Below are 125,382 nucleotides of genomic sequence, written 5' to 3' on the forward strand. Positions count from 1 at the left end.
CGAGTTTTGTGAGTCGACTTACCAAACCTCTGAGAAACGGTACCGGGAGATGTTATCGGGTGTGCCGGTGCCGAAGTTTGCACCGCCTGGTGTAAAGACTTCGGTTCCGGCGCTAAAATTGGCATGGACACCGAGGAAGCTGTATGTACCGGTACCGACAAAGTGGATACCGATAAAAGAGGCTGCTCCACTGCTGGTACCGGTAGCTCAGACTGGACCGGGACTGGAAGGCTCGGTGTCAGAAGAGCAGGCAGGAGCTGCTGCAATTGCTCTTTGAGCTGTACTTGCAGGACGGCGGCAATTCACTCGTCCAGCGAAGGCACCGGTACCTCTTTTTTCTTCACCGGTACCTTTGGTGCCGCTCTACACTCCGAAGAGGAACCCGAGGTCGAAGGGCTAACCTCAATCGGAGCGGAGCGCTTCCGCGGGCGCCTCGAGGTCGGCAGGATTGGGCTCGCTGCCACTGAGACCGGAGGACGCTCCAGCGGGGAAGGCTTCTTAGCCGGCTTACCTGAGGGATGCGACGCCGGCACGGTGTCGCGCGGCGTCGATGAGGTAGGTGCCGACTGTGTCGGGGCTGAAGTCGGGACCGGTGCCGCCGAATCCGACATCTCGGTACCAAATAAAAGTTGCTGTTGGATCTGGCGGTTTTTTAACATTCTCTTTTTTAGAGTGGCACAGCGGGTGCAGGTGGACGCCCGATGGTCAGGACCCAGGCACTGTAAGCACCAGTTGTGCGGGTCAGTGAGGGAAATGGGCCTTGCGCACCGCTGGCACTTCTTAAAACCGGGTTGGGGGGGGGCATGAACGTGAAAACGGCTTCTGCCAAATCGAAGGCCGAGGCCTCGATGGTGGCAGCAGGCCCCGCCGGGGCAAACCCGAAAAAGAGAAGAAAAAAAAAAGAAAATTCTTTATTTTTTTAATAAAATAAGAAAAGAAAAAAGGGGAATACAAATTCCGAAAAGGTTTACGCGAGCGGGAAGGCGAATGAGAAAAAAGTTTTCAACAGCCGTTGAAAGTGCGTCTTCTTAGCTCCGCGGAAACTAAGAAACTGGGGACCGCGCGCCTCTGTTGGGCGGGAAGGCACTCGCGCGTGCGCGGTGCGGCCTGCTAGAACTTTCCAAGTTCTTAGAGTGCAATCACTCTAAAATTGTCCGTACCGGGGCTCCGTCGGTGCCGTCACCCATCAGTCAAGAATATGCTGCCTGCTTGTCCTGGGATAACTATATACATTCAGTATACAATGTCTTCCATTTTATGATAGCTGGCAGAAAGGTCAGAGACACAGCCTTTAGGTAGCAGTAGGTCCAGATAGGCGCCTCAACAATGATGGGCAGGGGGTTCAGAATACCATTCCTATCTACTGGAAAAGATATTATCAAGACAAGAACCTAATCTCTTTTTCCAGTGCAATAGGGATGGTATTCTGAACCAAGGGACGTACCTAAGCAGTCCCAGAAACCCTGGGTGGGAAAGATAAGCCTGCCTTCAAAACTGAGGCTCCAAATGAGAAGTTCTCTTGAGCTGCTACATTCACCCTAAAAAATTTAGTGAAAGTGTGAAGAAACGACCAAGTAGCTGCCCAGCAAATCTCATCCGGTGGAATCATCCTCTCGTCAAATGTGCTCAAAGAGTAAAGGGAGGCTGCCTACCGCAGACAATGTAGTAGGACAAAATTGCCGATCTGATCCATCTTGAAATGGTAGCCTTAGAAGCCAGCCTCCCCTTCTTAGCTGGATTAGTCAACATGAAAAGGTGGTCCAAGATACAAAAGTCATTCATAACCTCCAGGTAACGCAAGATAGCCCTTCAGACATCCAGCACCTTCGTCCTCCTTCTTAGATCCTGAGGGCTGGAAGTTGAACTTCCTGGCTGATGTGAAATGCCAAAACCACCTTTGGCAAGAAAGAGGGAACAGTCTTCAAGGAGAACCCGGCCTCAGTGATATACAGGTATGGGTCTCTGCAAGACAAGGCTTGCAGTTCAGAGACTCGCTTTGCAGAAGTGATGGCAACCAGAAATATTGTCTTGATAGTCAGGTCCATGAGGGTGGCATCCTGTAAAGGCTCAAACAGAGACTTCGAGAGCCCCTCTAACATGATGTAATGTTTAGGTTCCAGGATGGACAGGACTGACGAACCCCACATGCAGCCTTAGAGCACCCTTGAAGAATTTGACAACATTCAGGTATGCAGAGAGATAACATCTAGCACCCTGGGACCTGAAACAGGAAACTCCAGCCATTTGAACTTTCAGTGAGGAAACTGCCAGCCCCATATCCAGACCTTCTTGAAGAAAGGACAGAACAGCTAATACTGAAGCTATGGCTGTTCCATTCCTGTCCAGGGTTTGCAGCCATGAATGGCAGGTGTGTGTTACAAAGAAGCAGCTGAGACTACCTTAATTCCAAGGGTCAGGGCCTCAAACTGCCTCTTGAGGACCATATCCACTCTGTGGTCCTGTGTATCCTTCAGCATGACTCCTCCCCCACTGGGTAAGGATGTGCCTTTAGTCACCTGTGCCACCAGGGAGTATACCTATAGTATAGCAAACGTGGTGCAAGGCTGCTCTTCTGCCGCCCATTCTTCACAAACAAGGTATGATATAGGGGTATTAGAGTCAGAGGACTCCATCCCTGGCACTTAGAAAGCTTTGGAAGCTTAAAATCACACAACCAAAATCACCCTCACTCATCAGGTCTGATTATAAAATACAATGATAGCAAAACGTGCTAACTCTATGTGTTGATCTATTCTTTTAAATTCAACTACTAATAAAATAATAAAGAATTAACAGCTTGTGAATCTTTTTACTTATCCTTTATTGCAGTATCATTTGCTTGCCCAACAGGACCCGTTTCGCCTAAACAGGCTTTCTCAAGGGTTCAAACAAGGAGCACTACATAATACAAAAAGTTATACCATATCACATTAACATCCCTGAAACTGCGTTTTAACTTTTAAATATATTAATACACACATAATTTACTTATATTAATATAATACAGAACAAAATCTTTTATAATTAATCCACATGTTATATGGTGTTGAATTAACAACTACACACTTCATATACTCCTAATCATTGATCCACAAATATTTAAAATCTCTATACATATCAAGTTTCAAGTTTATTAGGTTTTTATATACCGCCTATCAAGGTTGTCTAAGCGGTTTTACAATCAGGTTCTCGAGTATTTTTCCCTCTCTGTCCCGGTGGGCTCACAATCTATCTAACGTACCTGAGGCTATGGAGAACTGAGTGACTTGCCCAGAGTCACAAAGAGCAGCGCGGGATTTGAACCCACAACCCCAGGGTGCTGAGGATGTATCTCCAACCACTGCGCCACACACTCCTCCACAAATACAATAATAATCTTCTATCTACTGCATTCTTAAATCCTGATATCATGAAATAAATCATCCTAATTATCTAGTAACCTTTCATACAATCAATCCAAAAATTGCATTCACTAATGATGTATAAATTATTGTTTCTAAATGAATACAGATATGAAATCAATAAATACATGATGGTATATACAAACTATATAATTAACTATTAATACAATAATTATCAACCTCATTATAAAAATTCCACAGATAAAAACAGATGTTAAACTCATTTATAAAACCATTTTATCTAAACTTACAAAAATGATACATTAGCTGAATTTCATTCAATTAATTAATTATCTAAACCCCTAATGCTTAAAAAGTCAATCCATTAATGATTTCCACCCATATTCCATACATTATTCAATAATTGATTAAATTCATTCCAATCAAAACCATAATCTGTGGCAACTCATTCAACCAGATCTCACAAGATGGCCGATTCTAGCTTTATAATGAAACACAAGACCCTAGTTGTAGAAACAGTTAAAACAGTTTTTGAAGAAATCTTTCCCCTGATTTTTTCCACAGGCTGTCACAGCCTTACTCACAGACCATGTGTTGGGGAAATGGAGTTGTTGCTGCCTGCTTCAGAACCTCTCAGGTGTAGCTGTTCTAGGAGATGCCCTCTGCTTCGTCAATCAGCTACTTCATTAGGATCTTCGGGCTCCTGGTCGGACCTCCACAAACCGACCCTCAACCTCTCCAAACCTCTCATGAAAAACGGGGGTGGGGGATAGACGAAACGCAGCCAGCACCATGAGCACACTGAAGGAACGCTATTAGTGCCTAAACAGCCTGTGTCCAGCCCCTGACCAAATCAAAAGGATAAGCAAATACCAAGGGAATGGACTCTGGCTGAAACAGGTCTTCAAAGGATATACCTGATTTAAAATCTGCTCCTCTCCATGCAGAGTAGACCCTTATCAAAAGGGATCTCTGATTTCATGAAAAAGACCATGACTTGAGCAAAAAAACACAATAAAAAAGAAATTAACTAAGCAGATGAGAAGACACCTATCATGCTCGCCTTCTGATTCCTGAGAGAAGGAAGAGCTTTCAAAAGCTGTGTGTGGCAGAGTCCAGTCTAGACCTTCCTGGAGCCCTGTACACATGTATTCAAAACAACACAAACAACCACTTTAGAAGGTGCAACAAAATGTTTCATTGAGACTTCTACCTAAGCCTATTCCCTCATGGGCTCTGGAAAGGCAAAGATATACTTTTAACTTTTATATTTCATGGCCAGTGCAGCAGCTTGTACACTTTAGGCAGTTAGGTATATCACATTCAGTCCAGCAACCTCAGCTTTTGGGTCAATTTCCCTAGTTCTCTCAGGCTTAAAGCACCATAAGTCTGGTTCCTACTTCACTTGTCAAATAGTCCAAACAGAAGTACATGTTGGAGAAGTAAATCCCTTTACTCCAACAACACTCTCAACTTGCTTCAGCTCAGCTGCCATGCCCCAAACACAGACAGTCACTTTTAAACCAGCAGGTTCAGTTTACAGAGGTCTTGGATTAGAAGATCACCTCTCTAGTGTTTTCCTCGGTGGGTTCTTGGCTAGCTTCCTCACTCCAGTCCTCCCCAGGGCTTGAATGCAGCCACGGCTAGGGAAGGTTTCTCTCCTTCAGGATCCTTGCACTATGAGACCTCCCTGAGTCTGTTCTATAGCAGATAAACACCTCCCTGCTGAGTCCTGCCCACTGACTAGCTTGTTAAGATGTCTTGGCACTGAGCTGTAAAGCCCAGTGCTGTTTGGGACATGTAGTCTGCTCAGTCTTAGGCTAGCAGCCCCTGCTGTTTGGAGGTAGAATGATAGCATTAATCGAAGATAACTCCTTACTCTTCCACACTGTGATTGACATCTTTTTGTAGTATGCTCATGAGAATTGACAGAGTACCCTATGGTTCAGCATACCATTCCTATTGCACTGGATTAAGCATTGTGAGGTTAATTTTCAAAGTAATTTCCATAGGTAAAACAGTGTCTTACTCATGGAAATGGGCTTTTATAAAATTTCCTACCATATGTATGGGTAAAATTCATATACAGTGTATCTATGTATAACTTTACTAGTAGGTTGTGAAGACTTTCATGAGGTCAGGGTTTGCACTTACATACTGGTATGTACTTTTGACAATCCTAATGTATGCAATGGACCTCATATTTAAAAGCACTTATCCAGATAGCAGCATTTGCTGTCTGGATAAGTGTCACTGACCAGATTGATTCAAAAATTTTCAACAGCACTCTCTGGAAAGTGCTGCTGAAAATCATTATTGACCTACCCTAGGGGGCAGTTCTATAAAGAAGATGTCAACATCATTGATAATTGTTATGCACATTAAATGTCTAAATTTCAGCTGTATGCTATTCAATAAAAGGGCACCTATGTGCAATAGTATGTACAGTAGTTGGAAGGTGGCCATGAACATGAACAGTATTTGGGTAAAATGTGGCCAGGGCTCATAGTTATGTGTGTAAATTATAGAATTCTAAAATTTATGTATGTTTCAGCAATTCAGGCACAAGCACATTACACCAGCTCTATAACTGTCATGTGCTCGTGCTCACTTTTATACATATTCATATATATTAGCTGTTACATTAGTATTCAGTAAAGGAAAGCAGGTGCTTACTTTCCTTTATAGAATAGGTGCCATATAATCACCCTCTAAGCACCTAAATATAGGCACATTTACAGAAATACCCTCATAGTACAGGGGCAAAGCATGAATTGCGGTAGGAGGGATCCCAATCCCTCCTGCCGGACACCCCCAAAGGTAGCCCACCCGGACCCCCCCCCAAGACCACTCCCACTGGACCCACCCCCCCAAGAATAAGCAGAGTCATTAATTATGACCCTGAACATGTCATATGAGCATCTGCTACATAATCCACCCCCAAAATTAGCAACTGCGGAGTAAGCGTCCTCCTCCTCTGATGAGCCTGATACAATATAGTATAGCAGGCATGTGCAATAAAAGAAGCCACTGCAGCTGCCTACAGCCTCAAGAACAAGGCCTCACACTGTCTTTTGAGGACTAAAGCCACCCTGTGGACTTGCGTTTCTTTCAAAATCACTTCATCTTCACTATGCAAATAAGTTTGGTAAAGCACTGTTACTTACCATAACAGGTGTTATCCAGGGACAGCAGGCAGCTATTCTCACATATGGGTGATATCATCCACGGAGCCCGGATGCAAACAGCTTTGTAAGCAGACTTGCTTCTAGAACTTTAGAAAGTTTGCGACTGCTGCACCGCACATGCGCGAGTGCCTTCCCACCCAGTGCAGGGCACGTGTCTCCTCAGTTCAGATAGCTAGCAGAGAAGCCAACCATGGGAGGTGGGCGAGTTGTGAGAATAGCTGCCTGCTGTCCCTGGATAACACCTGTTACGGTAAGTAACTGTGCTTTATCCCAGGACAAGCAGGCAACCTATTCTCACATATGGGTAACCTCCAAGCTAATCAAAAAGGGATGGTGGGAGTGTTGGCAATTTAGAATAAATTTTGTAAAACTGCCTGGCCAAAATGGCCATTCCGACTGGAAAAAGTATCCAGACAATAATGAGAAGTGAATGTATGAACTGAGGACCAAGTGGCAGCTTTGCAGATTTCCTCAATGGGAGTAGATCTGAGGAAAGCCACTGATGCCAACATGGCTCTGACTTTGTGGGCTGTGACTCGACTCTGTAGATGCAGTCCAGCCTGAGCATAGCAGAAAGAGATGCAAGCAGCTAACCAGTTGGAGATGGTATACTTGGAAATTGGATGCCCAACTTGTTTGGATCGAAGGAAACAAAAAGTGGAGGAGCAGATTTATGCGGTTGAGTGCGTTCCAAGCAGAAAGCCAAAGCACACTTACAGTCCAGAGTATGAAGAGCTGTTTCTCCAGAATGAGAATGAGGCTTTGGAAAAAACACCGGAAGTACAATTCATAACAGGATTGCAGACATGTAAGGAAATAACATTAGGGTGGGAGACAGGGAGAGAAAAATGAGGGTTAAGTTTAAAATCGAAATAATGATTGCTGATCAACTGACTTATTAGTCTCCAAAAGCATATCTAAAGAGAAAACTCTTCAGTGAATTTTTAAATCTTTCGAGTCAGGATTCCTCTCGTAAATAGATAGGTAGTAAGTTCCAGATTGGAGGGGCTGTAATCAAAAAGATGTCAGTGCGTCTTGTGTTAATAATCTTCAAAGAGAGGATGGACAATAGGTGTTGTTCGTTTGATCTCAGAGATTTTAGTGAACTGTAAGGAATTAATTACTTATCTAGAAAGGCTAGCAAAATTGTCAAGTCCTAAGACCACAGAGTCACTTTCAGTGATTTTTTTTCATTTGACAAGAAGCTGCTAATGATAGCCATTTTTCAATTTGTTGACAATTTAAATATATAGAAGAAAAAGGATAAAAGAAGAAAAAAATATTTAAAAAGAAATTACTATGTTTGACAATACTTAGAATCAAGCAATATCTGAATGTAGCATTCAGACTATTATACTGTTTTCTTTTTATTTACATTGTTATATGATCATATTATTAATTGTAAAATAAAAATAATTAAGAAGGAGAAACAGGCTTAACTCTTCATATTATATAATGTAAATACAGTAAAGTTGCACTGTTACTGCTATTACACAATAATAATAATTATAATAACAGTTTATATACTGCAGGACTGTGAAGTTCTATGCGTTTTACAATGATTATAAATGTTACAGATTGAGTAGAATTAACATAGTTAATATCTATTAACTAACAGCTCTAGAGATGCAATAAAGAAAGAATCAAAGGGCTCACATGAAGACATGTTCCAAACAAAGGTAATATTCTGCAAATGATGTCTGTTAATTTTATAGTTAATTTTAGCTATAGTTTTATAGCTTGGGTAGGAGAAAGAGTGATAGTGCACACATGCAGTGGTCCAAATCACTATTTGTGTATTTGTAAGATTATCTTTTATTGCAAAACTGGCATGTGGCTATGCAAACATGGTCTGCCGCCAGACCAGTCAAATTAACTGTTTTATCACTTAGCCAAATAGAAAGATTTGTCCTTAAAGGCTGAACTGGCTCCAGATCAGGACAAAAAGGGGAATGAGTAGACACAGCACAGGGCACACTGCATATGTTTCACCCCTTCTCCCTTGAAGCAAATATGCCTGTTGACAACTTTTTTCCCAGACAGCTTAATTTCTGAAATGTTTCCATTTCCAATGATAAAAAAAACAAGCCACAGCATTATTACATACATGACTAACTGAAAGGGCCATCAAATAGGCTGTACTATTCATCCCCTGTGTCAATCTCATTTTATTCTGCCTGCCCAAGTTATCTGACAACTACTCCCTCCCTAGGCTGTATTTTGGAAATACTATACTGTATATAGTATCTGTCTATTGCTGCTGAAGTGCAGGAAGTATATGCCATGGAAAGACGTGACAGTTCAGGCTATGCAGAGTCGAAGAGTGGCACCATGGAAGGAGTTGTGCAATGGATGCTGTAGGAACTGAGAAGCCAAGAAACCCAGAAGATGTATCACAGGATCTGAAGAACTGCAGTGCTGTGGGAGTAGATGTACCACAGGAGCAGCAGAATGGAAGGGAGGGACTAGAGTGTTGGTGAGAAAGAAAGGGTGTGCCTTGTGGAGAAGATAAGTGTCTAGGAAGAAGAAGAAAAGAGAAAATAATGGGAGGAGATAAGGGAAGAATATTAGAAAGAGCTGGAAGGTAGGGAGAGAGAGAGTGTCAGAGAAAAGGGAAGAATAAGGGTGTGCTGGGAAGGGAGAGGGGGAAAGGGAAGAGAGATGGAATACTGAAGTGGAAGGAGAAAAAATGTGAGTGGGAGGGGATAAAAAAGGGTACACTGAGAGGGAGAGATAATGTTAGGGAGGAGTGTGGAAAGGGAGAGAGCGCGCGAGTGAGAGAGAGAGACAGATAAAGCAAAAGAACATAAGAATAGCCTTACTGGGTCAGACAAATGATCCATCAAGCCCAGTAGCTCATTCTCATGGTGGCCAATCCAGGTCACTAGTACATGGCCAAAACCCAAGGAGTAGCAATAGTCCATGCTACTGATCCAGGGCGAGCAGTGCTTCCCCCATGTCGCTTTCTCAATAACCGACTATGGACTTTTCCTCCAGGAAATTGTCCAAACCTTTCTTAAAATCAGCTATGCTATCCGCTCATACCATAACCTCTGGCAATGCGTTCCAGAGTTTAACTATTTTCTGAGTGGAAAAAAAAAGTCCTCCTATTGGTTTTAAAAATATTTCCCTGTAACTTCATCTAGTATCCCCTGGTCTTTGTAATTTTTGACGGAATGAAAAATCGATCCATTTATACCCATCCTACTCCACTCAGGATTTTGTAGACTTCAATCATATCTCCCCTCAGCTGTCTCTTTTCCAAGCTGAAGAGTCCTAACTTTTTTAGTCTTTCCTCATACGAGAGGAGTTCCATCCCCTTTATTATCTTGGTTGCTCTTCTTTGAACCTTTTCTAGCACCACTATATCTTTCTTGAGATAAGGAGACCAGAATTGAATGCAATACTCCAGATGAGGTTGCACCATGGAGCGATACAGAGGCATTATAACATTCTTAGTCTTGTTAACCATCCCTTTTTTAATAATTCCTAGCATTCTGTTTGCTTTTTTGGCTGCCGCAGCACATTAGGTGGAAGGTTTCATCGTATTGTCTATGATGACACCCAGATCCTTTTCTTGGGCGCTAACCCCCAATGTAGACCCTAGCATCCGGTAACTGTGATTCTGGTTATTCTTCTCAATGTGCATCACTTTGCATTTGTCCACATTAAAAACTTCATCTGCCACTTGGACGCCCTGTCTTCCAATTTCCTAAGGTCTGCCTGCAATTTTTCACAATCTGCATGCGTTTTAACAACTTTGAACAGTTTAGAGTCATCTGCAAATTTAATCACCTCACTCGTCATTCCAATTTCCAGATCATTTATAAACAAGTTAAATAGCACCAGTCCCAGTACAGATCCCTGTGACACTCCACTGTTTACTCTCTTCCATTGACCATTGAACTCTACCCTCTGTTTTCTATCCGATAACCAATTCCCAGTTCCCAACTGAACTTTGCCACCTAACCCTTGACTCTTTAATTTTCTCAGGAGCCTTTCATGAACTTTATCAGAAGCTTTCTGACAATCCAGATATACTATATCAACTGGCTCACCTTTATTCACATGTTTATTCAAGCAAACTGGTGAGGCAAGATCTCTCTCGGCTGAACCCATGCTGACTCTGTTTCATTAAATCATGTTTGTCTACGTATTTCTAGGGTAAAGCACAGTTACTTACTGTAACAGGTGTTATCTGGAGACAGCAAGCAGATATTCTCACATGTGGGTGACGTCATCCATGGAGCCCGGTATGGACAGTGAAAAGCGCACCGGCACTTTAAGAGTTCCAAAGCTTTAAGACTGCCCATTACTGCACATGAGCAAGTGCCTTCCCACCCGTGGCACCTCAGTTCCGTAAACAAGCTAAGAAGTCAACCAGGGAAGGTGGGAGGGATGTGAGAATATCTGTCAGATAATACCTGTTACGGTAAGTAACTGTGCTTTATCCTAGGACAAGCAGGCAGCATATTCTCACATGTGGGACTCCCTAGCTGAATAAAATGGGATGGAGGGAGAGTTGGCCATTAGGTAGAAAATAAATTCTGTAATACTGCTTAGCCAAAATGACCATCTCATCTGGAACAGGATTCTAGACAGTAGTGAGATGTGAAAGTGTGAATTGAGGACCAAGTGACTGCTTTGCAAATTTCATCAATGGGAATGGATTGTAAGAAAGCCACTGAAGTTGCCATCGCTTGAACTCTGTGTGCTGCAACACATCCCTCGAGGTGAAATCTAGCGCGAGCATAGCAGAAGAAAATACAGGCTGCCATGTAGAAATAGTTCTTTTGGTGACTGGTCAGCCCAATCTGTTAGGATCAAAGTAGATGAACAGTTGAGGTAAAGTCCTGTGTGGTTTAGTCCTTTGCAGGTAGTATGCCAATGCACGCTTACAATCCAATGTATGAAGAGCTGCTTCTCCAGGATGAGATCCCGCAATCGAATCCATAGACCCTAAAGAATTCATACCACAATGGCAAACATTAAGCGAAACAATCCTAAATGAGCTAGCTCCAATAAAATCAAAACACAAAATCTGCAGACAATCAGACAAATGGTTCGACGCTGAACTGCTTCAACTCAAAAGGCACTGCAGACAAATGGAAAGAAACTGGAAAAAAAAGAACCAAGAACAATCCAAAATAGCATGGAGAAGTCTAATCAAACAATACAAGACCAAACTCAAAGAAAAAAGAAAAGATTACTACTCCAAGCTGGTAGGCATGGAGTCCATAGACTCAAAAAAACTTTTCAATCTAGTAAAAAACCTCACCAACACCAAACCTTACCTAGCAGCACAAGGAAATCACCCTCCAACAGCCACTCAACTCGCAGACCACTTCAAAAACAAGATTACAACAATCAGGACTATCTTCAATAACTCCTCGACGAGATAACAACAAATCCCCCAATAGGAGAAGCCATTGCTGCAGACAGGACCTGGACCGAATTCCCTGCGGTAAACTGGACAGACATGAATCGATTCTACAAAAAATACAGTCATGCCTCATGCGACCTGAACTATTGTCCCGCGTATCTAATAACCAACTCCACCCCCAAATTTAGGGCCAGCCTCATGCAATGGATCCAAATTACACTCACTGAAGGTCAATTCCCACAGCACCTAGGAGAAATCATAATCACTCCAATTGTGAAGGACCACAAAGGCCTTATAGATAACCCCGCTAACTATAGACCCATCGCCTCATACCAATATACGTCAAACTTATAGAAGGACTAGTTGCACAATTCCTCACAAATTACCTGGAAGACCACAATCTTCTCAACCCCTCTCAATCGGGATTCAGATCCAACCATAGCACGGAGACTTTACTAGTAACCCTACTAGATACAGCCCGACAGCACCTCAGCAAAGGCAGAAGGATGCTGATAATTCAACTCGATCTATCTGCAGCATTCGATCTGATCGACCACACCATCCTACTACAGACACTAGAAGCCATAGGGATCTCAGGCAGGGTATACAATTGGTTCGAAGGATTCCTTAAATACAGATCTTATAGAGTAAAGTCAAACAATCTTAAATCAGAACCATGGTCCAACCCCTGTGGAGTTCCTCAAGGATCACCACTCTCACCTACTCTCTTCAATCTCTTCTTATCCTCCCTTGGGTCTACCCTAGACAATCTGAATGTAACTTCATTCAGCTACGCTGACGACATCACCATACTCCTACCCTTTGATGCTCCTGACCCAACTTCTACAGAAAAATTGGAAAAAACCCTTCAAGCAGTGGAAAAATGGATGGCAGATCACAAATTGAAGCTGAACACTGACAAAACAAAATTTCTACTGCTTGAAAAAGATAAGAATCCCTCCATCACAGAACTAGAAATAAACGCCTCCAAATACCCTATACAACCTACCCTAAAACTCCTAGGAGTAACAATAGACAGATGCTGCACAATGCAGGCCCAAATCAACAAGACCACCCAGAAAGCATTTCTAGCCATGTGCAATTTAAGAAAAATCAGAAAATTCTTTAACAAAGAGCAATATAGGCTAGTAGTCCAATCCCTAGTACTAGGTCTTTTGGACTACTGCAACATACTCTATCTGCCTTGCCCTGCAACAATGATAAAACAACTACAGATAATCCAAAACACTGCACTCAGATTAATCTACTCACTGAGAAAATTTGACCATGTCACCGCGGCCTACCTGGACTCACACTGGTTGTCAATGCAAGCACGAGTTCAATTCAAACTATACTGTCTATTATTCAAAGCAATAAATGGCACAGCCCCCAATTATCTAAACAACCGCCTGTACCAAAACGCCACCACAGGCAAAGAAGAACTAAGACCCCTTTTACCTACCCCACACTCAAAGGCACCCAGCGCAAGAAGATATTTGACAGTCTGCTGGCGACGCATGCAGCAAAACTGGACCACACTATCTCCAACCTGCTGATAACAACAAACGACTACAAATATTTTCGCAAAGAAATCAAAACCCACCTATTCAAAAAATTTATACAGATGGCTTAACCCCAACCAGACCCCCCTCAACGCAACTCCCCCCCTCCTTCCCCCCTCACCAGTTCCCTTCTCATTAGCCTCAAGCATGTCAACTGCTTCCCTAACGGTATATATACTGGATCTGCACTATTTCCTATTTGTACAGCATCTTGTAGCTCTTGAAATATACAGCTCCATTATTCTTGTAACTTCTCCTGGAAATGACCAGAATTCTCTCTGTAATTATCCTGGAAATGTCCAGTTGTCTCTTTTGTAATCCGCCCAGAACTGCAAGGTTGAGGCGGAATAGAAATCAGTAATGTAATGTAAATTATAATTGCTGCATTTCTAAGATTCTGTATACTGTAATTTCTCTATCTGCATACTGTAAATCGCTGATTGTCCAGCTCTCTTCAGTTGTAAACCGCCTAGAAGTCGCAAGATTATGGCAGTATAGAAGAATAAAGTTATTATTATTATTATGAGAATGAGGTTTTGTAAAGAAGACTGGAAGCACAATGGATTTATTGAGATGAAATTCCATGACAACCTTTGGAAGGAATTTAGGATGAGTGCGAAAATCCACCTTGTCATGAGTTGGAAACCAATGCTTTAAGCTCACTGACTCGACGAGCAGAAGTAATAGCAATCAAGAATAGCACTTTCCAAGTAAGGAACTTCAGATGAGTAGACGCTAGTGGCTCAAATGGAGGTTTCTTGCCAACAGGAGTATAGAAAGCACTAATAGCACTGAGGTGGACTCGGACCGAAGTGGAAAGTTGGAGAAGGTAATCCAGAAATGAAGGCAGTGAAGAGGATGAAGGTTCTTGGTGAAGAAGAGAGCACCAGGAGGTAAAACATTTCCATTTCTGTTAATAGCACTGCTGTGTAGATGGTTTTCTAGATACAGCAATAACTTGATATTCAGAAATTTTCCAAAACTTTTCCACAATCTTCAGCACAAATTATCTTTCAAGAACCTTATAATCAATTGTTTAATAACCTTCTTCAGAGCCTCAGCGCCCCCACTCCATCACTCAATAAACTTTCCTTGCGGCAAGATTTACGGGGTTACTCCTCATCGGCTCACTTTTTTAAATATTTAAATCTTATTAATTTAAATAGTGAAATTATAACTTTTCAAAGTGACACTTATCTTATTGTTCTTTTTAGCTCAGCCCAGTTGTCCAACCCGACATGCTTGGCCTTTCGCTGTGTCAAGGGTCACCCAGAGCTGCCAACATCAGACTCCTCACTAGTTTAATAGAGTAAGATCTTACACTTCTCCCTCGTTATTCGCGGGGGATACGGGCAGAGCCAGACTGCGAATGGCGAAAAACTGCGATTATCTGGCTCTGACCCACCCCCACCTCCCTGCCGCCTTCCCGGCCTTATCTGGTGGTCTAGAAGGCTTTCGGGGCAGGAGCGATCTTCCTACGCTCCTGCCCCGTGCAGATCGCCATGAGGAAATGGCTGCTGTGAGTTCCCGTAGTCTCTCGAGACTACGACGGGAACTCCCTATAGTTGATTTGTGTCCAGAATGGCTCCTATAAATTGGAGACATTGAGAGGGTTGTAGTTGAGACTTTGGAAAATTGACTTCGAACCCCAGCTTGTTGAAAAAATTCTATGGTCTTTTTTGTTGCCAAGCAAACTTCTTAAGGAGAGGAGGCTTTGATTAACCAATTATCCAGGTAAGGCAACTCTTATGTTCTTATGACTCTGTGGCAGAAATGCACAGAAGATGCATCTTTCAAGTTTTAAGTTTATTTAGGGCTTGATAACCTGCTTATCATAAAATGTCTAAGTGACCTACAATAAAAATGAGGGGTTGGGAGGATATGCCAGACATGACATGAATATGGAGGAAAGGGGGAGAACTACAATATTAGATAGAAACGTTGGGAGTGATAAGATGAAGGGGAGGTTCTCAGTGCTCTACCGTTCCTTCCAACCTGTGTTAAGTAGAGCAAAGGGGGAGCAAGGCTTAGTTGACAGGGCTCTGGGGAGGATTGAAGTGAAAGGAATGTTTTGAGATCTGTCTTAAACTTACTTGTATGTCTGTAACTCTGTAACCTGAGATGTGATGGTAAAAGATTCCAGAGCGTGGGGAAGCTCTGTAATGAGGGGACATAGGATGAAGCTGGAAGGGGACAAACTCAGGAGTAACCTGAGGAAAGTATGGTGAATTCATGGAATACCCTCCTGGTGGAGATGAAAACTATTTGAATTCAAAAAAGCCTGGGACAAGTACATAGGATTTCTAAGGGAGAAGAAGGTATAGTAGATGGCATGGATGAGCATTATAGGAGTTGATATTCAAAGCAATATACCTGTCCAGAAACAGCTCCTGGCTTGTTAAATACTTGTACAAGGCTCATTGCTGATATTCACTGGCACTTAAAGGGGATGGGACTTAATATACTGCATTTTCTGTGTGGTTACACAATCAAAGCAGTTTACATATTTTAGACAGTTACTTATTTTGCACCTGGGGCAATGAAGTGTTAGGTGACTTGCCCAGAGTCACAAGAAGCTGCAGAGGGAATTGAACTTACAATGTCAGGGTGCTGAGGCAGCTGATCCACTGCTCCACTCAGGAGCAATGAAGTGTTAGGTGACTTGCCCAGTCACAAAGAGAATCAAACTAACAGCCTCACAAATTGGGGTAGTTAGCCTGTATGATTCACAAGGCCATTTTCAGAGAAAATTCCAGCAGACTAGTGGCCAGCATTTCGGTCTCACACACCTTCTTTAATTCAAGGACCATGCAGCAATTTAAGATACTGTTTCCATCCTCTCAAGGAGTACATCGGAAGAAGATGTTTAACTCCACCTTCGAGTTTCTAACACCACATATCTGGAATAGTCTACCTGCCTATCTGCGACAACTCCCCCACACACTGCCTTTTCAGGAAAAGATTAAAGACATATCTCTTCCCAGTCTTCTTTACCCCAGATTGCCACCCTAGAATTAACTTGGCAATGTTAAATTCATTTATCTCTAACACTGTAATCCAAATGTAACCCATCTTGCTGTAAGCCGCAATGATTCCCTGTTGAAAATTGCAGGATATAAGAAGATGTATTGTATTGGGTGCTAGCTCCATCTTCTGGTCTGAAGTTGAAAGTCTCTGATTATCATAAAACTCCAAAAGATTTGTTGGCTCTATGGCAGGGGTGTCAAAGTCTCTCCTCGAGGGCCACAATCCAGTTGGGTTTTCAGGATTTCCCCAATGAATATGCATGAGATCTATTAGCATACAATGAAAGCAGTGCATGCAAATAGATTTCATGCATATTCATTGGGGAAATCCTGAAAACCCAACTGGATTGCGGCCCTCGAGGAGGGACTTTGACAACCCTGCTCCATGGGGTCCTTCAGTGCTTGTGTGCTTCTAGTTCAGGGGTGGCAACCTTTAAACAAAGAGAGCCACATGAAAGGCAGTACTATCCCTAGAAGGCAGCATAGAGAATATTAACAAATATGCTATATAATTTAGTGCTAATAAAACTCAATGTGATGGCTAAATAAAAGTCATGAGGTTCCATTTGTCGGCCCTTTAAAGGGCCCGATTGATTGCCTGCCAACCTCCACTTCCAGCACAATGAGGGGGAAGGGGCAGCAATATCAACCCCCCTCTCCACACTGGTCTCCTTCCTGGCAGAAAGCCATGCCCTGCCCCCGAAGCAGGGTGCAGCTCCATTCTTTGGCCCTTTAAAGGGCTGTTGAGCAGGTGGACATCTCCTGCCAGCATGTCATGCTGAAGGGCCATGCCAGAGGGCACTTTGTGTGGCTCTTTGCATGGACCAATAGACTAGAGACCAGGCAGCCTTCATTCCATTTGGGCACCACTGCACCCCAGCCCAGCAAACCCTGCTCCAAGAGGATAACACAAGGTAACCGCATACTGCATGTAGGCTAGGCTACTTTTCCCACCTAAACGGCCACTGCTACTGCTTGCCACTGCTAGCTCTCCCACCTAAACTGCTACTGCCTGCCAAAGGCTAACAGCTTAACCTAAGTACTACAGATTAACATAAGACCACTAACTGATGGTATATTAGAATTACTAAATGAACCACTTCCTGCTTGTATGCCACCAGCTTAATTTACCTCCATAGGATGTATGCTAGAATAACTTATATGAACTGCTTGCTGGTACATTATAATTACTAACAGAACTGCTTGCTGGTATGTAGGACTACTAAGTGAACTGCTTGCTGCTTGTAGTCCATCCTAATGAACCGCTGTTGCTTGCATGTAGGCCATCAGCCTAAAGTTATATTGGCAGCATGTACACTAGAACAACTCAAGGTTACTGCTGCCTATATGCAAGATAAACTCAAGGTTATGGCCACTTGCATGTCAAGCAACATCTGCACCAGGTAGGCCCTCAGCTTTCTACCTATATACCATCAGCGATGGTCTACTAAACCAGTGATTCCCAACCCTGTCCTGGAGGAACACCAGGCCAATCGGGTTTTCAGGCTAGCCCTAATGAATATGCATAAGAGAGATTTGCATATGATGTAAGTGATAGGCATGCAAATTTGCTTCATGCATATTCATTAGGGCTAGCCTGAAAACCCAATTGGCCTGGTGTTCCTCCAGGACAGGGTTGGGAACCACTGTACTAAACCAACTCAAGGTTACCGCTGCTTGAATGTCAGGTAACAACTGGCAGCATAGAAACATAGAAACTGACGACAGAAAAGGGCCACAGCCCATCTAGTCTGCCCACACTAATGACCCATAGCTGCTAAGACAACTTATTGCTAGATAGATACAAGATAATAATTTGGCTAACTGCATGCTAATATAACCTATATGCACCACACACAAGGTACATAGCTCAGTGGGTTCACTAAGCATAAGGGTACATAGGATCAGTGGGATGGACCACTCCGGGCGCCGTGTCATGGAGGCACCGGCACCCTCCCACCCCACGCTTGTGCCCCTCCCTTTCCCGTCCATCTTTAAAATGTTTGCCAGCGTGAGCCACTACTCTAGCCTGCTACTCTCACAGGCCTGGCTCCCTCTGAAATCACTTCTGGGTTGCAGGGCCAGGAAATGACATCAGAGGGAAAGTTAATGCCAGCACAATCTGCAGGCCAGAGAAGCTGCTTGCACTGGCAAAGAGGTATGGGGGTGAGAAGGGAGGACGTGAGTGTGGCACAGGTGCACAGAAGTGGAGGGGCGCCTCCTACCATCGCTAGGCCACTGCATAGGATCGCTCCTAAATCAAATAATGCGCTTTGACAAGGCTTGATTTTTGTGAACTTCTTATTCTGGAGTTTTCAACAACAAAAAAAAATGACAGTCATGAAGAGCCCAACTGCAAAAGATAAGAAGAAAGATTTTATGCTCTTGCTTCTTGCTCCATTCCTGTCATAGAAAGAACAAGGCAGTGGAGGGGAGGGAAACTCAACTTCAAACACACCACTCAAGTTTCGTCCCTGGAATAAATTACCCGAGTTTGTCCGTCAAGCCCCTTCCCTAAAAGCAGACTGAAAACCCCACCTTTTTGAAATAGCTTTCAACCCTTATCCCTACTCCTCTGCCCTCCAACTGTTCCCCCTTAACTGGATCCATGACATCCTGTTTGTCTGTTTTAGATTGTAACCTTGTAAGCTCTTTCGAGCAGGGACTGTTTTCTTACTCTTTGTGACTCTGTGCAGCGCTGCGTGCGTCTGGTAGCGTTATAGAAATAATTACTAGCAGTAGTCGTCTCCCGGCAGCAACTCTGGGCTAAGCCCTGACTGAAGGGTGAGGAAAAGGGCGGGAACACGTGTAGCAAGTACAAAAACAAGAGCCTGCCAACAGCCGGCCGGCCGAGCTCGCGCGCGCGCGCGCGCGCAGCTTCACGCCACGGCCCTCGCTCCGTCAGCAAACGGCGTCGGAGGTGTGTCTAGCCCGTGCTCGTCCCGCCCCCTCTGGTTCTTGGTCAATGCCTGGGGAGGGGGGCGGGGTCTCGCCTGGCCTGGAAGCAGTCTCTCGAGTCTAGCAGATTGGGGGGCGGGGGGGGAGAAGGGGCGTGGATGGTCGCGTGAGCAGGAGTCTCGTGACTTCCTTGCCGGTCGGGCCTGGGCTCCCATGGAGCAGTTCCTGCTTCGCTCCAGCAACGGTTTCTCCAAAACGCAGCCCGGGTCTTGACGTGTGAAAAGGTGGGCTTGTCTGTGCACAGAAAGGGAGAGGGGGGGGGGGGCAAGGGGGCTTTCTAGGGAGAGAGCAAGGAAGGGCAGTGGAGTGGAGGACCCCATGCATCTGTGCATGTGGCATGAATAAGAAGGCTGCGTGTGACTGTAGGAAAACGAAGACGGGATATTCAGGAAAAAAATGTTCTTTTTTTTTGGGGGGGGGGGGGCCGGAAGTACCGAATCTGATACTTTACACACGCATAATCGATATGAAAAGGAGTGTGTGTCATTTATAAATAAAGCTGCTTTGGGGTTGTTGTTTTTCCAGCACACCCTGGCCTACTTCCCCTTTATCCAGGGTCTGGAAATGAAGCCCAGTGTTCTCGAAGTGCTACTTAGGAGAGTGCATTCACAGTCCGCTCTCTTAGGGGGGGAGAGGGGGGTCTGAACTGTGATGTGGACCCTGGCCATATGGAGGCAAAATTACCTACAGAGCATGCTCCTTCCTGTACACTTGTGTGTCTCTTAAAGTGTTTAATGTACAGCCCTGCATGCATCTGATAGCACAAAAGAAACAATAGTAATAGTACACAGAATTTGTTTGTTTCTTATCAGTCTAAGAAGTGCCCTGAAGGCTGTTTAATACATAACAATGCAATGTGTCAACACCTAAGTTTGCAGGAGAGGCAACATGCTTAAAAAGAGCCAGTGGGAATTCCAGGGCAACTAGGATGGAAGTCAGGAAGGCCTTAAAGTTGCAGAGTGACTTTTCATCAGCATTTGAAGCAGTGGTGGGATGTTGAGTTTGCTGCCCCCTTATTCAATTTTCTATTGTTTTCTAGAGCAATCCTGGCCACCTCTCCTCGCCTCTCTTCCCCACTCCCTGCCATGTCCACTGAGAGTTCCCCCCTGCTAAATTACCGTCTCTTCAATGTGATTGGGGATGTGCCAGGTGAGGATACGATGGACGGCCAGGACATGGCAGGGGTCTGTGTTGCTGCGCCACCTCCCCCTCCCATGGAGCAGGGAAAGAAGCTGTCCACGTTCTTTGGTGTGGTGGTCCCCACTGTTCTCTCCATGTTCAGCATTGTGGTGTTCATGAGGATTGGTAAGTGCTGGCTATGCAATGGGGAAATTGTGTGGCAAGCTAGAAAGTGATTTCTGTAGAAATGGTTTGGCTTAGAACTATAATAACTTGACCACTGAGCAATGTGACTACCCTGGAAAATGATTGGCTACCAGCTTTCATCAACCTTGATTGATTGAGATTTATTAACTGGCATTATGAACAGATTCATAAAACTTGCAATTGTGCTAACTATAAGCAATAAGAAAATTGCCAACTATAAGCACAAATGCAACAATCATTGACTGGCCAACTTCATAGTCGTTGTCAGACAAGTATGTTGGCCAATTACTACCACACAAATTAATTTTACCAACAATGTTTATTAGGTAGCTATGTGACTACTGAGCTTGAGACAGTGTGACAGATATCTAGTGGCTAATATATAAGCCAACCTAACGGTTTTCACAAAGGCATTGTCTGAAATCTTCTGCCCAGTGGATGGTGGCAGCCAAAAAAGCAAATAGGAAGCTAGGAATTATTAGGAAAGGGATGGTAAATAAAACCAAAAATATTTTATTATGCCTCTGGTCACCGTATCTCAAAGGATATAGCTGTATTAGAAAAGGTTCAAAGAAGAATGACCAAAACGATAAAGGGGATGGAATTCCTCATGTGAGGAAAGGCAGTTGAGCTTGGAAAAGAGATGACTGAGGTCTACAAAATCCTGAGTAGTATCTGTTCTATACCAATTACCTTTTTTCTCTCTCAAAAATTACAGACTAGGGGACACTCATGAAGTTACATGGAAGTACCTTTAAAACAAATAGGAGAAAATATTTTTCATTCAGCAAATAGTTAAGCTCTGGAACTTTTGCTACAGGATGTGGTAATAGTGGTTAGCATAGCTGGGCGTAAAAAAAGTTTTGACAAGTTTCTGGAGGAAAATCTGCTTTCCCTGGGATCATAAGAACGGAAACTCGCTACTATTTGTGTTTCTGCCAGGTACTTGTGACTTGAATTGGCCACTGTTGCAAACAGGATACTTGGTTAGATGGCCCACTGTTCTGACCCAGTATGGCTATTATATTGTTAAAGCTAATTGTCAAACTAGTTATCCTGGTGCTATGGTGAGAAGGGCTAGGGATATCTGGCACCTTGCAACAGCTCCCTACTCTCCTACTTCCTCTTCCTGTCCTAGTATTTATTTCCTGTATTTCCCTCTTACCCAGTTCTCACCTTAAATGTCCTATGATTCTCATGGATTTGATAATTATAGCCTTATGTAGAAAATACCGTATATACTTGAGCATTGGGCTCTACCAAAAAGACCTGAGGCTTTTTCTTCCATTAGAGTTGACTTTCAGCCTTATAAATGGAGAGTTTTTGCACTTATATTGATTTCTGCAGTGCATCATGAGAGGGTCTTGGTCAAAGATGGCCACCTTGTACTCCATCATTCCATGGCTGTGCATTTGCAATTAAAATATTTGGCCAAAGTAAGAAAGTTCATTATGCTTGATAGATTAAATGAAGTATAAGGCTTTACTATGCAAAAATGAGAAGTGAATTAAGGGTCCTGGTGCTCCCTTGAAATAGGATGATTTGTCATATGAGATTCTTGCTGTCTGTGCTCATTCTGAGGGTATTTGTGGCTCTTGTTTTTCAGGATTTGTAGTTGGTCATGCTGGTTTTCTGCAGTCCTTACTCATGCTGGTTGTCGCTTACATCATCATCTGCTTGACTGTCCTCTCCGTCTGTGCCATCTCCACCAACGGTGCTGTTCAAGGAGGTGGAGCTTACTGTATCCTTTTCAGTCAATCCCATCCATCACAGGCCACTACATTCTGAAATAATTGGGTGTCTCAAAGCATAGTTGATGACCAAGAAGGAAGAGTTGTCTACCCAGTCTGACATTTTATTTTGCTCCAATTTATTATCTCTTTGGATAGACTCCCATATGAAAATAAACATCGGTTCCCTCCCATGTATGGTACCTAAACTCGCAGCCTTATTTCTACCATTGCTCTCATGTACCTCTAATACCTCTTTTGGTAGGCTGGCCCTAGAAGTTGCATCTTCCTTTATCCAATACATAGGCCCTTATCTTGCCCTCAGTCTTTTTAGCAATTCAGACACACCCTTGAGTCTGTTTCCAAAACAGTTGGTGTTCCGTGCTTGTTGATGTTAGAATTATAGCCACTGCTACCATGTAGAGGTTACACCATTCTTGGAGGTCTGTTGCAGCTACTGCTGCTAAGGTTATAACCATTAATGATTACATACTAATTATCAAAGAAAACAGTGGATAAAAAAATAGCACCTGGATTGATACAGGAAAAATTAAAAATGACAGTTTTATTAAAAAATAAAAGTAAGTCTTGGTGTACAAAAATCATGAGCAGAATTATGATAATACAGTAGAATCCCAGTTAACTGGTATTCAACTTATTGGCGCACTCAACCAACCGGCAAAAAAAATTGCTGGAAAAAAATTGTCTCTCAAGTTGCTCACCCGACAACCTCCCAAAGTCATATACTCCTGACCCAACATCCTCCCTTCCTCCAGCCCCTGAAACAACATAGGCAGCCACAAATCTCTCTCCCTCCTTCCAGTCCCCAAAGCAGCAGCCACAAATCTCCCTCCGGCCCCCGAAACAGCGGCAGCCAGTCCTGACAAACCCCTGTTCCTTCCTCTCTTACCTGAAACAGTAGCAGCAGCAGCCAGTGAGCAGAGGCAACACCATAAAAAAGCTGCTTCTGGCCAGCCCCGGCAAGGCCTTTCCTCTGCCACGTCACTTCTGACGTTGCAAAGGAAAGGCTCCATACTTTCCAATTCTCTTTTCCTTCTTCTGTAGACACTTTCTGCCTTCTTGTTGACCTTAACGCATCCTTCAGTTATGATCAGCCGCACTCTTGGACCAGAGTTCGGAGGCAGCATTGGCCTGATGTTCTACCTTGCCAACGTTTGTGCTTGTGGTGTCTATCTGCTAGGTCTAGTGGAGGCCATTCTAGATGTGTTTGGGATGGGTGCGTAGCAGTCCTCATATACAATTAAATATATGTTAGAAGGGTTGGAGAAGGTATAATAAAGGAGATGGTGAGAGAATGTATTTGGCAGCCTGGTGTTACTGGCACAGTATAAGTGGTGGGGAAACAGATTACATAGTCTGTGGATATAGTGAAATAAGAGGGTATGACGGTGGTGAAAGTAGGCATTGCATGGCCATGATGCTAAAATACCCCTCTTCTGCTGTAAGTGTCTCCATGTTGGTTACTTCAATCACCACTAGGATGTAAAGTAGTCTCAAATCACTCGCCAATACTTATCCCAATATAGTTTTGGTGGCTCATGAGACAGCCAATCTAAGTATATTACTCAGAAATTCCAGCTCAAATCCTCATTGATCCAATGTTCATTTTATATCACTTTTCTCAATATTTGTTTAGTGCAGCTAGAAACTACTGGTTTAGTGCAATTTATATTTATCTCATGTTTAGATTTTATTTCTCATTTTGTCCAGCTTATCTTTTAGTTGTGGAAACGTTGATCACCTCTCCTGACATGAATTCACGTTTCACTTCCTTCCTCAGGGTCGAGGTGTCTTATCGTGCCCAGACAACTACAAAAATGAAAGCAATCAGACTAGAAGTTTAAATCAACCTGTTCGTTGAATAAACATAAACATATAAAAAAGAATATATAAATCGGCACAAGCACCTTTCATTTCACATCTTCATGCTTGTAAATATCCATCTTCAATATGTAGATGGCAAATATGTTCTGTCACTTTAATCAAGTAAATTAGATGTCCAACCAAAGGAGCGTGTCGGAGTACTTCTCAAATGTGACATAAAAAGGCAGCTTCACACTTTACTAGTTCTTATTATTTACCACCATCCAGTAATTTCAATTTAGCACGAATGTCCTTTCTTTGAGAAATCTTTGAGGATAATTAGTCTAGCTGCAGCCTTCCTTCGGCAGCCAGTTTGTGTAGATCGCTTCTTCAAATAGTTATTAAACTGCTGGGAAGCAGATCTCTGAAGCTTTGTTTGCATAAGTCGGCTGTGCAATTTGCTACCAAGACATCACAAAAAATTGAACGTCAGTGACACGCCACCTCTATATTGAAGATGTATTTCCAAGTATGTGGATGTGAAATGAAAGGTATTTATGCCAATTTATATATTCTTTTTTATATGTTTATTCAACGAATTGGTTGATTTAAACTTCTAGTCTGATTGCTTTCCCTTTTTGTATCTGTCTGGGCACGATAGACACCTCAACCCCGAGGAAGGAAGTTAAACGTGAATTCATATCGGGAGAGGTGATCAACATTTCCACAACTAAAAGATAAGTTGGTCAAAATGAGAAATAAAATCTAAACATGAGATAAATATAAATTGCACTAAACCAATAGTTTCTAACTGTACTAAACAAATATTGAGAAAAGTGATATAAAATGAACATTGGATCAATGAGGATTTGAGCTGGAATTTCTGAGTAATATACTTTGAGTGTCTGATGGTCCATGTTGGTTACAGCATACCCTTTTGTATGAGTGAGACTATAAGTGAGACTCGTGACTCCCTGCTTTGGGCTTATCTGATTAGTGCTAGAAGTTTTGTTTCCCATGCTTATTAGTGATGCCATTTCTCTTCATTACATAACAGCTATATTGGCTTGAGGAAGAATTTAGCTTTGTATTCCACTGTGGGTGTCTCTCTCTCTCTCTCTCTCTTCTCCAAATGCCTAAGAAAAGGGATATTTAACCAGCAAGCACAGGCAGCTTTCAAAGATCATATTTGAGCAGAGAAGCTGGGCAGCGGTTGAAGGTATTTTCCAATAATGCTGCTTCTTTTGGTATTGCAGATGGCACTGAGTCCTCGGAGCTGCGTGCCCTACCCCAGGGCTACTTCTGGAACTTTCTTTATGGCTCAGCTATCCTTTTCCTCTGCCTTCTGGTTTGCATGGTTGGGGCAGAGATATATTCCAAGGCTTCCTTCTTTATATTTTTGCTTGTTAACGTTGTCCTGATTACCATCTTCATCAGCTTCTTCTCCGTGGGACCACGCCATGTCCACATCATCCATAGTGGGAATCAAAGCTTCAATGGCAGTTATACAGGCTTCAATATGTCTACATTGCATGACAATCTCAACGGTGAGAGGCATTCCAACTGCTGGCTCAGCAGTTGTCCTTATATGCTGCTTGCTTATTTTAATTTATCATATGCTAAAATATCAGATAAAAATGCTGGGTCACCACCCAAGGAAAAGATCTTGGACTTGTCTGTGGCTAATAAATTGAAATTTTCAGCCTAGTGTGCCATAGCTGCTAAAAAAAGGGGGAAAAAACAAGTTTTCAAGTTTTATTAAAACTTTCTATCCCCCTCATTATGGTAAAATCTTCTCAGCAGCTTACAATAATAAAACTTAATTTTAAGGGAAGTGCCATTATAATTAAACTTGACAGTGAGGGTAACATTTTGAAATACAACCATTTAAAAAGTAAAGAAGGATAAAACATAAAGTTGTGTCTTTGTCTTCCAGATTTCCTCAATCTTCTATTTAGCATCTTAAAAAAAAAAATCAGTGATAAAACATTTTCAAAAAGAAAAGTTTTAAGATCTATTTTAAACTGTCCCAAATTAGTTTGTAATCTTAATTATTTTGGCAGGGAATTCCAGAGTAGGACCTTGAACAGAGAATGAAGAAATAGTTTACAAACATATATGTATTTCCCTATATAATGGAATCACTAATTGATTCTGATTTAAAGATCTAAGCATCTGAAACAGTTCATATGGGTTCAAACTTTTTTTTTGTAATATCTTTATTCATTTTAAAGCCAAAAATAAGTGCAACATATTTTACAGACATTTTACACTTTAACACTTAAAGTCTATCAAATTATATTTGACAAATACATATATCAACCTCCCCCTTTATACATACCCAACAATTGCACTCTAAATAAAAATAACTCCCACCCTCCATAGAAATGCATGATCAAAGGGCCAAATCAACAATCACTCCTTGCATAATTCTGTCAATGGCTCCTAAACATCCATAAATTTTTTATAATGTCCCTGTTGTATGGCCATCATACGCTCCATTTTAAAAGTATAACAAAGAGATTCCCACCAGAAAGTAATTTAATCTATCACAGTTCTTCAATTCCTCAAAATAAGTTGTATGGCAACCCCTGTCATTATAAAGAGAAGTTTATTTCGGGCAGATATTTGGCTTTTAGCCCTCATTAACGTATCAAATAGGATGGTATCATATGTCAATGCCACTAGATTTTCTAATATATTGTTCACTTGATCCCAAATAGATCTCCAAAATTTAAGTATCAGGGGACAATAGTATAGTAAATGATCCAAAGTCCCAGCTTCAAGATGATAATGCCAGCATCTATTAGACTTGAACTATCTAATTTCTGTAAACGAACTGGGGTCCAAAATGCTCTATGTAATAAGAAAAAACAAGTTTGTCTCATAGATGCAGACGCCGTACATCTCATACTTCAAGTCCAAATTCATGGCCATTGAGACACAGTAATCTGATGCTTTATCTCAATACTCCAAATGTCACGAAGACCAGTCTTTGGTTTCTTATTAATTTATACCACTGAGCGGCCTGGTGTTAGGGATAGAGAATAAAACCTCTGTACAGATCATTGATATGACTGTGCCATTCTGGTTGCCCCATCTCAAAAAAAAACCCATAGAAAAAGTTCAAAGAATGACAAAAATGATATAGGGGATGGAATATTTCCTTTGTGAAGAAAGGCTAACAGTTTAGGACTTTTTAGCTTGGATAAAAAAATGACTGAGATTATATAAAAAGTTTATAAATCTGAATAGGGTGGAATGGTTAAAAAGGGAAGGGTTGTTTAACCTTTCAAATCATACAAAAACAAGAGGACCCTCCATGAAACTAGAGTCTTGAGGGGGCATTCTCTGCTGAAAACTTAATGGGAAAGAATTGGAGAAAAGCTCAGATTTGACCAGCGATTGCCATTACTTGATCCTTCGGTATCTTAAGAGTCTATAAGATTTTTGCTCTTTGTCTTCTCTGGGAGTTTGATGAGGACAGTGCTAAACTTCTCTTCTTCTTTCAGCCATGTATTCCCGAGACTACACTACAAGCAACATGATGACTTTTGCCATAGTTTTTGCAGTGATGTTCAATGGATGCACCGGCATCATGGCAGGGTCCAACATGTCAGGTATGTTGGGCATGATGAAAACTTCATGGTCTATTTCTGTAACACTGCCCAATGCATTCCATCAGAGAGAGGAGGGGAAACTGTTTCTTTTGTGGTATAATCTATGGAATTTCTAGTGTGTATCATTTAGATGTGGTTTCTGCTGCTTCTGCCTTGGCAGGTGAGCTGAAGAACCCCAGTAACTCAATTCCGAAGGGCACTATCATCGCTGTCATATATACATTTATCATCTATTTCCTTCTGTTCTTCATGACTGCCTTCACCTGTGACAGGTTTGTATGGTTGTTTATTCCATACCCTCTTTATATTCTGTTTTGTTACTATGCCACTCTCTTTCGCAAGTCAGCTGCGACTGCCTTCATGGTTTATCACAGTGGTTCCCAAACCCTGTCCTGGGGGACCCCCAGCCAGTCGGGTTTTCAAAATATCCCTAATGAATATGCATGAGAGAGATTTGCATACCTGTTGCTTTCATTATATGCAAATCTCTCATGCATATTCATTAGGGATATCTTGAAAACCCGACTGGCTGGGGTCCCCCAGGACAGGGTTTGGGAACCACTGGTTTATCATTTATTAACATATTATACCTTATCCAAGTTGGATAACAGTAAAACAAATAACATTTAAATTAAAAAACCCAGGCAAAACACAATATACACAATATCAGCAAAATATAGAGAAATCTAAAACTGCTGTCATCAAACAAAATAGATGTCATTTTAACAGTTTCTTAAATACATGCAAATTCTTCTCATCCCAAGAAGTTGCTATGTTCTTTGGCCAGCCATTAGGGGTCCCTGTAAGAGCAGCAATTGGCTCATCTTACTGTCGTAGTGTGCAAATTTTAACCATTTAGAGAGACTGTCCACTGGGTGAAAAAGTTAGCATACAACCATTTCTTGATGAATCTTCATGGTTAATTTTACTTTATGCTCTCTTGGCCTCTAAATTAAATGAAGGGCTAAAGGTGAGGGGAAGAAAGTGTAGAAGGGATAGTGGAAGGAAAAAAATGGAGTAGGTCAATGAGAGAGGTTTCAAGGTTTTATCAAAATTTGATTTGATCGCTTGTCCAATTTCTAAGCGAGTTTACAATTTTAAAAAAGTAAAAGGCTTAACGTGATTTTATCCAGTTCAAATTTCCTTATAACAGCCCTTTCATATACGAGTTTATTTTTTTGCATCCAGAAAACTATGAAGTTGCTCCGGCACAAAATAAACATTTCGTTCCAGCATGTTTAATCATACACCTGCAGGGATAACTAAATTTAAAAAAAATAGCTCCCATTTTTATAGTCTCCTCCCTCATACTCAGGAATAGCTTTCTCCTCTCTTGAGTGGACTTAGTAACATTGGAGAAAATCCATATCTTTTCTCCCAAAAACAAGCTCTACTCAAACACAAATGAGACTATCAAAGTGCCTTGGTATTGAACTTCTTCCTGGGATGTTTCAAGTATTCCAGTTAGGTTTTTTAATTCTGTTTCTTGAGGAGGAGGGTTTTCTCAGCAGGTAATATTTTATTAATCAGTGGTATCAAATCAGTAGAAATTTTTTAAAGTCTCCATTAGGTATTTCTTAAAGGCATCAATAGGTGTAACTAAATTTAATGTAGGAAAATTCAGTACTCGCAATTTAATCTCCTATTGAAATTTTCTAATTATTCAGTTTTATGTTGTAGAAAATTCCTGTTCTTGACCATAGTAGCTGACAAAGTTTGTAATGAAGAGATCTCTCTATCTACCCCTCCTTGTGCAGATGCCAAGCTCTCAGCCCTCTCAAGCTGCATGCTGTCTTGCGCTGGATTCAGCGGTGATCAGGCTGTTGTTGGGGGGGGGGGGATAAAGATATTTCAAGGCCCAAGGCACCAGTGGCTCCTTCCAGTGGTACAACAGAAGGCACATCTCCACCTCCTATAATAACTGGTGAGCTTGTTAAAAACCGGTCCTTCGACAATTGTCCGGGTGTAGAGGGGTCTCCCCGGATAATGCTCTTGCATTTAGTGTGAGGCATGATTGAAAAACCACGCCGAGAAAGTAATTTTCCAGGCAAAGAGCAAGATAAGACAGAACTCCGGCTCTAACTGCTCTCACGGCGCCGCCATCTTGTCCCCGGCAGGTACCCCCCCCCCCCCTTGACCTGATTTTAAAAGTAATTTCCAAGTGCAAGTTTGGGCCTCACCATCAGAGTGGTTTGTTTTGGTGGCAATTACTTCCACCCGAGTGTTGGAACTTCAGGCTATGCCATGCAGAGATCCATTCCTTTGAATTTCAGATTCAGGTGTAGGCTTATGCACAGTCCTATCTTTCTTACTGAAAGTGGTTTCCAGCTTCCACATCAACCAAGAACTACGATTGCCTGCCTTCACTCCCTCGGGATCAAGAGAGTGATCAGGTGTTGAACTTGTGGGATATGTGTAGACTCTTATTGCGGTATATAGAGATTATGAACGAATTTTGATTATTGGATCATCTGTTCGTATTGGCAGGGCTACCCGTAAAGGTCAACTAGCCTCAAAAGCAACCACTTCCAGATGAACCCATATAGCCATTTCTTCAACCTATATCAGAAGTAGAAAGTGTCCCTCTAGATCCATGGAGGCGCACTCCACTAGAAATGTAGCTTTCTCATGGGCGGAATTTTTGATGAAAGAAATCTGTAGAACTACCACTTGGTTTTCTCTCCATAAGATCATGAAGTTTTACAGGGTGAACGTGGCGGCCAAACAGGACTCCGCATTCGGATCTTAAGTTCTGACAGCAGGCTCATCTGTCCCATCCTAAGCTCGGGGGACTGCTTTGATAAGTCCCACACATTCAGAAATGGAGTGTCTGTCACACTAGCAGAAAAGATTAGGTTCTTACCACGATAATCTTCTTTCTGGTAGACGCACTCCATTCCTAAAGCCCGCCCTGTCAGATGTTCATTTGCCTGCTTACTGCCTCAAAGGTGCCAGGGAGTCCAGACATCTTGTTTCTTTCCTTTATACAGCCTTGGTGAGGATAGAGGATGTAACTGCCGCATTGAAGCAGCTAGGGGGTATCTATAAAATTTCCCACTCTCTTAGTGCAGGTTGCGTTCCAGTTGGTGACCTTTGTTTTTCACCTTGCTATGTATTGCAAATTGGTTAAGTTTTGTTTATCTTTTATATGTTTAATGATTTGAGCAGAACAGAAATGTTTCTCAGGGAGTATCCCCATACCCCTCCCTATTCTATTTCATCTCCAGGACTGACCATCTGCTTTGATACAAACTGAGGATTTGGAGGATAGCCCAGAAGGATGGGGAGGTAGAGCAAAAGAAAGCTAATGAAACTCTACAAGAATTTTTGCAAAAAAGGATTGACTACTCACACATTCAGGAATGGAGTGTCTGTCTACTAGAAAGAAGATTACAACAAGATAAGAACCTAATTTTTCCTTTTGCTGTTTATGCTTTCAGAACTCTGCTGAAACAGGATTATGGCTTCTTCCGATCCATCAACGTTTGGCCACCCTTCATTCTTATTGGCGTCTACTCTACCTCGCTTTCAGCATCTATGAGCACCCTGATTGGTGCCTCCCGCATCCTCCATGCTCTGGCCAAGGATGACCTCTTTGGTGAGATGATGGTGGTGGGTGTGCTTCCTGACATTCATGGGCCTTTGTATGACCATCTGCTTCAAAGCTGCCAAACTGATTAGACTACCCCTCTTCTTATGAAATTATTTTGTAATCTTTCTTTCACAGGTTTTGTGCTGGCTCCAGCTAAGATGATCTCGAAAGGGGGTAACCCCTGGGTGGCTGTACTATATACCTGGGGGCTGGTGCAGGTAAACTCATGGAAAAGCAGAAGATGAAGGGCTAAAGGGAGAAGGGGAAGAAAGTGTAGGGGGCAGAGGGAGAAGAGACAGCTAGTGAAAGGGGAACAGGGTAGGTTAGTAAAGTAAAAGAAGAAAATGAGGAGGAAGAGAAGAGGGCAGGGGTGTGGGATTGGTCAGGAAGGGGAAAGTGAGTGTTTAGAATTGATCATTGATCTTCATTCTTGCTTAATCAGTGAGATGTGTTTGGTAGGTTTTTCAAAAGTGTCATCAAAAATTAAAACCAGAATAAACCTTCGTATAGCAAAGTTATAATTAGCAATTGTATTCCTTCAAGTGTAATGCATCTTAATCTTCTATATAATTAGAGCCATCAGAAGCGGCACTCTAAATTCAAAAGATTTTATAGAGTATTCACCGCTATGCTTCCTCATCGGCTCGATAATAATTTGAATATATTTTATGTATAATTGTAAACACTTATCTGAGAGACTAGCATATTGTATAATCTGACACCAGCTTGTTTTCTCTTAAACTTAACTGCTGCTGACATGCATGTTTCGTTTGCAACTAACCCCTTCAGGAGAGGATAGTAGATGCCTGGAATGCCCTCTCAAGGGAAGTGGTGGAAAGGAAAACAATGCTGGAATTCAAAAAAGTGTGGGATAAAAATAGAGGATCTCTAATTAGAAAACAAAGTATGTAAATTAAAGCACTAAAGCCGGTATTGGACAGACCTGCACGATCTGTGTTCCATATATGGTGACTTGGTGTAGGATGGGCTGGGGTGAGTATCAATGTGAACTCCGCTAATACGGAACATGAGGATGTTGCTGGTCAGATTTTACGGTAGATGTCCTGCAAACAACGGGATGATTGGATAGGCTGGAGTGAGATTGGATGGCAACTTCAGCATTTGGAACCTAGGACAATACTAGACTTAAGAGTCTACAGCCCAGAAATATCAAAGAAGAGACAAGTTAATCAAATCATGTATTTTTTAAATGAGTATCACTTATAGGCAGACTGGATGGACCGTTCAGGTCTTTATCTGCCGTCATTTACTATGTTACTATATAGAGATCGTTAAGATGCGTTATACTTGAAGGAGTACGATTGCTAATGATAACTTTGCTATACGAAGGTTTATTCTGATTTCAATTTGAAGACATACTTTTTAAAAAACAGTCTTTTAAATAGTTTTGATCTTTTGACCAGTTTAGGGGATTTAGTGTTTGAGCAATTCCTTCCAGCATGCGAACCTACTAATCACATTATAGAAACATGATGGCAGATAAAGGCCAAATGGCCCATCCACTGTAACCATTATCTCTTCCTCTCTAAGAGATACCCAAGTGCCTATCCCATGCTTTCTTGAATTAAGACACAGTCTCTGTCTCCACCACATCTTCTGGGAGACTGTTCAATGCATCTACCATCCTTTCTGTAAAAAAGTATTTCCTTGTGGTGAACAATTCCATTGTGTTGTCTTGGTTGGCCTCTCTGTTTAAGTATGTGCTAGGTGTGCAAAATCCCTTTTGTTTCCATGCAGCTTGTGCTGTTCGCAGGGAAGCTGAACACCATTGCTGGCATCGTAACAGTTTTCTACCTTATGGCCTATGCTGCTGTAGACTTGGCCTGTCTGGCACTGGAGTGGGCATCGGCCCCCAACTTTCGGTGTGTTCACAGCTCTACCATAATATTGCTGTCGTCTTCCTACTCCCCCTCTATCTTTCTCTCTTGCAAAGTATATATTTTCTGCTAAAGCTGCATCCTCTTTGGGTCCAGCGGTTATAGACTCAGTTTTTGCTCTTTTTTATTTTAACTTATTTTTATTGTGCGTTTCCAACATGTAGTATTTTAGTGTCTTTACAGTTTTCAACCAGCCCCCATATTGACAAAGTTCATGGATAATTTTTGTTATCACTTGGATAAGGCATTAGGCAAAACTATTTTACAAAGTTTCTTGTCTTTCTCTTATCTTGAGAATTTGTGGAAACTCTATACAGCTCTTCTCTAGAGCAGTGCATCAGTTAGTATCAGGTAGGTATCAAGGAAACTTGGGACTGATTTTCTGAGGTTCTACACTTCCCCCTCCGTATTCATGGTGGTTAGGGGCAGAGCCGGCCCGCAAATATTAAAAAACAGTAAATAATATTTAGGCCAGTTCTGCCCCTAACCACCGCTTCCCCCCCCCCCCCCCCCGGCTATTTTAAGCCCTGTGAGTCCCCCCTTAAGTCTTACCTGGTGGTCTAGCGGGTTTTCGGGCAGGAGCAATCTTCCCACACTCCTGCCCCGTGTTTATCGCTCACAGGAAATGGCTGCCTTGAGCTCCCGTCATCTCTCGAGACTACAATGGGAGCTCAAGGTAGCCATTTCCTGTGAGCGATCTGCAACGGGGCAGGAGCGTGGGAAGATCACTCCTACCTGAAAACCCGCTAGACCACCAGGTAAGGCTTAAGGGGGGGGCTCACAGGGCTTAAAAAAAGCCCGAAAAATGAAAATGATTTTTTTGGCTGAAAATCGCGAATAATCGAAACCGTAGATACGGAAACCGCGAATACGGAGAGGGAAGTGTATAACCATCTCCCCTTTGAAGGCTACTAAGTATGGATGAAATGTAAGCTTGTGCCTGTCTACTTTTTATGTTCAGATGAAAACAAGAGAATTGGCCCATTGATCTCCACAGACAAATCCAAGAAGAAACAAAAAACAAAGTGGAGAAATGATGTTTCTGAGAAGGACTTTACTAATATTAAAACTTGTGGTTTGCCAAGTTTTAATATTGTTTTAATATTATTTTAATATTAATAAAGTCCATCTCTGGAACATCATTTCTCCACTTTGTTTTTTGTTTCTACTTTTTATGTTCAAACCATTTTTATTTTCAAAAATCAAGAACAGCCAAAACAGTCAACAGTACAGAGCAAATCAGAGTAATAGCTGCCTACAGGAAAAAAAACTGCAAATGTTTTTCCTTTATAGATATTTTGTAATAGCAGGCCAGGTGATACTGTTAAATTTTGGGGCAGGCTAGGCCTCTTTCTACTGGCAGCTGTAATAGTATACTATAATTTAGCCAGGCCTTCTCTTCATTCCCTATGAAAGCTTAAGCATCTTGGTTGATTTGGTAGAGTTAAGTAACAGCCCTAGTATTTGAATACATTAAAGTTTATTAGGTATACCGCCAAACAAGAGTTATTTTTGAGCAGTTTACAAAATTACTTTGCGTAACAGACATCAACAACACTACAATATAGATGTCACAGAGAAATTTGGCATAAGTATAGAAAAACAGTGTACAGTACTCCCCCGATATTTGTGGAGGTTCCATTCCAGGAACCCCTGTGAATTTTGAAAAACCGCAAATGCAATTTTTGCCTGCCAAAAGGCAGGAGAGGGCAGCTGAAGCGCCGGCAGGTGCAGAAAATCACTCGCGGTATGCTCCGACCACCTCTTCCTGTTACTAAAGTAAGGCTACACCAATCAGGAGCTGCTTTGACATGCAGCTTCTGATTGGTGTAGCCCGACCTCAGTACAAGAGGTGGTCGGAGCATACCACAAATTAGTGAGTCCATGAACCGCGTATTCACGGGGGAACACTGTATCGGAAACTTGGAGCAACCATAAAGCAGGAATTCACTGTGACTGCCCTATCTATATTCTCCTGCATACACCCCCTCTTTTAATAAAGGTTGTGCGTGGGATTAATGTGTATTAATGAATCTGTTTTATTTAATGATTGATTCCAGGCCCACCTTCCAGGTCTTCAGCTGGCATACCTGTCTCCTGGGCATTATCAGCTGCTTTGTCATGATGTTCCTTATTAATCCAGCCTATGCCTCAGGCAGCATCGTCATCATGGTCATTCTCTTGGGATTCATCCACTTTCGTTCTGCCACCAGCAGCTGGGGCTACATCAGTCAGGCCCTGATCTTCCACCAGGTGAGACAGATTAAAAGTTGAGCTAGAAAGATTATACATGCATGCAAAGTCATTGTAAAATAGTGTACAACAGAAAATTATGAACCAGTACTTTGTTCACCCCTAGCAACTTTGCTTTCTATTATTGTATATTGTATATGAGCTTTAACACATAGGTTATAGTTGGATTGGGAGGGAATGGGTTAAAAATTTTAATGTTTTAATGTTGAATATGATAGAGATTCAAGTGTTGTATTCAATTCAATTTAACTTATCTATTGTTACACTTGTTGTAAGATGTAAAATGAATAAAGATTTTTTAGAAAAAAATCACTGTGCAGCCCATATGCTGTATAAGTGTGTGTCACACACACACCACCTAATAAAAAAATGTTTATTAGTTTTGATCTTGTAATTCTTCAATTCAGAACACAGTTTTCAATTTTGAGCCCCTGATAAAAGCCTGGAAGTGAATTAGCAGGCCTCCTTTGAGCATAAACAAAAGTCTCAATGAATTTGAGAATTACAAAATCATTGTGAAACTTCTGAGGTCTTTTCCTTCAAAATTTTTAAAAGCATTGGTGATATTAGGGATACATAGTCTTAATACACATGTGGATTTGGGGGGGGGATTTCGTGTTTTTCCATTAAGAATATATAGATGATTGTCGTAAGATATTATTTTCATGTGGTATATATTAGTTGTATATGAATTTGGGAGGGGGTGGGGGTTAAATCTTCTTGGTGTATGATATTGAAACTTTTTCAAGTGATGTATTATATTTGGTTGATATTTACTGTACACTTGATGTAAGTTTAAAAATGAATAAAGAAATTAAAAAAGGGATATATAGTCTATCTCCAGTTATTATAATTATTGTATCTTTTGTTCTGCTAAAAATGGGAGCTCTTGTTGACAGTAGCGGAGATGTCTGGAAATTGAGTGAAGAGGCCAATGAGTTTCATCCTAAAGTCTTCTGTTCCTCCTGTTTTATTCACCAGGTCCGCAAGTATCTGCTGCTCTTGGACATTCGTAAGGAACATGTTAAATTTTGGAGACCACAGATCCTGCTCATGGTCTCCAACCCAAGGACCAGTTGCCAACTTATCAAGTTCATCAATGACCTTAAAAAAGGTGGCTTATACGTGTTGGGACATGTGGAGATTGGGGACCTTGGTGAGTCTGGGCATTGTAGTGTCCCAGTTGGGGCCCTAACACTGGGTAAGATGGGGGGGCCCTTTGCTTTTCAGTATTAGTTCAAGATGGGTTACACTTGGGCACTGTAAGTATTTCCCAGAAGCAATGGAGGTTGAAGTGACTTGCCCAAGGTCACAAGTAGGATTTAAACCCTGGCTTCCCTGGTTTTTAACTCTTACTGTAAGCGTTAGACTAGCCCTCCACTCCATTCTGCAGCATGGTGTGTGAAGAGTTAGAGGTATGAATGAGGTAGGGAGGACTAAAGTGAGGGAGAGAATTCAAATGGAACCTGAGGAAAAGTTTTATATGGAAGTTGATGAGAGATTAAAGGGGGGCATAGAGTTAGGAAATGTAGGGAAGGACAGATGATATAAAAAAGGGAAAAGTGACGTGGAAGAGAAATAGGCTAGGTATAAGAGGCAATGAGAAAAAGAAGACATGAGAATGGGAAAGGGAGGAGGAGAGATGAGGTGGAAAGGATCAGGAGAAAGCAAGAAAAAAGTTGAGGGGGAGAAGAGGAGGTGCAGGAATAGTAGAAATAGAAAGTTAGGAAGTACTTACTGAACCTGAATGTAACTGCCTTGAACTACTACTGAAAAAGTGAGAGCTAAATCAAAATCGGAAGGATGGAAAGATTAGGTTCTTAATTGATGATCCTCTTTCCTGTAGAACAGCATACGATTCCTTACAGATAGGTTGGGTACCCCAACTCGCAAGTTGGATTGTAGAAGGCATCACTCATTTTTCTCAGCTCTGCTTCCTTGTCTCCCTGGGCAGTGCCCTCTTTGTCCATACCAAAGCAAGCAATAACCCCTAAAAGAGAAAATGATAGGGAGGGGTTCAGGGGACTCCCTGATAACATTTTGAGACCCAGCTCTTGTGTTTTCTGCGACTCATGACTTACAGAGGGGGTTAAGTCCTTGGCTCCTACCCCCCTCACGTGGCACAGAGACACTCCTCAGGTGCCCATCAAGCACAAATTTGGCATGATATAGGGATAAAACTACCTGAGGAGTTCATTACAATTGATTTAAATCAAAATCGATGTGTGTTGGAGGCAGATAGAGGCTTTTAAAATAAAATCAAGAAATCTAAGATGGCCACCGCAGCAACATTTTGGCACTAAAAAAACAGCCTGTGGGAGCAAAACTAAAAGTTCAAAATGTTGAAAATAGGATTTTTAGAGGTGGAGGACCCTTTAAAAGTGGAGATTACCCCAGAAAACCTTAGTTTTGCTAATTTCTGACCCACCCTGATTTTTCCATGGACAGTAATGAGCTGTACTCGCAGATCTGCCATGTGCTGTATCTGCATCATCTTACTGCAGCTGGAAATGGAGAAGGAATTTCTGCCTCAGATAAGCAAGGGTAGCTCCAGCATCTTGTCTCTTTTGGGCTGCCTTTTATTCAGGTTCCATAACCTGAATCCCCTGACCCCTTACTCCCAGACAATTCAGGGGTGGGATGCAGCCAACGTCCACCAAGCCTCCTGGCCAGTTGCCGGGGGTTTAATCAGCCTGCGCTCAAGTGCATGACTCCGCTGGAGTGAGCACCACTCCTAGGGTACCTATTCCAAAGCTCCACATGTTAAAGCAGGCTGGCCAGGCAAGTACTCTTTTAATAAGTGTGGTCCTCCTGGCTTCAAACTAGAGAGTTGCGCGGGGACAGAAATCCCACCCGTCCCCGCCAAAATCCCACCCGTCCCCGTGAGGAATCCCTCCATCCCCACCCGTCCCCGCGAGGAATCCCCTCCGTCCCCGCGAGGAATCCCCTCTGTCCCCGCGAGGAATCCCCTCCGTCACCATCCTTCCCTATAAACTTCAGAAATAAGTTATTTTATTTAATTATGCTACTGAATTAAAGGCTCTGGTAGAGACTCATTTACAAATAAGCAAAGAGACTTTATTAATTTGGAAATATTAATTGGGAAGAATACATACTTTGTAAGTGGGTTTCTACCAGAACCTCTAATGTAAATATAAAATATAAATACTCAGCTGATGAGAACCCACAAACTGTCAGCTGAGGACTTCCTTTGCAGTTGGCCGGGGGTCCCTTTTGCCAAGCTTGGCAGGCAGCAATAGCGTCCCTGAGTCACAGATGCTGGCACCTCAGTGGCTCATGGATGCTGCCAGCGACTGCTGCGCTTGGTGGAGGGGAGTTCTGGCCATCTCTAGAGGAGGTCCTCTGCTGGCGGTGCTTGGGGATCCCCACCAGGCCCAGCAAGGGTCAACAAGTACTTCAACACTGTAGAAATAAAACCAGAAATGCATTTCCTTTTCTTTTGAACACAAAACAAAGACATCTGCCATATACATTTCCCAAAGCTAACATATTTTAGTCAATAAATTCCGTTTTTTACCTTTGTTGTCTGGAGACTTATTTTTCCATAAAGTTGGTTCCAGTTTCTTTTTTCCGCTTTCCCTTCTTCTGTTGCTGTCCATTGGTTCCCCCTACCATGGTCCAGCATTTATCTATTTCTCATCTTTCGTGCCTGCCCACCAGCCCCATGCCCAACATTTCTCCTTCTATCACCCCTCTCCAACACTATGCCACATCTCTCCCTCCATTCCCTTCACCACTGTCCAATATTCCTCCCTCTTGCATTCCTTTCAATCTGTCCCATTGTTCCCTTGCCACATTTCTCACTCTCATCTTTTTCTTCCCTATCACATTCTGTACCTTCCTCCCTACGACCAAAAATTCTCCTCTTTCTTCCATTTGCCGTGTGTACACAACCATCTCTCTTTCCTGCTCATTGACACACCCACACCCAATTCTCTCTTTCTATTCCCTCCCCCACCTCAGCATCTCATTCCCTCCCTTCCTCTCTCCCCAGTTCATGACTTCTGTGTCCAAAAATGCACTCCCTTCCACCACTTCATTCGAGTCCAGATAACAGCAGGGGTTGGAGGCAGCCTGCAGCAAGCCATATGTAGCCGACCCAGAAGTCTTCCCCCGAAGTCAGAGCTGACATCGGAGGGAAGGCTTTGCATCAGTCTGGCGGTGGCTGAGGTGTCAGGTGGGAGGGGGTAGATACTGGATGTAGGAGGTGAGAGGAGACAGACTGTAGATAGAAATGGGGAGGGATCAGACACACTGGATGAAAGGGGAAAGATAAGACAAGCTGGAATGCCTGGGGAGAGAGAAAAAGACAGATGATGGATGTAAAGAAAAGGAGAGGGGAGGAAGACATTGAATGGAAAGGAGGAGAAGGGGAGTATACGGATGGAAGGGAGGAAAGAGAAAGATGGAGCAGACACTGAATAGAAGGGGGAGAAAGAGAAATGAAGCAGATTAGGCCCCCCCCCAGTCCATTGTGCTTTCTATAAGCCAGTATTGTGGTGCAGCCTGGTCCCTGCTAGGTTTTCTCCCCCTAGATTGGGACAGACTGTGCTTTTGCCAGCAGAGGCAGAGTGGTGAGCCTGCACGATGGTGTCCCAGCCCAGTATGAAATATTTCCTTTTGTTTCCCTCCCCTCTCTCTTTCTCTCTCTCTTCTTCTCCTCCCTCACCCACGAGTCCTGCATCTGGCCCTCTCCCTTCTACACCCCCCTGCTCCGCAGCTCTCTTCAGCAACTCGTCAGCAGCGGTGATCAAGACAAGCTGCCGACATCGAGGCCTTCCCTCTACGAGTCCCGCCTTTGTGGAAAAAGGAAGTTGAAACAAGCGGGACTCGCAGAGGGTAGGCCCCGACGTCAGAAGCTTGTGTCGATCACTGCTGCTGAGTTGCCGAAGAGAGCCGCGGAGCAGGGGCTGTGGCCGGAAGCAGGTAGAAGGGAGAGGGAGATAGGAAGGCTGTAGAAGCTCCGGAGCATGACACCGACCCTGGCCAGGATGATTTCTTTTTCAGGCTGCTGCTGATGCCGCTGCCACCCCCCCACCCGAAATGACAAAAACAGCCTAATGCCCACGTCGGCGTCTTTGACGTCGGGGAGAGGAAGGCTGATAGGCCCGGTAGATCGGGACGGCAACACGAGTCTATCACGGAGCCCGGGATGGGCTCTGCGATTGACTCACGTTGCCTTCCTGAACTACCGGTTGATCGCAATCGACGTGTTGGGCACCCCTGACTTAGAGCCATAGCGCACGAGAGAAACTCCCACGGGGATGAAAACAGCCTACCTAAATTCTGGCGATGCAGGCATGCAGCTTACAAGTCCGACGTCGCGGCGGGAAATAGCCATGCTGAGCAGTGAGCTCAGCACGTACACAGTTGAAAGCCTTGCTTGCTGATTGGTCAGGCGGCGGGGCGGGGCCACCGGACCAATCAGCAAGCAAGGCGTTCATCTGTGTACGTGCTGAGCTCACTGCTCAGCGTGGCTATTTCCCGCCACGACGCCGGACTTGTAAGCTGCATGCCTGCATCGCCAGAATTTAGGTAGGCTGTTTTCATCCCCGTGGGAGCCCCGTGGGCCAGGGGGCATCCCCGTGGGTCAGGGGGGCATCCTTGTGGGAGTCCCGTGGGAGTCCTGTGGGCCAGGGGGGGAACCCGCGGGATCCCCGCGATCCCCGTTCCCGTGCAGACCTCTACTTCAGACCCCAACATCTGATCCTTCTTCCAGGCAGAGCTGTGCCAGGACTACTGGGAACCTCAGCACAGGGAAGCCTTGAAAAAAATCAGATTAATACCTGAAAATAACAAATCTAATGCAGAGCGAGGAAAACACGCCACCTTTATCGTCCCTCCAGACCGGCACAGAAACTGATGGGTAATAGCAGAGCTAAGCACCAGCGGGTGCATTTGTAGAAGTTAAGACTGAGTACACAACCCATCCATAAGGCACTGTATGCTGTTTGTACAGGAAATAGAGATGTTTATGTTTATTTAAGATTTGATATACCACTCCTGCATGGTACTGACCTAAACAGTTTACAATGTATCAAACTAAAATGAAAATAGGTACTTAAGAAAAGCTACCCTATCTGTCCTGAAGGCTCACTATCTAGCTAAAGTACCTGATTAAAATAAAAATATGGGGCCAGGATACGAGGAAAATAATTGGTGATTCTAACTGGTCAGTCCTGTATTTGTTTCTGGCAGACTCCATGCCCTCTGATCCTATCCAACCACACTATAACTTCTGGCTAAGTTTGGTGGACAAAGTCAATGTGAAGGCATTTGTGGACCTCACCCTGTCTCCATCAGTCCGGCAAGGGACTCAGCACCTATTGCGCATCACAGGCCTAGGTAAGCCCTGAGAGTCTGTAAGGCAGTTATTTCAATGAAATATGGGTATCAGGTATTGTAGCAATAATGTTTCCATTTTCATGGAGGTTACCCTCCATTTTTCCTTGGAGCAAAATAAAATATATCAAAAGCCATCTAAACTTAATAATAACAAAATTAGAAGAGTATAATTGAATGTATTTAACCATTCTGATGGTTTTTATTACACAGGTGGCATGAAACCAAATACCCTGGTCTTGGGTTTCTATGATGACAGTGAACCAGAGGACTATTTCCTTCAGGATCCAGCCTTTGGCATGGGCCAGGAGAATGACCATTTTGGAGTAGACATCACTTCACTGCAGGCTCATTTCACCCCTGTACGAAGTAGGGAGAGCCGCAAAGCCTTGCAATCTTCTGAGTATGTTGCTATTATCTCAGATGCCATCAAAATGCAAAAGAATGTCTGTCTGGCCCGTTATTTCTTCCTGCTGGACAAGAAGGAACTTTTTGCCAAAAAGCAGCCAGACAAACAGTGCATAGATGTCTGGCCTCTCAATCTCCTGCGGCCGGATAGTACCAGCTATGTGGATATCTGCAGCCTCTTCCTCCTGCAGATGGCCTGCATCTTGACCATGGTAGCCTCCTGGAAGTCTGCCCGCCTGCGCATATTTCTCTGCATTGAGTCTGGTGATAAGGGCTGGATTCGCAAAGAGGAAAAACTCAGAGAACTGCTAACCAAGCTTCGCATCAGGGCCACCATCAAGATTGTGCCCTGGGACCAGGTGATGGCCCTCCACTGGCAAAAGCAGCTGAGCCCCGAAGAGCAGCAGGAGACCTTTGTCAACCTGAATGTTGTACGAATATCAGATGACTACCTGCGTGCTGTTAATGAGCTGGTATTGCGGCAAGGTGGGGTTGCAGCTGTGCGCTTCCTCTACCTGCCCAGGCCACCTGCGGACACCTCACAGTATGAGCGCTACCTGGAGCAGTTGGATATCCTGACAAAAGACCTGGGGCCTACGATGATGATCCATGGGCTTTCTCCTGTCACATGCACAGACCTTTAGGGTGAAGTGTATGCAGGTGGTACTTCCCAGCACTATACCCTCCAGCCACCTCATATTGCTGCATGGCAGTGATAAGATGGTCTCTCCACCCCTTTGAGTCAAAAGGATTGCAGAAAAATCTGTGTAACAAGGTTTTTGATTCTTTCCTATTGGTGTTTCCGTCACTAATAAGGAAAACCATAAGGTAGAAATAGCAGCCTTTAACTGTGATTGTGGAGGGTCTTTGAACATCTTCAGGAGCCAAGGCAGGTATGGGACACTGCTCTTACAGGATGGGAACAGTCAACCAGGGCAAATTTACTAACCTTTTTAAAATTCTGCTCGATCAGCTGCATCTGGGAGTCTAATATGAGGTCATTTGGGGAGTAGACTTTGATTGCAGTAGGGACAGGGCAAGTTGTGGAAGTGAACAAAATCAAACGGCAAGAAATAATTTTCCATGAGGAAAGATTTCCCTTGAGCCATTCTGGCTTTTACTCTGAACAGATAAGCCAGAAACTTCACTTTTACAAGAAAAGTGTAATAAAACCTGGACTGGCTAAGACTGTTCTATATTGGAGACTTTAAAATAATTTTCCAGTATATAACACTTGCCACAGCACGTCATGATTCACTCTTGCGGCACAAAACTGCTTCTCTTTGGATTGAAACATTGCCTTTAGCAGTTCTTTGGTTCCCAGTCAATATCAATTAATTAAAGTCGATGAATAGGCACCTCTTATAGTCGGTGACTAGAGGAGGCCCCTCCTCTTTCTGTTCTGCAATATGATTGTGAGCAGGACAAAGTACCCAGTCATGACTTTTCTGGTGCTGTAAGAAATTAGCTTCAGGATGTTAAAAAAATATTATATAGTTAATAATCTGTACTCCAAAAACACGTTCTCTGGCAAAAAAAGGGAAAAACTATCTCAGAATTCAGTGGAATGTATTAATTTTGAAAATGTCTTCCATTATTTGGGTATCATGTTGTCTTCTGTTTTGTCTTGGTCGTCCAAGTCCTTTTCTAGCGATGGTAGGTGTAAAGGGGGAGAAAACTTGGGTAGTATGTTTCAGATATTGAAGGCAGAGATGGATGGAGTAGAAATGTTTACATTGTTTTCATGAAGAGGGGTAATGAAGAGATGCCTGCGTTGGTTCTGCTGACCCCAGGCTAAAATATGGTTTCCATTTAGGCATGGCAGAAATTGGAACTGCACTGCCGAGGACTGATGTGAGAATGGTCAACCCAAATATTCCCTTGTTTTTTTATCCCCAACCGCCTCTCTTCAGAAGAAACTTGACACGTAGGTCCCTGAGTTGCTTGGTATCATGGACAACATCTCAAACACTGAGTAGTTTGAGTCTTATCATGCTGATCTCATTTTGTAACATGTTCTCCACAGCCAGTTCAGTAAAGTCAAGACTGCTTAAAATTGGCACCTTTCCTGGTTTAAAGACAAGAGGGAACAGACTAGTGTTTCAATGGTGTAGAATGGGGAATACCAAAAATGTTTGCTTCTGTGCTAAAAGTTCAAATCAGTGGCGGAGCCTTCACTCTCTACTCTGTGCTGTCCCACAACTTTATTCCTTCTAAGTATGTTCAGATTTCTCTCATATCCCCCCTTCACCTATGGTTTGCCCAGTCAATGATGTACATCTTGGCTATGCTTTTATACAAGTACTGATTCATATTTTGGTTGCACACATAGGTTAGCCCACATCTTGGCTCTCTCACACTCCTGTTTAGGCTCTAGGTTGTTGTAATAAGCACATGCCCACATACAATGTGGACTGTGCCTCATACGCCGACCTTCAGTCTGGCCATGTCTTAACACACTCCTTTTGACACACTCTGGGTTGTTTCTCGCACACTCCTATTAACCTTCAGTCTGGGTTATGCCTCACAAATTTAAATTGGCCACACTTTGGGCTGCCTAACGGAGGGGAGTTTCTCTTCTGGGAAAGCAGGTGACGAGGGGACTTGGCAGTTTTAGGTGGAAGTAACGCCTGTTACGCTCCGGTCTCCCAACTTCTTGGTCACCACCCTCCTTTTTTTCTGTGTAACAGAAGACCGGGGGTCTTAGATTTTATTCTGTATTAGTTTTATATTTAAGGATTTTGGAACTATATCTTAGTATGTTCATTATAACAGAGGTTGTACTTCTGTATGTTGGAAGGATGGATACTAGATGGTGATTTCTACTTAGAATGGCCAAAATGACTTCTGTTTCTTTCATGGGACTTCCCTCCCAAACCAGCACCAAGCACATTCTGGGAGCTTGTGGCGGTTATAACTGAACAAATCTTAACTTTGTGTCTTTTTTATGCGAAGTAGGAGTGAAATGCACTGACATGGACACTTAGTGAAAGATTTTCCTTTACTACATGTGATGACGATGGTTTTAAGTAAAAATTGTAGGGGGGTGGGAACGAGTATTTTCTGTACCCACTGATTTTGCCCGTATGGCTTCTGATATCCAACATATGTAAGGTCTGAAAACTATAAACTAACTGGACCTGGTATAAATTAATTTGGAAATGGGAAGAGGAGCCATATTTCCTGAGTTGAAGTGGATCTGTTAACTCTGCTCCAAGTAGTGCTGCTTTTCTTTATCTAACTACACTTTACATCTTCCTTGCACAAATGTCACACTTTAGTGAGAGAAGAGCTGCTGGTTATGTCAGCAGTTCAGATACCACAAGAATCATTTTTTTTTCTGCACCTCAATCTCTGGGGTGGCCAAATGCTTCCAGTTTTAAGATGTGGGCCTAGTTTTTTTTACCACACAACCAGTGCCTGCTTGTTAGTGTAGTTCTAGCTGGTTCTTTCAGAGCTACAAGTCCCAGTAAGGGGCAAAACGCAAGACTGTATCTAATTTGATCTGAAAAATAAAGTTACTGCTGGTCACCAACTGCCTTTGGTTTTTTGGGGTTTTTTTGTTCATAATGGTAAAGATGTTTAATTCCCTTTTAGTAAGAAGCTGTTCACCTTGTGGATCTGGGGTATGTATAGCTGGTCTATAGCTTCTGTAGAACAGTAAATATCAAGTTGCATCAACTGTGTATGTTTCAGGAATGATTAGCACTCTTTGCCACCCTGCCCAAAAGAGCTTACATAAAGGTTTTCAAAACCTGTTCCATTGACTCCACAGACAGGTATGTTTTCAGGATAGCTATACAATGAATATGCATGAAATAAGTTTGCTTAGACCAGTAGTGGTTAACCTTGGTCCTTGAGGGATGCAACTCAGTCAGGTTTTCAGAATTCCCCCAATGAATATGCATGAGATCTATTTGCATGCACATTCATAGGGAAAATTCTAAAAATGACTGGGTTGGAGCCCTTGAGAACTGATGTTGCCCAGCCCTGGCTTAGCCTGCCCTGTTAACATACCTAATTTTTCATGTATGATTAGTGTGGCTATCCTGTTTCACCGGCTATGGAATCGGAATGAGTTTGAAAAAAATTTGGCTTAGAAATAATGCAAAATAAAAAGTGAGGGGTTGGGGAGGAGGGTGGTTGGCTGTGCCAGCCAGGGAAATATTTTGGAGATGTTTGGGAGATGTGACCTCAGTTCAGTTTTTGGTTGGTTTTTTAATTTCCCCATTCACTGCTGTCTTACCTCCATGGGGCAGTTCATCAGATCTCCTGGAGGCAGGTTCTCCATTGTAAAGCAAAATCACTTCCAATTTTCTGGCCCCTCCTTGGGGTTGGATGTTTAGTGGGGAGGGAATGGAAAGAGACACATCAGGTAACAAAATCCAAGATGGGTCTAGGAGAAAGGAAGAACAGAGAACAGAAAAAAAATTAAACCAAATGAACTTCATCATTGCATAGGAATTGTCGATAAAAAGCTTCTTAAGAAATTTTTAAATGATTTGTTAAATACATCAGACATATCGTCCTCATATGTCCTGTCTGCTACAACCGACTTGAACCATGAAGGAAATGACTAACTTAATTGTTGTTGTTGAAAATATATTTTATCACGTTTTTTAATACCACCACAAACCCCAGTATGTTATGAACAAGGACAGAAAAAGATACAGCAGTTTGTTAATGTGGTTCAGTTTTGTTTATTAAAGAGAAAGAAATGTTTTTAGTTAAAAAGATGAATAAACTAATTACTGACAATGAAAAAATAAGCATGTGTGTCATTGAAAAGTTGGGGGTGAGGGGTGGACAAGACTTCTTTGAGGCTATGGCAGCCAAAGGCCTGTGAGCTATACTAATACATGTGTTATGTTTCCTATAAAAGATACCATGGTTTACAAAGACTGCAAAATCAGATAGAGATTAGGTTCTTATCTTGCTAATATTTTTTCTAGTAGATACGTGTGTCATTCTGGACTGTAGGGTATTCTCCCAGTGCTTGTGAGATGTGCAGAAGGTATCCATTCCAGGTTTTCAACTCTTCCATCTCCAGAGGGCTCTGCTGCCCCCTTCAGTTTGTACCAAAGCAGGCAATAGCCCTATTGTATAGAAACACATAAGAAGGAGGGGTATGGGGAGACTCCCCGCAAAACTTTTCTGAAAAAAAGTGCAGTGCTCCCCCACGAATTCACGGTCCCGGTCATTCGCAGTATTTTTTGACCTCGAATGACCAGGCAGGAGAGGGCAGCCAGAGCGTCGGCAAGTAAAGGAAATCACTCGCGATATGCTCCGACCGCCTCTTCCTGTGCTAAAGTCGGGCCTCACCAATCAGGAGCTGCTTTGACATGAAGCTCCTAATTGGTGAGGCCTGACTTTAGTACAGGAAGAGGTGGTTGGAGCATATCGCAAGTGATTTCCTTCACTTACCGGCTCTCCAGCTGCCCTCTCTTGTTTCCCCTGCTAAAAACCATATTCGCGGTTTTTCAACATTCGCAGGAGTTCCTGGAACGGAACCCCTGTGAATATAGGGGGAGTACTGTAAAACAGGTTAACCATTGTAATTGAACAATCCAAACATCGAAATAACAATATCAATAGAAACATAGAGCTCAAACATTCACCAAGTGTTAAAGCAAGATTACTTTTTATACCCTTGAGGTCTGACTGACATCCAAATTTTAGTTTGGACTTGAACTTTCTGATTGAGACAGTAGCCAGGCACAGGAGATAACTGACAGGGTGGGGCTGCAGAATGACACACCTATCTACTAGAAAATATATTAGCAGGATCGTCCTACTACTCAAGCCCCTTCCCTCTGCCTGTCAGTTTTCTTCCTAGCAATAGAAAAGGGGATGGAGGGCAGGCAAGTCTGGCTGCATTCCCCTGCTGTCTACGGAGAACACCTGTTACAGGTAAGCAACTTTGCTTTCTCCGGAGACGGGCAGGGGATATGCAGCCCCACTTGATGGTGAGTCCCAAGCTGAAAAAGCATATGATTGGTGGAAAACAGTCTATAATTCAAAGGATTACGTAAAACTGATTGTCAGAATAGCTGGAGCTAAAGTGTGGTCCAAGCAGTAAAAGTATGCACAGATAACCAGGTTGCTGGTTTGGAAATATCCTAGATTGGGGCGGATTTCAAGATGGCTATTGGAGCCACTGTAGCTCGTAGTTGATGCCCCACCACGGGGTTGAATATGAGCTCTTGCGTGGCAAAAATGGATGCACTGCAGACCAAAATGCAGCTTCAGAAACATCCTGAATAGGACTTAAGATGAAAATTTGCCATGCAGAAGCTATAGGTCACTCTCTATGATCCATAATTGACATAGGAGGGATCAGGTGTGCTCTGGAGTAGCACAAATTAATACAATATGCTCTCGGAGAGGAGAAAGAGTTCTTTCTCTGTTCTATCATATTGCATTTTATTGTTTTTTGTTTTCCTCAGTAGCTGATGTAGAGGAAACAAAGAGCTGATTTGGTTGGCAAACTGAGTAGTTGCCTAGAGGTAAAAACATAATGCTCCTCTGTAGTGGACAGCATGGAGGCTTTGGTCTGCTGGAGATGACTATAAAGTAAGAAACAACGATGATAACATTATAGATTGGTGTAGATGAAAATCCTTATTAAGTGTAGGAAAGAATTTGGGATGAGCTCGGAAACCCCCCCCCAAAAAAAACCCCAAAAAAACCCCACAAACACTCTAGTAGGAAAAAAAATGTATGCGATAAGTAGAATAAGGCATGCTTGAAGTTCACCACATCTTCAAGTGAAGTCAAAAGCAGTGAGACAAAACTGATGTCCCAGAAAAGAACATAATGGAAGCAGATTCCAATGGTTTAGACAGGAATTGGACTAAGAGATCTACCCTTAACAGTAGGTCCCATACTGGAGGAGGGTCTCTTATTGGAGACCGAAGGTGGTATAACTGATCATAAAATGAGAGAGTGTGATTAGAGACTAGTATCTGAGAGATGAAGAAGGCATAAGAGAATGAAGAGGAATAACTGTTGGTGAACTTGCACCTGGATAGAATAAATGTACCCATGTAAACTGAGAGGACTTGTCAGTATGTTTAACAGACTGCGGAGATTGGAATGTAAGAAATGGATGTTCTGCTGAAAAAGACAAGAGGAATGGTCTTCTAAGGGAAACAGCGGCGCATCCTGAAGGTTCTGCAGGCAAATTTTTCTTTTCTTTTTTAGCACTGGATGTTCTTAGAATATCACATTAGATAGGCCAGTGATTCCCAACCCTGTCCTGGAGGAACACCAGGCCAATCGGGTTTTCAGGCTAGCCCTAATGAATATGCATGAGAGAGATTTGCATATGATGGAAGTGATAGGCATGCAAATTTGCTTCATGCATATTCATTAGGGCTAGCCTGAAAACCCAATTGGCCTGGTGTTCCTCCAGGACAGGGTTGGGAACCACTGAGATAGGCAGTGTAGAAAAATTGTTTGGAACTGGCTCTGTTACTAAAATAGTTTCCCAGTTAATCATCATGGGGCAGTGCCAATGTTCCTAAATATGAGCTCAGAACCAGCTGGTATGAGGTTAGCTCAGCAGTTCCTGAGAAGCTTATAAGAGTACGTGCTGGTATAAAATGGCAGAAGTCTGGTGAAACTTATGTTCTCTAAGCAATGTACTGCGCTAACCCCGCCCTTAGGTGTTCAGTAATAATGACAATTGAACAAATTTTTCCCAATCAGATATTGTTTATTATTAGAATTAACAGAACTCTTGAGTCAAAAGGCAATTTGTGCAATGGAGCCATATATAGGGCATGTCAAAGTCCATCTCTCCTGACAAATATGAACTCAGGGAACCTATGCTCCAAGGTTCATTTATATACTTTCACAGTGTTTAATATGACATCACACCTGTCAACCAATCAGCCAACAGAGGCTGGCCTTAGGTATAAACAAAGAAAATTCCTTTTAATATAGCTACCAGGCTCAAAAAACAGTTTTACAAATTATATAAACTTTTTGCATATGTATAAACATTATACTATACCCCCAGAAACTTTGAATCCAAAACAGCTTTCTGTGTCAGGAGAAAACTTGCTTTGGAAAAACTGACAGTTTCAAGTTTCACTGATACACACAATACCCATATAACCTCCCTTAGTGGAAATTGCTATGTGGGCTAAAGGAGCCCACCCTTCACAAGTTTCTATGGTAGGCTAGCTTAAAGGTCAAAGAGGTCAAATTGCAGATGTTACTTCTCAGGATTTCTCCAGGTTTAAAATATATAAAAATAAAAATTTCAAAACCCATTCTCATGTTTAAACATACATTCACACACATAACAAACTTCCAGTGCAGGTGATCGAGGCCACCAGCGTGCTCGACTTTAAGCATAAATGGGACATCCACGTGGGATCCCTGCGAGGGTCGAGTTAAGGAACTAGGTCATTAGCACTCTGACTAAATGGGGTGGGTCAGTAGAGTGGGCAGACTTGATGGGCTGTAGCCCTTTTCTGCCGTCATCTTTCTATGTTTCTAACATGGGATCCTATACAGTCACTCACAGCCACACGCCATATTTTATTCATATTCAATTATTGTTAAAATACATATAAAGTATCTGTATGTGAAACCCTATATCTTCCCCAAGCCAGACTGAGAGGTCTGGCATTAATTAGAGCCATGAAATCAAGGCGGGAAACTGCACAAAATATATATATATATACCTGATTTCTCCTATGGTCTTGCTTAATCCAGCAAAGTACATACAGTGAATATGGAGAAATTAGGTTCTTACCTGCTAATTTACTTTCTTTTAGCTTCTCCAGACCAGTAGAGGTTAACTTTACGAATGGGTATATATCTAATCATGACCAGCAGGTGGAGACTGAAAACAAAACTTTGGGACAGTATATCCTAGCCCCTCCTCTCTATTTCCCTCAGTCTGCCGAATAGCCAAGCAGGACCAAGAACTGGAAAACAACAGAGAGAAAAAACAATACTCCGAAAGGAGTAACAAATAACATACCCAAAAATGCTGTTGGAAAATGCAGAGGAGAAATTCCCGAAGGAAGAAGGTCCCCACAGCTCGCCAGCTAAGCCAGCCGAGCCACAGCCGCTGTTCTTCAATACTCCCCGGCCCTAGAAAAATACTAGAACCCGCAGCAAAAACCAAAAACTGCCCGCGCAACAGCCCCAACAACAACAACAACAGACAGGGTGGGGACCTCTACTGGTCTGGAGAAGCTAAAAGAAAGTAAATTAGCAGGTAAGAACCTAATTTCTCCTTCTTTAGCACTCTCCAGACCAGTAGAGGTTAACTTTACGAATGGGACGTACCAAAGCAGTCCCCTCACGGGCGGGACCCCCGAAGGGCCGATACCAGTACACGTTCACCGAACACCGCGTCCCGACGCGCCTGAACATCTACCCGATAATGCCGAACAAAAGAATGCAAGGAGGACCAAACCGCAGCCTTACAAATATCCACCGGAGGCACAAGCGACGACTCAGCCCAAGAAGCCGCCTGACCCCTAGTGGAATGAGCCTTGAGAAACTCCGGAACCGGCTTCTGACTCAGAAGATAAGCGGAAGCAATCATCTCCTTGATCCAGCGCGCAATAGTAGCCTTAGAAGCGCCAGCCCCCCGCCGAGGACCCGCCAGAAGCACAAAGAGATGATCGGAGCTCCGAAACTCCCGGGTCCGCTGCACATAAGCATGGAGGACCCGACCGACATCCAACTTGCGCAGCTGTCGTTGCTCAGAAGAACCCTCCCGACTACCCAAGACCGGGAGGACCACCGATTGATTGACATGAAAAGGAGAAACTACCTTCGGCAGAAAGGAAGGAACAGGCCGCAAAACAACCCGCTCCTTCGAAAACTCCAGGAAGGGAGCCCTACAAGAAAAAGCCTGTAGCTCCGACACCCGTCTAGCGGAAGTAATGGCCACCAAAAAGACCGACTTCAGCGTAAGGTCCTTCAACGAACAGCCATCCAACGGCTCGAAAGGAGGGCGCACTAGAACAGAGAGAACCAGATTGAGATCCCAAGAGGGAACCGAGGGCCTTATGGGAGGCCTGAGCAACTTGGCCGACCTAAGAAAGCGAATCACATCAGGAATGGCTGACAAACGCTGACCTGTCACCAGCCCCCGAAAAGCCGACAGGGCCGCCAGATGAACCCGAAGAGAAGACCAGGCCAGGCCCCTATCCAGGCCATCCTGCAAAAACTCTAGAATGTTAGGTAGAGAAGCGCGAAAGGAGACCACTCCCCGCGCTCGGCACCATTCCTCAAAAAGACGCCAAACCCGTACATAAGCCCGAGAGGTAGAAAGCCTCCGGGACCCCAAAAGTGTAGAGATCACCTTGTCGGAATATCCCTTCTTACTCAGGCGGCCCCTTTCAAGAGCCAAGCCGTAAGACAAAAGGGAGACGGGTCGAACATGGGAATGGGACCCTGCGTCAGAAGATCGCACCCGAGAGGCAGAGGAAGAGGATCCGCCACCAGATGCCTCACCAGATCCGCATACCACGGACGACGAGGCCAATCCGGAGCCACCAAAACCACCAGCCCCGGATGGCGAACAACGCGAAGCAGTACTCTGCCCACTAATGGCCAAGGAGGGAACACATACAACAGCCCCTCCGTTGGCCACGGTTGGACCAGAGCATCCAGACCCTCGGCCAGACCGTCCCTGCGACGACTGAAGAAGCGGGGTACTTTGGCGTTGCCACTTGTAGCCAACAGATCCATCAGGGGCTGCCCCCAAGCACGCACTAGCAACTGAAACGCCTCGGCGCCGAGACACCACTCTCCCGGATCCAAGAAGTGACGACTGAGGAAGTCCGCCTGAACGTTTTCTACCCCGGCAATGTGAGAGGCCGAGAGGTCCAGAAGATGCGACTCCGCCCAAACCATGAGCCGAGCCGCCTCCTGCGCCACCAGAGTGCTCTTGGTGCCCCCCTGACGATTGACATAAGCCACCGCCGTGGCATTGTCCGACAGGACTCTGACCGACTTGCCCAACAAAAGGGAGTGGAAAGCCAACAGCGCCAGCCGGACCGCCCTGGTCTCCAACACGTTGATCGACCAGGAGGCCTCCTCCGTGGACCAGGTTCCCTGAGCTGAGTGACCCAGGCACTGGGCCCCCCAACCCAGGAGACTCGCATCCGTAAGGAGCACCGTCCACTGCGGAAGATCCAGACCCACCCCCTGAACTAGGTGAGGGGTCCGGAGCCACCAACGCAGACTGCAGCGCGCCAAGCCTCGCAGGGGAACCGGAACATCCATCCCGTGCCTCTGGGGAGACCACCTCCGGAGCAGAGCATACTGGAGAGGACGCATGTGGGCCCGCGCCCACCTCACCACGTCCAGGGACGCCGCCATCGACCCCAGGACCTGGAGGAAATCTCGCGCCCGAGGACACCGGGACGCCAAAAGCAGGCGAATCTGAGACTGCAATTTGCTCACCCGGGCCTCTGGGAGGAAGACCTTCCCCAAGGAGGTGTCGAACAGCACCCCGAGGTACTCCAGACGCTGAGCCGGAACCAACCGACTCTTGGAAAGGTTGACCACCCAGCCCAGCGACCGGAGAAAACTCCACCACCCGAGCCGTAACCCGGGAGCTTTCCTGCAACGACTTGGCCCGAATTAACCAGTCGTCCAGGTAGGGGTGTACCAGGATGCCCTCCGACCGCAAGGCTGCCGCGACGACCACCATCACCTTGGTGAACGTCCGGGGAGCCGTGGCCAGCCCAAAGGGAAGCGCACAGAACTGATAGTGCCGACCCAAGATCGCAAAGCGCAGGAAACGCTGATGAGAGGCCCGAATAGGAACATGCAAGTAGGCCTCCGTCAGATCGAGAGAAGTGAGAAACTCCCCCGGCTGAACCGCCAGAAAGACCGCCCGCAGCGTTTCCATACGGAAAGAGGGAACCTTGAGAGCCCTGTTGACCCCTTTCAAATCGAGGATGGGCCGAAAAGTCCCCTCCTTCTTGGGCACCACAAAGTAAATGGAGTACCTGCCCGTGCCCCACTCCGGGGGGGGCACCGGAACTACTGCCCTGAGATCTAGCAAGCGCTGAAGGGTCTGGCGAAACGCCAGCGTCTTCCCAGGAGTCTGACATGGAGAAGCGAGGAAAAAATCCGGCAGAGAGCGGGCGAACTCCAGGGCATAACCGTCCCGCACCACCTCCAGGACCCACTGATCGGACGTGATCTCGGCCCATTTGGGAAAAAAGTCGCGCAGCCGGGCCCCCACCGGAACCAAGGGGGGCGCCGGCAAGGCGTCATTGTGCAGGACGGGAAGCGGGGGAACCGGCGGAGGGATTCCCTGCCCCCCGACGGGCCCCCCGAAAGGGCTGCATGCGCTGGAAGAACCGACCCCGGGAAAACCCCGGAGACTGGAAAGAAGCAGCCCCACGCCCAGGGCGATACTTGCGAAATTCCCGCAAACGCCCCCGGGCCGCACCACCCCGAGACGCCGGGCGGGCACGGTCCTCCGGCAAACGGGGAACTTTCGAGTCCGACAGAGTCTGAATCAACTTATCCAAGTCCTCTCCAAATAAAAACGACCCCCGAAAGGGAAATTTAGTAAGCTTAGCTTTGGACGCAGCATCCGCCGCCCAAGCGCGCAGCCACAACACACGCCTTGCGGCCACGCCAAAAGCCATGGACTTAGCCGAGATCCGCACCAAGTCATACAGAGCATCCGAGAGGAATGAGGCAGCCATCTCAATCTTCGCTACCTCCTGATCCACCAGAGACCAGTCGTCAGACTCTCGATCCAAGACCCGCTCCGCCCACCGAAACACGGCGCGAGCGACCAGTCCCCCACAAATAGCCGCCTGGACCCCAAAGGCAAAGACTTGAAAATTTTGCTTAAGGATGGTCTCCAATTTGCGCTCCTCAGAGTCCCGCAAGGCAGAACCGCCCTCAACAGGCACGGTATGCCGCTTGGAAATAGCCGAGACCACCGCATCCACGACTGGCGAAGCTAACGTAGCCCGATCCCCTTCAGGAATGGGATACAGGCGAGCCATGCTGCGCGCCAGCCGAAACGGCGTCTCCGGCGTTTTCCACTGCTCAAGAATAATATCCCGAATATCCTGATGCATAGGAAAAGAGCGGGAAACGGACCGGATCCCTCGTAACAGAGGGTCCCCCACACGCGGAGTCTCCGGCGGCGCGTCCTCAAAACGCAAAGCCGAAGAAACCTGTTGAATAAGGTCAGGCAGCTCATCTCTCTGAAAAAGGCGCACCACGGACGCCTCGTCACTGGAGAACGGGAAACCCGACAACCCGCCGCCAGCTTCCGTCCCCTCCAGAGGGTCCTGGAAATCCTCAGAAGGGTCCAGGTCCTCCTCCAGACCGACACGTTCCTCCGACCACAAATCCTCGTCCCACGACACCCGCGGACGCTTGGACAAGAGAGGCGGCGGAGGGGACGTCACGTCAGACGAGAGAGGCAAAGCCGCAGGGAGCGCGGAGGAAACCCCACCCCCCGAGACCCCCTGGGCGCAACCGGGACCCCCAGCCGCCTGAAAATAGGCTTTGCATAATGAAAAGAAAAAATCAGGGGAAAAACCCCCCGAGGGTCCCAAGGGACTCCCTGCCACAGCAGGGGACCCAGCAGAAACCTGCCCCTGCATAGTCAAAACAGGGGGAAGGTCACCTGAGGTGGAAGACAAAATGGAGGGGCCAGACAGAGAAGATGGCGGTTTTCCCGCCAAAAAAGCTCCCTCCATAGCCTGAAGCGGCTGAGAAACCTGAATAGTCTCAGCCGCTAAAGCAGGCAAGCCGGCATCAGCTGTCAAAAAATCAGCTGAGAGGGAATCCTTCGGGGAATCCCTCCGTGGGCGGTTGTGGAAGACCGGGCTTCCCCACTGCTCCAAGCCGACTCGCGAGGCACCATCGGCGGGGAGCTCTGGGCGCCTGCAGCCGCTGCCGACGGAGCTCCACCACCTCACCGACCCAAACCGCCGAGTTCAGGCCGGCCGCGAGTGCCTCGCGGCTGGACTAAAATTGTGGCCTACTCCCCCGGAGAAGGGCACAATTGCTCCATACGCGACCTAGCTATAAAAAAGTGCTGGTTACATGAAAAAATACAGTAAAATACAGTTTTCTTAAAGGGAAACAACCCTTCAGACCAGCACTACCTCAGGATTTTTTTTTTTTTTTTTTTTTTACAGAACAGACTCCACAGGCTCTCGAAGCAATATGCCTTGCTTGATTTAGGGGGCAAGGCTTACTGCTGAGGCTCCTCTAAAAAAATATGGGGAGGTGGAGGAAGTGGGGGGAGGGACCCCGCTCGTGACCCGCCGGGTTTGACACCCCCGAGGTCGGACGAACCCCCAAACAGAGTCCGTCCAAGCTCCGTCCGGCTAAAAACAGGGACAATAAACCCCTAAACAAATTCCAACAGCCCTACCAAGAGAGATGGGTACAGATCACTCAACACCTGCTGGAGACTGAAAGAAGACTGAGGGAAATAGAGAGGAGGGGCTAGGATATACTGTCCCAAAGTTTTGTTTTCAGTCTCCACCTGCTGGTCATGATTAGATATATACCCATTCGTAAAGTTAACCTCTACTGGTCTGGAGAGTGCTAAAGAATATTATGATTTTTCTGCCTAGTAGCCCTTAATGTTTTTCTGTTCATCTCTAGTTTTTCTGGCCTCTGCTGCAATCCATATTCAGATTTTTATTTTTGTATACCAAAACTTTTCATAGGCTTCTACTTGGGCTTGGCTTTATCTATTACATGTGCATTGCTAGCTAGATTTACCCAGAATCATATGAAAAAAATAGGTATCTTTATGTAGAAAAAAATCTACAACATATTCAAATTTTTTCTTGCACAACAGAGAGGTTGGGAGGGGTGGGGGGCTAAAGAAACAGCATGAAGGGAGGGAGGAGAGCTGAAGAAGCATTATGCTGGAGAACAAAGCATGGAGTAGGGTAGTGCTGTCGGTTGGAAGGAATGAGAGAAAGAAGCATCCACAGGAGAGATAAAGAAGCCTCTGTAAGGGAAGAAGGTTGGAGGGAGAGAAAAGCACTAAAAGGGTACAGAGCAGTGTCTTGCAAACCCCAACCCTGGCTCACCCCTCACATTTGCTACCTGTGCTCATGTGCCCGTTATGCTGAATGTCTCTGGTTTAAATCCTGTGCACTCGCCAACTTCATATACTTCAAATTCATGCTGACATCATTCCAGTCTGCCCTTCCTATCTCTCCTCACTTATCTCCTCCTGTGAGCTTCGCTCAGCTGGTAAGTCCCTCCTATCTCTTCAACTGTCAACTTCAGGCTGCGTCATATGCTTGGAACAAGCTACACGAATCCCTACAGCGGGATCCGTCTCTGGCACTGTTCAAGGCCCAGTTAAAAGCCCACCTCGTTGAGAGTGCTTTCAACTCCTAACTCCTTTCACCTTGGGTTCTGCATCCCCCAACCCTATGTCATGTCTCTATGTCCAAGTTAGATTGTAAGCTCTTCCAAGTAGGGACTGTATAAATTTGAAAATGTACAGCACTGTGTATGCCTTTCAGTACTATATAAGTGCCAACCTTGGCTCTCTTCTGACGTAATTTATTTTTAAAATTCTATTTATAAGAAATCATTCATAAAATAAATATACATTAGAATAGATGATGTATTTGTTGTGTATGCAAGAGTCTGTCACTGCCAGTGCTGGCACCTCCCTTCTTTGCCCCGCCCTAGCATACCTCTGTAAATATTTGTCACTGTGAGTAGCATCTCCCACCTGCTGCTTGTGCCAACCTCAGCTCTCTTCTGATGTCACTTTGCATCACGGGACCAAGATGTGACATCAGAAGGGAGCTGAATGTGGCACAAGCAGATGGTGGAAGATGCTGCTCTCACAGGCGAATATTTACTGTGGTATAATTTCAATTATAATATGCTGTGAAAAACATTAACTTCATTTAGTGTGCCAGAGCTAAAAAAAGAAAAAAAGTTTGGGAGATACTGGTAGAGCAGTGGTCACAAACTCTTTGCAGGGCCACATTTTGGATTTGTAGGTATTTGGAGGCCCTCAGAAAAAAATAGTTAATGTCTTATTAAAGAAATGACAATTTTACTTGAGGTAAAATTCTTTTATAGTTTATAAATCTTTCCTTTTGGCTAAGTCTTAATAATAAACTTCCCCCTCTGAATCTGTGGTTTCAGCATCTGCGGATTCGGTTATTCGTGATTTTAAAACAAAAAAAAAACATTTTATTTTTCAGGCTATTTTAAGCCCTGTAAGCCCCCCCCCCCCCCTCCATAAGCCTTACCTGGTGGTCTAGTAGGTTTTCGGCGCAGGAGCAATCTTTCCACGCTCCTGCCCCGTGCAGATCACTCAGGAAATAGCTGCCTTGAGCTCCCGCTAGACCACCAGGTAAGGCTTCAGGGGGGCATATAGGGCTTAAAATAGCTGGGGGGGAAGCGGGGGTTAGGGGCAGAACCAGCCTGAATACTATTTGCATTTTTTTTATATTTGCAGGCCGGCTCTGCCCCTAACCCCTGTGGATACGGAGGGAGAAGTGTATTGTCATTTATAGCTAAAGAGACATACGATCAAGAAACTTTCATTTTGCTTTTATGATTATGATAAACATATCGAGGGCCTTAAAATAGGACTTGGCGGGCCGCGAGTTTGAGACCACTGGGGTAGAGGATGGGAAGGGGGGGATCCAAGGATCTGGGTGGAATGGGGGCCATCTTGTTTTGTCTTCACAACTGTGGTAACCCTAGCCTAGAGTCACAAAGAACAGCATTGGGGCTCGATCCCACAACCTCAGAGTGCTACCACCAGGGCAGGATTAATTCGTTGAGGGTCCCTAGGCACACAAGTACACTGGGCCCCCCTGCCCCGCCCCATCCCACCCCACCATGCGCCCAGGCGGCCACAGGAAGCTGCGTCAGAGGGAAGCTTTGGGCAAGCAGCACCGCTTGCACAATTACAGTTCCCGTTGCCTTTCTTACTCGCATTGCTTGCTTGTCTTACTTTCTGTCGTTGGGGGGAGGCCGCGTTGCCAATCGGGGGGAGGGGGGGGGGCATTGCCGTTTGGAAAAAAACAATGTTGATGCCCTCCTTCATCGGGCCCCCCTAACCATTTCGGGCCCTAGGCACGTGCCTACTTGGCCTATTGGTTAATCCTGCCCTGGCTACCATTAGGCCACTCCTCCTTTCCAGAATGTGCTTTCACCCATAATTCTCATCCACCTGTTCAACTCGTTGCCCTTCTACTAAACACCTATTCCTGTCCGAACACTTTTCAGCCTTGTACTTGTCTCAATACAACCTATTTCTTCTAGCACTTCACCCATTTATTATTTTTGTTTGGTTGGGGTTTGTTGGTTATTTTTTTTTTTTTTTGTAGCCTTCGGTTTTCTTCCCGCCCTGCGCTATGGCCCCGCCCTTCCTCTCGCTGGATTTCCAACGTACGAGGCGCGTGCTGGGTGCTGCGCCTCGAAAGTCTCTGGCGGCGGTTGCGGCCTGGTGAGAGTCGTCGCGCGCGCGCGCCTCACGTTCAGGAGCGACGGTTGGCAGTGAGGGCGGGATGTGGGGGGGGGGGAGAAGGCCTAGGGGGGGGGGGGCTGAGGAAGAAGGGTCTACGGGGGGAGGGGAGTAGGAGGTAGAAGAGCCGGAAACCGGCCAGTGAAGGAGGAGGTAAAAGTGCCGAGAAAGGAACCCGGGGAGAAGAGCAAGATGGGGGGGGGGGGGGGGGGAAGGTATTTAGATGGTGTAGGAATGAAAGGGGAATGTTTGAAATAGGGATCATGGCCCATGATGGGGGATAGTGAGAGAACAATTGGAGGGGTAGGAGGAAGAGTAAGGTAAATGTGCTGATGAGTGAATTAATTGGAAGAAGAACAGTGTTTGAGGGAGAAAAGCAGATCAGGGCCCTTTCTTTATCCCGTTTGTCCCAGACTGCCACAGATGAGTGGGTTGTATACCTCTGCCAGAAGATGGAGTTAGAGGAAAAACAGCTCACAGTTGACTTCACTCTTGGAGGACTGGCTCCAGCAGATGGTGCAGATATGTGGCCTAGTGCAGCAACCATGAGAAGGCCACTCCTAGGATGGCTACAGACCCAGATTCCCAGTGGATAATAGATAGACTAAGTCCAGGGAACACTGGACAGTGGTGTAGTAAAAGGGGCCTAATCCACCTGGGTGCAGCCTTGATAAGGGGAACAGGCATCTGTCTTTCTAGGCCACTCCTTCCCTTGTACCTCTTTAAGTTTCCCTGCACGGGCAGCATTATGAACATGCTGCCTGCTGTTGGTGTCGCCTCTCTCTGATGTCATGTCTGGAACCCCACGCCTAGGAAGTGATGTCGGAGGGATAACTGACAGGACGTGGGCAGCAAGTTCGTGCTGTTACGCCTGGAAAATAAAAAAGGGAAGAGAGTGCCACCCTTCTCCATTGAGAATATTGACCATTTAACCGTACTCCCTGTTCTGTATCTTTCTACCAGTTCTTAATCCATAATATGAGGGGTGTTCAACAATTTATCTATCAGTATGAAAAAAAAGTAGTGTTTTGAAACAAGTCGGTGCATGTTGTGACATGGCTCAAGGTTACTCATGCACAGTTGTGGCTCTGCAAATCTTCCAGGAGACAGGATGTCAGGAGAGTCCTCATGTAAAATAAGTAAGAAGCTGTTAGATTTGGAGTACTATTCAGTGATAAAAATTTCTCACAAAAGACGGAAAAAAGCCAGAGGAAATCCATGAATGCATGACTGCAGTTTATGGTGAGTCTGCCCCATCCTACAAAGTCAAATTTTGGACCAAGCAGTTTAAGTGGGGTAGAGAATCCATTAAACATGACCCTCACACTGGACGGCCTGTGGAAGCAACTTCCACAGAAATGTTCAAGAAAGGATTTAATTTCGTCAGACGAATTAAAGTTTCTAAATAGCTGAAGAAATGGGCATCTTGGCAGGTACAGTTTGGAAAATAATTTATGAAAAGTTGGGCATATCCGAGGTTAGTGCAAGATGGGTTCCAAGAATCCTGTCGCCATGTCAGCATGAGGCTCCAGTGCTGTTGGGAGTACTTGGAGATGCTCCGTGAAGACCAAGCAAATTTATTTACTCTTTGGTCTATTAAAGAGATCCTGAGTCAAAAATGGAGTCAATGCAGTGGAAGACATCAAATTTCATCTCTCTCCCCCCAAAAAGTTCAAGAAAGAAAAATCTGCAGGCAGTCATGGCAGCTGTTTTCTAGGATGATGAAGGACTTTTCTTTCAGGAGTTCATGCCATACAAGTCAACCATAACCGAGGAGAGTTACGCCAACACAATGATCACTTTGCAGGAACCAATCAAGGAGAAAAGATGAAAACTCACTTCAGGTGTGCTGTTTTCTCATGACAATCGCAGGCTGCCATCTGAGAATGTGGGTTTCAGCAGCTGAACCATCCATTCTACAGTTATGACCTGGCTCCCTTGGATTACATAAGAATTGCCACTGCTGGGTTTCAAGTGATGAAGACAGCAAGGAAGTGGTCGGAAGGTCAAACAAGAATTATTTTCAAAGTCATTGCAGGAAAAGTGAAGCAGATAAATTTTTGAACACCCCTCATGCAATATTACTTTCTATCCTGTGACTTTCTAATTTCCTCAGAAGTCATTCATGAGGTACTTTGTCAAATGCCTTTTGGGGTAGTGTGTGGCACTCTGAGGTTGTGGGTTCAAATCCCATGCTGCTCCTTACTGCCCCAGGTACATTAGATAGTGTGAGCCCACTATTTATTTTATTTTTAAAATTTCTATACCGTTTTTATCCAAAACGGTTCACAAGGGGTTACATACATAAAACGTTAAAACTCTATACAAAATAAGAAGATAAAATAGACATATTCATTGTAGCATAAATTCAGTGTAGTATGAATCAATTGCTCAGAAAAATGCATTAAAAAATAGCTGAGTCTTCAACATTTTCCTTAAAGAATTCCTCTCTCCACATTTTCGAATCTGGCCAACAAGGCCATTCCATAGCTTAACTCCTGCACATGTAAAAGTCATAGCATTCTTATCTACATATTTAGGGTTGGCCTTTGTTTTCAACAATACAGCACCTGCAGAATGCAGGGACCTTTGTGGTTGATAACGAGACATCAAATTCTTAAAAATTTCAGGCATTGTACCATATAAGAATTGATGATATAACAATTGTTTTGTACTGAATTCGAAATGCAACTGGCAACCAATGCAGTTGTTGAAGATATGGAGTAATATGCTCATATCTTGATGTTCAGTTAACCTAGCTGCAGCATTTTGGACTACTTACAATGCTCTACATCTGGTCTTAGTTATTCCCAGGTACAGGACATTGCAGTAGTCCAGCCGTGACAAGACCATTGCTTGTATAACAGCACGGAAATCAAATAATGACAGCATTGGTTTCACCCGGTACAGTAAGTGTATTTGTGCAAAACATATTTGCACTGTTTTTACTACTTGACAATTCATAGTAAGCCCTGGGTCCAATTTTACTCCCAGTACTGTTATAGACTCCCTCAATAGTAGTACCTCATCCATTACTTTTAATGTTTTTGGCCATTTAATGTGGTCTGGTTTCCCCACAAACATTACCTCAGTCTTGTCTACATTCACTAGGACCGCTAGGGAAAATGCTTAAATACCTAAGGTTATAAGTGGCATATAAATAAATAAAATCCAGATTCACAATATTGACTGGCTCACCTTTATACACATGTTCATTCACCCCTTCAAAGAAAAGTAGGTTGGTGAGGCAAGATTTCCCTTGACTAAATCCATGTTGGCTGTCTCATTAATCTATGCTTATGTATGTGCTCTGATATTTTGTTCTTTATAATAGTCTACCGTTTTGCCCAGCACTGACCGGACTTGCTGGTCTATAATTTCCTGGATCACCTCCGGACAGCTTTTTTTTTTTTTCAAATATATTTTATTGATTTTGGAAAAATACATTAAACTCAAAGTAATAAAGTGTACAACAGTAATACAAGGTCTCAAAAACTCTTCTATACTTCATTATGGTACCCATCCATCCATCCACCCCCCCTCCCACCCCTACCCAAATATACAATGTACACTGAAAACGAGAGTTATTTCCCATTCCAGGGTGTCCAGTACAAAGAAAAATCAGGCATTCAACAGTTGACTATGAGATCGGGGTGTGCCAAAATGGCTCCCAGCGAGTATTAAATACTCACCCCTGTATAGTGTCCAATGAGGTTTGTAATCGTTCCATAGGGGCTTGTTGTAACATCAGAGTATGCCAATGAGCAAGTGTTGGGGAATCTGAGGAAATCTAGCAATGAAGTATTCCAGACAACTTTTTTAAAATCAGCATTACATTGGCCATCCTCCAGTCTTCCGGTAGCATGCTGGATTTTAAAGATAAATTACAAATCACTAATAATAGAACATAAGAAGTTGCCTCCGCTTGGTCAGACCAGAGGTCCATCGCGCCCAGCAGTCCGCTCCCGCGGCGGCCCATCAGGTCCATGACCTGTAAGGTGATCCTTGTCTAAAACCCTTTATTCCCCTTTATGCTTCTATCTATACCCTTTCATAATCCCATCTCTACCTCTATCTGTATCCCTCAATCCCCGCATCCTTCAGGAATTTATCCAATCCTTCTTTAAAACCCCATAGTGTACTCTGTCCTATCACAACCTCTGGAAGCGCATTCCAGGTGCCCACCATCCTCTGAGTGAAAAAGAACTTCCTAGCATTGGTTCTAAACCTGTTCCCTTTCAGTTTCTCCGAGTGCCCCCTTGTTCTTGTGCAAGTTCATTTCTCAATTTTGGCCTTACTCTGGGATGTATACCATCAGGTCCAGGCAATTTGCTACTGTTCAGTTTAATTACATCTTCCAGTGTTGCAGAGATTTATTTCAGTTTCTCTTGCTCATCAGCATTGAATACCATTTGTCATGTCTTCCTCGGTGAAGACTGAAGCAAATAATTCATTTAATCTCTCCGGTTTGGCCTTGTCTTCCCTGAGCTCCCCTTACTCCTCAGTCATCTAGCAGTCCAACTGGTTCTTTCTCCAGTTTCTTGCTTTTAATATATCTAAAGATTTTACTATGGCCCTGATTCTATAAAATCCGCCTCAATGCATGGATAAGAGGCCTTTAGATTAATTGGGAACTTAGATAAGAGAGGAGAGCCTGTTCTACAGGCGGGTATGGATTTGGTAGGAAATGCAGGTAAGAAGTTTTGCTTTTTATGATACTTATAGTGTTCCATTAATTGAGGGGATTTTCATGCAAATACCTGTAGATGGAATGTAGTTGTTTAGCCAGCATTTATCTATCTGCTGCTTTCTTCCTGTTATACAGGTTTGGGGCAAGAGTGGAGAGAACAAGAAAGACTGAGAATCAGAGTGAAGAAGTAAAGGTAGAGAAAAGCGCAAACCGGGATGGAAGTGGGAAGTAAAAGGTGTAGTATAGGAGTGCAAACTTACCTGCCTCACCTGCTCTCTGAACGTGCATAGTTACGGCTCCTGCTACCACTGTTACTGTAGCAAATGTCTCTGCTTGAACAGTAAGGTTTTGATCCGAAAGCTAGATTAGGATTGTAAGGTGAATTTCTAGATGAAATTTGAATACATAGCCAGAGATAGGGAATATGATACAACAGTTCAGAAAAATTGATCCAGGCTTTTGGGGAAATAAGGTAGAACAAAGGAGCCAGGAATTGGTGATGGAGAAGGGCATAGAGTAAGGCATGTTACGAGAGCAAAGGTAATGAAGAACTGCAGCATGAAAACACTTAGGTAAGTAAAAGAAGGCTTTACTTGCTTCTCTCAGGTCTTCCACTCAGCCATCTCTCTCTTCCCTTCAATCAGTTCAAAATTCTGCCGCATGACTTATATTCCACCTGAGCTGTCATACTCACATTACCCCTCTCCTCAAGTTACTTCATTGGCTTCCCATCCATTTCCAAATACTGTTCAAACTCCTCTTAGAAGTGCATTCACTTTCCAGCCCCTCAATATCCTCATTTATCTCCCTCTATACTCCCTCCTTCTCCCCTCCCCTCCCCCGTGAACTCCATCAGGTAAGTTCCTCTTATTTGTACCCTTCTCCTCCACTGCCAACTGCAGACTATGTCCCTTCTATATTGCTGCAGTGTATGTCTGAGTCAATATGTCAAGCTCCGTCTCTAGCAGTATTTAAATCCAAACTAAAAGCCCACTTTTTTTAGTATGCTTTACATTAGAATAGCCTTACTGGGTCAGACTAAAGGTCCATCAAGTCCAGTAGCCCGTTCTTATGGTGGCCAATCCAGGTCACCGGTACCTAGTCAAAACCCAAAGAGTAGCAACATTCCATGCTACCGATTCAGAGCAAGCAGTGGCTTGCCCCATGTCTTTCTCAATAACAGACTATGGACTTTTCCTCCAGGAAATTGTCCAAACCTTTCTTAAAACCAGATATGCTATCCGCTCTTACCACAACCTCTGGCAGTATAGTCCAGAGCTTAACTATTCTCCGAGTGAAAATATATTTCCCCTTACTGGTTTTAAAAGTATTTCCCTGTAACTTCATTGAGTTAGTCTTCCTTAGTCTTTGTAATTTTTGATGGAGTGAAAAATCGATCCACTTGTACCCGTTCTACTCCACTCTGGATCCATGACCCCGCAGATTCTTCTTTTCTCAGTTATTGTCCCTGTAAAACACAAGAGCACCATAAGTTCAGATCTGAACTCCTCCAGAATCCTAGCTTGCTTAACTCCCGATTATGCAGCAATTTCTTCAGGGCATACGTAGGTGACCCATAGAGTTCCAATCGGAACCTGTCCAGCATGGGCCTTTTGGTCACATAGAAGAATAATGAATGGAGTTCTTATAGAGGGTCCTGACAAGACAGCAAGACATGTCAAGATAAGAGCACAAGACACATATTCATAGCCACATTAAATATATAACTGAGCTTATCCCAGGACAAGCAGGCAGCATATTCTTGACTGATGGGTGACGGCACCGACGGAGCCCCGGTACGGACAATTTTAGAGTGATTGCACTCTAAGAACTTGGAAAGTTCTGGTAGGCCGCACCGCGCACGCGCGAGTGCCTTCCCGCCCGACAGGCGCGCGGTCCCCAGTTTCTTAGTTTCCGCGGAGCTAAGAAGACGCGTTTCTCTCAACGGCCGTTGTGAGAAAATCTTTTTGATTCTTCCCGCTCGCGTAAACTCTTGAAGGAAATATTGTTTCCTTCCTTTTTTCTTTATTTTCTTTTCTTTAAAAAAAAAAAAAAATTTGTTTTTTTCTTCTTTTTTCGAATTCGCCCCGGCGGGGCCTTTTGCCACCATCGAAGCCTCGGCCTTCGATTTGGCTGAAGCCGTTTTTACATTCATGCCCCCTCAACCTGGGTTTAAGAAGTGCCAGCGGTGTGCACGACCAATTTCACTCACTGACCCACATAATTGGTGTCTACAGTGTCTTGGTCCCGACCATCGAGCGTCTACCTGCACCCGCTGTGCGACTTTTAAAAAACGAACTCTGAAAAATCGTCAAATCCAGCAGAGATTGCTTTTTGGTGCCGAAATGTCTGACTCTACGACACCGACATCGGCGCAGTCGGCACCCACCTCATCGACGCCACGCGATACCGCGTCGGCGTCGACTCCTTCAGGTAAGCCGGCTAAGAAGCCTTCCCCGTTGGAGCGTCCTCCGGTCTTGGTGGCAGCGAGCCCAATCCTGCCGACTTCGAGGCGCCCACGGAAACGCTCCGCCCCAATAGAGGTGAGCCCCTCGACATCGGGTTCCTCATCCTCGGGGCATAGAGCAGCACCGCAGGTACCGCAGAAGAAAAAGGCGGTACCGGTGCCTTCACTCGAAGAGCGTATAGCTGCTGTTCTGCAAGTGCAGCTTAAGGAACAGTTGCAACACCTTCTTCCTTCACTCTTGGCACATCAGGCTGTACAGACTTCGGCTCCGGTGCATCCAGTGACATCTCCCGGTACCGAGTCAATCAGGTCAGGGAAATCGCTTCGCAAATCTCGTCACCTAGAACCCTCCACACCAGAATCTCGGGACCGGAGTTTTCAAGTTCGAGATCCTGATTTGTGGGGTGATTCAGAGGATCCTCTTCTTTCTGAAGGGGAATGCTCTTCTGGTGACGAGGACCCTTCTGCTTTGGGACCTTCCTCTAGACCAGATGTGTCCTCTTTTTCTTCCTTTTTGAAGGAGATGTGTGATTCTCTCTCCATCCCCTTGGAGGCTGAGTCAAAGAAATCCAAAGCTTTTTTAGATGCACTGGATTTTGACCAGCCTCCAAAGGAATACCTTAAGTTACCTCTCCATGACATCTTGAGAGAGACCTTTTATAAAAATTTAGAATCTCCTTTAACTGTACCTGGAGCTCCCCGCAAGTTGGACTCTTTGTATAAAGTCATTCCCATTCCTGGGTTTGACAAACCCCAACTACCTCATGAGTCCCTTTTAGTTGAGTCCACACTCAAAAAGTCTAAGGGGGCTAGTGTGTATGCTTCAGTCCCTCCTGGCAGAGAGGGTAAATCCATGGACAAATTTGGAAAAAGGCTGTACCAGAATGCGATGTTGGCCAACCGGTCAGGAAATTACGCATTTCATTTCTCATTTTATCTAAAACAGCTTATACAAAATTTGACTGTTTTCGAGAGATATCTCCCCGACCGGAAAAAATCTGCTTTTCACCAAAATTGTTCCTCCCTTTTGCAGCTTCGTAAGTTCATGGTCAGATCAATTTATGACACTTTTGAACTGACCTCCAGAGCCACAGCTATGTCAGTAGCCATGTGACGGCTGGCCTGGCTTCGAGTTTCCGAACTCGATGTCAATCATCAGGACCGGCTAGCCAACGCACCTTGTTTGGGGGATGAGCTGTTTGGAGATTCCATGGATTCCACTACTCAAAAGCTCTCGGCTCATGAAACTCAGTGGGACACTCTTCTTAAAACTAAGAAAGCAACTCCACCTACCAGGCCTTTTCATCAACACTCGGCCTACCAACGAAGATTTGTGGCCCATCCTCTGCCACAGGCTACACAACAGCCTAGACGTCAGAGACAACAAAGACCAGCTGCTAGACAAGCTCAGCAACAGCAGCAGGTGAAACCTCCTCCTTCACAAAAACCTACTCAACCCTTTTGACTTGGTTCTCCAGAACATAGCCAGTCTCGTTCCTTCTATCCAACTTCCACAGCCTATAGGGGGACGCCTTACTTACTTCATCAGCCGTTGGGAATTCATCACGTCGGATCAGTGGGTCCTCAACATCATCCGACACGGCTACTCTCTCAACTTTCAGACACTCCCTCCTCAAAGTCAACCAAGAGAGTCTGCTTTCAACACTCCTCAGTCTTCCCTTCTTCTCCAAGAGGTTCAATCACTGCTCCTTTTGAACGCCATAGAGGAAGTTCCTTTAGACCAAAGAGGACAGGGATTCTACTCCCGTTACTTTCTAGTACCCAAAAAAACACGAGATCTCAGACCCATTTTAGATCTTCGCGATCTCAACAAATGCTTGCTCACAGAGAAATTCAAAATGCTTTCTCTGGCCACTCTTTACCCTCTTCTCAGTCACGGCGACTGGCTATGTTCCCTCGATCTCAAAGAAGCATACACTCATATATCGGTCAACCCGGCCTTCAGACAGTATCTCCGCTTCATGATCAGTCATCGTCATTACCAATACAAAGTGCTATCCTTCGGTCTAGCCTCATCTCCAAGGGTGTTCACAAAATGTCTGATTGTAGTGGCTGCATTTCTACGTTCCCACCATCTTCAGGTGTTTCCTTATCTGGACGATTGGTTAATCAAAGCCCATTCTTCTCAAACAGTCTCTCAAGCCACCAACCAAACTATCCTGTTTCTCCGACTTCTGGGGTTCGAGATCAATCTACCCAAATCTCATCTCATCCCCACTCAGAGACTTCAGTTTATTGGAGCAATACTGGACACAGTCCTCATGAGAGCTTTTCTACCATCCAATCGTCTTCACACTCTCCAGTATCTGTGTCAGCAGGTGCTTCCTCGACGCTCCTCAATGCTCTGCCAGGCAAATGATGGTACTCTTGGGTCACATGGCCTCCACAGTTCATGTCACTCCTCTTGCACATCTCCACCTGCGCACTCCACAATGGACCTTGGCTACCCAGTGGTCCCAAGCGACGGATCCTTGCTCACGACACATATCTGTGGCATCATCGCTTCGTCAATCTCTGCAATGGTGGTTGATATCCTCAAATCTATCCAGAGGTCTTCTGTTTCATTTACCTCCTCATCAACTGATCATCACCACCGATGCCTCCCCTTATGCCTGGGGAGCACATTTGGACGAGTTCCAAACTCAAGGTCTTTGGACACCTCAGGAAATGAAGCACCACATCAATTTTCTAGAACTCAGAGCGATGTTTTATGCCCTCAAGGCTTTCCAACATCTTCTCTTCCCTCAAGTCCTCTTGCTTTGCACAGACAATCAAGTTGCGATGTACTACATCAACAAGCAGGGTGGAACAGGATCTCGCCTCTTGTGCCAGGAGGCCCAAAAGATTTGGTCTTGGGCCACTTCTCGTCAATTATTCCTGAAAGCGATTTACATTCAGGGAGAGCAGAATTCTTTAGCAGACAAACTCAGCAGAATTCTCCAGCCCCACGAATGGACTCTCGATCCTCTGATCCTCTGACTCTCCAATCCATCTTCGCTCAGTGGGGCACGCCTCAGATAGACCTCTTTGCAGCTCCTCACAATCACCAGCTGCCCCTATTCTGCTCCAGACTCTACTCTCCTCACCGTCTGGCAGCGGATGCATTTCTCCTCGACTGGTCCAATCTGTTCCTGTATGCTTTCCCTCCTCTGCCTCTCATGTTGAGAACCTTGTTCAAGCTCAAGAGGGAACGAGCCACCATGATTCTGATTGCTCCGAGGTGGCCCAGGCAACATTGGTTCTCCCTTCTACTTCAACTCAGTTCCAGGGAACCTTTTCTTCTTCCACTGTTTCCTTCTCTGCTTACACAGCACCAGGAGACCCTTCTACATCCCAACCTCCAGTCTCTACACCTGACAGCTTGGTATCTCTCGGGCTAACTTCGACTGATACTCTTTTGTCTCTGCCCGTTCGTTCTGTTCTGGATGCCTTCAGGAAACCGGCCACTCTGCAATGTTACCATCAGAAGTGGACACGGTTTTCTTCCTGGTGTCTTCTTCATCATCATAATCCTACGTCCCTTGCTGTGGAGACCGTGTTGGATTACCTTCTTTCTTTGTCTGATTCTGGTCTCAAGTCTACTTCCATCAGAGTCCACCTCAGTGCTATTGCTGCTTTTCATGAGCCAGTCCATGGGAAACTCCTTTCAGCTCATCCCTTGGTCTCCAGATTCATGCGAGGACTTTTCAATGTGAAACCACCTCTTAAACCTCCTCCTGTGATCTGGGATCTTAACGTGGTTCTTTCAGCCTTAATGAAACCTCCGTTTGAACCTTTGGCCACGGCTTCTTTCAAATTTCTCACTTGGAAGGTTCTCTTCCTGATTGCTCTCACCTCTGCCAGGAGGGTCAGTGAGCTCCATGCACTAGTAGCAGACACACCCTTTACCGTCTTTCATCATGACAAGGTGGTTCTGCGTACACATCCAAAGTTTCTCCCTAAGGTTGTCTCTGAATTCCATCTCAACCAATCCATTGTTCTGCCTGTTTTCTTTCCGAAACCTCACTCTCACTCTGGAGAACAGGCTTTGCATACTTTGGACTACATCCCAACCTCCAGTCTCTGCACCTGACAGCTTGGTATCTCTCGAGCTGACTTCTCATGATACTCTTTTATCTCAGCCCGTTCGTTCCATTCTAGATGCCTCCAGGAAACCAGCCACTCTGCAATGTTACCATCAGAAGTGGACGCGTTTTTCTTCCTGGTGTCTTCTTCACCATCTTGATCCCACTTCCCTAGCAGTGGAGACGTTGTTGGATTATTTGCTTTCTTTATCTGACTCTGGCCTTAAGTCTTCTTCCATCAGAGTCCATCTCAGTGCCATTGCTGCCTTCCATGAGCCGGTTCATGGAAAACTTCTCTCAGCTCATCCCCTGGTGTCCAGGTTCATGCGGGGTCTTTTCAATGTGAAACCACCTCTTAAAGCCCCTCCTGTTATCTGGGATCTCAATGTGGTTCTTTCCGCCTTAATGAAGCCTCCATTTGAACCTTTGGCTACCACTCCTTTCAAGTTTCTCACTTGGAAAGTACTTTTCCTTATTGCTCTTACCTCTGCCAGGAGGGTCAGTGAGCTACATGCACTAGTTGCAGATCCACCTTTTACGGTCTTTCATCATTACAAGGTGGTTCTGCGTACACATTCAAAGTTTCTCCCTAAGGTTGTCTCTGAATTCCATCTCAACCAATCCATTGTTCTGCCTGTCTTCTTTCCGAAACCTCACTCTCATTCTGGGGAACAGGCTCTGCATACTTTGGATTGTAAGAGGGCTCTAGCTTACTATCTAGAGCGTACGAAACCCCACAGATCAGTTCCCCAACTCTTTCTGTGCTTTGATCCGAATAAATTGGGACGCCTGTTTCTAAACGTACGTTGTCTAATTGGCTGGCAGCGTGCATTTCATTCTGTTATGCTCAGACTGGACTGACACTGGAAGGTTCTGTCAAGGCCCAAAGAGTCCGAGCGATGGCAGCATCTGTAGCTTTCCTCCGTTCCACTCCTATTGAGGAAATCTGCAAGGCTGCTACTTGGTCCTCAGTTCATACTTTTACATCTCATTATTGTCTGGATGCATTCTCCAGACGGGATGGACACTTCGGCCAATCTGTTTTGCAAAATTTGTTTTCCTAATGGCCAGCCTTCCCTCCATCCCTCTTTTTGTTAGCTTGGAGGTCACCCATCAGTCAAGAATATGCTGCCTGCTTGTCCTGGGATAAAGCACAGTTACTTACCGTAACAGGTGTTATCCAGGGACAGCAGGCAGATATTCTTGCGTCCCTCCCACCTCCCCGGGTTGGCTTCTTAGCTGGCTTATCCTAACTGGGGACCGCGCGCCTCTGTCGGGCGGGAAGGCACGTGCGCGGTGCGGCCTACCAGAACTTTCCAAGTTCTTAAAGTGCAATCACTCTAAAATTGTCCGTACCGGGGCTCCGTCGGTGCCGTCACCCATCAGTCAAGAATATCTGCCTGCTGTCCCTGGATAACACCTGTTACGGTAAATAACTGTGCTTTATTACATCAGGTCCTCAGTGTCACAGCATGGGGTTGTTTTTGCGTTTTTGTTGATCTTCCCTGATTTGGTACAATTTTATCACTGTAACAGATCTAACAAATCCTGTTCTCTAGTGTGTTTTCTGGTTTTAGTCAGGAATTTTGAGTTTTGTGTTCTGATCTATTTTTGATTACTGAGGCACAATAAAAATAGTGTCAGATGGACAAGCAAAGTGCTGATCAATATACTGAAACCTGTGTGTTTGTTTTCTATCTCAGATAAAGGGGACATTTCAGCATGAAACAAAGGAGGAAGAACATAATTCTGGGCATCTTGTTCCTCATGGCCCTTGCTTGCTACTCACTTATTCTGAAGACATGGTTCCATAGTCCAGAACCAAAAACAAACTGGTGCCCTCCTCACCCAGAGGGATTCTCCCATGTAATCTATAGTGAGACCAGCCTTCGCCTGGAGGGGCCATTCTCCTACTTGTTTGATGGTCACCGTACCTATGTTTTGAACCTCACCCAGTACGAAACTGATCTCCCATACCTGCAGAGCTATTCCTGCGAAACAATCATTGAATATGGGGACTACTGCCAGAAATTAGTTAACAAACCACTGCTTATTTTAGCAATCAGGTCCCAACCAGAAAACTTTCACAAACGAGCTGCTTTGCGGGAGACATGGGCACAGCAGCAGGAGATTATGGGTTTTCTGATAAAGCCTCTGTTCTTGATTGCTGCCACTACTAACGTCAAGCACATGATTCTGGTGGTAGAGGAAGCTAAAAACTTCAATGATATCCTGCAGTGGGATTTTCCTGAGAGCCCTGCCCACCTATCTTTGAAGGAGCGGTGTTTACTGGAATGGCTGTTTTTGTACTGTAGCACTGTTGACTTCATTTACAAAGGTGCGACATATTGAAAGAAGGCTTCTTGGAACAGTAGCTTGCAAAATTCTTCACATCCTGTATGTTTTTCGCTTTCTTCTATCTAAAAAATACAATTCAAAATGCTTTAAAATAGGAGTTTGTTTCATTGATTTACTCAACATCAGAACATAAGAATAGCCTTACTGGATCAGACCAATGGTCCATCTAGCCCAATATCCCATCTTCACGGAGGTCAGTCCAAGTCACAAATATATGGCTAAAACAAATACTAGCAGCATTCTATGCCACCGATCCAGGACAAGCAGTGGCTTCCCCCCATGTCTATCTCAACAACAGACTATGGACTTTTCCTCCAGGAATTTGTCCAAACCTTTTTTAAACACAATATATGAAGGTAGTAGGGGGATTGATTAGTTTGTTAGGTCTTGCAAGTTTTAGGACTTGTATGAAATACCAATACTATAGAGAACTCCTAAAGAGGAGAGATTAAATATATAAGAAAGGTACTTTTCTTTTTTCACTCATACACTTAGAAATGTGTAGTTCAGCCTGGGGCCGAAGCTCCTATAGCCAAACCCACCGCCCCATCACTGTGTATGAAGATTTAGAAAATCCTTTTTTAAAACCAGCTACTTTAACCACCCTTACCACATCCTCTGGCATTACGTTCTAGAGCTTAATTATTTTCTGAGTGAAAAAATATTTCCTCCTATTGGTTTTAAAAGTATTACTCTGTAACTTCGAGCGTCTCCTAGTCTTTGTAAATCTTGATGCAGTAAAAAAATAAATAAATAAATCGATCCACTTGTACCCATTCTATACCACTCAGGATTTTGTACGTATTACTTCACTTATAGCCGGTATAATTAGTTCTTCACCAATAGTATGAGGTTTTCCCGATTTGGCAATCATTAACGAAATATTGTAAGCAAGCAAGCCATCGCCATCTTGTGTGGTTGCGGTTGAAAAGAGTTTTGCCAATGTCGGTTGTTTGATAAATTTTTCTTTTAGTGTTCTAAAATAAGATAAATCCTTATCTTTTTTATCACCATGAATTTTAGTCAAATGTTCTTGTAGTCTGGAAGGCTTCATAGCTTCGTTTGATAAAACTTTCTGGCAAATCAAGCACATTGGTAATGTATTGTTTACAGGCGACTCAATAAAGCCATATTTCAAATATTCAATATTATATTGTCTACATTTTTTTCTTTGGTTGAGCCATTATTATCTGTAGAGAAAATAAATTTTTGAACCCTATGGGCCAGTTTTCCGGCCTGCCTATCTGTCACCACTAGCCATGGGGCCGTTAAACAGGCCCAGTTCTACTGAATTCTGTGTGTAGGCGAGATGAAACTTTGCCTCCCCAAACAAAAATGAATTAATTTTTAAGTTGAACAAAAATAAAAAAAATACTGAAAATCCAAATTTAATTTTTTTATTGCATTAGAAAATATTATATTTCGTTAAGAAAAATAAGGTAAATAAATATTATGCAAAAATAAAAAATAACGTAAATAAATCAGAATTAAAAGTGAATTTTCCTAGCTTTTAATTCTACAAAATCTTTTACCAAATCTTCTATGTCTAATTCAAGCTCGATTTTAGGCATAGACGATTTTAGGCATAGCTCCACTACTAGGCTCGGTTTTACGCCGTAGGCCATACGCCTAAAACCGAGCCTAGTAGTGGAGCCGAAAAGGGAGGGAGGTCAGGGTTCAAAGGGTTAAGGGGGTATTTTTAATAATATTTTTTTAGTAATTTTTTGAAATATTTTTGTAAAAAACAAACTAAAATAAATACTGATGAAATAAATAAACATGATATTATTAATTGTAAAGCGCATATAATTATTACAAAATAAATAAATAATACTCACCAATTATACTCGCACTATTTGTTAGTTAACTTTAACTTGTCACAATATGAGCAGTCTCTTCATCTGTTAATCGCATAGAACTTCCATGGTAATGCGGTATACAAGAATAAAGTTATTATTATTATATCATAACACAACAATCTAACCTTTGTTTGAGTTATATTACGCGTAATAATTACGGAGAAATCTCCTAATTCATAGCATGCTCCAAAATCTGCTGGTAATACTGCCAGTAGCCAGTACTGCTGCTGCCGTTCCAGGCTTTGGCCTTGCGATCGACCAATCGCACGAGTGGCAGTTACCCGCAGCAATGCTCGTAGTGCTCACGTGTTTTGGAACGGAAATTCAGTGGCACCACATGAACAGTAGCAGTGCGCGATTGCACATACCTCAATGCAAGTGAGGGAGTATGCGGGAACCGAGCCAATGCCCAGTACGTTGTTCAAAGAAAAGTTAAGCGTTATGAGCGGAATACATAAATCCATTTTTCTAAATCTTCTCTTCTTTCTTTTATACTATCACCGCCCCCTTACAGTTATTCATCGCCCCCCAAATGCACCTGTGGCCATCACCGCCCCCCTGAGTCGCTGCAGCGCCCACTTTGGGAATCACTGATATAGTATATTTAGATTTTCAGAAAGCTTTTGATAAAGTTTCTCACCAGAGGCTCCTGAGAAAATTAGAGTGTCATGGGATAGGTGGCAAAGTTCAGTTGTGGATTAGGAATTGGTTATCAGATAGAAAACAGAGGGTAGGGTTAAATGGTCATTTTTCTCAATGGAGTGCCGCAGGGGTCTGTACTAGGACCGGTGCTATCTAACTTATTTATAAATGATCTGTAAATTGGAACGACGAGTGAGGTGATTAAATTTGTAGATGACACTAAACTGTTCAAAGTTGTTAAAACACATGTGGATTGTGAAAAATTGCAGGCAGACCTTAGGAAATTGGAAGACTGGGCATCCAAATGGCAGATGAAATTTAATGTGGACAAATGCAAAGTAATGCACATTGGGAAGAATAACCTGAATCACAATTACCGGATGCTAGGGTCCACCTTGGGGATTAGTACCCAAGACAAGGATCTGGATATCATTGTAGACAATACAATGAAACCTTCCACCTAATGTGCGATGGTGGCCAAAAAAGCAAACAGGATGCTAGGAATTATTAAAAAAGGGATGGTTAACAAGACTAAGAATATTATAATGCCCCTGTATCGCTCCATGGTGCGACCTCATATGGAGTATTGCGTTCAATTCTGGTCTCCTTATCTCAAGAAAGATATAGTGGCACTAGTAAAGGTTCAAAGAAGAGTGACCAAGATAATAAAGGGGATGGAACTCCTCTCGTATGAGGAAAGACTAAAAAGGTTAGGACTCTTCAGCTTGGAAAAGAGACAGCTGAGGGGAGATAGGATTGAAGTCTACAAAATCCTGAGTGGAGTAGAACGGGTACAAGTGGATCGATTTTTCACTGTGTCAAAAATTACAGACTAGGGCACACTTGATGAAGTTACAGGGAAATACTTTTAAAACCAATAGGAGGAAAATTTTATCACTCAGAGAATAGATAAGTTCTGGAATGCATTGGTAAGACTGGATAGTGTAACTGGTTTTAAGAAAGGTTTGGACAAGTTCCTGGAGGAAAAGTCCATAGTCTGTTATTGAAAAAGATATGGGGGGAGCCTCTGCTTGGCCTGTATCGGTAGCATGGATTATTGCTACACTTTTTTAAGGCTGCTTTTAACTCTTAACTCCCACTTAGTCATAAAATACCCTTGTCTGTTTTATCATTCCCTCTTGAGAAACTCCTAACCTGTTTGTCCTGTTTGTTTTAATTAGACGGTAAGCTGTATTGAGCAAGTATTGTCTCTTACATAAGAACATAAGAACATAAGCAGTGCCTCTGCCGGGTCAGACCACAGGTCCATCCCGCCCAGCAGTCCGCTCACGCGGCGGCCCAAACAGGTCACGACCTGTCTGTATCACCAGAGGGGGCTCCCTTGCCACCTTGGTTTCTCATTTAAGTCCTGTCTTCCTATCGAAGTCCTAACCCTCCGGTCTTGCACATGCTCGACCTGGTTTGGTTTCTATACTCATTACCTGGTTAGCTTTCTATACTTGTGTTACATCCCAGCTCCTCCCTCAGTATCCCATATGATCCCTTTATCCTTCAGGAATCCGTCCAATCCCTGTTTGAATCCCTGTACCGTACTCTGCCTGATCACTTCCTCCGGTAGCGCATTCCAAGTGTCCACGACCCTTTGGGTGAAAAAAAACTTCCTTGCGTTTGTTTTGAACCTATCTCCCTTCAGTTTCTCCGAATGCCCCCTCGTACCTGTTGTCCCCTTCAGTCTGAAGAATCTGTCCCTATCCACCCTCTCTATGCCCCTCATGATCTTGAAGGTCTCTATCATATCTCCCCTGAGCCTCCTCTTTTCCAGAGAGAAGAGCCCCAGCCTATCCAACCTCTCGGCGTATGGGCAGTGTTCCAGCCCTTTTACCATTTTCGTTGCTCTCCTTTGGACTCTCTCAAGTACCGCCATGTCCTTCTTGAGGTGCGGCGACCAATACTGAACGCAGTATTCCAGATGCGGACGCACCATCGCTCGATACAATGGCATGATGACTTCCCGTGTTCTGGTTGTTATGCCCTTCTTTATGATGCCAAGCATCCTGTTGGCTTTTTTCGAGGCTGCTGCGCACTGAGCAGATGGCTTCAGTGATGCATCCACCAGCACACCCAAGTCTCTCTCAAGTCTGCTGTCTCCCAACAATACCCCCCCCAATTTGTAGTTGAACAACGGGTTCTTTTTCCCTATATGCATGACCTTGCATTTGTCCACGTTAAAGCGCATTTGCCATTTGTTTGCCCAGTCTTCAAGCTTGTCCAGGTCTCTTTGTAGGTCCTCACACTCCTCCCTGGTCCTAACTCTGCCGCACAGTTTGGTATCGTCTGCAAATTTTATAACCTCGCACTTTGACTCCTTTTCCAGGTCATTGATAAATATGTTAAAGAGTAACGGCCCCAGCACCGACCCCTGCGGTACACCGCTCGTGACTCCCCGCCAGTCAGAATATTGACCCTTTACTCCGACCCTCTGCAGTCTGCCCGACAACCAGTGCTTGATCCATCTGTGCACATCCCCTCCCACCCCGTGGTTCCACAGCTTCTTAAGCAGCCTTTCATGTGGCACCTTGTCGAAAGCCTTTTGAAAATCGAGGTAAATGATGTCTATGGGTTCCCCATTGTCCACCCGACTGCTTATTCCCTCAAAGAAGTACAGAAGGTTCGTTAGGCACGACCTTCCCTTACAGAATCCGTGCTGGCTTGTTCTCAATAGGTCATTCTTCTCGATGTGCTCGCAAATGCCGTCCTTGATCATAGCTTCCACCATCTTCCCTATAATTGAAGTCAGGCTCACCGGCCTGTAGTTCCCGGGGTCACCCCTCGATCCCTTCTTGAAGATAGGTGTGACATTCGCCAATTTCCAGTCCTCTGGTACCTCACCAGTTTTCAAGGATAGGTTGCAAACATGCTGGATTGTGCCCGCTATTTCTTGTCTTAGTTCCTTCAGAACCCTTGGGTGGATCCCGTCTGGGCCCGGTGATTTGCCGCATTTTAGCCTGTCTATCTGATGAACAGTAGTTAAGTGCTGAATATCTGGCTCTCTGTACACTAAAGTTCATTGTTGAAGCTTGGACATGGTCCAGCATTGAATTTTCGGGTATAATGCTGCCTGTAGTCAGTAACACACTGCTTGCTACCAGCTGAATATGAAGCCCATAGTATCCTAGTGACATTTTTGATAGGGCAGACCTTATTGTGTGTTCACGATGAAACACAGTCATATAAAAGAAGTCCAGAAAATTTGCAAACAACTTTGATAGACTTGAGGAAAGGAATTGCAAAAATGGAGACAACTAAGTGTATAGGTTAATGATGGCCCCTCAAGTGTATGCAAATGAAACTTTAACAATGCATCTTTGTCAGGGCACAACCTGCTGCAGTTTTAAATTAATGACTTGAATTTTCAAAAATAGTTGAACATTCTCTTTTGTTTTTAATATATCTTCTGTTTGTCATTTTTTTATAAGGTGACGACACATCCTTTGTGAACGTGGGAGCCATTATCAAATACCTAAGAGAGTCCCCTGATTCCCAGGTTACTGTCCATGGGAACATCCAGACAGAGTCCAATGTATTGCGCTATGGAAGGCGCCGGATCAGCTATGTGCTCTTTCCTTACCACAAATACCCATTCTTCCCAGCAGCTGGTGCTCTAATCATGCCTCAGAGTGCCATTACACCCCTTTTTGAGGTTTCCAACTGGATTCCTGTTTTCCCATTTGATGATGTCTACTTTGGTTTGCTGGGGCTAGCTGCCAATATCTCATATCATCACGATGACCGTTTTTATGTCTTTGGCATGAAGGATGTCGTCTGGCTGTACAAAGAAGCCTTGGTTGTTTGCAGGATGGCACCAGAGAAACTCAAAGATGTGTGGCAAGCCCTTCAGCAAAACAGTACCTGTGTGATTCGAGAATGAACGAGATAAAACAAAACTTTTAAATTGTCCTTTCTCCGATGAAAATGTGTTTAAAACAATGAGAATTTTGTAGGGCACACTTGTTGCTGGTGCCTGTGTGATGTTCAGATTGTTAATGCTTAGTTTCCTTGTTGAAACCTGTTTTATTTTGTACATCCTGGTACTGCATATAAAAATTGGAAATCAAGCTCAGGCTGCGTGCTCTCTCAGCTGGCACTAGACCAAGAATATCATAGTGTACAGAGATGTGACCTAGTTGGTTGCTGATACAGGCTAAGGAAGGAATTCTAGGTGATATGTTCTGGAATACACAGCATCTGTGTAATGCATATGTTCTATACTTAGAATGCAGCTTATGTGCCTTTTCAGATATTTGACAGGGCCACCTTATGAGGGGGGCAGTGTTTCAGCAGATATGGAAACTGAAAGCAATCCCATAATATGTGAGAACTACACATCTTAAAATAAGATTACTGCAGATGTTCAAAAAAATGTATCAATAGATCAATAGTTTCACTGTATTTGTAAGTAATTCTGTAATGGGAGGGGATAGGATGGGAGGGTTTTCTATTTAATAATAATAGTTTAGATATTAGGTGTATTACATAATATTCAAGATAGTATAGAATATAAATATGTATTGAAATGTTGTATTTAACGTGTTATATGAAAGTTAATCAAGTGTGTATTTAGAAGTTCCTATGATTTTATCTAATACACTTGTTGTAATATGCAAAAATGAATAAAGAATTTAAAACAAAAAAAAATGTTGCTGGGTATGAAAACTAACAATTTTGGAATTGGGAACTATTAACAAACACTCTATCTTATTTAAGGTATAGATTCAGCTCTGTTTTATTTATTTTTAATTGAATCAGGAGGGCTATTTTACTATGGCAGGTGCAAGTTTATTGCAATACCTATTGGGAGAGTTCTCAATATTTTCTATTGTAGGTTGTCTGTTATCATTCACATCAACGTGCAGTACCTGCTCCTGTTTAATGTAGAAGCACTTAGGCCCTGATTCTACAAAAGACACCTAAGTTAGGTGCTTAGATCTGCGTACCTAGCCAATCTAGATACCTAACTTAATTGGCACTGAATTGAAAGCCTCATTAACCAATTAAAAATGATTTTAAAAATTTAAATTAGCCAGTAGGCGCTTACAACTTCAATGTAGGTGTCTACACCAAGGCACCTACTGGCAAGGAGGCATGGTTAAGGATGAATTTGGGGCAGAGTTTGGGCATGGATTAACTTAGATGCTGGAATTTTAGGCCAAGAAAACCCTGGCTTAATATACTGGTACCTGTCAGCCTTATACAGTATTGCTGTTGGCTTAACCAATGTCAGCAAAGGCCTATGGGACATTATATCGATCTGACTCTAGAATATTAATGCCGCTAAATCCTAAAAGCCCCTGCACAGAATCCACATACCTTAAGTATTCAGACAGCCTGGACTGTTTATCAATAAGATATGTTACTTGAATGGAACAAAGAAGCCAGACACTAATTTCATCTACTATTCCTGTATGTGTCACACTTTCCTTATCATTTAAGGATGTTAGAGAAAGATCCTAGAAAATGTGTATTTAAGAACAATAGATGCTATTTTTAGAACAAGTCTCAGACTTACAAATGAAGGGGTTAAAAGCCCTGTCACACTCTTTCTTTCTCTGGACTCTAGCTCATCCCCTCATCTGCCTCCTGTCTTCCACCTCACCTGTTCAGAGACGCAAAGGAAACGTGTCTTTTCTCTCATTCACAAAAGCAGCTCCATAATAGACTATTTTTCTGTACATTAGTAGCAAGCATATGTTTGGTGCATCTTTCTTCTAGACATTGCATGCCTGTGGTGTTAGTTAAGCTCATTTCTACACAATATATTTTATGCAATCATTCTGGACTGTCATTTTCATTCATTTCACTTCCTGCTGAACTTCATTGAGGGTAGTGAACCCAGGACCTCTTACACACCAATAGACTAGCCAATTGTGGAAGGCACATTTTTACAGTACCTAAGTTGAATTAGGCACAATTCTTCAAGTGGCACCTAACTTCAGACAATTAGTAGGTGCTGTTTTTCTAGGCACCTACTGAATTAGGTGCAGTTATTGAATCTGGCCCTTAGTGCCTCCTATTTAGGAGGTCGTAAATGGTCCCTTATTAACTCTGTGTTATATAAATATCTTGTTTACAACAAAAACAACCTAGGTAATGATTTTTCTAGTTAGTTAAATTATAGCAGCATAGTGGTTGGTTTCTCCAGGAGCTTTTTGAACTCTGGCAGCCCCTGAGCACTGACTGACCCATCCACTACACAATGGTCACATCCCAGGGTCATGGACATCACACTGGAGCCATCAAAGCCCTTTTCATTATCTGCTGGAGACAGACCTGTTTTTACCCAGAACAGTCCCAAGTTAGAGACAATGAATATACCACCCTTGAACTTGTAGGGCTGCAGTGTAACATCACATGTTTTACTTGACAAGAAAGTGACATCTTTGCTGATGGAGACAAATCCCTAACTGTGCATTAAACATAATGGGCAGTATGAGACCAGCAGCCTTCCATACCCAGTTTCTGCTCATGCCATACCCCCCGATGGAAAAAAAGCACACATGCAGTTTACCACATGGTAATTGCTAAATTATCACAAAACACCTTAACATGGCACATTAATCCATATACCTCGACAAAGGTTGCAAGTGCAAATCTGTGGGTTTTGCTAATTTGCACTTGCAACTTAGTTAACAAGCAATTATTAACACTAATTAGAATTTATGCATACTACTTTTTTAAGTGTATTCTCTAAAGTGGTGTGTGTAAATTCTACTATGTGGATCTCAAAAGGAGATGTAGTCAGGGGAGGGGCAAAGGAGTTCCTAAAAGTTATGCACATATATAAAATATACCCAATCAGCACACAATTTAGGCTCTGGCATTTATGACGTGTTTCAACTGGCATAAATAGCTGTGTCTAAATTTTAGTTGGGACAGGCGCTACGTGTATACTGCCTAATTTTGAATACAATTTATAGAATAACGCTAAGCATAGAGTTTTTCAGCACCGATATTTTAGGCAACATAAATAGAATTTCTCTCTAAGTGCTTATTGTAGTGCAAAGGGCAAAAGATTCCCGACAAAAGGTTCTATTCCCCTGGCCGTGAGTTGCTTATAGAAGGATGTCTATTGCATCTTTTGGGTCCGCCTCCTTCCCCAGTGAAATGTATTGCCACCTTCAGTTTTTCTTTCTGTAAGCGAATTGAAGTATCTTTCTGATCTGCTCTGCTTAATTTCATTATTTGGGAGGGGGTTTCTCTATAATTTTTTGAGGCTTTGGTGCTCAGAGGTCCTCTTTTGGGGGCAACTCTGCCTGAAAGAGGGCACAGACTCTCTGGGAGCAGTCTGCTGCTAGCAAAGCAACCCTCAAGTTTACCTGTTTAGCCAGTCTGCACTAACAGTTTTTTGGGAGCTCAGGGTCCATTCCCCTTGTAGCAATCTTGCACCCTGATTTATTAAGGGCTTGAGCACAGGCTGTTTAACCCCAGGGAAAGTCCTTTGGGCTTAAGGGGTCAGCTGCAATTTTTTCTCCCTCCCCCACCACCATTGTGTGCAATCTAGTGGGGGTCAGAGGTCTCAGGCTCGGCCTGACTGGCAGCCTGAAATTCTGTCCAAGGCAGAAAGTCTTCTCTTTTTCACCTCAGCTGCACCAGGGCTGGCAGGCAGGCACCAGCAAAGCACAGTGAGTATAAGCTATTATAGCCTATGAGGAAAATCAAGGGGGGGGGGTGTCTGAATGTACCTGTTTTGGTAGCTTTCAGGGCCAGAGGCAAGGTCCACTTCCAAAAAGCTTTTCCCTGATGTTTTTTCAGAGTTGCTCCCAAGGCCATTTTTGGCACAAGATCGTTGCCACGGTGACCATCTTGGATTTTCCTGATTTGATTCTAAAAGCCTATATATGCCTCAAAACCCGACTTAAATCGATAGAGATGGACTCCCCTTGCTGTTCTACCCTTATATCATGCCAGTTTTGTTCTGGATGGCCAAAGGAGGAATATCCATGTGCTGTTTGCCCCAGCGCATATGGGAGAAGAGGCAGGAATCTAAGAATTTCCTTCTGGAGGCCCAGAATAGCAATGGCACCAAACACAGACATGTGGAAGTGGCAGAGCCCAAGAGCGGTGTTTGAAGTCCCTACTGGGGTCCTCGGGGCCTTCAGCACAAAATTTCACGCCAGACTTTGTTAATCTCATGTGGAAAGCCTACTTGGGGTCCTGTGCTGCCTATGAATGCGCCAATGCTGACTTAGGGGGAGATTCTCGTTCAGAGTGCCTGTGCTTCAGAGAGGAGCCTGGCTCTGGCTAGCTTGACCAGCCTGAGAAAAAAATGGGAGATCTGACTCCATGCCTTTGCTATACCAGGATGCAGAATGAGGCTTCACTCCTGGAAGTTTTGGATTCCCTTTTAGGAACAACTAGTGAAGAGGCAGTGGTGGCTTTTGACCAGGGGGAAGACCCCTCAGTATATCAGCTTCTAAAGTCCACTTTGGTGCTGCATATTATTACAGACTCCCTGAGCCAGTTGAAATTTGATTTGCAGGAGTCAGTGGCCTCACAGTGCATGATCATGAGTGGCACTAATTCTCAGACCATATTTTTTTTCCTGTGCATCCAGACATCTCTGTGCTAGTCACAGATCAGCGAGAAACCTCTGAGGGAGCCTTACGGACAGCTAAGACTATGTCTAGGCTTTACTCAATGGCTCCTGAATTTCAGCAGCTTTTTGTTCAGCTGAAAGTGGATTCCATAGTGGCTCAGGTTACAAAACATACCTTTTTGCCTAGTGAAGGAGGTGTGATGCTAAAGGATGCGCAGGATCAAAAGATAGGACATAGTCTTAAAAAGGCTATTTGAGGCCTTAGCTTTGGGGCTCAAAGTTGCAGCAGCATCCTCTTTGGGACACGAGCATGCCACACCCAATTACATCAGACTTTAGCACATATGTCCTTAGCTGGTTCTAGAGGGGGAAGATTATGTGGCAGATGTCCTGTATGATAAGAGTAATGAGCAAGGTTTCGGCCTATGCTATTTCCGTCTGCAGAATGCTCTGGATCAGGCACTGGGCAGGAGATACAGCCTCCAAAGCTAGGTTGAGCAGACTTCCCTTTAAAAGATAATGCTCTTTGGTAAAGATCTGGATGACCTAATGGCTAGCATGGCGGATCACCGCCCTAAGAAGTTCTCAGCAGACCCCATGTTTCTAGAGGGACCAGTCAGGGTAATTTTCAAGACTCCTGGCAATCTTGATCATACTACGGAGGCTCTCCTCCACCAAAATCCTTTCAGGGATCCAGGTAGAGGTTTGGCAATACCAGACGTCCTCAAGTCTCTGGTGTTAGAGCCAGGGCAGCCTCCAGGAAAATGCAATGCAAGTTCTTGTACAATTTCACTTTTTTCTGGGAATGAATGGGTATTATGCAACTGGCCGCCAGACACTGTAGAAAGCTTCAACTGATTGAAGCCATGACCCTCCCCTCTGCCCAGTAGAATCCAGTTTATGCTTTCTACAAGCCAAGCCTGTAGCTGCTTATTTCTTCTGCTTGTGTTTTCTGACACCTTCCCCCCCCCCCCCCCCCCACAATGATTTTCCCCATAGGGAATAATGGGCTGTACTCACTGTGCTGGTGCCTGCTTGTGTCAGTTTTACTGCAGCCTGACTGAAGGGAAAATAATTTTTAGCCTCAAACTTTTCTGGAGGGATCCAAAACTGGAAATCTTTGGCCTGCCAGTTAGACCAGTACCAACTGTGGACTCGACCCCAATGGATCCTTACATCGCAACAGGGGGAGTGAAAAAAGGTAGCTGGTTCCCTGAAGCCCAAAGTGACTCACACAGGAGCTCCACAGGGGAATGAGCTAGCTCCCAGGGGAATGGTCCCCGAGCCTCCAAACTGCACCAAGCAGGCTGGCTCAGCAGGTACACCTAGGGGTTGGCCTGCAAGCAGCAGACCAGCTATGCAGAGTCTGTGTTCTCTCTCAGGCAGAAAACAAAAGGAATTGACCCCAAAATATCCACAAAGAAGAAAATCCAGAGAAAATCAAAAAAACTCTATGGAGTGACGATGTTCCCAAATGGACTTTATTTGAAAGTATCAAAGTTCCTAAGGTACACTAAAATCATCCACATAAAATAATTCCATCCACATAAAAGTAAATCATCCACATAAGAGCCTTAAAGGACCTAATCCGCTAGGGATACAGGACCCAACATGGTCCGCGTTTCGACAAAAAATCTTCTTCAGGGGTCCCTGGGGGTCCTATAAAGGTGAGTACGTGGGAAACAATTGTGTGTTGAACCGGAAGTGAGACACTGCTTGCATTTGCAATGGAAAGGGCCCTGAAGAAGACTTTTTGTCGAAACGCAGACCGTGTTGGGTCCTGTATCCCTAAAGGACTAGGTCCTTTAAGGCTCTTATGTGGATGATTTACTTTTATGTGGATGATTTACTTTTATGTGGATGGAATTATTTTATGTGGATGATTTTAGTGTACCTTTGGAACTTTGATACTTTCAAATAAAGTCCACTTGGGAACATCATCACTCCACAGAGTTTTTTTGGTTTTCTCTCTCAGGCAGAGTTGCCTCAAATTGGGGACTTCTAGGCACCAAAGCCTCCCAAAAATGGATTAAAAAAATACCTGAAAATAAGAAAAACAGAACACACCTTCTCAGCTTGCTTGCAGAAGTTAAAACTGAAGAGGGCACTATTCTCCACTGGTAAAGGAGGCAGAGCTGAAAGATGTGATTGACACCCTTCTGCAACTGGCTCGCGACTAGAGGATATTCACCTAAAGTACAGACTCCTATGTCCTTGCTACAGAAATGTAATTTTCTACCTAGAAAGTAATAGTGCATCATTTCCTTCTATGAATTAAATAGCGTAAAAGAGTTGCACCATTTTGACCTTAAAAATATAGACTGTACATATTTGGATGCAACACTCTTGAGAAAGAATATGCATACGTTCCAAATGTCAAAGCCTTTAAAATGTTTCTTGGGAAATCCATCAAACTAGGTGTCAGGAGCTGAACAACTGCTTTCAGTGGTTCCATAAAATATTCTCTTGGGTTTTTCTTTTTTTATAAATTATTTTATACAACCAGTCCAGATCCCATTTGTTCCAGTTTTGGACCTCCACAACTACCCTCAGAATCCGGTTTGATGGAAGAAGCAATAGGACCCTCACAATGCCATTGTAGCATTGCTTGAGAAGTTTTATACTTGAAGATGTACCAACCACTAGGCAAAGAAGAATTAAGAGGACTAGGGTCTTCCAGTTCCAAAGTGGTTGAGTCCCTCGCCAAATTTGAAACAAGGTGTATGGTGATATGTCATGTACCACCAAAGTCTCTAGGAATTTGCAGTTCTCCTTGGAAGATTTGGAGACGCAGAAGCGAGCGTCGTGGCGATAAGTCAGGTTTGCTGCCAGCAACAGGAAGCCAAAGTAGACATCATCCAATGGAAAGACAGGTAACACAATGGAGGCATGGAAGAGGGCAGGAATAGAGTCCCCAGGAATGATGAACCCACCACCTGACAAGAAAGTGGGGTATTTCTTCAGTGGGTAGAGCGTCTCTGACACTTTGTACTTGCCCTCGCGCACGACATCAGAGTGCACCATAAGATGCCCATGCACAGTGGTCGAGGAGTTGACAAAATCACTTACATACCTCACCACAGTCAAAGGATTCACAAATTCATCATCATCTCCTGGAATAGAAAAAGAAGAGTATCAGTGAGGTGTCTAAAGTGGTGGTAATGCCTGAGGCATAGGACATAGAACCTGTCACCTTTAGAGTTACATAACTCAAGAGATAGGCTCATACATAGACAGATCTTGTCTACTCTAGGTCTGGGTAGCGTTGAGAACAGGAGTGCAAAAGCTTTTAAGTTTCTCTCCTGTATATCCCATGAGCATCCTAAAGTGGGGGACATATTTTTAAGTACTTATATAGGTATTTCTTTTGTTCTAACAGCTTCTTTTTCAATTAGAACAATGACTGGGATCTGGTGTCATGAACTTACATTATAACTACTCAGGGATTTCCCCCGTTTCATATCCCCTTTCCGGAGCAGTGGAACACCTTTTTTTTTTTTTTTTTTTTTAGGGTACACCACTCCCAGCACTGCCTCCATCTCTATCCTCAGCTCCCTGAAACCTCCCACTCCTCCGACTCCTATCCCCAGCCTCCTTCTCTCTACCCCCAACATCAGGTCCTTCTCCCAGCTCTAGTATCGGCCCCTTTTCTGCTACCTACCCCAGCATCAGATTCCTTCTGCCAGTATAAGCCACCTTATACCATTCCCAACCTTAGATCAACCCCCAGCCCCCTTTTCCCATCCGCCCCTTGTCAGACCCCAGCCCTTGCATCACACCTACTCCAAGCCCCAACTTCTTTTCCCAATTGCCCCCCCCATTGGCCCTCAGCCTTCCCATTCCCAACATTAAACTGGTCTCCTACCCTATTCCCAGCACCAGCCCCTTCTACTTGACTAGCAGCTTTAAATCACCTGCAGAGTGACAGGAGCATGTCCACTGTGCCGCTCTGCCCTTAGCACCCTGCAGTTGTTAAAATCAGAGAACGATTACTTATAATTTCTCAAGAAACAGGAACTAATTGTTCTAATTAGGGTCTGCAGCCAGAGCTAGCTCAGTACAGGCAGAACGATGGCAGTGGAAAGGCAAGCTGCCCTTGTTCTGCTGTAGGTAAGAAAATGGGGCAGTTGGCAGGAACATCCCCCCTTCTGTCCTGAAGCCTGCGTTCCCTTCTAGCTTAAGAACATAAGAGTTGCCCTACTGGAACAGACCGAAGGTCCATCAAACCCAGCATCCTGTTTCCAACAGTGGCCAACCCAGGTCTCAAGTACCTAGCTAGATCCCAAGTAGTAAAACAGATTTTATGCTGCTTATTTCCCCAAGCCATCTTAATAATGGCCTATGAACTTCTCTTCTAGGAAATTAGCCAAACCTTTTTTAAACCCTGCTAAGCTAACTGATTTCATCACATTCTCCAGCAATGAATTCCAGACTAGAGTTTAATTACATGTTGTGTGAAGAAATATTTTCTTAGTTTTAAATCTACTACTTAGTAGCTTCATCGCATTCCCCTTAGTTCTAGTAGTTTTGGAAAAATTCACATCTACCCTTTCCACTCCACTCAGTATTTTATAGACCTCTGTCATATCACCCCTGAGCCATCTCTTTTCTAAGCTGAAGAGCCTTAGCCACTTTATCCTTTCCTCATAGGGAAGTCGTCCCATCCCTTTTATCATTTTTGTTGCCCTTCTCTGTACCTTTTCTAATTCCGCTATATCTTTTGTGAGATATAGTGACCAGAATTGCACACACTATTTGAGGTGCGGCAGTACCGTAGAGTGATACAAGGCATTATAACATTTTCATCTTTGTTTTCCATTCCTTTCCTGATAATTCTTACATTCTATTTGCTTTCTTAGCAGCCGTCTCTCATTGAGCTGAGGATTTCAATGTATCCTCAACGATGACACCTAGATCCTTTATTTTATTATTATTAACTGCCTCACCTGGAGTACTGCATCCAGCACTGGTCGCTGTACATGAAGAAGGACATGGTACTACTCAAAAGGGTCCAGAGAAGAGCAACTAAAATGGTTAAGGGGCTGGAGGAGTTGTACAACGAGAGATTGGAGAAACTGGGCCTCTTCTCCCTTGAAAAGAGGAGACATGATCGAAACGTTCAAGATAATGAAGGGAATAGACTTAGTAGATAAAGACAAAGGTTGTTCACCCTCTCCAAGGTAGGGAGAACGAGAGGGCACTCTCTAAAGTTAAAAGGGGATAGGTTCCGTACAAATGTAAGGAAGTTCTTCTTCACCCAGAGAGTGATAGGAAACTGGAACGCTCTTCTGGAGGCTGTTATAGGGGAAAACACCCTCCAGGGATTCAATACAAAGTTGGACGGGTTCCTATTGAATCGGAACGTAAGCAGGTAGGGCTGGTCTCAGGGCACTGGTCTTTGACCTGGGGGCCACCGCGGGAGCGGACTGCTGGGCACGATGGACCACTGGTATGACCCAGCAGCGGCAAATTCTTATGTTCTTAAGAGAATCACTCAAAGTGGTTTACAATACATTGAATGGTAATCAGGTACTCTTAAATATTTTCTCTAAATCTGTCCTGGCAGGCTTACAATCTAACTGTGGTACCTGGGGTAATCGAGAGTTAAGTGACTTGCCTAGATTCACAAGGAGAAGGCTGGGATCAAACTCACAAGGGTGCTGAGGCAGCCACTCTAACCACCGTCTCCAGGTTCTGATATTGAATATCTGGGTATGTGTAGTCATCCAGACGTTAACTGGACACCAGACAATATTCAGACTGTTGCCTAGTTGTTTTGGCAGATAATGTCCTAACTTTATTCGCTTACTTGAGCAGTTATTGGCTCTGCCTGAACTCCGCCCACAGAGTACCTCTAATCTAGCCTCTCCTGACCAGTTAAACCACTTTGAATATTGGGTCCAATCCAACAGGATTTCTACAATGAATATTTTGCTGCTCTTGTATAACCAAATCCCGGATGTTAGATTACAGGAAGTGACCAGGAAGTGAGAGGAGAGACAAAAGAATACGGCTTAGCTGAGAGAGAGGAGAGATCTTGCAGAATAAATAATAATAATAACTTTATTCTTATATACCGCCAACAATCTTGCGACTTCTAGGCGGTTTACAATAAAGAGAAGTGGTTTACAATAAAGAGAAACTGTAAATACAATAAAGAGAACTGTACATACAGCGAATTAAAGGGTATAGCATTGTACATCTGGTAATTCCAACATTAATAATATTAACAACAGTTTGTGTGCTGCAAGACCAGGAAGTGCCATGCTGCTAACACAAAATTTAGAAATATTCCATGAATTGAATGGTGTGTTCATGGTTAGTGATTAGGGTTGGGGTTTACAATTTACAGGGTCGGGTATGTGATGGTATTATGAGGGGGGCTGGTGTTCTGGTTCGTTACCTAGGTATTTCAAGAACAGGTAGGTTTTTAGGTGTTTCCTGAATTCGCCGTAGTTGTTTGTGTGAGCAATTAGTTTTTCTAAGTCTTTACCCCATGTGGCTGCCTGGTACGATAGCAGTTGTTGATGGTATCTCTTATATTTACACCCTCTAGCCGGAGGGGAGACAAATTTCAGGTGTGTTTTTTCTTTTATAAAGGTCAATAGAAACATTTTATGCAGGTAAGCAGGGGTAAAAGTTTATGAATAGACAGTTTATAGAATGTTCTTTTTCCTATCAGTTCGTAGATACTTTTGTCCAGAGCCCTGACGCAGCCAAAGCGAAACGCGGGCAGCCTTCATCAGCAATGGACAACCAAACAGAATAATGAGCTAAGTACTCTTAAGAATAGCATTTAAGAAGAACAACTGTTTTGAAATCATACAAACACAAGTTAAAATATTTAAACATTTAATTGGAGAGTGGAGGTTAAACCCATGAGGATTGTCCCACAAAAGGTTTGCAGGCTGAGTTGAATAGCTGGCAGCAGCCTGGGATCTGAGGTTTCTCCTCTTACGTATTAGAGCTCCAAAATAGTGAGACTCTATCAGAAAAGAGTAACCATGCTATCACGCTTGCATTTTCAGACTACATTTGAAAGAGTTATCAAGAATTAAAAAGTGCAGAGAGTATTTTTGGTTTTTGAATCGTTATTTTCTCTCACAAAGCCTGTCTACAACAATTGCTTGGTAACTGAAACATCTCTCAGACTACATTGCCCATAATGCTTATTTCACATGGCCTGGCAGGAAATAACTATAGCAGTAAGGTCTTAAGACAATACTGAATTACATAAGGCATATCCAGAGCCCTGTTACACCAGTGCAAGGCTGCAGGAGGCATAGCAAATATACATGAGATCTATTTGCATACAATGGAGGCAGCGTATGCAAATAGATTGAATCCATATTCGTTGGGGAACTCCTGAAAACTTGATTGGGTTGTGGCCCTCAAGGACTGTGATTAGACGCCTAAACTAAATGTGTAGCAGTGTACACATTGCACTTACAGTCAGCCTCACTGACTATACATATCATTTTAAAATAGCATGGATAATAAAGTACTGAATATCAGGCCCAAAATTTAAAGGGCCACTTGAACTCCACTGGAAAACAGAGTATGGACCATAAAATTGGAATATGAACATAACATCCTGATGACTGACCAGATGAAGGAGGTATAAGAGATAATTTCCCATCCAAATAAACCCCTTAATCCCCGCTTCAGCGCTCACAGAAATATGAGTACCATCCCAAACACACTAGGGTCTCCATACCTTTAAAAATAAACTCAGCTTCCTGGCAGTTGTAGTATAGCCACTCCATGAAACACCGCTCTTTCAGAGACAGATTGTGGTGGCTCTCCTCAAAATCCCACAGTAGAATGTCATGGAAATCCATGTCCTCCTCTGTCACAAGATCAGTATGTTCCGTGTTCTTAGACATAGCCATGAGGAAGATGGACTTTACCAGCATGCTATCGATTTCCCACATTCTAGCCCAGGTCTTTCGGCTGGCTGCCCTCCTCTGGAAGGACTTTGGATGAGACTTGATGGCCAAGAGAAGGAGTGGCTTCCCCCAGGTCTGCTGACAAAAACCAGCCTGGTCGATGACAAGAGAGCAGTGGTAGCTCTGAAGGTAAGGGAACTCCAGCTGATACTGACTGAGGTTCATCTGGTAGGTAAAATTGCTGTCAGTCAGAGTGATGGATTGTCGAACCATTGAAAGATTTGTTTCTAAAGCCAAATACAGTTTTTTTGGCTCTCTCCAGAATTTGTAGCTGAAATTCCTAGATCTGGTGTCCAGTATTGCCTGTTCAATACTCTTCTGAAAAGGATAAAGCTCTCTGTATTCATTCCAGGCCATTAGAGAAGTTATGCAGAACAAGATGGCCAGGATGAAGATAACGGGGAGAAACAGAACATTCTTAATGAGTATCAGTCTGCCTTTCTTCATGGTTCTCATTTCTGAGAGAGGAGAAAAAATAAAGACAAGGGTCTTCCATAAGAAATATTAATGGTTAGCAAGTTTCTCCCGTCACCATCGCCACCACCAGAATGAAGAAAACAAGCAATGAAGAAAGTGTAGCCCTTGGCCTCCTATAGTACCATATGGCTAGTTATATGCACAGGAGGCAGACCAGAACACCACCATCAGGTAAAAGGAGAGTAAATATAAGATTACCAGACATCTGGGAAAACCCGGACATGTCCTTTTTGTAGAGTGGAGTTTCCAAAACCCGACAGTTTGTCCGGGTTTTGGAAAGCCCCGATGAGCTGTGGCTGCATCTGGGGGGTCTCTGAGCATGCATGGATGTCACACATATCCGCGTATGCTAGAGGCCCTCCAGAAACGGCCAGAGCTCATTGGGGAAAAAGAGGTTTTGAGGGGGCAGGGCTGGGGTAGAATGGGGCAGGACTTGAGGCAGAACTGGGTGGGGCTAGAGGCAGAACTGGGTGGGGCTAGAGGTAGAACAAGGTGGGATTGGGGGTGGAGCAGGGCAGGGCCAAGCGCCTGGGTTCATGAGTCTCCAAATATGGTAACCCTAAGCAAACAGGCCAAATAGAAATTCCCCCTTCAGCAGTATATTCGTGGTTCTAGGACATTGATCCTCAGAGCTAATGTATAGAAGTAGCCAGCTGCTTAGAAAAATTCTCTGCCAGCTCCTACAAAGCTCACTGTTGCTATGACATCAGAGGCCTGCCTGCTGAATCTCTGCACTTAGACAGATTCAGTAAACACAGAGACAGATTCAGGGAACACAGGAATTCCCCTCCTCACTCCACTCTGAAAGTAGCCCGGTGGTTAGTGCATTGTTCTAACAATGAGGGAAGCCTGGGACAAAACCCACTGCTGCTGCTTGTGATCTTTTCACTTCATTCTCAATTGCCTCAAGTACAAATTTAGATTATAAGCCCTCCAGTGATGTAGCTCACCTTGAGGTACTACTGCAAAGGTGTCAGTAAAGTCAAAATTAACATTCAACCCTTCTTTGAGTTATCAGATGTCCAGGAAAACCTGGACATGTCCTCCTTTTAGAGGACTGTCTGGGTGCACGGACGGACTTTCCAAAACCCGGCAGTTTGTCCAGGTATTGGAAAGCTCTGGTGGGCCTCTGAGAATGTGCAAATGATGTCACACGGGTCCACGCATGTTCGGAGGCCCCTCAGACATGGCCCGGAGGTCAGGAATTAAAAGAGGCTTGCTGTGGGGTAGAGTTAGAGGTAGAATGGGGCAGGGTGGTGCTGGGGTGGAACAAAGCGGGGCTGGGGCAGAATGGGCGTGGCCATGCATCCTGGATTTTTTGGACGCAAAATCTGGGAACCCTAGCCCCTAGCCCTTCTACTCAAGGTCTACAACTGAAATAAAGAAACTGCTGATTTGTGGGAATGATGGAAAAGAAACAGCTTTCCAAACCAGATTCTCCATTTTCCCACTGATCAGCCTGTCTTCCTTTAATTATGTTTGAGCAAATTAAGTAAACCACCATATTCTGGATAATCTATGATCTTTTTAGCAGAGACGTTGAGCATCCCACGCAGACTATACTCATATTACAATAGTCCAGTTGTGATAGTACAAAGCTCTGTAGTAACAGTTTAAACACTAGTTGCTCAAAAAACCCTCTAGTTCTCTTAAGTATTTTTTTAAGAGAAAAGTTCTTTTCATGATAGCATTTATTGGAAATCTGGGGAAAGAGATTAACCAGCTAAACAAACTAAAAAAAAAGCAGAATTCTTTTTCAATAACCTTACTGGGTCAGACCAACGATCCATCTAGCCCAGTGTCGTGTCTTCACGGAGGCCAATCCAAGAGACAAGCAAAACCCCAAATAGTAGCAGCAGTCCATGCCACCGATCCAGGGAAAGCAATGGCTTCTCCCATGTCTGTCTCAACAGCAGTTTATGGACTTTTCTTCCATGAACTTGTCCAAACCTTTTTTAAAACCAGCTATTTTAACCACTCTTACCACATCCTCTGGCAACGCATTCTAGAGGGTGGTTGATGTCCGGGATAAACTCCCGAGGGAGATGGTGGAGACCAAAATGGTGACGGAATTCAAAAAGGCACGGGATGAACACAGAGGATCTCTAATTAGAAAATGGATGGTATAAATAACAAAACTTAAATGACTGCATGTGTGTTTGATGTGTCGAGTGGTGATTAGATTGCAACTCCAGCTGTAAAGAACTAAGGCTGGTACTGGGCAGACTTGTATGGTCTGTGTCCTGTATATGGCAATTTGGTTAGAATGGGCTGAAGAAGGCTTTGATGGAAACTTCAGTAACTTAAGAATATAAGAATAGCCTTACTGGGTCAGACCAATGGTCCATCAAGCCCAGTAGCCCGTTCTCATGGTGGCCAATCCAGGTCCCTAGTACCTGGACAAAACCCAAGGAGTAGCAACATTCCATGCTAACAATCCTGGGCAAGCAGTGGCTTCCCCCATGTCTGTCTCAATAACAGACTTTTCCTCCAGGAATCTGTCCAAACCTTTCTTAAAACCAGCTACATTAAGTGGTCTTACCACAACCTCTGGCAACACGTTCCAGAGCTTAACTATTCTCTCGGTGAGAAAATATTTCCTCCTATTGGATTTAAGAGTATTTCCCTGTAACTTCATCAAATGTCCCCCAGTCTTTGTAATTTTTGACGGAGTGAAAAATCAATCCACTTGTACCCATTCTACTCCAATCAGGATTTTGTAGACTTCAATCATATCTCCCCTCAGCCGTCTCTTTTCCAGGCTGAAGAGCCCTAACCTTTTAGTCTTTCCTCATGCGAGAGAAGTTCCATCCCCTTTATCGTCTTGGTCACTCTTTTTTGAACCTTTTCTAGTGCCGCTATATTTTCCTTAAGATAAGGAGACCAGAAATGAACGCAACTTGGAATGTGAGGACAGTGCCAGGGAGACTTTTATTGGTCTGTGTCTTGCAAATCTAACATTTTCCTTTTCTTAATCACATGATTGAGGCCATTAACATTCAATGGAAAAAACGTAATCATCTTTAACATATATATCCATTCTAATAATATCATAATTTATAATTATTATCAAATGATCAGGCACCCATGCATTCATAACTTCCGATATTAAATCCATTAAATTCTCATTTCTCTTCTTTTCCAAATGTACTCTGCAACAAATATTCAATAATCCCTTAGTCCCCCTCCCCTCCCTCCCTCCAAATATTCAATTGCCCTTCATCTTTCTCCCCCAAATTCATCACTAAATAAATTATTAATATTCCTCCCAACCCTATCCCTCCCAAACCCTTCCTCCAAATGGATAAACTTGTAACGCACATAAGAAATGCAACCCCACACTCCCCCCAGACAGCCTTTAAAAATATTTCATCTCATATATTATTAAAAATCTATTCAATTCAAATATTTTCCTACCTATAAATCAATTAATATCTTGACCTTAAATAACCATCCAAAGAAATTCATTTACCTATAATAGCATTCAATTAAATTCCATTATTCATTTTTATCCCTATATTTAATGTTTTAATAATTATCCCACCATATTTTATTATTATTAAATTAATGACCCCCATCCATACCCTACAATCTTTAAAAGACATAAACTTTTACTTAAAATATTTAATTTCATATCAAATTCATTTAATTTCATATATCTCTATTTCTTTCAAGACTATCTGTTCATTTATATCATATCTACTACTTATTAAAAATATTTTATTATATCATACCTATAAATCAATTAATATATTGACCTTAAAGAACCCTCCAAAAATTCATTTACCTTTATTATCATTCAAATTCAGTTTCATAACTCAATGTTATCCCCATATTTAATATTTTAATACTTATCCCACAATATATATTATTAGTAAATTGATAATCCATTGCTATCATATCTATTATTTATTAAAATATTTTATTTTATCCCCTTTTGCCATTATACCCTGATGTTTCCATTAACTAAACTATATTATCAGGATCTAGAATGAATTTTTAAAACAGTCAATCTGCTTCACTTCTTCTTTCCTCTGTCTTCTTTCTTCTTTCCTGATCAACTTCACATAGACATAGGTTCTGGATTTGTAAGGAAGTTCTTCAACTTTTCCGGGTCATCAAAATAAAGTGATTTGTTCCCCAAATAATTTCTCATTCTTGCCGGGTAGTATAACCCGTACTTGTAACCTTTTTCCTTCAGCTGAGCTCTTAATTGCAAAAATTGCTGTCTCACAGCTACAGTGCCTTTTTCAAAGTCTGGCAAAAATATGATCTTAGATCCCTTATAGTTTAAATTTCTGTCTGCTTTTGCCAGACTCAAGATTTCCATTGCTTGGCTGAACCTCAACAGCTTAAAGATCAAAGGTCTAGGCTTTGAATTTCCAGCTGACCTTTTAAAAGGAATCCTGTGGGCACGTTCGATTTCTAATGGGAACCTTGTATTTAACTGAAGTAGTTTTGGAAGTAAATTTTCCAGAAATTGTATCGGATTTTCACCTTCCAAATTTTCTCCCAAACCAATAATTTTTAGATTCTTCCTCCTTCCACGATTTTCATAGTCCACCAGTTTCTTCTGCAGTTCTCTGATCAGTTTATTATCTTCCTTTGTTTGTGCTGCAGTCATTTCTACCTGCTCCACTCTGGATTCTAAAACGGTCATTTTCTGATTCACTGCCTCCAACTGTCTATTTATATTTAAAACCTCTTCTTTTACTTCACTGATGCTTTCCGCATTTTTTTGAATTTGTTGTGAGATTTTTTTCAGTTCCGCCAGTATTTCTTTCCTCCCACTTTCCTCTTCATCCGGAAGCGGGGCTTTAGCTGCGGCAACCATATCCTGTTTCAGACACTTTGCCGTGCCAGCATTCGCGAAAGCTGAATCAATTTTTCCCTGCCTTGTACTCACCATTCTTATATACCTCCCGATACAAGACAAACTTGAAATTTATTCAAAATAAGGTATATTATTTTATAAATTGCTGCCTGGGGACGGAGATACACGTCCATGTATCGCGCGCGCCAAGCCACGCCCCCACCTGATTTTTTTTTTAATGGTTCAGAAAGATAGACGCACTGAGCACAAACACATCAATTTAAAAAAAAAAAACAAGATAGTTGTTTTGCAATTTTGAAAATGGGCATGTTTGGTACTGGATTTTTGTGTGTGTTCCGCAAAACGTCTATATTCAGATTCAGCCGTCATATTGAAAATGCCCCTCTATGTTACTACTCTAAACTAAACTAAACTAAACCTTAAGTTTATATACCGCATCTTCTCCATGGAAGTGGAGCTCAGCACGGTTTACAAGAACTTAAAATATAAGAAGAGAAAGGAAAAGGTTTACATGAGCTTATTTATAGAATTGAAGAGTAAGGGGGGAAAATAGAATTACATGTTAGAGAAGAGCCAAGTTTTCAGTTGCTTGCATAATAGTTGGAGAGAGCCCAGGTTCCGCAACGGGATAGTAAGATCATTCCAGAGACCTGTGATTTTGAAAAGAAGAGATTTTCCCAGTTTACCTGCATAGAGAATACCGCGTAGAGAGGGGAAGGATAGTTTATATCTTTGGGCGGGTCTGGTGGAGTCAGGACTCAAGGAGTTAAAGGATAGTGGGATTAGGGGGAGGAAGGATGCTGTGAATGATCTTAAAAGCCAGGCAGGAGCATTTGAAATGGATTCTGGAAATCACTGGGAGCCAGTGAAGATTGGACAGGAGTGGGGAGACATGGTCAGATTTGCGTTTTGCAAAGATCAACTTGGCTGCAGTATTCTGGATAAGCTGGAGTCTTTGAAGACTTTTTTTTTGTTAGGCATAAGTAAATGGCATTGTAGTAGTCAAGTTTGGAGAGGATGATGGATTGGACGAGAACGGCAAAATGTTTTTGGCGAAAGTAGGATCTTACTTTCCTCAGCATGTGGAGGCTGAAAAATCATGATTTTGCCAAGGAGTTGAGGTGGTCGAGGGAGAGAGAAGAATCAATAGTGATGCCAAGGACCTTGCAGAGCAGCGCCAGTGGGTAGTGCGAAGATGGTGGGCAGGTGTTCTAACTTTGGGCCGAGCCAGAGTAATTTTGTTTTTGATTCATTTAGTTTCATCTTTACCGAGAGGGACCAGGAGTGGAGTCTCATTATGCAAGATGTAATGTTCTCGTGGAGGTTGGTGAGGTTCTGGTCTGTTTCAAGGAGGACAAGGATGTCATCAGCGTATGTGTAGATTGTTTCAAGGGGGGAAAGTTGGAGGAGCTTCAGGGAGGACATGTAGATGTTAAAGAGAACAGGGGATAGGGGTGATCCCTGAGGGACACCACAAGATGGTGTCCAAGGTACGGACATGGTGCCATTTGTGTTGACAGTGTAGGAGCGAGAGCGAAGGAAGTTTAAGAACCACTTTAGGACAGTGAAGAACTTTCCAAGATAGGAATTCTATCTCGGAAAGTTGATAAAGTAGTATGTCGTGGTGGACGACATCGAAAGCTGCAGAGAGATCGAATTGTAAAAGAACAGCGAATTTGTTACGAGAATGTAGTTGTTGAACCTTTGAAATTAGGGAAACTAGGAGGGACTCAGTGCTGAAGCTGTGTCTGAAGCTGTGATGGTAGGGGTGGAGAATGGAGAATCTTTCTAGGTAAGAAGAGAGCTGGGTAGCGACTATGGCCTCTAGCAGTTTAGTTAGGAGAGGGATATTTGCTATGGGGCGGTAGTACGATGGTAAGGAAGGGTCGAGATCAGCTTTTTTCAGAAGAGGGGATAAGGCAATGTGTCCCATTTCTGTGGAGAACAGGCCCGATAGTAGAGCAGTATTTATAAGACTGGTAAGGGAGGAGATGGCCTGCGCAGGAATGTTTTCGTAAAGGTAAGATGGGAAAGGATCTAGGCTGCATTTGCAGGATTTCAGTTTGAGACAAAGTTTAGAGATCTGGGGTTCAGATATGAGTTCGAAGGCAGTTCAGGATCTATCAGCAGGGATAGGGTTGGAGTCATTGGGAGGCAGAGAATTGTAAAAGACAGCTGGGGGAGGGGGACGGAAGTGACGTCATCTCGCAAATGGCTGAGTAAAACAGGAGCTCCGTCGGGCTTCTGTGCATAATAGCGCTTGGCGCTTCCAAAGTGCGCGTTTTTGCCACCACCTTCGCCTGCACCGGCTCCCTTTTCTATGGCCACTCGAAAGCGCCTGGAAAAATTTAAGTTCTTCGGCGATCCGCCGGAGAAATCGGCTCCGGAGGCGGCGGGCAGCATGGGGGACAGGGAGAAAAAAAAAATGGCGACCGGACCAGCGACTCAATCGGAGTCGGAAGATGAGGGTATCCCCGATCAGAGGAGAGAGGTTGGTGATGCGCCCCAGAAGTCTATAACAGACTGGTTTAAGGAGCTCAAGGCAGATATTAATGGGGTGCGGAGTGACGTGAGAGCGGCGATAGCGGAGCTGCGGGCAGAGGTCGGCGAGCTGGGAGCCAGAGTAACAGCAACAGAAGACCACGTGGCTACCCTGAATACGGTGGTGACAACTACCACAGAAGATTCGGCTCGCCTGTCCTCTGAACTGCGGGACCTCCAGACTCAAGTTGAAGATCTGGAAAATAGGTCACGGCGCTGCAACCTACGCTTTAAGGGCATCCCTGAAACGGAGGAGTACAAGGATTGCAAGGCGGTGGTACGGGACTTCTGTGAGCATTTGTTGAGAGCTGATGGGGCTGACCTGCCTGATAATATGATTCTGGTGCGGGCCCACCGCAGTCTGGGAGCTGCACGAGCTCAGAACACGCGTGATATCATTGCGTGCTTTGGAGAATTCACATTGAAGGAACGGATCTTGCTGGCTGGCCGGCGACAGGCCGCACTCCGGTGGAAAGATATGGCGGTGGGTGTATTTCAAGACCTAGCGTGGTCTACATTGCAGAAGCGCAGGGCATTCAAAGATGTCACCTCTGCCCTGCGCACTGGGGGCCATAAATACCGCTGGCTTTTCCCCTTTGGGATGTGGATGACTGTTAATGGGGCATCCCGGAGGGTGAGTACAGTGTCGGAAGCCTGGGCGGAGATGCGAGCCTTGGGATGCGGGACATCGCAAGTGGAAGATCGGCCCCCTGCAGTAGCATCTACATCAGCACAGGGTGCCTCATGGAGCACGGCACTGCGGTCCGGGAAGAAACCAGCGAAACCTCCCTCCTGACTGAGCTTGGACATTGCCCTGCTTTTGCAGGGAGGGAGTTGATCCCTTGGCCTTCGTGGAGCCTGCATACATATGTTCGGTGGTGTTGGAGATTCTGGGGGCTTCCTGAGCTCTCACTGTTGTATGACTTTCTCTAACGCACTGTATTTTATTCCAGGAAATGTTGTACTGGTTCATAATTGTTTGATGTTGGGAGACGGGGGGGGGTATTTGGAGGGGTTGAAAGGGGCTTGGTGAGTGTGGGGAATGTTTGAGATTTGAATGTAGGTGGGGGGGGGGAAGGGTGGCGTTTGGAATATAAATGGGTGGTTTTACGCTTTGGGGGATTCAATGCTTCTGAAAGTGGGATACATGCCTTTGGGAGGGATAGCACTTTCTGTCAGCTGGCGAATCCTAATCTACAGGGTTCGAAGCAGCGTAGGGGTGGGGGGCGGGGGGAGGGGTTGGGGGGAGTTCAGGTGGGAGGGGGGAGGGGGAGGGTAGAGGAGAAGCTGTTTACTATAGGTTCGTGGAATGTTAATGGACTTAATAGTCCTGGTAAGCGTAGTATTGTGGCTAAGGAATTGAATCGCATGCAATGGGATGTTTGTTTACTTCAGGAAACACATTTGAGGCCTCGAGATGTGGGGGTCTTAAAATCACGCTATTATGATCAGATTTGGACCCACCAGGGGTCGACCCCAGGGAGGAAGGTGGGGGGTCTGGCCATTCTGGTACGAAAGGGCTTGGGGTTGGTGGTCGATCATGTCTATAGGGATGGTGCAGGGAGATGTTTGGCTCTTGTGGCTACATTGCAGGGTTGTACAATTACCCTTATCAATTTGTACGGCCCCAATAAGGGTCAAGCTAGCTATTTTGGGTCTATCAAAGAAGAACTGGTTAGTTTTGCAAAGGGGTCGGTGTATCTCGGGGGGGATTTTAATGTTACACCTGATGTTACTCTGGATCATTCTGGGGGTGGGACTAGGTCTCCGTCCAGGGCTGCTAGACGGGCTTTACTGTCTCTATTCTCTTCTCTGGGCTTGGTGGATAGCTGGAGGTTGTTGCATCCTACACAACGCACTTATACCCACTACTCACATGCACATAAATCATACGCACGCATAGACGGGTTGTTGGTCCACCGCAATTCGTGGGGAGGGATTCGCCAGGCGGAAATTGGACCTATTCAAATTTCTGATCATGCGCCTGTGTGGGTAACTAGTGTGGGGTACTGGACAGGGGAGGGATGCCGTTTCTGGAGACTTAATGAATCTCTATTGAAAGATCCAACTGTGGTCCGGGAGGTGTATGATACTGTGGACCAATACCTTCAGATTAATGACAATGCTACGGTTACTGATGCGATATTGTGGGATGCCCTGAAGGTGGTAATACGGGGTATCTTTATCAAATGGGGTGCTCGTCGTAAGCGCTTCAGGGCTCAGCGCAACCTGAGGTTAAGGGAACAATTGGAACGGTTGGGGAGGCTGCACCAGAGACACCAGGACCCCTTAATATATGAACAATTAGTTAAGGTACGGGCGGAGCTCTCCCTACTGCAGATGGAGGAATATGAGTTTTTGAGGACACGTTTGCGTCAATCGGTCTATGAATATAATAATACACCTGGATCTCGCTTGGCTCGGTTAAGCTGAAACAGGCGAGAGCGGCTATTACTCAGATACGGGATGCAGGAGGGACGGTGCATCGGACTGACTCAGATATTAGATCAGATTTTCTTAATTTTTATTCTGATTTATACAGACCCTCACAGGGGCGAGATCCGGCTGCTATTGACCAATACCTTTCACAGATGCGGCTTCCTCGACTTTCGGATGAGGACAGGGAATTGCTCAATGAGCCTATAGAGTTAGGGGAGGTCTTGGGAGTCATTGCTGAGTTGAAGTTAGGGAAATCGCCGGGCTTGGATGGCTATACTAATCAGTTTTATAAACTTTTCCGGGAGGTCCTGGCTCCGTTGCTGGTTCGGGTTGCGAACGGGGTGAGGGATGGCTCTTCGTTGCCGTCCACCATGGGGGAGGCTGGGATTTCGGTCCTACTTAAACCAAACAAAGATCCGATGTGCTGCGGGTCTTACCGACCGATTTCGTTACTAAATACTGATGCAAAAATCCTTGCTAAAGTGTTGGCCCTTCGGTTGGGGAAGGTATTGCCGTCTTTGGTACACTTGGATCAATCTGGATTTGTGCATAATAGACGGGTAGGTGATAATATTAGACGCACTTTACACCTTATGTGGGCTGCTCAGCGGACTTCTGCTAAAGTAGCTTTTCTGTCGATTGATGCCGAGAAGGCTTTCGATCAGGTTGACTGGACTTTTTTATGGCAGGTGATGTCGAAGATGGGGTTGGGAGTTTTCTTTTTGGCATGGGTACAGGCCTTTTATGCAGCTCCAAAAGCTACTGTGTGTATTAATGGGATTTATAGTGACTTTTTTTCCATTGCGAGGGGTACTCGACAGGGGTGCCCTTTATCTCCTCTGTTGTTTGCCCTTTCTATGGAACCTCTGGCCATTCGTATTCGGGAACATGGTGACTTGATGGGGTTACGAGTAGGAGATATTGAACATCGTATTGCACTTTTTGCTGATGATGTGTTATTGTATGTTAGGGACCCGGAAGACTCGTTGCCACTCTTAGTTGATCTCTTTTTAGAATATGGGCAGCTTTCGGGGTTCACGGTAAACATGGATAAATCTGAATTGTTGAATGTAACCCTGGGGGAGGAGGATCAGCGTCGTTTAGCTGTCCGGTTTCCTTTTCGCTGGGCTCCTGGGGTCATTCGCTATCTGGGAATTCGTTTACCGACCGATCTAACTCAATTGTATACAACTAACTATGCTAGAATTATTCAACAAGTTAGGACTGATATTCAACGCTGGAATGGGTTTTGGTTGTCTTGGTGGGGTCGCATTGCAGTGTTGAAAATGAATGTCCTACCCCGGTTGCTCTTTCTCTTTCAAACGTTGCCGGTCGCAGTCCCACATTTGGTGTTGAAGCAATTACATGCTTTGTTTTTTCGCTTTATTTGGCAGGGGAAATCTCCTCGTATCTCCAGAGCTGCTTTGTGGGCAGCTAGGGATAGAGGGGGACGCGCGGTACCTAATTTATTGTGGTACTACCGGGCTGCTCAGCTGCGGCTATTATTGGATTGGGAGATTGCTGATTTTAAGTTGGCGGTGCGTATTGAACAACATTTTGTGGGACGCCCATGTTTGAAACGCTGGCTTTGGTCCTCCTCTATTGATCTTGAGCGACTGGCGGTCCCAGGAAATCCGTTTTTGGAACATCTTCTGAGAGTGTGGGGGGTTACTAAACGGCGTTGGGGGGCTGGGGGAGGCCCCTCGATTCTTGGTGCGGTGCGCGGTGAGCCTCTGTTCCCGGCGGGTGGGGAGAGTTCTGTGTTTGTGCGGTGGGAACGGTTGGGGTTGTCTACCTTTCGAGATGTGCTTCAGAAGGGGGTCCTGGTGTCTTTTGAAACCTTCCAGATTAGTGCTGATTTGCCCAGGGGAGACTTTTTGGCTTATTCTCAGATACGTCATTTCCTTCACTCTCAAAAGTGGGATAGGGGACCCATTCAATCTCTAGATCCCTTCGCTCACTTGTGGGTCACTCTTCGGAACTTACCTAAACCCATTTCTGTTCTTTACCAATATATTCGGGGCTCCTTTTCCTTTCCGGCTCTCTATCAACGGGCTTGGGAGGTAGACTTGCACTGTACCTTTTCTGTTGAGGAGTGGTTTAAAATTCACATCGAAGTGGGAAAAGCCTCTTCTTGTGCACTTATTAAGGAAAATGCCTATAAAGTAACCATGCGCTGGTATTACACACCTGCCCGTCTCCATCGTATGTTTCCTACAGTATCTGCCTTATGTTGGAGATGTGGGGTGGATAGGGGGACCTTTTTACATATATGGTGGGATTGTCCAGTTCTAAAGCCCTTTTGGAGGACTGTTGTGGGATGTTTATCACAATTGTTACAGATTTTCTTGCCTTTTTCTCCACAGGGATGTTTATTAGGCCTTTATAATGTTAGTCTGTATTCTTGGCAGACAAAGCTCCGACGTTGGGGTTTGGCGGCAGCAAAATGTTTGATTGCTGCCCATTGGAAACAGGGACTGGCACCTACTCATTTGGATTGGACTTTGAAGCTTCAGTTTATTGTTCAAATGGAATTATCTATTGCAAAGCGACATGGGTATTATTATACTTACACCAGGACTTGGACGAGAATAATAGAAAAAATCGAATCTTTACACTGAGCTTTTTTTCTGGGGGGGGAGGGATTGTGTCCAGGGGGACTTCCCTGAAGAAACCACAGGAAGTCCCTCTCTGAGGGTAATACAGTTGGTATGATGGGGGGGGGGGGGGGGGGGTTTTGTGGAGTTCTGATTGATGATATGTATTGGGGGCTGTTTGGGTTCTGTTGGGAGAGATTTCTGCTGTTTGTACTGCTGGGGGAGCATTCTGTGACTTGGGAGCTTTTTATATGCTTGCTCTCCTATCTGTTGATGTCCCTGATATTTATATTCTGGTTTGTATAATTTTCTCAAAACTTTTTCAATAAACATTTATTGATTAAAAAAAAAAAGACAGCTGGGGGAAAGAACTCCTTATGGTAGTAATCTTTTCGTTGAAAAATTTGGCTAGGTCGTTTGCGGATGGGGGGGAAGGGGGAAAGGTGGAGTCGTTTTTTGAGATTAGGTTGCACCAGATGTTGAACAATGTACTATTTTGTTTTTTTTGATCTGGTGATTTTATCTCCATAGAAATTCTTCCTTGCTTTTTTTAATACAGTGTTATAGAACTTGATATTGTCTCTCCAGGATTGTCTGTCAGAAAGGGATTTCGATTTTTTCCATTTACGCTCCAGGGCTCGACATTTCTGCTTCAATTCCCTTTGGTATGGAAGATACCAGGGAGCCTTGCGGGAATAGGAGATAGGTTTAGTAGATAAAGGGGCAAGAGCATGGTAAGTGGTCCCAGAAAGGGTTACCCAGTTGTGCCAGTTGGAATCTGGGTCGACATGAAAATGGGAAGGCAGATGGAGCCTAGAAGGTGATCAGACCAGGGGACATGTTCCCAACAGGCATCTTCAGCAGAAGTTTTGTGTTCGGTCAGATCGAGGAAGCTGATGATGTCTAGAGTATGCCCCTTATTGTGGGTAGGGGTGGGCGAAGGAGCAATGAAGCCTAGGGAGGTGAGGAAGGAAGTCTTTGAAATCAGTTGCATCCTTGTTGGTGTTATCGTCTAGGTGGAGGTTAATATCGCCAATGATCAATAGTCTCTGGAATTTTAGGAAGGCCCTTGTTATGGTCTTGAGAACGAGTTCGGAGGATTTGTTCCAGGGGGTAGGTGGGCGGTAAAGTAACAGGATACCTAATGGGTAGGGATGAAGTTCATCATTGACTGAAGCTAGCATGAATTCTAAAGAGGTATGGCTGCCCTTTTCAAGGAGCTGGACATCGAAGAATGATTTGTAAAGCAGAGCCAGGCCTCCTCCTTTCCGGTTGATCCTGGGAGAGAAGAGGCCATAGTAGCCAGGGGGACAAAGTTCGTTTTGTGTGAAAAAATCATCTTTTTCGATCCATGATTCAGTGATGCACAAGAAACCCGGATCGAAGTCTCCGAGTAAATCTTTTAGTATTTGGGTCTTATTTCGGACAGATCTGGTGTTACAGTAGAGTGAAAATTTGTCCATAAAATAATTGTTAAACAAATATTTTTGTACTTTTCTTCTACACTCCCAGTAGTTTGTCCCCAGTTTGATAACTTGTAGCAGAGTATTCCAAATTAAAGCTGCCTGGTAGGAAAATAAGAGATTATGAAATCGCTTATACCGCAATTGTACCACAGTGGGGGAGGGGGGGGAAGAGTTAGCAGACCTTATGGATAAAAAGTTTATCATAGATAAAAAGAGTAGAAAGGCTGTACCATGAAAAGCACTAAATACCAGGGTACAGAGATTAACTGTAACAGAAGCTTATAGGCAACCAATGAAGAGAAGTGAAGCTTTGTCATATCTCTTTGCTTAGTAAACCATTCTAGGTTCAAACTATTTTTATTGATGCAAACAAGAATGCTATCAAAACAGTGAAACACAAGAGATTCATAATACAATTATTGCAGCATCATATTCAACAGAATCTCAAATACAACTCCCCACCTTCAATTGGCCCGTGACTAACAAGGCCAGAGTCGACAGAATGGCCCTCCGAGGCCCTAGACTCTGATGAGCCCCGCAGAAGCCACTCCACCTCCCTCCCCCAACTCATCCCCAGAACATAAACCTATGTCTAAGTGCAAGAACCATATAACCCCCCCACCCTCCCCACCCCATCCCACCAGGAAGCATTAATGCTCTATCACTCCAGCAAACTGAGCATCCAGTTCAGGTCACCCATCTTAAAATTGAACTTCGACCCTTTGGGTGTAAGGACTGCAGATATGGCTCCCAAACATTCAAGAAGACTATCTTCCGCTTCCAAGACCCTCCCGCATCCCTCGCCTCTGATGCCAACTGGTTCTAGTAAACCATTCTAATTGGAATCATTTGTAGCCAACTGATGCAACTGGTTCTAGTAAACCATTCTAATTGGAATCATTTGTAGGGTCTGCAAGCGTTGCATCAATCTGACAGAACAGCCTGCATGAAGCACATTACAATAATTCAACTGGCTAATCACGAGTGAATGATCTACCAATGAAAAAGGTTGGGAGTAAATTCATTTCCAACTGAAGTTGTTTTAGTTTCCAATTTTTTTTTTTTTTGCTCAAGTTAAAGCATTATTAGGTAAGGATGAGAAAAGAGTTCCTCACCATATCAATGTAATCTTATCGATATTTGGTTTTCGACTACACTTCCCCCTCCGAATCCGCGGTTTCAACATCCGCGGATTCGGTTATTCGCGATTTTTAAACAAAAAAAGTTTTAATTTTTCAGGCTATTTTAAGCCCTGTAAGCCCCCCCCCCCCCTCTCGAGACTATGACAGGAGCTCAAGACAGCCATTTTGTATGAGCAATCTGCACGAGGCAGGAGCGTGGGAAGATCGCTCCTGCCCTGAAAACCTGCTAGGCCACCAGGTAAGGCTTAAGGGGGGCTTACAGGGCTTAAACTAGCCAGGGGGGAAGCGGGGGTTAGGGGCAGAACCAACCCGAATATTATTCGCATTTTTTAAAAAATATTTGCGGGCCAGCTCTGCCCCTAACCCCCGCATCCCCCTGGCTAGTTTAAGCCCTGTAAGCCCCCCCTTAAGCCTTACCTGGTGGTCTAGCGGGTTTTCGGAGCAGGAGCGATACAGAGGGAGAAGTGTACATATAATGTGGCCCATGCACAAACTGAGTCAATACAGGTTTGAATTTATTTAATGGAATTAATAAAATAATAACATCAGCATATGTATAAAAACAGACTTCCAAGTGAGGCAAAAAATTTCTAAGGGTATTCATTTGTATATTTAATAAAATTTGAGATAGGTCAGAACTCTGAGATGCCACCAATAGGTTTCCAAGATAAAGAGAATGGAAGATTAGGTTCTTACCTCATCTTTCTGTTATAAACTTAGGATTCTGTACTCTAGCTCACAGTTCTTCAACCGCCGGTCCGCAGAAAATTCCTGCCGGTCCGCGCAGGGCCAGCAAGATGGTCGCTGTTAAATTTCCTGCCCCGGTGGTGTTCGCGGAAATCTTCTGTTCCTTCCAGCCTCGGGCGATCAAGACAGGCTGTGACGTCAGGCATTCCCTCTGTGAGTCTCGCCTATGCGGAAACAGGAAGTTGAAACAAAATAGGCGGGACTCAGAGAGGGAATGCCCGATGTCGGCAGCCTGTCTTGATCGCTGCCCCTGCTGAGTCGCCGAAGAGGGCCCCGGGGAAGGTGCAGGTAGAAGGGAGATGGTCAGCGTGCGCGGGGGGGGGGGGGTCAGCGTGTGGATTGGGGCCATCAGCAGCGTCTGTGCTGAGAGTCTGCCCACGTGCATGATGCGGCGGGTAGAATGCCTCCGGCTCGTCTTGGGCGGCAGGGCCTGCAGTGCAAAGCTGTTTTTGCCGGCTTGGGGGGAGGGTCGCGAATGTGCAGGGCACAGCAGGAGTAAGATCATAGGGAGCCTTCAACAGTGGCTGTCTCCTTTCCTAGCAGCTCTGTACTTACCAGGGCAGTGATTCACTTTGGCAACTTCCCCTTTCCTCAGAGGCTGCAACGGACCCAAGGCTGCCTAAGGAAATCACTGCTGCAGGCAAGTACTGAGAGCTGCTGGAAGGAGAGGAAGCTACTGTTGGAGGCTGGGAAGCTGCTGGATAAAGGGAGAGCTGCTACTGCACCTGGAGGGAGGTAGAAAGAGAGATGCTGCTGGGAGGGGAAGAGGGAAAGGGATGGGAAGAGAGCTACTGTTGGATAGGGGGAAGGAGGGAAGGGAGAAGGAAAAAAGGAAGGAAACAGCTGGCAGGGAGATTAGAGGAGGGAAAGGGGAGAGACAAGAATGAGAAAGTAGAGAGAGATTGATGCTGGAAAGGGGATCAGCAGAGAAATGAGAGAGGGATAAAGATGCTAGATCTGGTGTAGGAGAGATAAAAATGAAGAAAGCAGTGAAGCTGGAATGAATGATGTAAAAAGGAGAGAGGAGACACAGGCTGGATGGAAAGGGGAGAGGGGCATAGAAAGAAGACAGATACATATGGAAGGGGGAGAGGCCAGACAGTGGATGGAAAGGGCAGACGCTGGAAGGAAGAGTGGAAAGAAGATGAAAGCATTACAATATATCAGATTTGAAATATATATCCTGCTAGAGACATAACTGGGGACTGCAAAGCCTAACACTATTCCTATCATGTGTGACTGCAGTATTCTGTTAGCATGATATTTCTGTGTAGCATTCTGTAATAATTTGGCTTGTTCAGTTTTCTTGATAGTAGAGGGGATATATGTGAAGGGGAGGGGAGACAGGGGTTTTGTTGGTCCTTGCTCTGAATATTTATATTTATAAAATGACAATTGTACAGAATATTGTTTCTTTTTATACTTTAATAAAATACGTTCAATATAAAATCATAACTGAGGCTTGTGCAGATGGGATCAGATGGTTTGTGGGGACCGAGCTTGCGGAGACAGGGCGAAAATGTGTTTTTTTTATTTCGGTCTTAGTAGTTTGCCGGTCCACAAAATAATTCTTTTATTTCTGCCGGTCCACGGGTGTAAAAAGGTTGAAGAACACTGCTCTAGCTGTTGCTTCCCAGTAGTCACAAACTTTGCAGAAGGGTGTCACTCCAAACTCTTATCTCCTCTCCTTTAGCAGTGGAGAACAGCTTCCCCTTCAGTTAGTACCAAAGCAATCAAACTCCACTGAAACAAAAGAAAAGAGAAGGGGGGGGGGCATGGGGAACCTCCCTGACAACAAACCATATTCTGATATGCTCTGTAACTTATGACAAAAGAACAAAGATTAATAACAATTAACAATGCAAAAGTTTCCCAGAATGGATACCAACAATGTCCAAGGCAGAGAGTAGGCAAATCAAAGGTTTGCATGGGGTAAGAACCTAATCTTCCATGCTACTGCAAAGACAGGATTCTGTACTGTTGCCGACATACCAAAGCAGTGCCAGATGTCTAGGGAGAGACAGATGAGCCTGCCCACAGTACTGAGGACCCAAAAGCAGCATCCTCTCAAGCCGCCACATCCACTCTGTGAAGGTGTGACGAGTAGACCAAATAACTGCTTTACACATTTCATCAGATGAAACAGCCTGGGATCCTGTCCAGGAAGGAGTCACACTTCTAGTCAAATGTGCTGCGATAGAGATAGGGGGCTGTTTAACGCAAGCAATATAGAAAGAAACAATTGCCATGCAAATCCATCTGGTAATCGAAGCCTTGGAAGCTGGCTTGCCTCATCTTGATTGGTTGGTCAGCACAAAAAGGTGGTCGGAGAGCCAGGAATCATTAGTCCTCTCCAGGTAGTGAAGTAGGACTCTTTACACATCCAGCATCCACAAAATTCTGTCCTGTTTTGCTGAAAAGCAGGTAAACAAATCTCTCGATTGACATGGAAGGCAGAAACCACTTTCGGTAGAAAGGAAGGTACTGTCTGGAGAAAAACACCAGACTCTGTAAACCTGAGGAAGAGTTCTCTATAGGAGATGGCTTGTAACTTTGAGATCCACCTCGCCAAGGCTATGGCAACCAAAAATATGGTTTTAACCATAAGATCCAAGAGGGATGTGTCTGGCAGGGGCTCATACAGAGTCCAATATAAACCCTTCAGAACAACATTGAAGTCCAAAGATGGGAACGGCCTAAGTAGTGGGGGACACAAGCACTCCTCTCAAAAACAGAGACGTCTGGATGAGATGCCAGTGACTGCTTATCTCTTCAAGCCCTGAACCATGAGAGACCAGCTACATGCATCTTGAGAGATTAAACTGCAAGATCTTTTTTCCAGACCAGCTTGTAGGAATGTGAGAATCACCAAGATAGAAGCCCTATAAGGCTTCACCTACTCCTTGGCTCACCATAACTGAAAGGTCTTCCAGGTCTTCACATAAGCTGCAACAATTGCAGGCTTCTTTGTTATCAGGAGGGTCAAGACGACTACCTCCAAGTAACCTTTATGAGTTAGGGCCATGCACTCAAACGCCATGCTGTAAGACCAAAGTACTCTGGATTCTCCATAGGTACTGGGCCTTGGCTGAGTAAACCAGAATGAACCAGTAGCCTCAGAGATCTGTCTCTTTGGAGGTGTACCAGGTCCACATACCAAGGCTGACAAGGCCAGTCCAGAGCCACCAGAATCGCCAGACCCTGGTGGCTCACTACTGTGCGGATGATCTGGCCTATCATGGCCCAGGGGAGAAATAAAGTAAATGCCGAGGGCATCCAGCACTTTGACTGTAGAAGCGAGCTGCCTTCGTGTTCTTAGCTGAGGCCACTAGATCCATTTCCAGTCTGCCCCAGCATTGCACAATGAGGTTGAATGCTCTCTGGGACAGGGCTCCCGCTCCCGGATCCAGAGTCTGCCTGCTGAAAAAAATCAGCCTGAACTTTCTCTATGCCTGCCACATGGGCAGCTGAGAGGGCTTGCAGATGGACCTCTGCCCACTGAAATAACATTTGTGCCTCCAGGCATAGGGGAGCACTTCTGGTGCCTCCTTGTCGGTTCACATAAGCTACCGCAGCGGCATTGTCCAGAGAACACTGACTGCCCTTCATGACAGGAAAGACTAACTCTTTCAGCGCCAAATTAATAGCTCTCAATTTTAGATGATTTATGGACTACTTGCTCTACAATAGGGTCCGTTTGCCCTGAACAGGGCAACCGCAGCAGTGGGCTCTGTAAAATTTGGTAACCCTACCCCCCTTCCAATTTTCCCTATAGGAAATAAAGGGAGTACTCACTTGCAGCAACCTTCCTGCAGGGAATGGATTTCTGCCTCAGAGAATGCCAGGAGCATGTCCACTGCTGGAAATCTGGATGCCGGTCAGGCAAACCCCGACCAAGGGTTCCGACACCCGAAAATCCACACAATGAATTGGGAGGGTTGGGAGAGAAAATTTGCAGCTGGCTCCCCGATACTCAGAGGGTTGTTACATAAGGGACACACAGCCTGCACTCAAACCCCTAATGAATCAGTGGATGAGCAAGTTCCCAGGGGAATGGACCCCGAGCTCCTAATGGGACACAAATCAGGCTGTCTCCGCAGATACTCAGAAAGATTGGCCTATGAGCAGCAGACCGCCCTTGCGGGTCCCGGCGGAGTAAACCCAAGAAAGGAACCTCCGATCACCAAAGTCACACAATAAAAAAGGAATCGATCTCAAAAATACCCGAAAATAATAAAGAGAAAGCAAAGCAAATCAGAGCATACCTTCTCATTTTGCTTGCAGAAGAAAAACTGAAGGAGGAGCTTTTCTCCACTGCTGAAGGGGAGGAGTTGAGAGCTTGTAGTGACATCCTTCTACACATCACAGCATGGTGGCTGAAATGTTGGTTTCTACCTGATAAAACACAGCGAAACCTGCTACAAGCACAATGCCAGCTGCGGAAACCCTCAGAGAACATGTAACCCAGCTCCACAGAGAGAACATCTTTAAATTTATTTATTTATTTATTTAGTAACTAGTATTTTAGCCCGTTACATTAACGGGTGCTAGAATATGTCTGTCTGTCTGTCTTTATTTCCGTCTCTCTCTCTCTCTGTCCTGCTGTCTTTCTTTCTGTCTGTCTCTGTCCCCCTTTGTCTGTCTGTCTTTCTGTGTCTCTCCCTGTCCCTGTGTCTTTCTTCTTTTCTTTCTGTCTCCCTTCCTCCCACTGGGGTTAGAATATATGTCTGTGTTTCTTTCTGTTTCTCTCCATACTCTCACTCATCTTGTCATCTCCCTTTTGACCTCATACAAATGGCTCCCCACTTTCAGAATACCCCTCCCTCTCTCCACTGGTCAGGCTATATCTCCCTGTCCCTTTCTCTTCATCCCCTAGCATCTTCTTATCCCAGCTCTCTGCCCTCCCATGGATTATTATTTCCTCCATTTTCTGTTGTTCTTCTTCCTTCCCCCCTTGATGCTGAACAATAAGATGGAGGGAAAAAAGAGATGCTGCATCTCTCTCCCCTTTCCACCCCCAGACCTAACATTCCTCCCTCCCTTCCATCCCTAGGTCCAACTTCCCTCTCCCAGGTCCATCATCTCTCCCCAATAGTCCTCCCTTCTTTCTCCAGATCCAGCTTCTCTCCCTTCAGACCATTACCTACCATCTCTCTCTCTCCTCTGTTCCTGGCCCCATAAGCTGTCCCCCATGCCCAGTCTGGCACTTCTTTTAATACTCTCCCCCTTTGTACTTTTATAAAAATAAAAAAAAAGTTAGTCCAGGGAATTTCCTCAGTCCAGCATGTTCTCCCTCTTCTCTCCATTCCATTCCGATATTGCCTTCACCTTCTGTCTCGCTGAAAAATCCGCTGGCCTCAGCTGTGATTCAGGAACGTTGGCCGTAGCTCCCCTTCCTGCTTTCAATGTGCCGCGGTTCTCCCCACCCCTCCCCCCGGCGGAATGTTTCTGAATCGCTGCCGAGGCTGGTGTATTTTTCAGCAAAACAGAAGGCGAGGGCGACATCAGAGCGGTCCCTTTCTTCCTATCTCCTTCCCTACTTCCCTGTGCAGCAGCCGCAGCATTAGCCGAGCCCCCAGCAGTGTAAGTTCCCGGCGGCTCCTCTCACGATCGCCGCCTTCTCTGACGCAGGAGCGGCTCGTGAGAGGAGCCGCTGCAGCGTCTTTGAAGTTGAAAAAAAAACTTCGATCCGTCTCCGTGCTCGGCCGCGGCGGGCTACAGCTGACGCGGCCTGCAGCCGCCGACAGCCGCCGCGGCCGACATCCGCCTGAAAGAACCGTAAGCCGCGCATGCGCACTTCCTATGGGTCGCTACAGCTCACGGAAAACGGACGCACGCATAGGAAGTGCGCATGCGCGGCCTAGCCTTTTATTATATTAGATTGAATTTTCTATACTGTTCTCTCAAGGGAGCTTAGAACGGTTTACATTAATTTATTCAGGTACTCAAGCATTTTTCCCGGGCTCACAATCTACCTAATGTACCTGGAGCAATGGGGGGATTAAGTGACTTGCCCAGGGTCAGAAGGAGCAGCGTGGCTTTGAACACACAACCCCCGGGTGCTGAGGCTTTAGCTTTTAACCACTGCACCACACACCAGAGACTTTTCCATTCTATGGAAAAAAAAAGACACCAACTGACTTTCCCACCAAAATTCAAATCAGGTCAGTGAACCCGCTATTTACAAAGACAAACTGCAGACCTCAAAGCATACCCTGAAGAAAGCCACAACATGGTGGCTGAAAAGTTAGTTTCTACCTGACAAGACGCAGCAAGTCCTGGAAACCTGCTCCAAGCACAATGCCAGCTACGGAAACCCTGAGGGAACACCCATGTGCGAAGTTCACACTACTGGAAAGCAACAGCTTCAGTACAGAATCTTGTCTTTGCAACAGAATAGTTCTTTGTTTTATCCTATAATTTCTAGCAATCAAGAAACCCTCCCATAATACCTGTCTCATTCATCAGTCCCAAAAGTAAACAATGATCTACCACAAAGGCAGCTGAAACATCTAATTACATAATTATAGCTTGAGATCCTTTCTTTCAAGCTTCTAACAAATTGTGAATGAACAAAAAGACTTGTACTATAATTATGTCCAATTGTAACCTGTTAACTGTATATTATGTGTGTTAACCTGTAACCCATTCTGAGCTCTTTGGGGCGGATGGAATTAAAAACCAACGAACTAACGCCCTCCTTTTCTAAAGCAAAGCACAGGTTTTAGCGCTGGCAGCGGAGGCATCTGCTCCGACGCTAGTAGAATTCCTACGGGCATCGGAGCAGTGACCGCCGCTGCCGGCGCTAAAACCCAAGCTACGCATTAGAAAAGGAGGGGATAAATTAATAAATGAAAGTGTTTCAATACTAGAACCTTTTCAAAATCCAAATTCAGTCGGATGTAAGAGATTATGAGTTTGTAGGTAAGTTAGCTGGTGACCAAAGCTTCCAACATTTTAACAAAAATTGGTATATTTACAATTGGTCTATAGTTGATGAGATCATAGAAACATAGACATAGAAGATGACGGCAGAAAAGGGCTACAGCCCATCAAGTCTGCCCACTCTGCTTACCCACCCCCTGTCTATGCCCTAATGACCCAATTTCCTTATCTTGACCCTCGTAGGGATCCCACATGGGTATCCCATTTATTCTTAAAGTCTGGCACGCTGTCTGCCTCGATCACCCGCACTGGAAGCTTGTTCCAATGATCAACCACTCTCTCTGTGAAGAAATACTTTCTGGTGTCGCCATGAAATTTCCCGCCCCTGAGTTTGAGCGGGTGCCCTCTTGTGGCCGAGGGTCCCTTGAGAAAGAAAATATCATCTTCCACTTCGACACGTCCCGTGAGGTACTTAAATGTTTCGATCATGTCTCCCCTCTCCCTACGTTCCTTTTTTCTCCGAAGGATCCTTTAGGGTCAGCCATATATTTCTTAAATATGTAGGAAATAAAAATGTCTTTGAAGAAAGATCAATCCAGAAACAGAACCATCCTAGAAAAAAAAAACCACACAACAAAAACCCCAAGAGGGGTGATTTTAACAGATCAGTAGGACTTACATCCCAAAGGACAATGTGAGAAGGACAATTTTCATAATATATTAGATGAGTATTTTACTATTTATTTGTTTTTTTTTTATTTTTGTTGTCTTTTTAACGCTGCGTATGTAAGCCCTGTAAACCGTTTCGTTTTGGACGGCATATCAATTTTTTTTTTAAAATAAATAAACTTCTGTTATTCCAGCATAAACAAATTTACTCCAGATTTTATAGTCTAGAGTTCCAGCGGTCTCTACACTAGGACTTAAATAAACACCAGAGGAGAAAGTATTAGTAATCTGTTTGGAGCCGACATGATCTCTGATTTTAAAGATTTTGCCTCTCTTTCATTACGCCACAGAAGAGGTTTTTGCCGCAGCCCGGGAATTCTAACAGTGTTGGAGCATTTTGGCTCCAGGCTGTAGTAAAAAACCTCTACCGCACTTTAGTAAAAAGAGGGGGGAAGGGATTAATGGATTGTTTGGAGAGTGTAAACAGTAAATTCTATTAACAATTGTGATTGATTTTTATTAAAACAAATCATTTTTTTGAGTCGTGTACTTTTAGGCTGACAATAATAGGTCTTCTGGCTGTCATTAATTAATATTTATAAATTTTATTATTTTATTAATTCAATTTTCTATACCGTTCTCCCAGGGGAGCTTGGAACGGTTTACATGAATCTATTCAGGTTCTCATAGCAGATTTCCATGATTGGTATCACTAGATTGAAATTTATGCCATCAAATGTTTGAGATGTCTGCATTAATTGGAAATGAGAAAGAGAGACTGGGTGAAACCTGGGGGTGGTATGAGAGGGAGACTGGGGGTATAAAGGAATGGGGACTGCATTGTACATTCTCTTGCATTGTATCTTCGCTGTACATTCTCTTGCATTGTAAACCGCTCTGAACTGTTTGTGGTATTGCGGTATACAAAAATAAAGTTATTATTATTATATTGCCTTTTTGTTGCTTTGGCATTTCAAAAGCAGTGGGCATTGAAGAATTAAGTGACTTGCCCAGGGTCACAAGGAGCAGCACCAGGATTTGATCTCACAACCACTGGGTGCAGAGGCAGAAGCTCAACCAGTGAGCCACAGACCTTCGTGAAGGCTTGGGGTAAGAGAGGCAATGTGCGGCGGCGGCAAAAAGGGCGAACAGAAAGAAGGGGATCACGAATAGATCGTACCGGGCCATGGTGCGCTCTCACCTGGAGTACTGCGTCCAGCACTGGTCACCGAACATGAAGAATGACATGGTACTACTCGAAAGGGTCCAGGGAAGAGCGACTAAAATGGTTAATTTATGACAAGAATGATTATTCCTTACAATTCCCCTCGCTCTCTTCGGTCATCTTCTTTAAACTTATTAACGGTCCCCTCTTTGAAAATCGTGGGCACAAGAAGAAGTGACATGTTTTCTGTTATGGCTCCTAAACTGTGGAATTCATTGCCACATTGTATCAGAAATGAAAAAGATCTCACCTCTTTGAAAAAACTTTTGAAAACTTTTTTGTTTCAAGACGCTTTTAATATTTAATATGTTTTATTTTGGACCCTTCATACTTTGTTACAGATTTTAACCCTTTTCCCTCCCACTGGTTTTTTCCTTTTTATGTAATTTTCAATATAAAATGAATTGTAACTTTTCCCCCCTTTCCCTCTTTGATCATGTCTGTCTTTAATCTGACTGCAAAAATTGTTAGTCGGTTTATTTATTTTGTACGTTGTCTTTTATACCCAATTATCTGTGGGACCACTAACTAGTGGCTTTTTAAGTTGTTCATCGCTTAGAAAGTTTGTATAAGCGATTCATCAAATGGTAATAAAACTTGAAACTTAAGGGGCTGGAGGAGTTGCCGTACAGTGAGAGATTAGAGAAACTGGGCCTCTTCTCCCTTGAAAAGAGGAGACTGAGAGGGGACATGATCGAAACATTCAAGATAATGAAGGGAATAGACTTAGTGGATAAAGACAGGTTGTTCACCCTCTCCAAGGTAGGGAGAACGAGAGGGCAGTCTCTAAAGTTGAAAGGGGATAGATTCCGTACAAACGTAAGGAAGTTCTTCTTCACCCCGAGAGTGGTGGAAAACTGGAACGCTCTTCCGGAGGCTGTTATAGGGGAAAACACCTTCCAGGGATTCAAGACAAAGTTAGACAAGTTCCTGCTGAACCAGAACATACACAGGTAGGGCTAGTCTCAGTTAGGGCGCTGGTCTTTGACCTAGGGGCTGCCACGTGAGCAGACTGCTGGCCACGATGGACCACTGGTCTGACCCAGCAGCAGCAATTCTTATGAAGGCTGGGGTAGTAAGAGAGGGAGAGAAAGAGAAAGAGAGAGACTGGGTGAAGGCTTGGTGGAGACGGTTTGAGAAAGAGAGAGAGATGGGGGAGTAGAGGACATTCTGGTGGGGATTCAGAATTGCCTCTTCGTTTCTCCTATCAAGCTCATGTCAGACGGCTGACACCATGCTTCTGGCAGTGATGAGCAGGAATCGATTTACTAAACTTTCTTTGCCTATAGGCACAGGATGGGAAAAGATCTTTAGTAAAATTGCTTTCTAAATATTGCATGCTTTCCCCACATTTTCTTCACTCTCTCCTACTCCGTGTAAGTATTTATATTTTAGCCACCCATACGCCTGAAATGATATTTGTTCCTATATTTAAAAAAAAAAAAAAAGTATGCTAGAGGTATAAACCCAACAAAATGATGCTTCCCTTTTCCCCTTCCCTTGAATAAAATAAGAAAAAAATATATATAACAGAATAAAGAAATATAGTGAGATTTATGGAGAGAAATCCAAGGGGAAAGACCAAAAGAAGAAACAAGAATCAGGCCCTTTTTTTGTACTTAAGCAGAAATGTTTCCATGCAGTAAAAAAAACCAACATTAATTGTACTAATGGTTACAAAAGTTTGATATTTTAAGATCACATTACACTTACCTTTACTTGGAATTTGAGTTTGACTTTACCCATGCTCAGGAAGGAGACAGCTCTGTAGTCAGACTTCCAACTTAAACTCGTCTTCAACTCCTTTAAATAGGTAGGCTTCACTCCACCCAGAGAAAATGGGTTCTTAACCCATTTTTATAGCCAAGTTTTTGACATTTGAGTGACTTAAGCAGTGTCATATCTATTCAGACCCCTGACTAAAAAGCAGCTCAAATGAGGTTATTAGGCATGGTGAAAAGGCTAGAGGCAGGATTAGGAGAATGGGCTTTACTCAAGAGTGGTTGAGTAATAACGAAAATATTCAGAATCATTCTAGGACACAGAACTGGAAAGAACAAAACACAAAGTCACGTCCTACACCCAAATCCTGACATCCTTTCCCACACACACACACTCTAGAAGTTAGAGAAAATATAAGGGGAAAGAGAACAGAAGGGCATGAGAAGGGAGCAGGAGAAAGGAAGAGAATGTGGGTGAGAGAGGAGAGAAATGTGCCAAGAAGATGAAATCTGAGGGCATTTTCAATCAATTTTTCACCTTCATTTCTCATTTCTGACTCAGGGTAGTTAAACTTGTAAAAACATTACGTCAAATGCAATCTACGCTAATTATAATAATCATAATTTATAAGAAAAATAACCTGCAAGTTATAAATAAATCTCTCCATATGGGCTGGGAAGAGGTGGGGCATGAGACAAGGTGTAGTCTTATGAACTAGTCAAGGAATTCTTGTGCTTGGTAAACCTGCCAAAACCTAGAAATGTCACACCAGACAGGATTATCCATTCATGATGGTGGAGTCTCCTCCCAAATTGCAGACTCACCAGCTCCTCGTGCAGTCCTTGGCTAACTTCGGCCTAAATTCACTAAACTCACCGATCCAATCTGTGGGCGATCCATGGCCGGGCGACCGATTCACAACGAGTCTTCATGCAAATTAACGCGATTGGAGGCACGCCCCACACCGACCCCACAGATCGCTGCAGAGAGATCCTGACACATGCGCACACCATCTTCTAGCCTGTAGATGCAGTCCACGCATGCGCTTGCTCTCCGCGCAAGGGGAGGGGCTTTAATGGAACAGAACACGCTTTTAACCCGTGGGTTAAAACCACGGGCTCATATTGCAAGGAAGGGTGGCAGAGAGCAGGAGAGTTTGCAGAGCTTGGGATTTCAGGGCGGCAGAGAGCAGGACAGTCAGCAAGGACGTGAGCGACTGGTCCTCAGCTAGCCCAGTTGTGTTCCTTCTTCTGTTTAGTGAATCGTTGCCTTCCTACTTTGCATGCCATTTCCCCTCATTTGCATGTGCGGATCAGATCGGGTGGGAGGTTGATCGGACAGAATGTTAGTGAATCGGGTCGGAGTCGGAGAAGGCGCAAAGCTTAGTGGATCTAGGCCTTCAGCCTCTAGATTAGCCCTGAGTGCAGCGATAATTCTTTTATTTTTTTTGTCAATGGTATAATAAATGCACAAATATACTTTAAGAAGAAAATTCACAAAACAAAATTCACAACACATTTCCACCATTAACATCACCGTATAGCAGTCAAACTTATTCTCATGCTTTCTGGTCTCTGACCTATGTTTTCAGGAATTTTCTTTCTCTATGTTCTACCCCGCACCCCCCCCCCCAGTCCATCCACCTCTGACCTATGAACAACCAAAGCAATAAACAATTTGCTCAATATTCAAAATGATTTAAGCAGCCAGAAATGGTCTCCGACTGGTTAAAACGCTTGATCAGGGCTATCTGAGTATTTTCAGCGGCATTTAACTGGTTGCCTCTACTGAAAATTAGCGGTTAGTGCCTAAGCAAAAAAACAGCTACTTGGGGGACAAAACCTTAACAGGCTCTTCTCCAATCTACCTGTCTGAGCACCTTGAAATCGCAGGCCCCTCTCGCTTACCTGTTCACCTTTCCCTCCCTAAAGGGCTGCCTCTACGAGAGATTCCTCGATAAATCCTTAGCATTCCAAGCGGGCAAATAGAACAATTGCCTAACCATCCTCATTTCTAATTCCCCGCCCTACCAATTGTTCAGGAAGACAGTCAAAACCTATCTCTTTGACAAATTCCTCTAACTTCTCCCCTCCCTCTGACCTCAATATGCCTCCTGACTCTCCGACTCCTCCAATCTTGCCTATCAAAACTGATCTCTTAGTTTAACTAAATGTCCTGTCTTTGTTACGCCTTTATATTAAATGCCTCATCATTGCCATGTATGTAACTTCGCTGTAAATGTACAGTCTCTTCATCTGTTAACCGCATTGAACTTCCATGGTATTGCGGTATACAAGAATAAAGATAGACAACCAAGTCTCCAACCTATTGACAACAACCCCAGACTACAAGATGTTCAGAAAGGAAATAAAAACTATACTCTTCAAGAAATCCCTTAATAAAGCTTAATACCATGATAAAGCTTAACCCCCCTCTTACCATCCCCTCCCTAACCCCAGATCCTACTTTTCCCTCTCTTGGAAACCTTCTCTGATCTAACGTTGTAACTCTTCTTCCATAACTCTTTTTGTAATCCGCTTTGAACCGAAAGGTAATGGCGGAATAGAAATCTATAATGTAATTATTATTACTTGGCGATACCCAGCACTTAACTGGCTAGGATAACTGCCTAAAACACAATCCTATCTTTAAGCAGACACCCATGGTTTAAATGGCCATGTGTTAGCCGGTGCTGCATAAACCAGATACTCAGTGCTGAAGCCTGGACATGGCCCAGCATTAACTATCCGGGAATAACGCTAGCAGTGGTCAGCTGAATAGTGACCCCAATATGGCTCCTTGTAGCTTATAGGAATGCTTACAGAATATTCTACATCAATGTTCTTCAACCGCCGGTCCGCAAAAATTTCCTGCTGGTCCATGGCACGATGACCGGCGGTTGAAGAACATTGTTTTAACTCAGCAGAACCCCGCCGACATGCCTCTGTTTGAAACAGCAGCGGCAGCAGCACTGAAGAGGCTGCTTCGCTGCCTTCCTCCGCCGGGGGGTCTTCCCTCTGCCACCGCGTCACCGATGACATCATCAATGATGCGACAGCAGAGGGAAGGCAGCGAAGCAGCCTGTTTAGTGCTGCCGCCGCTGCTGTTTCGAACAGAGGCATGTCGGCCTCGTGGTGGGAGGGTCGGCTGTGCGGGATAGGATGGGAGCGACAGATAGAAAGATGCTGCACAGAGGGATGGGAGGAAGAGATGGAAAGGTGCTGTGCAAGGGGATGGTTTGGTGGGGTCCTGCTGCATAAGGGTATGGGAGGAAGATATGGAGATATACCTGATGATGTCATCAGTGATGTGGCGGCAGAGGAAATGCCCCCGGCGGGGAAGGCAGCGAAGCAGCCTGTTCAGTGCTGCTGCCGCCGCTGTTCAGAACAGAGGTATGTCGGCCTTGTGGTGGAAGGGTCGGCGGGGTTCTGCTATGTGGGATGGAAAGATGTTGTGCAAGGGGATCTCTCGTGGCCCGGCGTGTCCCCATGTTCCATCGTCCCTAGATGGGATCATCTGGTTGGGATAGTCTGGGACCACTGCTCAGGCAGTGGGCCTGATGGGCCGCCGCGGGAGCGGACCGCTGGGCGAGATGGACCTCTGGTCTGCCTCAGCGGAGGCAACTTCTTATGTTCTTAATGATTCTGCACTAAGGTAAGTTGTATAATTTCTATTATAAGACCATAAGAACATAAGAAGTTGCTTCTGCTGGGTCAGAGCAGAGGTCCATCGCGCCCAGCAGTCCACTCCCGCGGCGGCCCATCAGGTCCATGACCTGTAAGGTGATCCTTGTCTAAAACCCTTTATTCCCCTTTATGCTTCTATCTATACCCTTTCATAATCCCATCTCTACCTCTATCTGTATCCCTGAATCCCAGCATCCTTCAGGAATTTATCCAATCCTTCTTTAAAACCCCATAGTGTACTCTGTCCTATCACAACCTCCGGAAGCGCATTCCAGGTGCCCACCACCCTCTGAGTGAAAAAGAACTTCCTAGCGTTGGTTCTAAACCTGTCCCCTTTCAATTTCTCCGAGTGCCCCCTTGTTCTTGTGGTTCCTAATAGGCTGAATAATCTGTCTCTCTCTACCTTCTCTATGCCTTTCAGGATCTTGAAAGCCTCTATCATGTCTCCTCTGAGTCTCCGCTTTTCCAGGGAGTAGAGCCCCAGCCTTCCCAACCTGTCTGCGTATGAAAGGTTTTCCATACCTTTTATCATTTTTGTCGCTCTTCTCTGAACCTTCTCAAGTATCGCCATGTCCTTCTTAAGGTACGGTGACCAATACTGGACACAGTACTCCAGATGCGGGCGCACCATCGCACGATACAGTGGCATGATGACTTCCTTCGTTCTGGTTGTAATACCCTTTTTTAATAATACCCAACATTCTGTTTGCTTTCTTTGCGGCTGCTGCGCATTGTGCCGTTGACTTCATTGTTGTATCCACCAGCACACCCAAGTCTTTTTCAAGGTTACTTTCCCCTAGTACTAACCCCCCCCCCCATTTTATAGCTGAACTTAATAATAATAGAAATGTAACATATATTGTGTATGAAACTGCCCTACGAGCACACCCTGAATCCTCCCCCCCACCCCTTACAGCTTCTATAAAAGCGGTCCTCGGTGTCAAAAAGGTCGAGGACCACCGCTCTACATTACACACATATCTCTGGCATTTAGCAGTGAACATTTACACGTCTCTGGCTGGCATAAAGGCCCCCGATTCTATAAAAGATGCCCAAAGTGAGGCACCTAGCCAATCTAGTGCCTAACTTCATTATTTAAAAAGTTTAATCGGCACCAGTAACAAGCAATTAGCACTTTATAAGTAGCTTAAATTAAAAATTAATTGGATGGCAAGGGTCTACCAGAAAGTAGATATGGTTAGAGGCAAATCTTGGGAGTGTTTTACATGTAGACATCTATTTAGACAGAACCCTAAAGCCATCGGCGGCAAAGAAAGCAAATAGGATGTTAGGCATGATTAAGAAGGGGATCACGAGTAGGTCGGAAGATGTTATAATGCCACTTTACAGAACAATGGTCAGACCACACTTATAATACTGTGTCCAACACTGGTCTCCATACCTTAAGAAGGATAAAATTCTGTTGGAGAGGGTGCAGAGGCGAGCCACGAAACTAGTCAAAGGCATGGAGAATTTAAGCTACAAGGAACGCCTCGGAAAACTGGGACTGTTCACCCTCGAAAAGAGAAGACTGCGTGGGGATCTAATAGAGACTTTTAAAATATTAAAAGGATTTGATCAAATTGACCAGGAAGCAGCATTACTGACATTTTCAGATGTGACGCGGACAAGAGGCCATAGCCTAAAACTGAATGGCAGCAGGTTCAGGACAAATGTCAGGCAGTTCTGTTTCACACAACGAGTGGTGGGCGCTTGGAATGCTCTCCCGGAGGAGGTGGTGGCAGAGAATACTGTTCTGGGTTTCAAACGCAAGTTGGATGCACACCTTCTTGCAAATCATATTGAGGGATACGGGAAATCCGGGTCTCCAACAAGGAGCACCTAAATGGGCCTCCGCGTGTGCGGATCGCCGGACTAGATGGACCTTGGTCTGATCCGGTGAAGGCGTTTCTTATGTTCTTATGTAAAACCATGGCATAAATAGGGGGGGGGGGGCTGAGGTTGTCTACTTTACATTTGAGCCATCTTGTAATTACTTCTTTTTACTTTACAATAACAACTGAAAACACAAGCAGTTCAGTCACTGAGTCAGCAGAAAGTTACTACTGAGAGGTCCAGAGGGTTGTCAGATTGCCCCCCCAAGCAGCATAGCTTAAGAGGGTTGCTTCCTCATATTACCCAAAAGGCACCTCTGCTACATATTCTTATTATGTTTTTTTATACTATTTTTTGTTGATATTAATTCTCTATTTCTGTTACACTTTCAATTCTATTTCCTTTTATGTACTTAAATGTACTTTCAGCCATTGTGTTAAGATCCCCTCAGCCGCCAACGCGTTTCGGTCTCTTTTTCAAGGCGAGTAGGGAAGCTGAAAACCAAAAAACAAAACCATTTATTACATT

At 44.3% G+C, this 125,382-nt stretch overlaps 3 protein-coding genes across 10 annotated transcripts; 2 read left to right on the forward strand and 1 right to left on the reverse strand.

Annotated features, from left to right (window-relative positions):
- The first annotated feature begins 19,562 nt into the window (after positions 1-19,562).
- SLC12A9 (solute carrier family 12 member 9) lies at positions 19,563-46,032 on the forward strand. Its single transcript, XM_033924161.1, has 14 exons — positions 19,563-19,703; positions 20,519-20,784; positions 22,412-22,546; positions 23,641-23,772; positions 25,616-25,906; positions 27,872-27,979; positions 28,140-28,251; positions 31,420-31,577; positions 31,707-31,789; positions 33,330-33,454; positions 35,530-35,722; positions 36,704-36,878; positions 41,942-42,088; positions 42,299-46,032. The coding sequence occupies exons 2-14, from the start codon at positions 20,565-20,567 to the stop codon at positions 43,135-43,137; spliced, it is 2,718 nt and encodes a 905-aa protein (XP_033780052.1). The 5' UTR covers positions 19,563-19,703; positions 20,519-20,564; the 3' UTR covers positions 43,138-46,032.
- Positions 46,033-59,853: 13,821 nt separating this feature from the next.
- LOC117350652 (N-acetyllactosaminide beta-1,3-N-acetylglucosaminyltransferase 3-like) lies at positions 59,854-80,512 on the forward strand. Of its 8 annotated transcripts, none has more exons than XR_004537274.1 (4): positions 59,854-59,966; positions 64,810-64,867; positions 72,930-73,623; positions 79,523-80,512. XR_004537274.1 is itself a non-coding variant. In XM_033925095.1 (4 exons), exons 3-4 carry the CDS (start codon positions 72,949-72,951, stop codon positions 79,972-79,974), a joined length of 1,068 nt encoding a protein of 355 aa, XP_033780986.1. In that variant the 5' UTR covers positions 59,854-59,966; positions 64,810-65,246; positions 72,930-72,948; the 3' UTR covers positions 79,975-80,512. The 8 variants fall into 8 exon arrangements, 7 of the variants coding, with proteins under 7 accessions (XP_033780986.1, XP_033780985.1, XP_033780990.1 ...); XM_033925095.1 differs by having other exon boundaries at positions 64,810-65,246; positions 72,930-73,564; XM_033925094.1 differs by having other exon boundaries at positions 72,930-73,564.
- Positions 80,513-86,727: 6,215 nt separating this feature from the next.
- LOC117350860 (UDP-GlcNAc:betaGal beta-1,3-N-acetylglucosaminyltransferase 7-like) lies at positions 86,728-93,417 on the reverse strand. The gene is made up of 2 exons (XM_033925531.1): positions 92,357-93,417; positions 86,728-87,752 (listed from the first exon to the last, which is right to left on the reverse strand). Exons 1-2 carry the CDS (start codon positions 93,042-93,044, stop codon positions 87,082-87,084), a joined length of 1,359 nt encoding a protein of 452 aa, XP_033781422.1. The 5' UTR covers positions 93,045-93,417; the 3' UTR covers positions 86,728-87,081.
- Positions 93,418-125,382: the final 31,965 nt, after the last annotated feature.

The sequence above is a fragment of the Geotrypetes seraphini genome, chromosome 16, assembly GCF_902459505.1.
Source record: "Geotrypetes seraphini chromosome 16, aGeoSer1.1, whole genome shotgun sequence".
In the NCBI taxonomy this organism is placed as follows: Eukaryota; Metazoa; Chordata; class Amphibia; order Gymnophiona; family Dermophiidae; genus Geotrypetes; species Geotrypetes seraphini.

Bases quoted from the DNA above. Each gene is read 5' to 3' on its own strand.
- LOC117350652 (XM_033925095.1), top strand. From the start codon at position 72,949: ATGAAACAAAGGAGGAAGAACATAATTCTGGGCATCTTGTTCCTCATG. The intron at 73,565-79,522 runs GTGCGACATATT...TTTTTTTATAAG, and splicing joins TGTTGACTTCATTTACAAAG to GTGACGACACATCCTTTGTG.
- SLC12A9 (XM_033924161.1), top strand. From the start codon at position 20,565: ATGTCCACTGAGAGTTCCCCCCTGCTAAATTACCGTCTCTTCAATGTG. The intron at 31,578-31,706 runs GTGAGATGATGG...TTTCTTTCACAG, and splicing joins GGCCAAGGATGACCTCTTTG to GTTTTGTGCTGGCTCCAGCT. The intron at 42,089-42,298 runs GTAAGCCCTGAG...TTTATTACACAG, and splicing joins ATTGCGCATCACAGGCCTAG to GTGGCATGAAACCAAATACC.
- LOC117350860 (XM_033925531.1), bottom strand. From the start codon at position 93,044: ATGAGAACCATGAAGAAAGGCAGACTGATACTCATTAAGAATGTTCTG. The intron at 87,753-92,356 runs GTATGGAGACCC...TTTCTATTCCAG, and splicing joins AGCTGAGTTTATTTTTAAAG to GAGATGATGATGAATTTGTG.